This window comes from Lissotriton vulgaris, chromosome 2_1 (assembly GCF_964263255.1).
Source record: "Lissotriton vulgaris chromosome 2_1, aLisVul1.2, whole genome shotgun sequence".
NCBI lineage: Eukaryota > Metazoa > Chordata > Amphibia > Caudata > Salamandridae > Lissotriton > Lissotriton vulgaris.
The window spans coordinates 601,892,050-602,036,228 of NC_141687.1; positions in this window are offsets into that span (position 1 = coordinate 601,892,050).

Here is a 144,179-nt window from a genome sequence, read left to right on the forward strand (position 1 = left end):
GAGGCCAAGGTCAATGGTTTTAGAATTGCACGTGAGGTGACAAACACTGCATGAGCCACACTTAGTATGACCAGTTAGTCTTGGTAAACCAGGCAGTGTGTTGGTTTCCCTCACTCCTCCCAGATAACTGGTTCTAGTGTGTACGATGAGATCCTTCAAGTTTTGACTGCGCCTGAAGGAGAAGAGCGGTGTTTCAATGTTCATATCTCCTGTGTTGAGTATTTTCCAGTTCTGTAGGACCAGACGTTTTATTTGATGTGATGCCGTGTTGAAAGTTGACATGAACACTGGCTTTTTCATCTCAGGTCTAACAGTTTTAGTGAGTAGTGACTCCCGATTGGCATTTAAGGCCCTTTTCTTGGCCTTCTTGATCACTTTCTGCGGGTAACCCCGCTGTTGCAGTTTCAGTGTCAGAACCTCTGATTCGGCCACAAAATCCTCCCTATCTGAACAATTCCGGCGGATCCGGAAGAATTGCCCAACTGGTAAATTCTCCCATAGGGAGCGTGGGTGGAAGCTCCCAAATGCCAATAAGGCATTCTTGTCCGTTAGTTTATGGAAAACCTTGGTCTTCAGAGTGCCGTTGATGGATTCAATCACTAGGTCCAAGAATGGTAAATGGGTTTTGATGACAGTCGAAGTGAAGTGGAGGAACGGATTCTGGGCGTTAAGCCACTCCAGAAAGCGGTCTACAGATGTTCTCTCACCCCTCCAAATCACTAAGACGTCATTGATGTAGCGACGCCACAATCGCAGATTGTTCGCCTATGGACCGTTGGCATCAAGGATCGTCGCCTGCTCGAAAGCCCCCACGTATAGCCGTGCTAAACTGGGGGCGAATACACTCCCCATTGATGTCCCATGGGTTTGGAGATACAGTGACCCCTCAAATTCGAAGAAATTCCTGGTCAAGGATATCTCGGCCAGATGTAAGATGAATGCCTGTGGTGTTTCATAGGGCCACTCCCCCTCGAAGAGTAACGTTTCCAAGACCCTGAGGGTTTCCTGTTGCGGTATGTTGGTATATAGGGCTTCTATGTCAAGCCCTATCAAGAATTCCTCGTCAGGGTTGAATGGCATCTCTTTCAACAAGTTCAGGATGTCCAGTGTATCTCTCAGGTAGGTCGTTAATTTCGGGACCATTGGCTTTAAATAGAAGTCGCAGAACTCAGAGAGGGGTTCCAGCAGGGACCCCATCCCAGAGACAATTGGTTTCCCGGGAGGGGGTCACACTGCTTTGTGGATCTTAGCCAAGGCATAGAAATACGGAGTCCTCGGTTGTTTGTTCACAAGGAACTCCGCTTCTTGCTGTGTGATCCAATTGTTGGCTTTAGCCTCCTCAACCATGATCACAATTTCTGTGGTGATCTCCTCAGTGGGGTCTTGTCTCAATTTTTGATAAGTTCTCGGGTCGGCCAAAAGGCGGAGACATTCACATCGATAAGCCTCAACGTCCATGATTACGGTCGCCCCGCCCTTATCCGCAGGCTTCAAAATAATTTCTTTATTTGACTCCAGTTCCTTCAGTGCTTCTTTTTCCCGATTGGAGAGATTGGAGAAGTGTCCTGAGTCTGCCAGATTTGATGTCTCTAAATCGTGGATCACTGCTTCCTCAAATGCCGCAATCTGGGGTGGAAGGACTGCCAGTTGTGGTGTAAATGTCGACTTAGGGCGAAATGGTGTGTCGCCCCTATGTCTATCCAGGGACTCTTGGTTCTCGAAGAAGACTTTCAGTCTCACGTTGCGGAAAAAGACCGCTAGATCCTGTCGCAGTTTGAACAAATCTGGATAGTTCGTAGGGACAAATCCCAAGCCCTTATTTAGAACTTGCTCCTGAAGGTCATACAAGGGATAAGAAGACAAGTTTACTACTAGTTATTGTCTCGGCTCGTGCTCGGTGTAGTTCCTTGTGCCATGCTCCTGGTAATTCGTTGGGTGATCTCCTGGTCCTGATCGGACCAGTTGACCCTCGCTGGTGTCTTTGTATATTTTGTATGTGTAATCCACTCTATACACCCCCTATGTGTGTACAATGACAAAACTTCACCATCAGTCAGAACCCTACTTATCTTTCTAAACAACTATAAAAAAAAACACCCTTTAATCACGTCTTCTCATATCCTAGTTTAATTAGTCAAACTAACCATCTGACAAGCTACCAGAAAACTGATGCAGCGGAAAGCTGGGTAAAAGTTTATCTCACTACAATTTCCCCAATTCGATCATTTACACTCAATGGGCCCATAACATAACTTACTTCAATCACTGGCTCTCCAATTGATCTTTTATGTGAGCTAACAGAGACTTGGATAGTCAGAAAATGTGAGGCAATTCCTTATATGGACCTGGAATAAGAAATGCCAAAAAACATGCTTATTTCCATCATCAATTCACGATTATCACCAACATTTATAACTCATTAGACAACGAATTCACTTCAAGAATGTCTCAAATATGATAAGGTTTGCTCATGTAAATCATTTATCTAAAGCCTCAATTTGAAAGGTCAGGAAACATGAAATTGCATTTCGTAATCAGATTTAATAACAGTCAATTCGTTAAATTAGCCACAGAATGCCATAGAGATTCAAATGAAGAAGCCATTTGTTGGTTTCCTATGGAAGAAATGAGAGAGAGTTGTTGGAAAAATTGAGATTCAGCGTTTAAATCATACAAAACAAAAATGCAGAAAATGAAGCACAGCGTGCCTCAGAAAGGAGTTAGTCAACCCTTCACCAAAGGGTTTTCTCCTGCACACTTTAGCAGCTGGCAAAGTGCAAGTTCCAGTCAGTTCAGGAAAGTTCAGTTCAATGGTTTGGCATCAAGGAGAGATCAAAGGTCTGTCCGACAGCATGTCAGGCAGGGAAATAAAAAAAGACAGCCAGAAACCCTGACTCCTCCTCCAGGGGGCAATTATACTTCCAAAGGTTTTCAGTTTACGCACACAAAGTATCCTTTTAGTCATCTCATATGACTTCCATTGGTTGTCCACTGTGGGCTGCTCATGGTGTGATCAATACCTCACTAAGGGCCAGATGTAGGAGCCCTAATACCGGTCGGTAACGTCCGAATTCGGCCGTTACCGACCGGTATTAGGGTTTCCAGATGTAGGGGGGCCTATATTTTACCGATTCTGTAAAGTTACCGAATCGGTAAATTTACAGAATCGGTAAAATACCGAATCGGTATATTTACCGATTCGGAAAAACCACATGTAGGTGGCACTCCTAAGAGTGCCACAGGTCCTTAAAAATCGGTATTTTACCACCCAACCCTATTGGGTGGTAAAATACCGAATTCAGGTGTGCATGCACATCTGTGCTGCACACCTGTGCAATGTGACACACAGACATGCCCTTAGGGCATGTCTGTGTGCCACATGGCACACAAGTCTGGAATTGGGGTGCTAGAGGGTTTCAAAGTGACACCCCCTGCACCCTGGCAGAATTCAGTATTTACCGATTCTGTAAATACCGAATCTGTATTTCCCATTGATTCCTATGGGCTTCAAGGCCCGTAGGAATCAATGGGAAATACAGATTCGGTATTTACAGAATCGGTAAATACCGACTCTTACAGATTCGGTAATTTTTTACCTACATCTGCCTCCTTCCAATTTACTGACTCTTAAATACCGAATCGGTATGAGTCGGTATTTAAAAGTCGGTACATCGGATTTACCTACATCTGGCCCTAAAGTCCAGAAGCATTAAGTAATCCTTTTGCAGAATCATCAAATTTAATTATTTTATATTTCCATCCTTTCCTCGGAAGTAAGAAGATTCACTTTTTTCACTGTCTGTCCATTCCCAGGCACTCTCTCTTGGTTTGTAATTTTATCAATACATTTCTGTCAAAAGTGTTGCTGAATCAAAAGAGTTCTTTGTCTTAGAGCATAGGAAAGAAACTTCACGAAAAGTTCTCACAGAGTCTAAAGTGACTACTTCAGCTAGATTTTTTTCCTTTCGGACAAGGAAAAAAAAGCATCTGAGGCCTACATGAAAATGTGCTGGATCATTGCCACATTCTGATTGATCTAAAACACACATTAATATAGGTATTTCAATTTTCTTAATTAGTTCAATCATTATTCTTCTTCAGAAGTTTAATGTCATTACGCACTACTAAAAAAATGAATTGCATGTTTACCATTTTCATAACAAAATGATATACGTGTCACTCTGTAATACATGTTTTTATCACACAATACTAAAGGAAAACTGTGAATCTACATATTATCATTCATCTCTGAACTAAGCATGTTTACCATTTCGAGTGTTTCATTATGTAGACATTCATTTAATTTGACACATTTTAGAAGTTATTGTCAGCACATTTTCTATCTTTACTATTGTTTAGATTCTCAAACATGTGATTACATGCATAGGTAAATGATCATTGTTTTTTAGTTATTTACGTTTTTACATTTCCGTTTATGAAAACACTCCTGCATGCTTTTACGATGCAGTGGGAAACGTCATGTTTTTGTCTCAGCGATTTTACATGATTGCATAAAAAATGTATTATCGTAAATCTTTTTTAATGGGGAGAATTGATAGAGGCAACTGTTATTTAACTTTTACGCTCCATCATCTCTAATCTACAGAAAGCTCATGTTAAACTTGCCTGATGCCCTAGACGCCTTACTTACTTAGAACTGTGGGAACAAGATGAATTCTCCGATGACGAGTGAACTCGGGCACTCTTAGGGCCTTGAGAGGTAGCGATTAAAATGGGGTTCCGCCTCGTTCAAGAAAATATTCCACATAGAATCTATTACACAAGAATATTGCTGGCTAAATTTGGTAGGTTTGACAGTGACAGATGATTGCCTACGGGGCTGTGGGCACAAACAAACTTTTTTACACATATTGTGGGACTGTGCTGCCCAGCATCCCTATTTTGGTGAAAGGGGTGCCAATCCTAGCAATGGTCACAGGCCTGACACTGATCCCGGACGGGAAGTTTTACATGCTAAGCACATGGGGCACCAGGGAAAGGAATAGATAATCAATGGTGTAGATGGACCTTTTACCACCCATGGTGGGCCCTGCATTTGACACACCGCGACAGCATCAGGTAAGGGGGGTGCTGGTGATCCCTGATTTTGCAGCCCCGTGACAGCAGCGGGTAAGAGCGGGATCCAGCCTCCCATAAAACTTGTGCTGCCGCCCTCACCCCTTGAGTGATTTTGCACAATTGTGAGGCTCCACGACAGAGCAAAAGAGTGCAGACATGCACTGGTGCGGGGGAATGGCATGATTCATATACAAAGGGAGAGGGTGCCAGCATAAATTGTTAAACATTTGGGAGCCGGTGATAAACTTCAGTGGCCTCTCATGGTCCTAAATTTACAATGCAACTCCCATGGAATACATATGACCACGTTGAACCCTCGTGGAGATTATCGGACACATGCCAATGGACTGCTTGAATGATTGTTTTTTGATGTTTATGTATTGACATGCTTGATTGCCCATCTGTTCACTGTGCTCAGCTTCACATGCTACCACTTGTATTGTGGTTTGTATCTTATAACTTAATAAAAAGAACGTAAAAAATATATTATATAATTTATTAAAGGAAGTTATGCTTTCTTAGTTTGGAAACAAACTTTTACCTTTTTAAATGGAAGTAAAACATTTAGAGAATTATTATATAGCAGAAACTTCGACATATATAGGGCCATCACAAGTACATATTGTTTAAACTCTACCATTATATTTAATTTTTTACTTTTGAGTTTTGTCCATATTTTCTTTTACATTGTCTTCAGGATCGTTCTAATTCTACTGCAATTAGTGGTACAGTCCTAATGAAACAGGATCATGATGTGCCAATGCAAAGTAGACTGAAGGACAATATGTATTACTCTACTGCTTGACATGGATCTGAACTGTACTCCAACATCAACCAAATAAAAACATGTTTGCCTCAGAGGGCTGGGTCTAAACATTATCTATTTATCAATCAATCTATCTATCTATCTATCTATCTATCTATCTATCTATCTATCTATCTATCTATCTATCTATCTATCTATCTATATATATCTATCTTCTAGTAATCTACCTAACTTAAATTATATTCAGTTCCAGCCAATGTTTGCCCAGTTACTGCTCTGCCTACTGCAGTAAACATTCTTAGGAAAATTGTTGTATCTCCGCTTCAAGAGAACCTTAATGTCAGTTGTTGCCCCTCCCCTGTGCTCTCTGGTTTTACACCAAAGCTTGAAATGTAAAGGACACTGGATGGTTTCTAAGATGACATTCTACAGGGTGAATAATGAGACAGGGTTGCCAATGGTTATGTTGGAAGTCTCTGCGGTAGTAGAACCGTGCCCCCCATATCCTTTTTGATGGGCTGTCCATGGACGCACAGACCATCCTACTTCCAATAAATAGTTCTGCTATTATTTGGAAAATTGTTCCCAAATAATAACACTTGGGACTTTTCTGCCTGTGGAAGCTACTCCAATTTGTAAGAAACCTGAGAGCTCTCCTTAGTCACTAGGTCCTTAGAGTAATGTTGATGTTGTTTCACAATTCAAAATGTTCCTGGACCAACCAGTGTCATACATAGATACATATGCAGCTCTCACAGAACATCTTGAGTGCTCTAGCACCATGGTATGGTATTGCAGTGTCATTACAATATCTCATGACATTAATAAAATATCGCCCCACTGGAGTTAATAAGACAAAGTCTACACCCATTTGGAAAATACTTTTGTACACAATATTTAGGACATGGTAATTATGTCAGACGATATTTCTGTTTATACATACAGCCAGCACTGCAAAAAACCCTTCACAATATTTAGTCCTGGATAGGAGATAATTATCTTTAGCTCAAAATTACCAAGGAGAGCTCATGATTTTATTTTTGTATACAGGGAAGGTCTCTACTTCACTTCGCCTTCTAAGACTATTCAGACAACAGATTCCACAGCCAGCTTAAGTAAACATATAGGTAGGTTGTTTGACTCTGTTCTCTCCCATACAGATCAAATTAGCCCTGTGATTTGTAGCTGCTTTCACCAGTTAAATAAACATAGACACGACCTTCCAAAATTGTAAACTCTGCATAGAGTATTAGTGTTGGATGCAGAAGTAACCTCAAACCTTGGGTACAGTAATGTCTAGTATGATGGCTTACTAGCTTTCCAGACTGGATTGCTATGGGTGGAGAACATGGTTGTCCTCCTGCTCCTGGCACTTGGTATTGTTGTGTAAACTGAATCTCTGGCTCCACTCTACAAGATTTGTTTTCACACTCACAGGTGAAACAAGTGAACTTAGTCCAATGCGCCAGTGCTGAATGTGAAAGACAAGTTATTGTAGCCCCTCACAACCCCACCCGATAAATAAATGAGGTGGTGTCAATGCTTTTAGGTTACTAACAGGGAACACTGGTAATCCAAAAGATCATTTATTACTGATGTTCACAGGGGGATCACTAAAATTGGAATTTGTATTTCAACATATTTATTTGAAAATAGTTATAATATTGGTAACATCACAGAAGATTATAAAAACAGCCAAGCTTTTCAATAACAGTGAACCTGGGGAAAAATCATAACATCACAATTTATAACCCTCACTATGCTATCTCTAAGTGCTATGTTAGTTCTAGCAGATGAACAAATAGCAAGCCTGAGTTTTGGTGGTGGTGCGCATACCTGGACAACACGGTTTGTTGTTTCTTTCGAATAGCTTGTTAACTATTTCAAGCATAAAGCTAAGAACTTGGAGATTGCGTCGATGAGAGAACACAATCCTGGCACCGGTTTGTGAAGGTAGCCTCGGGGAGTCTTGCTGGAAGCGTCTTTGGTTGAGAAGGCATCTGGTGCAATGCTCATCTGGATCTGTGATCTACATCTGCGACTTGGGTCAAGTTTCTTCCCTACGTAGTCAAGTGGTAGTCCTTATATATTGTATGTTATCTAAGATGGAATGTACAATGTAACCGTAGCAATGTTTTAACATAAGCATATACATCAGTGGATGTCCTAATAAGGCACAAATACCTGAATACAGACTACATTATTTAGGTTATGGTTGTTATATGACCTTGAAAAAGGCATGTGGCCGATACTGATGCCTCACTGGGGGTTTGTTGATGTTTGATATCTGAAGGACTTAACACTTTCACAGTTATTGGAAAGATAGGCAAAGACGTGGAATGAAGACTATAGCTAAAATGGAACATATCCTCTATCTATTTAGAACCTAAAACTGAAAGAAAGAAGCCATAAAGCAAGTGATTAAAATAACACAATCATGAAGGGAAACAGTCATAAGATTTATGACATTGCTGGAATAATTTCCAAGCTAAATAGTCACAAAATTATCACTGAATGTGTTTTTGAATGATCTTGCTTCTCAGACATATTCATTGTACATTTACTGAATAAACTCACATGCCAAAAACGTACATGTGTCAAAAATGTGCATATCTTCAAACCGGAATGAAAAAGAGGTCTCTGTGCTGGAGAGTATGATCGTTACAACAGTATGTGAAAGCAAATTACAGTGGGCAGAAGACTCCTTCTCTGTAAGAGATAGAATCCACTATAGAAATAGGCGTTTCAAATTCAGTTGCCTTTAATTAAGTTTCTACTTCTTGACTCATCTGCAAGGGGTTTCCTCCTCTCCCAGCTTGGGACATAAGGAATAAAGATAAACATCTTTCGAATACTCCTGGTATTAGACTCAGTTTCGAAGCCAGTAGAGCATTTCCTTTCCAAGGCTCCTCTGCAGGAAATCTGTAGTGTTTAAAACTTAATCAGTTCTCCTCCTTGGATTTCTCCAAACAGGCTCAGTAGACTCACTTGTCTAATACCCAGGCCAAGAGCCTTGTTTAAAAAGAGGTGTGTGTGTTATAAGGGAAGCTTGTCAGACCCTTTGTGTGTCTGTCCGTATGTCTGTATGTTTATCTGCTTGTCTATTCATCTGTTCATTACACTGAATTAGGATGCAGTGGGATGACTGCTGTTGCCATTTTATCAACAACAAACTCCATGAAGGCTGAGAAACTATACCTAACGAGGAAGCAAACATAATATTGACTAGAAGTTCAAAATAAATATTTTTCCATTTCTAAGTCTACAATAGGTTTCTCTATTCCACATGATTCTCCTCCTTCAGAAGTGCCTCTGTTGTCCCGGCTTCTGCACAGCATGTTCCATGATGGCACAGATGCCCAGATAACGCGGAAACAATAGTTTTCTGCCCAGCGGGTACGCAAAGAAGATGGAGCCATACCCTGTAGAGGTCAATTCCTCAGAAATTCCAAAATTCAGAAAAATCACACAAATCGACCGTGGGGTCCATTCAGCTTACAGGATGACTATAAATTGGGATCACTGGTTGCTGCATCTGGAAACTGAAAAAGGACACCTGCACTCCTGAATAAGGAAGTCAACGTCTATATAAATGACCCTTCCCTTTAATCTCACACTTTCCACCTCCAAGTTGTTAGGTCAGGAATGGATTGAATAGGAAGGACTTCAGAACTAAGGAAGAAATGGAAATGCCAGAGTGGGATCCATGGCAAACTTAGGATGAGCTAGAAACCAGCGTTGTCAAAGCCAAAAGAGTTCAATCAGAGGCGCAGTCTTTGCCTCCCCTGAATCTTTTCTAGCACCCTTGGGAAGAGTGGAATGAGAGGGAAGGCACAGAAAAGCACATGAGACCAGGGTAAGAACAGGGTATACACTCACTATATCCCTGGGCACTCAACCTCCATGCAAGAAGGGTGCTGCTTCAAGATGCTAACAGATCCAACCAGGAGAACCCCTTCTTTTCTTACAAATGGCAAAATGCGCTCTTTAACAGGATTTATGTCAATGATGAAGTAAAGAACCTGCTGAGTTGGTCCCGCAAATGTCTTCTATGAGAGTAGAGATGGGCCTCTGCCCAGGATCAAACCTCCTTTGCCAGTAGACCACCTTGCGCCTCCTTGACTATTTTTTCCACCTGGTTATCTGTTCCAACAAGGACTGAAACAAAGCCCTGAAGACCATTGGAGAACTAGGACCAGAGAAGCGTGCAGCCGCCAGCAGACGTAGAGGGAACAAAGACTCACGCTACTGGGGCAAGACTTATGCGCCTCTGGTCTAACGCAGCGCATTTGAAAATTAAAACGCTGTGCAACAAAATTAATTTGACTCTACACTGCCATCCAACCTAACAGATCGCAGGTACAATGAACCACAAGGCCAGAATAAAAGCTATTATACAAGGAATCATTTTTGTGTCCAGACCTGAATCACCTTACCATAAACTTTCAACACGTTACGGATAAGGGATAATTATAAAGACAAAGCCCGAACGTTGCTCTAAGACACTCTCGGCCCAATCAACCACGCCACCACAGAGGAAGATCATTCTAACCATACAGATCGGTCTCTCATACCAAAGAGGACCATATGTACACCACGACAGAAATTGATTTTTTGTCTTGATAAAGGTGGATAGAATTCCAAAAGACCACCGAAACGCGTTGACGCCTTAATACAGTGTGATTCGTGGCTCAAACATCGTTGTTGATACAGTATTACCACATATGTACATTACGTTGTCCCAAAAGAGCATCAGAACACACGCCTTGTATTGGTCAAATCATATGTCTTACTGTTTTTCTGTCTGTTCCTAGCAATATTGCGGGTCAATATTGTTTGTGTACTGTTATTTTGTAATTACTATTTTAACCTGTGTTAAGCAGTTTATTGTATTTTCTGCTTTTTTAACTTTACTGTATACAATAATTTTTGCAAAATTGTTTACTCCAGATCTAATTGTCATAGTTCCTTAAAAATTTTTTTCTTATTTATAGTGTTTATGTATATGACTTTGTTCAAGGGAATTGCTTTTTTATACTGACCCTGGAAGATGACCAGAGGTTCCTGCCAGTTTGAGGAATGCAGAGACTCAATGATCGTCCAACAGCCCTACAATTGAAGTCATAAATGGAAGGCTTCCCACATCGAAAGGCTGGTATCAATTATGAGAATCAAAATAACCGGAGAAGTTAAAGACACTCCCTTTTGTAGATGTGCTGGAATCACTCACATGCGAGGGCTCTGTCAGTTCATGGGATTCTATGTTTTTGACCCTCATAATTGCTGCCGACTTCTGCTGGAGCAGGAATTTCCTTAAATATTGTGCTACTTAACAACTCAAAATGTCAGTCTCTCGTAATACCACCATGACAGAACAAGGCAGCAGGGGCCGAATCACTCCATAAAAGATGGATGAAATTGACAGTCTGTCACATAGAAGGAAGAGTTGTTCTAGTGAAGCCTTCAGAGGTTGTGAGGACCTCGCCCTGTCTCAGTTCAAGTACTTAAGTGGGACAGACCACAAGCAATCTCGTTAAATAATGAAAAAACATAAAATACAGCAAGGAACTTTTGCTACCCAGATCCTGCAGTGAGTGTCAAAATGAGAACAGGGGAAAGATGCCAAAAGGAGACAAGGACAAACAAAAAGTTCCTGAAGGGAGTTGGGAGCTTCAAAATAAAGAGGGAAAGAAGGAAGCAGGGCATCGGATCTGTTTTTATTTTGGATCAGCCTTCTTCCCAGCAACATGATATTTATTTATTTATTGCACTACATTTAAATAGCAAGAATAAGGCCCATGGGTATCAGAGTGCTCAAAGCAACCTACAAGTGTGAATGGTGTAATTAAACAAAATGAATGTCTCTGCAAAGTAGCGATGGCCGGCGCAGGTAATCGTGGTGAGGCGGGGTGGGAGAGGCAGAAGTTGACAGATGACAGAATAGGTAAAATTAAATAAATAAATAAATAAATAAAACCTATTTCATCGTCTGTCGACTCCCCCCAACCCACTGCGCTTACCTGCACCGGCCGCAACTGCTACAAACGCTTGAACACAAATCTGATTGGAAAAGATAACGTATTAGGTAGGTAATGTAATAAAATCATTATCACTACAATAAAGCAAATAGGTAATGTTACATGAGTAACAAAGGTACCTACAAGAGAGTTTGTGAAAACAGTTGTTCTCACTACAGTGACTCCTAAGATAGTGTACAGAGAACTTAGAAGGTGGATGGGGGAAAGTGCTACTGCAGAAGAACATATTTAAGTTATCTTATAAAAGAGAAACACAAGGAAATGGTGTGGATATCAGGTGGAAGAAAATTCCAAACCATAGGAGCACAACTTGAGAAAGATTGAATCAAGGTTTGTTTTTTTGATGAAGAAAGGACTTTCAAGGAGAAGGTTAGGCAAATTGAGAAGTATACATGAACCCCCTGAAATCTTCAACTTGCTACACAAGGACTGTTATTGGTGAGAATGTAGCAGTTTCTCCATAAGCTTCTAAGTGGCTCTGCCATTTAGATTGAGCCATGAAATGCAGTATTAGAGTAATATAGTCACCATCATATCAAGAAGGCGGCTACATGCAAAGAGCGTTTGAGGAAAGCCGGATAAACTTTAGGCATTCCAGTGATAGTAGCATTCTCATAGTCATGTCTGGAAACTACTGAGATTTGCATAACATCTTTAAAAACTTCTTGCAAAATAAAAGATGTAATCTCTTTAACCAGTGTAGGCTGATAGTTAGCTGTGTTTGTTAGAGTGTTTATAAGCTTGAGGATATTGAGCTGGGAGTCAAGACAAAAACCCTGTGTTAGCACTATAAATAATGGTTAGGGTGTAGTGAAAGACAGAAGAATTGAGACTTTTTGTGCATGAATGGAACTGGGTTGAGACGAGAGCAGTTAGTATTCAGTTTTAGAGGGATTAAATATCAGCTTGTGGGTGATTATCCATGATTTAATGTTGACGACAGTGAAAGCTGCTAAAGTGATAGCGGTGGAAAAGCTGAGGATCCTCAGCATATTGGTGGTATTATGTGCCAGAGGATCAAGGTACAGATTAAATAGTGCAAGAGCCAAGACAGAACCCGGAGGGACTCCATGCTGGAGTGGGAGTGCCTATTCTTGATAATATGCAAATTATTGGTTAGGAACAAAATGGACCATTGCATTATTATGCCTCTGATGCCCAAGTGTTGCTTGAATGTGCAAGTAAGGATATCATGGTTGACAGTTTCACAGCCTGCTGATAGATCAAGCAGTATTAGCAGACATGAGTCACTGTTGAACATAGTGCATCATGGATGACCTGCAGGATGCCCGTTTCAGTGTTGAAGCCTGACTGAAATTTATCAAGGAGATTGTTGTTCATTAACAATCTGATTCAATTGATTACTCACACAGATGTCCTATAATTTAGCAAGAAAGGGCATATCTGAGACTGGATAGAAGCTAGTAAATTGATTGGATATGGAGTAGGTTTTCCGAGTGGGGAGACACTTGGCCTATTTTCAGTCCGTAAGGAAAGACTCCTTACTTGCTAAAGAATTTGATAATGTTTGATCAGCTTATCTCAACCGTTTGGCTAAATTGGATGGTAAAACATCACTAGGCATTTATGTTTTCAGTTTCTACTTTTGAATACCTTAAAAAACAGTGGTTATCAGTGGTTACACATTTTGGTGCCATTAAAATGCCCACTTTGATGACCCCTTAGAGAGGGAGGCGAGCGACATTAGGTCCGCACTCCATTCTCTACAGCTTGATCTTATAAATCAGGACCCCACTCACAGACTAGGGCACCTCCTGGATCCCATCTTTGGTAACCTCTCTAAAGTACAATCCTCTACACCGATCCCGGTCCCTTGGTCCGATCATTTTGTCATTCCTTTTGCCATTCAGTCTTCCGAGGATGTCTCTATGAAAGACTCTGAGCAGCGTTACCCGCGGCGTAAATGGAAATCCTTCTCTCAGGCTACCTTCAATGAACATCTCACAATAGGTGGTCCGTTAGGAGGGACAGACTGTGAAACTGCATACAGTCACCTACAATCCCGCATTTTAGGCGCCCTTGATAAAACCGCCCCCATCCGTAATGGCAGTAATCCTAAAAATATGAGGAAAACCTCTTCGTGGTATACTCCTGAACTCCAAATGCTCAAATCTGCCTGTAAAAAGCTGGAGCGTGCATGGCGTGTTAACTTTTGCCCTATGATTAAAACAAAATATAAAAAAATGCAGAGGGAATACTATAGAGAAGTTCGCATCTCTAAAGCCGCCCACTATAAAAATCGGATTGATGCGGCAGAGAACTCCTCGAAGGAGCTCTTTAAAATCTTTAAGGAGATTTCTGTACTCTCGACTGATAATAGGTCCTCCAGTGACTCAGTAGACACCTGCAATCGGATTGCGAGATACTTCTCGGGAAGGATCTCGGATATCTATGCAAGCTTCTCTGGAAACCTAACCGACACCTATGATCTCTTGGAAAACAGTGAGGCTAGCCCCACGGAGTCATGTCTCCACAGCTTCCTGGTCCCTCCACCAGATATACTGGTAAATGTTTGCCAAAGTGTCAAATCGGGCTCTCCTCGAGATCCTGCCCCTCCTAAAGTTCTGACTGCAAGTTTGGAAGTACTCGAGCCCCATTTTAGGCACATCATTCAACTCTCGTTCTCTTCGGCCTCTCTCCCGAGAGACTGGAAGAAGGCTATAGTGCTGCCTATAAAAAAGAAACCGAATGTTAGTCAGGACACACTAGAGAACCTAAGACCTATTTCCCTCCTGCCCTTCCTTGCTAAAGTGACCGAAAAACTAGCTAATATACAGCTCATGAATCACCTAGAGGCTAAAAAGGCACTTCACAGCTCCCAATCGGGCTTTCGGAAGAACTATTCGACCGAGACGGCCCTCTTGCGAGCGACCGAAACACTGCGGATGGGTGCAGATGAAGGGCACACTATGGCTCTCATTATGCTGGACCTCAGCGCTGCGTTTGACACTGTGGCTCATCCCATCGTGCTACAGTGTCTGAGCAGTGCTGGGGTCACCAAGGCGGCATTGGGCTGGCTCAAGGCCTTCCTCTCTGACCGCAGTTTTCAGGTCCAGAGAGGCTTGTTTCTCTCTGACAGCATAGCCTTAGAACAGGGGGTGCCTCAGGGCTCTGCCCTGAGCCCCACCCTGTTCAACCATTACATGGCTCCATTAGCAGAGGTGGTCCAATCATACGGCATAGAATTAGTATCCTATGCCGATGATACTCAACTGCTCATTTCCCTGTCACAGGCACCCACTTTAGCAGCGGTCAACTTCAAAACCTGCATGCAGGCGCTTGCTGGCTGGATGGACCAACACTGCCTGAAGCTCAATGGCTCTAAAACTGAGGTCCTAGTGATCGGGGGAAAGGATGCCAGCTGGACTCAGGATTGGTGGCCTCCTTGCCTTGGCCCTACACCTATCCCTGGCAGGGAGGCAAAAAACCTGGGAGTCTGGGTGGATCCGAAACTGTCTTTTGAAAGCCATGTCAACAAAGTAGCAGGGAAGTGCTTTGGAATAATGAAGACCCTAAATCGTACCTTGGACCTTCTGCCCCTGGAAGCTAGAAAGACCATGACCCAAGCTTTAGTTACCTCCCGCATAGATTATGCGAATGTACTGCTACTGGGGACTACTGAGAAAAACATGAGGCGGCTCCAGGTGCTACAAAATACTGCAGCCCGGCTAGTTCTCAGACTCCCCAAAAGAACGGCATCAAAACCCACTCTGTCTGCCCTTCACTGGCTTCCTATAAAAAAAAGGATCATATTCAAGGCACTCTTAATCTGCTACAGGATTACCGCTTCAAAAGCCCCTGAATATTTGAAGGACTTAGCTATCCCCTACCAACCCAACAGAGCACTTCGCTCCATGGGCATGGGCCTTCTAAAAGTACCCCGCATTAAGAAGGCCAGAATGGGTGGTCGCTCCTTCCGAGTGTTGGCAGCCAACCAGTGGAACATCCTTCCCTATGAAATTAGGCAGGCCAAGACCGAAACAGTATTTAGGAAGTTACTAAAAACACACTTGTTCATCCAGTAGCCTCGGATACTGCCAGCTCCGTCACTCTCTCCACAGCGCGGGGACACGCCGGGATGGCGTCACCATTGCGCTTTATAAGCTCCTTTATTATTTATTATTCTTAAAACAACAGAAACAGGTTTTTTCCAGTGTTTATGGAATATTTAGCCTTTATTATTGCTTGCTTTCTGCACTGATAGTGCATGGTATCTTGACAGTGTGCGTCCAGTATATATGAGGTCCAAATACATTTTTACACATCAAACTTATTGTAGGTCATCATACAATACTTCTTCGGTGAGTCTTCAGTCATGCACGCTTGCTCTTTACTTCAAATGTAAACTTTTATCTGTGAAAAGGCCCTCTCAGTATTAGCACATGAGATGTGCAACACCAAAACTGTCAGTGCACAATTTGTTAACTCTGGCCACTGATAAAGCTTTACAAGTCAGTACTGTGGCACCTGAAGATTGAGATTCTCTGCAGCAGTTTCTGCAACATGTGCATTAAACTTGGTGCATATGCCCTCAGAGTTAGTGAAGCGGTCAAAAAATAAGCAGTACTTTTGAAAGTCTGGAGAAAATTCCCCGTCATGCAAGAGATCTAGAACTTGTGCAAAGTACCACAGTGAAGCTTCATTGACTTCAAATGCCATGGTTGGTGAACTGACATTCCTATGCATTAATGCAAGCCATTTCCCATTCATTGTAAAATAACATTTCCTAAATTGCTCCTCGACATTTATTTGCTTATCAAGTGGCAAGCATTCTAACACGGAACATTTTACAGGGCCAAAGTCACTAAAAGTGTCACCCAGCCTACTCTCAAGGAGATGTTTTACATTGACACCAATTACCCTGAACACTCGGTAAACAAGGGTGTTTTCAGACTCTAGTTTTTTTGGTCGAAGCCTAGCGTAAGACTGCGCACATGCCCAGTCACGCTGGCGAGATCTTATGATCTGAGGAGCTTTCACTAGCTGGCTTTAAGCCCCGCCCCTCTTTCCTATTGGCCGGCGTCACCGTTTATGCTAAACGGTGGCCGGCCATTGGGAAAAAGGTTAGTGTGATGTACAATTTTCTCTTTTTTGGCCGTCCCACTTGGACGGCCTCGTCTGCATTACGGCTGTCGTAAGCGATTTGTTATCTTTATGGGGCCATGTGTTTGAAACACATGGCCCCATAAAGATAAGCTCCGGCGCGATCCTCTGTCTTACAATCCTCTTTCATTTGTTTTGTTTTCTGAAGGGACGCAATTGTTTAGTCTCCCGGGCGGGCATTTGGCCACTAAGCTCCAGGTCGTTTTCTTTTGCCATGCTGAGCCAGTTCTTGGGGCACAGGGTCACCAGAGTAGGGTGACCTCTAGAAAAGAAAAAATGCTAACTTTGGCCCCCAGGCCCCACTCCCCCACCCATTACCTTTAGCGGGCTTTATTTGCAGCTGGGGAGAGTGAGCTACATGGGGCCAAATACATGGGGGCGGAGGGAGTGCCACTAGTATTCAGGTGTGTATTTCTTTTTGCAAATGATGTTCCACATATATTCAGATTTAGGCCACTGTCTCCCTGGACTTACTACTCTATTCAAAGGCTTCAAGAGCCCATCGTTGGCAGAAACCTATTTGCATCATCCACACCTTGCAGCCCACCCTGCCCCAACCCCCTCCCGGCCCCCTCACTCACCAGTGTCTAGCGTCGTGAAGTTCACAAAGTGATGAGGTGGAAGATTTGGGGGGACTCAGGAGGGGTATTGGCTGCACTATTGTAACACCTCACTAGTCGTTATTGGGAGTGGTAACCAGACAATAGAGTTCATTTCACTGGAACATTATGTCCTAGACCTGGAATTTTAAGTCCCCATCTGTTGGATTCTGGAAGCTGTAGTCTCATACAGGGGAGGTGGTGCAGGGGTGAGGGCAATGATTCCATCAGCTAAATCTGGCTATTTAATCAACAACTTTGCGTTTTGGGTTGTGTAGTTTGCATCCTAACATTGGACGTGTGAGGAAAATGTCAGCGCAGGCTGAAAGTGTCACACAAGATACAGGATTACTTAACAGCTGAAGAATTTTGTTTAATTTGAAGTGCAACCAGAAATGTACAACTTTGCAAAATATGCAAAATGCACGCCACCCAGGACTGAAACATAGTTGTGCCAGTGGCATAGAGACTTCTGCAGCCACGTGAATGGAGGAGGGTGGGGGGCGTACTCTCATTTGCTTTGCAGACTGGTTTTACACCAGGGGCAGGTAACACTCAGCAAAGCTCTTTATCCCCTCCTTCTTTAGTTTCTACTGTTACACACTGCAGGACTACAAGTACCACAATGCAAAGGGGAAAAATCAAATCTGGACAAAATGCCTGCATCTGAGAGGTACTGCTCTCAATCGAAGTCAAATGTAAACGTCACGTGTGAACTATGGGAGCCTTTCTGTGATTAACCATGAAAAGTGCCCAACCTCATCCTTCCCCCTGCAGAAAGGGTGCTGAGTGCACGAAGGTCAAGTTTTGATAAGCACAAGACGAATTTTAGAGGAAAATTTTACTCGCAGGTGAAACAGTGGGAAATTGACACAGTGCGATTTCGTGATTTTATAAAGTTTATCAACTTTATCGGTTCGCCCTGCCATAATTGTAGTTTCAGTCAGCCCTTACTTTGCACAACAATCAGAGTTTTCTTAAGCCGATTATGGTCAAATGTGGATTTTTTTTGCACCTCAGAAACAGCATTTGTATTATTCACGCTTTTATTTGGGATGTGTTAAATATAACACAGATTTATATAAAAATTGATACCAGGGTCATGTGGTTAAGTAATAGGTGGACACTGCCATGTAGCCAAGGTCCAGAGGGGCTTACCCAGCTCAGGAGTTTAATAGGTACTTCTCAAGGGACATAGCCAGTTCTTAGGGACAGCGCCAGCGCCGTGGATATGTATTCACTTTTTTTTAGGTCTCGCCTGTCTGTTGCCTACATGCCAACTTACAAATTAATGCCACAGTGTGAGGAGGGGCAGGACCTCATGCTGAGAGCTATCTAAGAGCTATCTAAGAGGCACTCTGCCCCTCACTAAGCCCCCCTCTGCTCTCAACCCCATGCATCTCCCAGAAAAACAAGCATTGAAAATGCAATAGGTCTCACCTTTGATTAAGTTAAAGCCATTTGCTTTGCTAATGGTATAATATTGTAGCTTTGCATTATTTAGTGTATATTTGTGAGATGTTGTAGTTGTATGTTGTATGTTGTAGTTGTTTGTAGTTAGAATTGTTTTGTTAGCTGTGTAGCAGTTTAAAAGGGGGGTTCAAGCAAGCCAGGCTGAAGGCGGCTGGAATGCCAGAAACCGGTCCTCAGAAGCTTGTTTACGGTCCAGGGAAGACATGGCTTGGCAGTTCGGGCTGGACTGTTCCCATGAGGCACAGGGTCAGACTGATTTGCATATAGCCATGTCTGAACTGGGGTGGCAGAGTGGGCTAAAGAACGGTGATGGATTATACCCAGATCTTTTGACTGGGTGTGAGTGTTTGATTGATTCAGATGCTCCGTCCATCACCACCCCCTTTTGTACCGCTTTTGGCCGCCATAAGTGTGGCAGGGTATGCTCAGACGTGAGTCCCTTGCTCACTTTGCCACTAGATTCAAGCAAGCCGGGTTGAAGACGGCTGGAATGCCAGAAACCGGTCCTCGGAAGCTTGTTTTCGGTCCAGGGAAGACATGGCTTGGCAGTTCGGGCTGGACTGTTCCCATGAGGCACAGGATCAGACTGATTTGCATATAGCCATGTCTGAACTGGGGTGGCATATTGGGCTAAAGAACGGTGAACGATTATACCCAGATCTTTTGACTGGGTGTGAGTGTTTGATTGATTCAGATGCTCTGTCCATCACCACCCCCTTTTGTACCGTGTAGTAGATTAAAGCATAGAGTTAGTAGGAAAAAAACAGTGTTTCAGTTTTGGGAGGTGAATGAATAGAAGAATAGTGTGTGTATTAATTTCGTATAGTGAGGATTATAATAGCATGAAGCAGGCGAAAGGGATGAGGGGAGAGCAAAAATATGCACATATCACAATATACAGTTCATAATGCAAAGCTAGAATACAATACCATTAGCAAAGCAAATGGCTTTAACGTAATAAAAGGCGAGACCTATTGCATTTTCAATGCTTGTTTTATTATGTCCCCTACAGCAGTCATGTTTTCCTGTAAAAATCTAAGAATACAGTAGAGTGTAATATTTTTACATCACTAGTAATATGCAAATGAAGATCCTCGCATTTCTTGCATTTGGCATCATCACTAAGCAAAAATTCTGCAAACAGTCACCACATGGATAATCAAGCATGACCGGCCTCTAGGAGTAAGAACCACCGACTAAATGACACCGCTGGGATGACTCTTTCTTTGATGCAACCCCCAGCACAAAATGAGAAATATGTGTTTTAGTTCCCGTTCATAATGAACCAGTGCACCAGAATGGACTACAAAGTCAATAACATTCTTCATTAACTCTGAAGATAGCAAAGATGCTTTTAGAATAACATCTAGCAAGTGGCAAGGATCTCTCACAGGAAAGCACTTCAGCTCAGGTATCAATTTTGACAGGTCATCACACAACGTTTTCATATGAGTAGCTGAATCACTGCAAATATAACCAATATCACTCCAATCTTTGTTGAACTTGGTAAGATCGTTTTGCAGCAGCATTTAAAGAGACACTGCGTTCCATGTTTTACAATAGTCTGATGTCATGTTTTCACCACTATCCCAGATGTTTGGTGACAGCACTCTTTTCACATATACCCTTCACTACACCTTGCAGAAAATGTTTAAACCCTGGGGTGTTTGGCAATTCACTTAATATCAATACTGACTCATTAGAACATGTACCTGATGTATCAAAGGGTTTCACCCATTCTCCGTCTCTGGGTAAATGTGATGGTACATATTGGGAAAGATCTTCTCAAACCAGCCATTTTACTTATCAGTGAAAGAATCAAACCTAGCCAAAGTATCAAATATGATTTTGATATTTCCTGCTTCACTACAGCTTATAAAATAATTAAATAAGATCTAAAATATGCTTCTAAGCCCTGCATCTTTATACAAAGTCAAGTAACGTTTAATGTATACAGTACTTAAAATCGTTACAATTTACACTTTAAAAAGTACTAAACGTAATCTTCCATATAATATCATTTATTGACAATGAGCTTGCCAGTACTAAAATCTTAATAACATTAATAAAGCTCATAAAATATTGGGTAACTGGTTAAACAATCTGCGAAATTCTATTCTTTACAACTTTCCCAGGCTCTCCAATGACCAAAATTACCCAGAAGATAAATTGTTTAAGGTAAAATAACCGTAAAAGGGGCCAAACTTTCCAGTAGACTTTGGTCTGCCACCGTTTTTTTTCTATATTGTTCCTGTTTTCGTGTTGAATAGGATCTCAGTCCTTGTTCTACTTGAGCTAGTAAAGAAGAGCCGTATTTGCAGTCCCTGCCGTCCTTGTTCATGCTTTATCAATCTCCTCCAAATCGACTTGCCTTAAAAGTTCTCCTATTTTTACCAGATAATTTACCTCCTGGCACGCCAACATTATAGAGGAGCCTTCCAACCAACGTATCACAGCATGCCTGCACGTGCAAATCTTTAATTCATTAAAAATTACTTTTAAAAGCCCCCTTTTTAGCTCCTTAACTGCGGGGCAAGCAGAAAAAGGTGTGTTCATTTTTCGTTACAAAAAGCTCATAATCGACAGTGAGCCGCTTGTTGGTTGCTTTTCCAGGTTGGTTATAAATCTTTTGAATCATGCAGGCCCAAACGGTAATTGGTGAAACTTTTTTTTAGTTCCACACTGAAGTGAGTCACTCAGTAGGCCTGCGGCTTTGTTGATATGTAGGAGTTAATCATGGTCCACCCATGTCTACGTTTCGAGGTTGCTATTTTATCTTCTAAGAAGGACTTCTTCTTCGCCGTCTTGTTTGTCAATTTGCCAAACGCTGCCCGGTCTATCTGGCTGTCCCATGTCTTTTGTATGTCAAGTTCCGCCAATGATTTTCTCAGATAGGCTCCCCACGAATGTGGAATGTCCAAATCCATCTAGATTTTGATTTCTTTCCAGCATAGATTGTTCAATGTCCCCAGTTCAGATTCACGGAATTTGTGGCATAATTTTAAGAAGCCGCTCATGCTCCGGAATTTCTGATTTTGAAGGCCAAATTCTTGCCGGATCTGTGCTGCGGCAGCGGACCATGGTAAATTAAAAATGGCCTTATAAACCTTCATCTGAAGCTCGTTTAGCAGTTCCACCTCCTTGCCACACCAGACTACAATGTCAGTACTATTTGTGCGTCCATCACTTTTAAAAGATGTGCGTAGTTCAGTAAACCCCGTTTTTTGCTCAATAATCTGTACACAAAAATTAACGATGGAGATTTTGCTTTTAGGTCCATTTTGTGTTCCTTGTGTGTGGTGCCTCACCCCATTTTTAAGCCGAGGTATTAATAGGCCGCTTGTTCTTCAATTGTAGTCCCTTTTACGAACCATTTGAACTTGTTTTTTGTAGGGTCCATAAGGCATACAACCTTGGTTTTGTCTTTATTTAATCCCAAGTTGTCTCCATCCAAATAGGTGACTAAGTGGTTTATTGCTCTTTGTAGCCTGATAGGGCTTTGGCTCAGCACCACTATATTGTCTGCGTACTATAAAAAGGGTATTGGTTCATTAGCTAAATTTAGCAAATGGCATTCTGCTGCTTGCATGTATTGACTAATATCTTCCATAAATAAATTGAATAAGCTCGGTGCTAAGATGCAGCCTTGTTTTAGGCCTTGCTTAGTATTTATACTGGTGGTGGTAATACGTCCATCGCCTAGTTTCACTCTTGCCCACGTGTCACTGTGCAGGGCTATTATTGCATCCAGTAGTTTGCTCGGTAGTCTCCATGCTTTTAATTTTTCCCATAGGCGATTTCTGCTTACTTTGTCGAATGCGACTTTCAAGTCCACAAAGCATGCAAACAACCGTGTTTTCCTTTTTCTTGCTTTTTCGATGAAAAGTGCCAACGTGGCCAGGTTTGTTAAAGTGCCCATGACTGGTCTGAAGCCGGTTTGGAATATGGGGATATGCTTGTCTCATCCATCCAATCTTGCAGGTGGCGAAGTAGGCATGATCCATATAGTTTAGCCTCAACATCCATTAATGATATCCATCTGTAGTTTTCTAGATTTTTGTGGCTTCCCTGCTTAAATACTGGCTGAATAATGTTCCCTTTCCAAGATTTGGGTACGATGTTCTGTCTGTAGATCTGATTAAACAAAGGTGTGAAGTAATCAGCCCAAATATCTGGCGCGTCTGTCCTGTCCTCTGTAATCCATTCGGGCCAGCCGCTCCCTCCGTTTTAATCTTTTTATTATCCCTTTCAATTGCTTTTTGTCAGACAGCTCCTTTAAATCACTGCAGCTCACTACTTGACCAGTATATTCTTCTCCATCAGGTATTAGATCTTTTGGGGTTTTTGAGTAGTCTGTTGCCATTACGCACTTATCATTCCCCGTATTGCTGAACCTATTGTGTACTTGCCGAATCCAGATGTTTTTGCCAATTCCCGCTTCTTGTAATTCTTTTCCCTTCGTCATGTTGTTAATGATGCCCCAGAATACCCTACTTTTTGGCAATGTACTTGTCCACAGTTGTTATGTCCATATATATATTCTGCCTTTGCTTCCCTCAGCATCTCTTTATCATTTGACTGTAGTTCCTTCACTTTATTCTTATTTGCACTCTTACCCAATTTGGCCGCTATAGTGTGAGATCGTACCTCTTTTGCCATCATTCTCTTTTCGTCTCGTAACGCAATGTAAATCCATGGATCCTTTCTGCAGTCTATCATTTTGCTGTTTCTATTAGTAGCGGGAAACTTCTGAATAAGGAAGAAGCACAGGTCTTCCCAGGTTTTTATTTGATTTTCTTCTGTGGGGGACCTGTTTGACTCATGTGTTTTTTAAGATAGTCCATTATGGTCGTCATATTTATTCCTCGCCATGTTAATTTCCTCAGGTTAAACTTTTCTGCATGTTGTCCCACCGTGTTTATTTTTTGTGCCCGGGTCAGGTTTATATTTAGGGTTGTGATGTGCGGGTGGTGGTCGCTTTCTATGTGTGGGCAAACTTGGAATGAGTCTATTCTTGGGACTAGATTGCTGCTAATGCTAGTAAAATCTATTGCAGATTGACTTTTTCCATTTGAATACGTTGTTGTGGCTCGTCTATCCCCTACAATGTTACCATTCAGGATTGTCAGGCCGTGCTTTTCTAAGTTTTGCATTATAATTTGCTATCCTCAGTCCTCATGCCTCTTTCTATTATTCTGTTTTATTAGGTTACTGTTGAAGTCTCCTGAAATGCTCACTGGGCAGAATTCGTGTGATTTTTGCAGTGCGTTGATCAGTTTCATTATTGTTGTAAATTTTTCCTTCTGATTTTTTTTTGCAGGGTCAGCATATATGTTGGCTAGTATTAATTGCCAGTCTAGTTCATTTGAATTTCGCTTTCCGGTAAGTTTTGTAACTTGCAGCCAGTTTACACCGGTTTCTAACTCTTGTGTTTGCCAACCACGACTTTGTAATATATATGTTGATAATAAGCCTCCCCTTGGGTGACCAAATCTTGCAAATTTCTCTGCTAAAATGTGATGTTCTATATAACGCGATATTGCTGTTGGGGTCATGTTCCAGGTTTCTTGAAATAATATTGTGTCTTGTTGTTCGAGGGAGGACAGGGTTTCGTGGTCTAGAAACATATTTTTAAAACCATGGACGTTCCATGAACAGATTTTTATCATGTTCTGCCTTATATCCATCAACTTGTGGGACTGCCTCGAGGATTTTATTGAGTCCAGTTTGTTTGCTTGAATTTTCTGCCTCCATCTTTTATCCATCCTAAGCGAGTTTGAATATTTCTTAGGTACGCATGCTACTAAGTACTTTTGGCACCCAGGACCAGTCTGTCATGTCCTCTGTAGGCTGTACAGGATTTGCTTGCCTTGCTATTTCCTTGCCCTCCTTTGGATGCATTGGCCCCAGTGGTGTAGTGGATCGGGCGCTGTGTAAGCATGGTATTTGCTTTTTTGCAGGTGTGTACTTCTGATTTGTTAAGAAGGGGCAAGCGAACCGTGGGCGTTTGTATGGCCTCAGCATGATTCACCAGAATTCAGTATTACTCTGGTAGCATATATCCTGTCCACTTGTTCCTTTGAGGTCCAGGTAGTTAAAGTCTCTTCTATGTCCGGATTTTCTAGGGAATACTTAAATTCCACGTCTAAGAGATCATGCAACAATATTTCTTTTAACTCTGGGATTTCTTCAAACAACCTTAAGAGGTTTCCTCTATTTAGCATATCTTGCCATACTTTTGCACAATATTCTCCCACAAGTTATTTGCACTTCCCACTCTTTCCTCTTTTTCTATCTGAGTATTTATGATGTTCGTGATTTCATTATGAATGTGTCTATCTTGACGTCTTTGTTCATTAATGATCTTTTCCTGTAGAATATCCATTTTTTTTGCTTTCTATGACTCTTGCTCCAGATTTCCTGCTTCTATATGAATTACTGGCCCTTTTGGCTCGCTTTGCTGGTCGATAGAGGGCATCCTACATACTCCGCCTTTTCTATTTATTGTAACTTTTATTGCATTTTGGCTACTATGTTCGTTACTGTCTGTTCACTTGTACACCTTATTACCTGATGGTCCTTCCCTTCTTTCTTGCTTTTCTCGTTTTATGTCACCCTTTCTCCACCTAACTGTTTGCCATCCTTTATCTGGAGTGGTACCTCTTTTGTCTTCAGCTGTGGTCCCTGTGGGAACCTGCAATGTTTTTTCGGCTTCTTCTCCCTTTTTACCATGTTGGATTTTTAATTGCCTTAATTTGCTCATCGATTACCCTGCTGGGTTCTTTAACTCCGTTTTCTGAGCTGGAACCTCTATAACTCTTGTTTGGACCTGCATTTTTTTCTGCCCTTTCTCCCTTGTTAATATGTTGGGTTCCTTCTAATTGGACCTGATAATTCTTGCCTCGGTGCCTATTTCAATCATGGAGTTCCACTCTGCAACTCTGGGCAATAGCTTGCTTAATCTCCACAATGGCCCCCACAATGCTAAGGATGCTTGGCCTACACCTTGGGGGTGCTCAGGAGTGGATGCCTCACAGGGAAAGCTGGGATGGGTTCCACAGCGCTATTTGTACAAGCGCCTTGAGACCCTTGCCGGTGAGTAGTGCGCTATACAAGTATCAATTTACATTGTTTTAGCACATGGAACCTCTATTTCCTCTGGTTCGGCTTCTCCCTTGTCAATTTCACACGTCCTTTCACATATATCTTTCAATGGCTCCTTTTCCTCCGTGATCTTTTGGCCTTCCCTTTTATGTTTTGATTTTGTTGTTAGTTGCACTGCCCCTGGTATATCATTTAATATTTCTGGCAAATTTGCCAGTTTATCTATTATTTTGTCACATCCACTGTTGGGCTGCAGGGGGTGTTTGTTTGTTTGTAATTCCGGGGCTCCCCTACGCGTTACAAAGGAAGTGATTGAGTCCAGCTTGGTATTTATACCTGCAATGTGACCAGCAATTAGATTTATTAGGTCAATCTGGACTTCCATTTTATCTGATTGAAAGTTCAGTACCATGATTGCTTGTTCCAATGTGCTTAATAGAGTATTACTCCATGGTGCCATGTGTAGTTCATCAAGGGAATTTCCAGTACCACTAGACTCGTGGTCAATCCTACTTACCGATGAAATTGTTATCGGAGGTGACAAATTGAATTGATTTATTTTCATCGAGAAACTCCCTTCCTTCTGTGCATTCACCTGTTTGTCAATCCTGCAGACCGATGAAATTATTATTGGAGATGACAAATTTAATTGCTCTTTTTCCGTTGGCAGTCTTCCCTCCTCTTGTGCGTTTGTCTGTTGGTCTGTTCTTTGACCATGATTTGAAGGAGTGGATACCATCATTCCAGCTCCTCCCGATGCTCCCTTTTCAGTAGGCTGTGTCATGATAGACAGTATAGCAATATTGCCTTTAATTACATTGTTCATTATTTCTTGTGTTTGGTTATTTTTATCTAATATTTGCAACATGTTGGCATCATTTGATAGTGAGAATGAGCTTGACAAGGTGTTATCTAGGCGCCTTCCTGGTCCTCCGGATCATCCGGTTTGTTTTATTTCCTCCAAGTGCTTTGTTTTTATTGTCTTCATTTGCACTTCTTCCCAATGGGTGGTTTGTTGGAGGGGTAATCTGGTGTATCTGAGCTATTGCTGTTACCAATCCACCTACTTGCGTGTCCACGATTGGTTTTTGTACGTTTTAATTTATTTTTTGAGTATTTGAGATGTTTGGAGGTTGTTGTGCGGAAGAGGGACTTGCTTTACTGAAGGTGAATGCATGCTTTTGCTGTTGCTCAATCGTTCCTGACTTATCATAACTTTTGTTTGCCCTTGTTACTGGTGCTACTGGGCTCGGCAACTGGGCTGTCTCAACCGTTGGTGCATAAATGGCAGCCATTGGATCTTTTAAAAAGAAAGATTTTTGGATCCCAATATTTTACCAGGGCTGAGAGATATTGTGACCGGTGTTGGGGCCGAGACTAACCTCTCTCTCTGTCTTGGGGCCCTTCTTTTTGGCTTTTTTGGCTTATGTCTAGCCCTTCCTCTGTGACGTTTTTATTGATTTTTTTAGTTTTTGCCTATATTCGCCTGCCGAACTTTCCCAGATCTCATATTTCTCTATTGTAGAATTTGGCTTGTATTCCCTTGAGCGCACTGCTGGTGTACTTATTCAATTGTAGTAGGAGTTGGTGTTGATGTTGATGTAACACTACGTTACTGGTGCTGCGACCCAAGCGGCCCAATGATCCCTAATTCAACCCTAAAAAGGTACCACTTTAAGAGGACTACCTAGAAGTCTACCTTGTTTTGAGTTAGCACACGACTCCTTCTCTGATAAACAGCCTTTCCAATGAGCTGTTCCTGTGTTTTTTTTATCCAACTTTCGCGTATTTTACCACACCAGATAAACCTACTTAGGCAAAGGCATAGGCAGCCCTCTAGTGTGTGGTTCCAACCACGTTATGCAAAACCTCCTGCTTTGTTTAACAAACTTTTGCTGCTCCTCCACCTGCTGACAGCCCTCATGCAAAACCTCATTCAAAACCAGGACCAGATCTTTGGAAGTCGAGCTGACTGTTTAGTCTGAAGGGAACACCAATGAAAGCACAAGCAGGTTTTCAGTCAGTCTAGCAGTCTTGCTGTTTAACAGCTGTTTTTAGCAAATCTGAAAATTGAACCAATGTGCTTGTCTCACTTGTGTCTCATTGCAGACGACAGCTATCAACCGCACTTACCACTGATACAGCGCGGATTTCCAGCTAGTTATCGGCTGATTCATAGCAGATTCATGTGGAGCAGACTGCTGCTGGAAAGCACGGCACTCACTGTCCACAGCTCCATGGGCCAAAGGAGCCGGTAATCCGTAGTCCGTCGAGGTCAGACTCAGGTCCATAAGGATCAAGCTCCGGTTCAGCTCCTCATATGTCCCCGTTGCCAATATCTTTATACGGGCTGAACGGCCGAGCGAATTAACGGCTTACTTCTGCACTGCTGCTAGTGGTTAGCACTGCTCCGCTCTCTCTGAATGTCCACAAGGTCCAAAAGCCAGCAGCCGCAATGGCCCACAAGCAGCAGCAGCAAGGACCGTGGATACCACGGGAGTCGCGGGAGCCGCAGGAGGCCTTAGTAGAATTCTAGTTGCGCTCAGCAGCTCCTTGATGGGTAAAGGTTGAGCGAGAAAAGCTGAGTGAAGCAGTGGGGAGAGGCATGACGTTAGGGGTGGGCGGAAAATCCGTTCCGCTCGCGGATTTTGCGGATTTTCGGGAAATCCGCAATCCGCGAGATTTGCGAATCTCCCGCAAAATCCGCAAATCCGCGAGCAGCGGATTTTGCTCGCACTGCTCGCACTGTTCGCGTGAGTTCGCGTGAGTTCGCGCCCCTCGAATAAGTGCAAAATTGCAGAAATACGATCTTAGCAAAACTGAAAGTATCTACTTACCAGGTTCAAAAGTTCAGGCTCATCATTAGTAGCCATTTCCTGTAGTGCTTCCTGAGGGGCCCCTCCAGAGTTCAGTTGCCAGTTGAAACTATTATGTGACCCTGCTCTGAACCTCAGAATAGTTACACATATGCCACAAAGGTCCTGAATTACAGCTAAGGGAGACAAGCAGGAGCCAGGCTGGAAGTTAAAATCCATTAATCAGCCCCTAATTCATTATTGTCAGTTGGGGCAGGGCAGGTGTTGTAACTAATTTTGCAACAATGAAAGCACTTAGCAAGTGCAAAAGATCACTAATCAGGGCGCACTAAGCAAGCAGGTGCCAGCTAAAAAAATATTCTGTGACACATTAATCAGCCCCAAATTAATTCAGGTCACTTGAGGCAGGGAAGGTGTGCTTTGCTTTGCCGAAAATAATGTACACTGGACAACCAGAGGGTGTGGTGATGAAACAGAGGGTGGCATGGGTGGGCCAGAGGGTGGCATGAGTAGTCAGAGAGTGGCAGTGGTGACAGAGAGTGGCAGTGATGAAGAAGAGTGTCCCAAACAGGCTGGACACGTAGAAACAACAAGTTCGCGAAACTTGCGACCCGACAGGTAAGTTCGCAATTTGCGAAAGTGTACAAAACCCTCGCGAACTGGCAGAAACACGGGCGAACACAAAAAAAAAATCCGCAAATTCGCGGGAATTCGCGGATTTTGCGGATTGCGAATCCGCAAATCCGCAAAATTCGCGAACGCGAGATCCGCAAAATTCGCTCATGCTTACATGACGTCCTCCACCTCCTTGTTCCTTGTTAACACTCACTCGCTCACACAGCGTCTGGCAAATCACTAAAACAAGTCCTATAGTCCAGTGGTACACAGAGGGCAGAGGGCATAGAATGGAGGAATAAAGGACTGCAGCACTTCCGCACTACTCCCTCCGCCGTCTGGAAAGCTGCAGGCTGGCGAGAACCATGAAGAGCCCTCCCAGCTCTGCCACTAGCAGATCACTCTCCACCCATGGCAAGGTCCAGCTTGAACCAATGCTCGCTGGGCCGGTAAGGGACCTCGGCTGAGGCCAAGTGTAGCTGGAAATCAAAAGTCAGCATCCGCAGCGTTCTCTGCGTTTCTCACCTCCTGCTCTTGCTCCTGCTCCCTCACTGCGCTCACTGCACTCGGTGAACGGTGAATCGGAAAACATGGAAAAAGCCCCTTTGAATTGCTTCAGCCAGTTCTTGAACTGAAGACCAAAGACCACAAAACTGAAAAAAGCAAAAGCAAAAAGAAAAAATATTTTAGTGACACCCCTAAACAACCAACTCAGCATGAATAATATTAGTCTAGCTTGTCTTGCTGCTACCTTGCATAACAAAGTTACATTGTATTGCCCACTTCAGGAAGGAATAAAAATTACTCTTTCACTCTCCTTTTCTTTTCTTTGAGTGGAATTTAGTTTGTGGTTGTGCAGGCATTTTTCAGTGTTTATATGAATACTGGTGAGAGTTATTTCCCTTTTGGTGAGGTATTATCGGTTATTATAGGTTTAAACATAAAACAAGATAGTCTGCATATCAACAATGGCTTTGGTGGGTTTCAAATTGGTTATTTGAGCTTGTGAAGTGTCTTAAAAACATGACTGTTTTAAAGGAAGATTTCCTGGCATTGAACGACAAGAAGAAATGGACACCTAGTAGAGTTGATTTTATTATATGCATTTTGGTGTTAAAAGTGGCTAAATTCTTCACATTTCTTGTCAGGTTCCAAAGTAATAGTAGAGGGAGTAGAGTTAGTGGCAGATTTGACAGTTGTGAATAATTTGTTTGGGTGATTGTTGCCCAAGTCAGTTTTTGCCCTCGCTGATAGAGATGCTTTTGTTTTTTCTTCTTCAAGAATGGAAATATTCAAGATTAGTCTTGGAAGGGTTTTTCCTCCATATGCTTTCTAACATTCTATGAATCTGTTTTTAATTGTACAGTTCCTGGGTGCACCAACAGGCAGATTTTTTATATTTGATACTTTCAATTTGATTGAGAAAACATTAACACTATCTCCAGAGCCACGTTATTGCTATAAGAGGCATCATTCACATCATGATTGTTTTGAAAGTAATGGGGTTTGAAATAAAGGCATGCAGAAAGGTCATCTTGGTGTTCATAAATTCCTGCATCCAAGTTTCCTACCTCTTTGAGTGACAGTGAGTAACAGTTATGACAGAGAGATTAGAAAAGATAATTTGATAGTGGCCTGACTACTCAACTAAAATAGGTTCATCCACTTGCACGCTGTACTTTGTGGTAAAAGTGACATCTAGAGTGGAACCTTTTACATGAGTGGGTTTGTGGTAGTGTTGCTTATGAATATTATCAAGCAAGAAGGATGGTGTGCCTCTTGAATATGGAAACAACAATATTGATCGGGCAGGCTATTGAAAATAAAATATCGACAGGTAAGTAAGTCTAGACATTCTATACCTAACTCAACATGTATTTACCTAAGGATGAGTACAGGGTGGAAGGGCTATCTGTATGTTTCCATTAGTAAATGTTGACATCACCAATGAAAATGTGATTGTTCATTGGGTTGAGAAATAATAATTTTCATGTAGCATTACACAGAAGTGTTGTCCTCACCTAGAGGCTAATAATGGTTTGAATAGCAGTGCTTTTAGAAGTGATAGACTTTAAATTCACCATGAAAATGTCGAAGATAGAGAAAAATTAGAGGAGACAGTTGGTAGGGAATGCAGCTTCTGTAAATCATAGCAACTACAAACCCAACTTTGTCTTCCTTATCAAAGTGTAGAATAGAGTAGTCTAGTGGGATAAGGAAATCCATCATGGGTTGGGATGCTTCATGAAGCCATGTTTCCATCAGAATCATGATGTCAAGAACTACATAAACAATTGTGACAGCAATTTCAATACACTGCTTGGCTATCAATCTGCAGCTGTGTATGACACATCTTAGCATGGAGGATGTGGTGGTTCAATAAGGGAAGAGTGATGTGGGATTGTTTTGAGATTTGTGGAGTTCAGTTAATGCAGGAGAAGGTGATTACGAGGACATCCAAACAAAACTGGGATATTTTCTGATACATGAATAAGCTGTGAGCCATTAGATGAAGCAGTTAGGGTATCAGGATCAATAGTATTTTGAGACTGTTGTAGCACCCAAAGCAGGGCAGTCCACAATATTGTGCATCAAGGAGATCAGATGCCACTTATGTGAAAATTTGGTGTTATCATCCAGTAGTGCATAAATCTCCTCAAGGAGAAGAGAAGAAGCTGTTCGATGAGGTAGTGGCGGTTGGTTAGATCTGGTTATGAGATGCATATTTTCCAAAGGGAATGCCACAGCTTTAAAGTTTACATTGGGGGTCTCAGCTGTAGGCCGGGTAGACAGTGAAGTGTTAGAAATGCTAGAGAGTTCAAAATCCCTGGACAAGGAATCACTTTTAATAGACCAGGAGTTAAGAGTCTATGAAAGTTGGAAAAGAAAAGGAGGATTGGCTAAAACGATAAGGGTGAATTAGAGTGAGGGTGGTCACAATCATAAACTTTTTGGGGAATGTCAGCATTAATAATGCCTCGCAATCAACGTCGAGGATATGTGAATGATTGTGAGTTGGGGGCAGAGAAATTCGTGCAAGGATGGTGAGAAGAAGGAAAGAAAATGTTTGAGGCGTTCGGGAGAGGGGTCGGAGAGGGGCCTGAGACAACAGCACTTGTATGGTGAAGAGACATTAGTACGATTGGAGATTGGGTAAAGAGAAAATGGGAGTGTGAAAGCCGGTCGGAGCAAACTGGGAAAAAGAGGGGGGGCCAGATTGAGTTGAACCCCTATTGCTTCATCCGTATTATAAGACAGAGACTGTGTGAGAGGGGATACGGTATATGAAGACATAGCATTGGATTAACTGTCTCAGAGGCTCGACTCTCCTAAGTTATGTATAGACTGGGATGAATAATATTATGGAGGGAAAGCAGCTATTTACTGAGGTTGCACTCATTTCACTGGGAGGCTTTGCCCTTTTGCTTTGTCCTTGATTTTCTTTTATGAACTTGTATTGCTTTGATGTGTAGTGCCTCAAATTCTGGTACGTGGAACGTAGAACACACTTAGAAAATATAATATCACGCCCAGTTACTTCACTGTCACTCTGATATGTTCCCTTTTGTAGGATGGAGCTTGTCGATGGTGTTTGTCGTGTATCTTGATTGAGTTGTATTCTTCTAGTCGAAGTCTATTATTATTTTACTTCCTTCTGGAACATTTCTCTGCAGCCGTCATCTAATGGGTTTCTAATACTTTTCAAACACATTTAAAGTCAACCCTTTAACCGGTCTCCTCCACTGGTCTTTCTATCCTCTCCACCCTAATGCACTATTGACCAGTAACAAAGTGGGCGACTCTTTCCTGAAATACAAGATGTGCTCTTAACGCACGGTAATGACCGGATACGACATACTGGAGGCTAGTGTTTCACCGTAAATATAGTTGATATATTATCTGTCTCTATATTAAATAAATCTGGGTGTTTGAGTGCTTTCCCGTCTGAAAGTGTGTGCGTGCCGTTTGAGTGACCTTGAAGTGTACGTGTTTCAACAGGTGTATGTGTGTTTCACTAGGTGTGTGTGTCAGAGATATGTTTGTGTTTAACTGTGTTTCCCTGTTTGAGTCTGTGTGAATGTGTGTGTTCTGGTCCTTGCCTGAGTCACTGTATCTATGTCGGTGTGTCCTTTCTTTTAGTGAATTCAAAAATGGAGAATAGGTGGTGCACTGCGTGAGTTCAATGTAAATTTTTGTCGTTTCAACAATAAAGTTCTGGGTGCTCTGTCAAGGTGTGTTATCCGTCCAAACACCGTTAGATCATCAAGTAGGTAGTGTATGCAGAAATCTGCCAATACATCCCCTGATTAGGCACTCCAAGGGCGATCAATGAATTGATTCATAAACTTATTAAACTTTCAATGCTTTTATTCAGCAAAAAAGTGTTCAGTTTGATATTGATTGCATATCAATTGGCGACATGTACTCCATACAGGTAATTCTATGAACAATCATCTCCAATGCATTTCGGGCGGGGGAGCCCTTGATCACGGAGCGCTGTGGAGGAAGGCAAAATGGACTAGGTAAGTGAGGGTGCTATGGGTCAGAATACCGGTCTTTTTAGTGCTCTAGGGGTGGTAGTGCTGCAACAGAGACTGCGGATAAGTACACTGGTGCTCGTTGTGCTACGTGAGGGTAAGGGTTGTGAGAGGGAAGTTAACGCGTGTGGTTCATAGAAGCGCATTTAACAATCGGCGTGCTAGTTGGCGTGCAGCAATGGGAGCGGAGACTTACTTCATAGTGTCGGGTGGCAAGGCGTACCGTCCATACGCTTGTGAGCAATGTTGCGCGGGGTGCCGGCGAGTATACGCTGGTAAATATCGCTAAGGGTTGTGACGTGGGGTAGAGGAGTAAAATAAACGAAGGACTAATGCTGAAGAGGTACGGTGGCGGCCATCTTGGAGTGTAGTGAGAATAACGTGTGGGATACACTAAAGGTTAGAGGGAAGGGAGCCTATGTAAATAAACAGTTACTATGTTACATAAACATGATCATAAACAATGAGTAATATGTAGGTATTACAGATAACAACTGTATTCGATGCGGTCATTAAGACCGTGTAGCTTCAGGGTCTGTAGTCGATAGATCCATTCAAGTTCACGTTTTAGCAAAAGTTTGTTATTGTCAATGCCTTCACGTTTGGTGAGAATTTCAAGTACAATGTATTTGAGTTGTGCGATGGTGTGGCGAGCCTCAGTGAAGTGCATCGCAACAGTGGATTTTTCAGCTTTCAACCTGATGTTCGATTTATGCTCGTTAAGACGAGTTTTAATTTTGCGTTCAGTTTTACCAATGTACAACTTCCCACAGGGGCATTTCAATGCATAAATTAGGTTCATGGAATCGCAGGTGGCGTCAACTTGAAGCTTAATGTTATGCCCTTTCATCGGATGCTGGATGTGGTTGCCTTTAATGACACTATTGCAATGGTTGCAATTGAGACAAGGTTTGGTTTCACGGTGTTGTATGGTAGTTTCTGTAGGTTTAGAGAGGATCTCTTTGATGTTCCTGCTTCTAGTATGAGCAAAAATTGGAGGTTTTGTAAAGATGCCCTGAAAGTCAGGTTCAATTTGTAAGATGGGCCAATGTCTCCATATGATCATTTTGTATGCAGGGCTGGCGGTGGAGAATTTAGAAACTAATACCATACGTTGATCTTTCTCCTTTTCGGATTTAAAAAGACTGTCTTTTCTAGTGATTTGATCAACTCGAGTTTGGGCTTCGCTTAAAGTGTACTCGGGGTATCCTCTGTTACGGAACCGTTCACGCATTTCATTAATGCATAAAGTGTATGTGTGTTCATCAGAGACAATGCGCTTCACGCGCAGCATTTGTGAAAATGGCAGGTGTTGCTTCAAGGACCCTTGGTGGAAGCTAGAAAAATGCAAAGTGTTATTGCGATCTGTGTTCTTCCTGTGTAAATCAGTAATTAATCCCTCTGGTGTGATCTTAATGTGAACGTCAAGGAAAGAGATTTCAATGTCACTGATGTGCCATGTAAGCTTTATTCTGGGATCCTTCGAATTAACTTCTGTTAGTAACTGATTCAATGAATCTTTGGTGTCAGACCACATAAAAACAGATCATCTATGTACCTGACGTACATTTTTGCGTGATTTTTGAACTTGTCATGGGTGTATATGTATTGTTTTTCAAAGTTCTCCATGTATACATTCGCATACGTTGGGGCAGCGCAGTTTCCCATCGCCATTCCGGATAGCTGTAGGAACCATTGGTCGTCTAGCTTGAAGTAACTGTGATAAAGAATGAAAATCATCAGTTCCATAAGGAAGGCCTGCATGGGTGTATTGATCTCGCTGTTGAGCAAAATCTGTTCAATAGCTTCGATGCCCCCAAGGTGTGGTGTCGATGTGTAGAGCGAGCTAACATCTGCGGTGCAGAGGATCAGTGGTTGTGTGTTTTAGACTTCGATGGTTGATAGTTTCACTAGGAAGTCGGTGGTATCTTTGATGTAGCTGGTAGTTTTGACAATGAGAGGTTGTAGGTACTTATCAAGCAGTTTACCTGTTGTCTCGTGTATGGATCCCTTTGTGGACACGATCGGTCTAAACGGTGGGTCCGTTAGGTTCTTGTGTATTTTAGGACACATGTGAATGGTGGGACTTCGTGGATGTTCGAGTAACAGATAGTTTTTAGTCCGTTCTTCAATTGTGCCTGCCTGATGGGCTCGGTTAACGATCTCTCTGAGGAGATTCTGAAACTCCAGTGTAGGATTTTTGTCGAGTGCCATATAGGTCATGGTATCTTGTATGTGTTCCAATAATTTTTGTGTGTACATACTGGAGTTCAAAATCACTAACGCGCCTCCCTTGTCAGCCTTGGTGCACTTGATCTTAGGATTATTGGCCAGAGATTTAAGTGTGTCCCGGTCTTTATTGGTGAGGTTGTAGGCTCTCCTTGGAGATTTAAAGTTGATCTTCTGTAGGTCATTACGCACTAATGTTTCGAATAAATCAATGCATTTGTGACTGCACAGAGCTTGATAAGTACTAGGGGGTCGTAGGCCTTTGAGTTCATCCTCTCTTGTATTGGTTGTATTGGTTGTAACTGGTAATACATTATCAAAGAAGTGCCTTAATCTGAGCTTTCTAGTGAACTTGAAGGTGCTGACCTCCAGTTCCAGCAAGTTAGTGGTGGTAGTTGGAATGAACGATGTGCCACGTTCGAGTAAGTTCATTTCATACTTGGAGACATGAGTGTCTGAGATATTAATCACTAGACTGTCTTTTTTGGTTTCAGGTCCTTTTTGGCTACCGTGCTCCGGGTATTCGGAGGGCTCTTTTCTTTTTCTTTTGGCCTGGCTCCGCCTGAGTCTTCGAGTTCGCTGGTGTCCACCTCTAAAAAATGACCCGTTGGTGTTTGTTCTTGACTGGTGGTTGATGTGCTTGCTCTTTCAGTGGTAAGAGTAGGTCTGGTGCCGGTGGTAGGTTTTCTGGATGTGCGGCTAGTGGAGTCGGAGTCAGAAGACGATGTATCCGTTTGGGTATTGAATGGTTTGTTACGTCGCCTTTGGGCGTAGACGTCGGCCCAGGAGTAGACTTCATCGAGCTTGTAATCAAGCGTGTCCCGGCGGAACTTTCTGATTTTACGCTCATTTATTTCTTTTTGGTGTCTGTCAAGTGTGGTTTTGATGTCTTCTAGGGTTGACGTTAATTCTTCAGGTGTGAGCAATTTCTTCATTTCATTGTCAATTTCTTTCATCTCTATTTCCAACTCTTTAAGTATTCCAGCCAGCTCTTCAACAATTAATAGTATCAGGTCAAGACTACATTTATTCAAAATACCATTCAATTTTTCTAGAAACGGTTTCGAATTTTTGCATAGAGACGGCTTCAAAGCTATGCGTAAACCACGTGGGATCCTGAGTGCCCGGTGGTATCGAAGTAATGTGCTCGCATGGAGCTTTTGGTTAATGTGGCGTTTAGATAAGTACAGTAACTGTTTAATGCATTGCTCCTTGTTGCGACTGGTGGAGGTGGGGGTAATGTCTTCCTCGATCAGCGAGTAGATGCGTTGTTTTTCCGATTCATCATAGGCCAATGTGTGGGCTCTTGCTTCCGTGCTCTTACTTATTTCCTCAAATTGCATGTTTAGGGGCGTGCAATCCACCTGTGGGCGGAAAGTAGTGAATTCAAAAATGGAGAATAGGTGGTGCACTGTGTGAGTTCAATGTAAATTTTTGTCGTTTCAACAACAAAGTTCTGGGTGCTCTGTCAAGGTGGTGTTATCCGTCCAAACACCGTTAGATCATCAAGTAGGTAGTGTATGCAGAAATATGCCAATACATCCCCTGATTAGGCACTCCAAGGGCGATCAATGAATTGATTCATAAACTTATTAAACTTTCAATGCTTTTATTCAGCAAAAAAGTGTTCAGTTTGATATTGATTGCATATCAATTGGCGACATGTACTCCATACAGGTAATTCTATGAACAATCATCTCCAATGCATTTCGGGCGGGGGGGCCCTTGATCACGGAGCGCTGTGGAGGAAGGCAAAATGGACTAGGTAAGTGAGGGTGCTATGGGTCAGAATACCGGTCTTATTAGTGCTCTAGGGGTGGTAGTGCTGCAACAGAGACTGCGGATAAGTACACTGGTGCTCGTTGTGCTACGTGAGGGTAAGGGTTGTGAGAGGGAAGGTAACACGTGTGGTTCATAGAAGCGCGTTTAACAATCGGCGTGCTAGTTGGCGTGCAGCATTGGGAGCGGAGACTTACTTCATAGTGTCGGGTGGCAAGGCGTACCGGCATTGACAATAACAAACTTTTGCTAAAACGTGAACTTGAATGGATCTATCGACTACAGACCCTGAAGCCACACGGTCTTAATGACCGCATCGAATACAGTTGTTATCTGTAATACCTACATATTACTCATTGTTTATGATCATGTTTATGTAACATAGTAACTGTTTATTTACATAGGCTCCCTTCCCTCTAACCTTTAGTGTATCCCACACGTTATTCTCACTACACTCCAAGATGGCCGCCACCGTACCTCTTCAGCATTAGTCCTTCGTTTATTTTACTCCTCTACCCCACGTCACAACCCTTAGCGATATTTACCAGCGTATACTCGCCGGCACCCCGCGCAACATTGCTCACAAGCGTATGGACGGTACGCCTTGCCACCCGACACTATGAAGTAAGTCTCCGCTCCCATTGCTGCACGCCAACTAGCACGCCGATTGTTAAACGCGCTTCTATGAACCACACGCGTTAACTTCCCTCTCACAACCCTTACCCTCACGTAGCACAACGAGCACCAGTGTACTTATCCGCAGTCTCTGTTGCAGCACTACCACCCCTAGAGCACTAATAAGACCGGTATTCTGACCCATAGCACCCTCACTTACCTAGTCCATTTTGTCTTCCTCCACAGCGCTCCGTGATCAAGGGCCCCCCGCTCGAAATGCATTGGAGATGATTGTTCATAGAATTACCTGTATGGAGTACATGTCGCCAATTGATATGCATTCAATATCAAACTGAACACTTTTTTGCTGAATAAAAGCATTGAAAGTTTAATAAGTTTATGAATCAATTCATTGATCGCCCTTGGAGTGCCTAATCAGGGGATGTATTGGCAGATTTCTGCATACACTACCTACTTGTTGTCCTTTCTTTTAGTGACCATGTGTATTTGTATCTTTGAGACTGTTGCTTTGTTTGTGCCCTTGAGTCTGAGAAAGAGAGACAGAGTGTATGTGTGTGTGTGTTCCAACTCGAATGGCTACAAATGTATTGAGTCAGGTACATAACTCCCATTTAGTAATTTGTCCCTCAAAAGAGCACTGAAATACACAAAATCTGCATGTCCCAAAAATGACCTGCCATTTTTCACATAATACATTTTGACAGGTTTCACTTACCAAAAATGTATCAGTGGAAAACTGTGGGAGTGAGGTTTTAGCACATATAGCAATTAACCAGACCACTCATAAAGAGGGCTTATGTGTTCTAATAACATCCACAACAGGACCAGGTAACTCTGATCCACTAGCAGCAGTAGCATATTTTTACTGATAAGTGCTATCACCACCAGGTTTGACTACCAGTAATGCCAGCCTCTCTTCTCCTTTGTATTAAATCTTCATGAGGGACAGCTATTCTGAAGAGGCTGCGATGGCTGCCTCTTTTTTCAAATCATTGGGCCACTGCTATTTTATTCTCTCATTGAGGTTTGACAGCACGACAGAACATGACCTTTAGTCTAAAAACGTCTTGCTTCCAAGAAATTCAAAGCCTAGTCAGAGCAGCTAAAAAGGAAACTATGAAATTAAGTTCCAACCAATGTATAAAACAGGCAAGGTAGCGCATTATCTCGTCCATCTACCGTGTCACAGTCCATACGAATTGCACCTTGTGCAGTAAACAGGGGAAATAAATATTGAGGGGCAGATTTATGTTGGGAATGCGCCACGTTTGCGTCACGCAACTGCGGCGTAAACGTGGCGCATCCCTATGACCCATTTACAACGTGACGCATCTAGGCAGATGCGTTACGTTGTAAAGCCCTGCGCCACTTGTGGGCGTTCAGGCGCAGGGTGGGCGTTCCGGGGCAGGTGCGCCTCGCAAAAGTGGCTGAGTGAAATCTATAACATTTCACTCAGTCACTTTCAGGCCAATGCTGCGTCAAAACCCTGCGCCTGCTTGAAGCAGGCGTAGGTCTTGACGCACATTGTAAAGATGGGGCACCCCCGAGCCTTGCTGGAGCTGCGTCGCGCTTGTGACGCAACTCCAGCAATGCGCCACCTTTACGGCACAGATGCGTCCCGCATCTGTGCCGTTTTTGCCCCATGGTGCGCCGCATTGTAAATGCGGCGCACCATGGGTGGCGGAGCAGCGGCGCAAAATAACTGGCGCAACCCTGGGGATGCGCCAGTTATCATAAATCTGCCCCTGAATCTATACAAGTCATTTTTAAGAAAATAACTCCTACTAATATGGCCGTCCACACTTCCTATACCATGTTTCATTAAGGAGGGCAAACCCTTACTTCGCGTTTTCTGTAAAAATTGACATGACCTATTTCAGATAATGCTTTTGTTTTCCTTTTCTTGTTTGTTTGTTATATTCTGTAGTGGCGCCTGTCCAAATATGGCGGCGGTCCAGTTTGCCTCCATGCGAGACAGGTTGCCTTAAAAGCAAGGAAGCGCTCCCTCTTCATTGTGCAACTATCATCAGCGTGATAGGAGTTGCTTTGTTTCCCACGAGCGGGCACATCTCTGCTTCTTGCTGCCTGGATGTGACAATGGAGCCTATGTAGCAGTTCAACGAGAGAAGGCATGTGGAAATTAACTCCTCTGGGGTAGAAGCTTCCCTTGCCTCGAGAGACTGATCAGCAGCCTGTTTAGCCCCCATGGATTACGATTAATAAAGCACTGGAGGCTTCCTTTTTGGCAAGCCCTGTAAAAAACAAGCATTTGCAATGCAATAGGTCTCTCATTTATGCAAATTTGAGCTATTGACATTCCAAATAATGCCTTTTATTTTAAAAACATAAATGAAAGGCACTGTTATTTACAATGCCAATGGCTGAAAGTCGCGTAACTTTGAGACCTATTGCATTGTAAATGCTTGTTATCACTGTATCTAATCGGTCCTTGGATTGGATATACGGGGAAAAAAAAGATTCTGGGGTGAGATGGAAATAAATGTGTGGAGGGCATTGACTCAACCTTGGCCACATTCCTTTAGTTATTTATTTTTATTTATTTTTCATGCCAGATTACCATCTTGGGAAGCCACGTGAAGCACAGAAGGAGAATGCGAAGGGAAGGCAAGGTGCTGAGATGCTAGGCCATAAACCTTTTTCCGTGGGTGTGTTAAAGGCACCGTGTGGCAAGGATTTTCTCCTCCGTTGGTGTCTGCCCTCTGTATCTTGGTGCCCTTCCGGTGTGGGCTTACTACCCAAGATTTGCCTAAATTGGTCCCCACGTTGACACGTCTGGACATGCTTTTAGAAAGCATTCCTGGGCTTCCAGCTGGGAGGGATCCCTCCTCGGAACAGCCAGACGACAGACCCCACCTTGAGCCTCTCTGCCGGACTTATCGACCCAGGGAAGCCTGTGCAGCCCGCCCCAGCCCCCCCCCCCTAGTGTTATCATCTTCTTTGTGCTCGTTAAAAAGTGGGTTTTCAACACTCTCCTTGAATGTTTGTCCACCGACACTCCCCAACACCAATGTTTCTCGGAGGTATGCAGATGCTGTTTGTGAAGCCGGCACCCCTGGCTGACCAAGTATGGGGAGATTTGAGGGCGCGGGGGTGGGGGGGGGTTTTCAGCATTGTGGTAGGACGGGCAGACTTTACAATTATTTATGGTTCATATAACTGTTTTTTCCACCTGATGCGTGGAACAATGTGCACTCCTTAACCCTCCCCACACTTACAACCACCCTGCCCCCACCACACACAAAAGAAAATAAGAGGTGGGGGCACCTTTATTTGGCTGAGGAATTGAGGTAGGGATGCCCAGCTCCAAAGCAAGGAAAGACATGTTGTTTTTGCCCGCACTGGAGGCATTTCCACTGCCTCACCTCCCTGGCCCTGCTCTGAAATGGTTCTGCCTGGTGGCAGTTGTTTATGGAACGGAGCCTGGGGTCGACGGGTGATGCGCGCGCCCACGCAGTAAAATCACAAGCGTGGATACAATTGGGCAGCAGTGTAGCTGTGAATAGTGCAGCAGTACCAGGCCCAAGCGGCAGAACGCACCCGAATTATTGCAGCCATGAATCCACGAACTGTATCTAGTTCGGTTACCACACAGACATACCATGCATAAAATATCCAGTATCATGACTATGTACCGTGCTCAAAACATGCATCATCCATGCATTTAGTATACCTGTACGAATGGTGCCAAAGCATTCAATGGAGCGGTTTAGCATTGCTAAAGAACAGCACAAGCCCTGATTAGCTTGGAGTACGTCTACGCCCACTGGTTACGAGTGAAATGAGGGCCTGTCTGAACCTAGGGGAAGTGGTAGGAAGAGTCTTTGCAACGGAGTACGGACATGGAGGAATTTCCCTGTTACAGGGAGAACTTTCCGTTTCACTTTTTTGCCCCGTAAGAATAGCAAGCCCCAAGGTTTACCGACAAATGATAGTAAATAAAATGAGAAAGGCAAGCCTGTTCCTGTGCTGTAGTTTGCAATGGTGCGGAAAGATAAAGAAAAAGACCATGAAACCGGGCATCGTGCAAGGCAGCGCTGCACCAAGCTTACCCATTAAAAACATGACACCGGGTGCCGTGAGAGGCAGTGCTGAACATACCCATTAAAAAAATGAATCCTGCCACCGTGCGAGGCAGCGTGGTGCCTGAATATACCCATTAAAAAAACTAGCCGCTCTGGCAGCAGGACGGACATCGTGAAAATATGAATAAATAAAGTGAGCGAGAAGTTCCTAGCAGGCGACACGCTCAATCTTAAAGTTAAAAAAAAAATAAAAATAAACCTAGCATGGTGTCCCTGAAGCAGGAGCCACGCTCAGCATGAACATATAACTAATAACAAGCTGTTGCCATTGCCCGCATGAGAAAAAAGTGCCAATCGACTAATTCAAGGAGACCGTGTAACGCGGCAAGGAAACGATCTAGTCCGGATGGGCGGAGCCGAAAGGAGACAGGGTGTTAACCAAGAAGGCTCAATTTCAATCGGAGGCCAGCGTTTAGCGTAAATGATGATGCCAGCCAATCAAAATGATGGGCGGCGCTTCAAGTCCCCTTCTTAAATCTTATAGATTACAAGACGCCTTGCAGAGCGAGGAGCGCATGTGCGCTCCAACTCTAGGCGAGACCTAACAAAGCAAGAGCAGATCCTCAGGGCCTGGACCAGAACACTAATCCATCCCTCCGAGGAAGAGGTAGATCACAAGGAGAAGATATGTGCAATGAGCTGAACAGAAACAGGTACTTCAGTATTTATCAAAAACCTGTCTTTTCCTGCGGCATCTATACAAGAGGTACAGACACAAGGAACCATATTTTCAGCCGTCCATAAAGCCATAAGTGGGGTCTTGCCCAAAGAATGGGCTGACATGGAAAAAGACAGTTTTCTTTCCAGGGGATACCCTTTTAGAAAACTTTGTGTGACTGCAGCAGAGTTAGCAATGGGCAGACAGCAGACATACACTATGCCTGGATAAGGTCTTGGAAGACTGACAACTCTAACAGGCCTTGTTGAGTCATCTATCATTCAATAGGATGAAGTTATTCAGTACTCTACTCGAAGGTCTTGTTCAAAAGTCAGCAGAAGACCCCCTATTGCTGACTTTATTGCACCCACTTTCAAGGCGTAGAGGATTTGTATTTTGCCAGGCCTTAGGACCTGCAGCTTCATCCTCAAAGGTTGGATGCAGAGTTTCCCTTTGCCCAGGGACCTTCTCTGTTCATTCCCTTCATTTGTCATGCTGATCAAGATTGCTTGAAATGTCAGGGATGAGAGAGGGGAGGTTCTTTTTTTTGCCCCTGCCTGGTCTTGCAGTCATTGGTTACCTAAAATAACAGTCTATCCAGCCTTCTGGATTTTTCCAGTCTTTTCATCCTCTACGGCTCCTTATTTGTTGCAATGTCTCTTTGGTCCTTATGCTTGGGTGATCTGTAAATTGAAAGATAGAGACTGTGATCCTTAGAGCGTTCTGGTGTGGTAGCTTAGTTTATCCAAAACTTTAGGAGGCAAAGTACACTATACCTGTATTCAAGGCATTGAATCATTTTAATTCCTCATGTACGATCAAAGGGGTTTAGACTCTACCTTGTGAGCATGGTATGGTTCTTGATTTTCTCAGGGATAGTGTTCTCTTGTGACTCTTTATATCTACCTTGCATAGTCAGTGGGAATCTTGCAGAGCACTTAGAAGGATAGTATTGCTGACTTTGACACACTAGAGACTCATCTCCTTAAGAGCTTTTGTTACACTAGGGGCTCCTGTACCTTTTGGAACTCACCATTAGTGCTTCTTATTCTTCAGGACAATCTGTTTAAATCCCTTCAGTCAGTCCCATTGAAATTCCTTTCTGTGAAGTTTTTTTTTTACTTGCCATCTCATGAGGGTGTAGAGTAGGGGGAATGTGGGCTCATTTCCCACGATCCTTTTATTAAGTTTTTTTAGGACAAAGTAGTCTCAAGACTGGACTGCTTTTTGTGCCCAGAGTTGCCTCATCTTTACATCTCTTAAAGAATTTGGTCCTTCCAGTTTTTTTCTTCACCTTTGACAGAGCACGAGGTCCTGTCTCATACTTTAGACTACACTTAAAAGAATTTTCCAAAGCACACCCTCAGTATCCTTTAATTTCTAGTCTTTTTGTAGTCCTTTTGCTCAGTTTGGCGTGCATGCACCCGTTTGAAGCGCGCCGTTCCTTTTCGCACCTGGGTATAATACGATCAGAAGAGAGGCCTGCTGGATCCGCAGGCCAGCGGGTTTACACAGCCATATGCACCTATTGTATTCTCAAAATGATACAATTTAGTCCAATGTAATCCATTTTAATCCGTATTTATTTTTGTTCTTTCCTTTTCATTTATTCTATTCTTTATGGTCATGTCAAAAGCAGTACAATTCGTTCCAATTTTTTTGTTGTAAATCGTTCAAAGTATTGCCCATCCAGGCCTATGCTTGAACATTTTTTCGAATTCTCTTCCACTTTATAACAAGCTCATCAAACTCAATGCATTTCGTTTCTTTGAAAACCTTCTTCAGGAATATCTGCAAGTTATAGAAATATACAAATTACGTTTCATTTTCATCCCACTTGTGTCAACTCATAATCCCCCTGATTTATTATTTACATTGTGCTAGACAATATCTACCTCTTTTATCGTGTTAAACCCATGTATAAAGCTCCATCTATCCCTGATTTAAACACTTTTCCTAATCGCTTCGAAACCCTGCAATGCTAACATCAGGTATGCATTATTATTATTATTATTTCTGAATTTGTATAGCGCCTGGTTACACTGTCAGTGTGTCCCCGCGCTGTCAGAAGAGTCAGTTGCTCCGTCAGTCAGAACAAGACGGGCTAATCTTTAGGAAAGAGGAATGTTTTAAGTTTCCTGCGGAAGATGAGCTCCGATGTTTCCACTCTTAAGCTCAGGGGGAGAGAGTTCCATTTGTGTGCCGCCAAAGTACGAAAGGATCTACCTCCCATTCTGGCTTTCTTGTGTCTGGGGACAGCGAGAAGGCCTGCTCCTAATGAGCGGAGTTGACGGGTGGGCGTATAGGGGCAGAGCAGGTTCCGAAGGAAGGCCGGGCCCTTGCCATGTACGATCCTGTGACCAATACATAGGACCTTGAAGTCGATCCTTTCATTGATCGGAAGCCAATGTAATGTTTGTAGGGATTTTTTTGAGGCGGCTCTTCTGGGCAGCCGGAGGACCAGGCGAGCGGCAGCATTCTGGATTGTCTGCAGTTGCCGCCGACTAGTGGCGTTGGCGCCTAGATACAGGGCATTGCCGTAGTCCAATCTTGACGTGACAAGAGCGTGGACCAGGGTCTTCCTTGAGGATTCTGGGAGCAGGTCGATGGTTTTGCGGAGTTTCCGTAGAATCGAAAAGCACGTACCAGCTACCCGTCTGGTGTGGTAGTCGTAGTCAAGCTTTGAGTCCACCCATACTCCAAGATTCTTGACCTGATCACTGGGGGTAGGGAGGGGCCCCAAGGTCTGCGGCCACCAGGCAGATGACCAGACTGAGGGGGGTTTTCCTACAATCAGCACCTCAGTCTTGTCACCGTTAAGACGGAGGCAGTTCTTCGCCATCCATCCAGCCATCTCCTGGAGGCATGCTGAGAAGTTCGCGGCGGCTTGTTCAGCAGGTTGGGTCAGAGCGACCACCAGCTGGGTGTCGTCTGCGTATGTCACTACTTCCACCCCATAGCGTTCCGCAGTAGTGGCCACGGGGGTGACATATAAATTGAAAAGTGTTGGACTGAGGCTTGATCCCTGTGGCACTCCTTGACCGAGGTCAAAGGTGTCGGATCGAGCTCCTCCTTGCTGCACCGAGAAGCTACGGTTGGTAAGAAAAGATTCCAGCCATAACCAGGCCATGCCTGTCACTCCTCCTTTCTTCAGACACTGTAGCAACGTATGATGTGCCACAGTGTCGAAGGCTGCGCTGAGGTCCAGGAGCACTAGTGCCGCCACATGCCCGGTGTCCACGTGCTTCCTCAGTGCCTCAGTCGAAAAAAGGAGGGCTGATTCTGTGGAATGGCGGGCCCGGAAGCCCGATTGGTTAGTATGCAGGAGGCCTCTGGACTCTATGTGTGCTGAGAGTTGTTGGTTGACCAGCTTTTCCGCCAGTTTAGAGAAGAAGGGTAAAAGTGAAATGGGGCGCAGGTTGCTAAGCTGGGACGCACTGATGTGGGGTTTTTTCTTAAGAGGTAGTACGACTGCCTGTTTCCACCCGTGAGGGACCTTGCCAGTGTTAAAAGAGGTAGACAATATATGGCCAACATAAGGTGCCAGAAGACTCATGGCACTGGCCAGGAATTTGGCAGGGGCAGGATCGTGAGGGGAGCCTGATTTGATTCCTTTAGCCGTGGCTATCAGGAGGTCCTGGGGCATGGGGTTGGACAAGGTGAAAAACTGATGAAAGGGTAGAGAAGAAGCACGTTTGTTAAGGGGACCGGTTTAATTTAATTTAATTCACTTTAAAGGGTTTCTGAAGCTTGAGCACGAAGAGGTTGGGATTTTGTTCTGATTAGGAAAAGTGTTTAAATCAGGGATAGATGGAGGTTTATACATGGGTTTAACACAATAAAAGAGCTAGATACTGTCTAGCACAATGGAAATAATAAATCAGGGGGATTATGAGTTGACGCAAGTGGGATGAAAATGAAATGTAATGTGTATATTTCTATAACTTGCAGATACTCCTGAAGAAGGTTTTCAAAAAACCGAAATGCATTGAGTTTGATGAGCTTGTTATAAAGTGGAAGAGAATTCGAAAAAATGTTCAAGCATAGGCCTGGATAGGCAATACTTTGAACGATTTACAACAAAAAAATTGGAACGAATTGTACTGCTTTTGACGTGACCATAAAAAATAGAATAAATGAAAAGAGAAAGAACAAAAATAAATACGGATTAAAATGGATTACATTGGACTAAATCATACTTTAGACTTACATAGGGCTCATTCCATCAGCCTTCTTCATTTTGTAAGATGGTTTCTTTATTTGTGACTCAGTTTGACCACCATTGTGGGAAGCATCCTTTACGACGCAACTTTACAACGCAGTACCTTTACAACGCAGGTTTTTCAATGCAAGTCATTACAAGTCATTACAACGACTTGCGCTGGGGGGGCGCTCTAGGATAGGTAATAGTTTAATTCACTATCCAACACCTTCCCTACTATCCACGGGGACTGGAGTTGGAATAGTAAATTAAACTATTCACTATCCAGCACCCCTCAACGCAAGTCGTTGTAATGACTTGCGTTGAAAAACCAGCATTGTAAAGGCATGCTTGGTAAAAAAGCATGCGTTATAACAACGTACATCCAACATTGTCCTTGTTATGTTATGTGTATTTGTGAAGCGCACTATCAGCTACAAGGGCATCCTAGCGCTGAACTGGTGTATGTGGCTAGACCTGCCATGGTTGGTTGTTTTCATTGAAAATCCAACTGTTCAGCTTCTTGCGGAATTCAAGAAGAGAGGAGGCCGAGGCACTGATGAGAAGTGGGAGGTCGTTCCATGCTTGAGGAGTGATGTAAGAGAACGCCTGACCTCCTGCTCTCGTTCTGTTTATGCGTTTGATGTGTGTGAAAAGGAGTCCTGCAGAGTGGAGGTGTCTTGGTGGTCAGTGGAAGTCGGTGCGACTGTTCAGGAAAGCTGGACTTAAGTTGTGTAATGTCGTGAATGAGTGTGTGAGAAGTTTGTAATGGTTGTGTTTGTGTATCAGGAGCCAGTTGAGCTACCTGAGGTTCAGTGTGTTTTGAATTCGGTGTGTGAGATCAAGAATGAGTAAAGTTGCTGAGTTCTGGATGGTCTACTACAGTATTCAGGTGAGTTGCATATAGTCCCCTCGTAGAGGGTGTTCCTGTAATCCCAGTTGCTGGTGACTCTAGCATAAGTGGGAGTTTTTTTAATGTTGCTTGGGAGCCATTTGAAGATCTTCCTCTGGATTCTGTGATGGAGTTGACTTGTACTGTCATGTCCAATTTGCTGCCAATGATGATTCAGAGGTTCCTATTGTGGGTGTAATTCCGATTTCGGTCAGCCACCAGTTAGAGTCCCATGGTGAGGTGTTCTTGCTGAAGATCACGACTTCTGACAGTACTTCCACCTTACACATATGGGTTACAGTTTCCTTGGATTATTAAAAGACAGCGCTACCTCCTCATTCTATGCTCCAAGGGTGATGTACCACAAGCATTTTGTCACAGGCATCTTTTCAGGGAGTTCCCCTTAAGGACGTATGTGCTGCAGCAGCTTGAGACTCACCCAATCTCACTACAAATTGCTTATCAGTCGATATCATGTCATTTGCTTTTGTGCAATAATAAACATTTTTGCAAACATAAATGCAAAATTAAGCAAAATGCAAAACTAGCTAAAGGTAGCACAAAGAACACAAGTGCCATGGACAACAGCTGTTCACATTGTGGTAGTTTGCGTTGTTCCTGTTCTCCTGCACAAACGTTTTGCCACAAATGCATAATGCTATAATTTCAGGAATTGTGTGTAACATGTATAATGTGAAATTTCTAAAATTACACAGGCTTACGCCATTGTAACGGAAACTTCCCCCAAGCCTAGTAATGTCATCTCCCTTTGAGACAGCTCTTTTGCACGTTCTGCAGGCACTATGCAGTAGTTACCTTTTTGTGTTTCAATTGAATAAATATTCACTGGGTAGCAATTTTTGTTGTATATGATTATTGTAATGACAATTTAATTTTTTGGGGGGTATATACACTTAATTAATACGTACTGGAATGAGAAAGACATCAAAGGAAGGAAATTCCCAAATTATTTTCTGGTAAACTTCAATTTCTTCTGGCGGTGTAATTTGTACCATGTTTGAACAAGGCTCAATTCGTATGGGCTGTGATTAAAAAGACTGTGATCAGGAGTAATGAAGATTAACGGTAAGTAATCCGAGCAGTTGTCTTCACACGTAGCACTTACAAATGAAACCTGGCATTATGGCCATACATAAGGACAAGACGGCGAGTCAGCCTTCCATTTTCATTGGCTGCTCCTGACACTACATACTCTGGGGCAGATTTACGTTTCCTGGCGCATCCTTGCAAATCAGTAGGGATGGGTCAGTCTTGTAGATTTCCCTGCGTCATTTTTACGTGGCATTCCGGCGATGGAACGCCCACCCTGCGCCGGAACACCCACATGAAACCTGACGGAGGGTTCTTGTGGCACAGGGCTTTACAACGTGACGCATTGTAAATAAGGCGCAATGTGGTGCATAGTTTACGCCACAGCAACGGCGGCGTAAAAGTGTTGCAAGGGGCTTGTAAATCTGCCCCTCAGTCTCCATTAATTCTTTCATGTTAATTTTGTCGTAGTGTCTGTACTGTTTTTTTTTAATTTAATTTGTTTATACCCGGCACTTTTGATATGAATTTGCACTAGATACTTAATACTGTTTCAATAAAACGTTACTTTTCATTTCTAATCTTTAACCTTTGCTTCTAACTTGTAGTATTAACATATGAGTACTCTTAGATGTGTCCTGAGGTTCTCATCTATTGCAAATAGAGCCCCATAGATATGGCTAATGGTACTCATCTGTTGCAAATACAGCCCTCTGTACTGGGTATTAAGAATTGTGATTATCGAGCTATAATACCCTTGGCATCTTCGGCGACTGTCTTTTGGCTGCTACAAAAATGAGCTTATGGGCACCTTTATTTCTTCGCATGTAGCGATTACTATATTTTATGGCTTAATTGATGTCCAGAATAAAAAGACTACTTGTAAATACCGTCTACCTTTTATTATTTTTTAGATCTAGCTTACCAGACAGACAATCTGACCTGAGAAAGAGCTTCAAGAAGCACTACAGGGAGGGACTTTGTTCCGCCTAAATCTTCATTACCTTGAGTACAGACATTTGATTTGACAGACTTTGTGTGCTTTCACTGAAAAAGAGAGACTAGAGCCCTGATCTGTTTATTGTGAACATTTACGACAAAGGCAGGGCACTGAGGGGAGGGAAGTTGGGGATGGTAAGTTTTAATCAGCTGATATCAGAGGCAGAGGGGGAAAAAGTCAACCTAGAGATGGCCCCTTCACTTATTAGGATGCATGGTTGCTGACTGTTCACCTGGAATGTCTAGGGCCTCTTGGGATATGTAAGCCGATATAGAGTGTTATCCTTCCTTAGAAGGCAACGGAATGAGCATAGCCTGCCTACAAGAGACCCACCAAAAGGACGAGGAAGAGCCCAATTTAAAAAAAGAGTGGAAAGGGCAACTGTATTCATCTACATACTCCCCTATGCCAGGTGAGTGTCCATTTGGATGGCTGTGGGTGTCCCTTTTAGACTATCCTACTCTGAGGCTGATCCGGAGATCTGCCACATACTCATCCAGGGAAGACTGGGCAATAGAGACCTCTGCATCCTCAACATCTATGCTCCCGGTACAGACAACAGAGTTTTATGAGAATACACAGGGGGCATATTAACAAGGAACAGGAAAAATTAAGTAAGTGCGCTTAGCGTTAATTTTTTTAATGCCTGCTATCGCTGAATAATATCACCGGTTAACACGTTATTAACAACGCTAACCGCCTAGGTGATAAAAAATCCAGCGATAGCGGCATTTTGGGAGGTTATCGCTGGTAATGTAGCGATAAAAGTACATGGATAGGGATATCCTTGTCGATAGCCCATGGTGGATTTAGCCATGTAATCCACATCCCATTGGATTACATGGCTAAGTCTGAAAATTAGCAGACGTAAAAAAAAAGCGTTATCCGTGGTTAGCGCTGCTTTTTTTTGTCTCTAACAAGGTTAGCGGGAGGCTTGATTATAGGAGAAATGTCGAAGATATGAGAGGACATTGTGGTGGAAATTATGCTGGATAAATTATGGAAGGCACTCAGAATGATGGTCTTGGGTAAAACACCAGGAAGTGGTGCCTTCCCGATGGAATTTTACTATACCTTCATGGCTCAACTGACCAAAAAGTTATTGAAAGTCTTCAGCTGGGTAGGCAACCAGGCAGATTGTCCCCACATTGTGGGAGAGGATGGTCTGCATGGTGCAGAAAATGTGAGGAAACCTAGTGGACCCCTCCTCTTATAAGGCCCTGACCATGATTAACACTGACATCAAGGTGTTCTGTAAACACCTAGCTGAAAGATTGTGCATGGTACTCGGGACAATGGTCCACCACGACTAGTGCAGCATCATTCTGGGCCAAAATACAGCTATGAATCTGCAAAGGCTGGCCCATGTGTTGCACACGGCAGTGAATAGACAAAAAGATCTAACTCTGTAGTCATTGGACATCGCAAAAGCGTTTGATACACTAGAATGGACCTACATGGTAGAAGTCCTGCAACACATAGGCTTCAGACTCACATTCTGTAGCTGGATTCGGCACCTATACAGTGACATCAGGGCACACGTTAGGAGCGGGAAAGTGATGTTGATGGACTGGGCAGTTGAATGCGGCACCCATCAGGGATGCCATCTCTTGTTGTTCCTATTTGCATTGTCAATGGAACTCCTGGCCATCAAGCTTTGGGCGTAGCTTGAGGACCTTGGCATTGAGACTGGCGACTCTGTTCACTTGCTCTCTCTGTATGCAGACAATGCACTTATATATCACAGGAGGCCGGAGGAGGCAAATAGACTTGATGAGTTTGGAGACATTTCTGGACTCAAAATCAATAGAGATAAAATGTTGCTTTTCTCGCTTATTGCTCTGAGTGGTAGGCTGCTGCCCATATTCCCGAATCTGGGCCTTAGATGGTAAGGGGTCAAGTGTTCTCTACAGTGAAAGACCTCCACTGCCATAAACAAATATAGGTTGCTGGATGGTCTCACCTTCTAGACCAGATTCTGGAATACCCTGTGTAAGAATAAACCTCTGCGCAGATAGGAGTTTCCAAATTTGGGTTTATTCTCATGAAGAAAAAAATCCCATCCACAGGAACATACAGACACGAAGGATACTCAGCTTCAAGTGACAGACTCTTAAATATATACATTCCAAAGCTCCTGGCAACAGGAGCGGAGACCTAGAATGCCACACATCTCCCTCCTTTACAAAACAGAGTAAAGCAATAAACAAAAGATTAAGGATTCTTAATTAGAACCTAATCTCCCACTTCCCCACTCTTTCTCTAGTCATAACGCTCCTTGCGAGCACCAATTGTTTTTGATTCAGTAAGTTTTCAATCATGCTCATCTCAGCTCCCACCCAGAGTGTTTTGTAAGTCATTTACGCATGTAGGTGCCACCAACGTGTTGGGACTTCTTCCCCTGAAAAGTGTAAAAGGGGTTTTCTTAGTTGTGGCATGAGGGGACAACCAATAAATTTCAACCTTCTTAAAAATGTCATTACGCCAGTCTGACCCAGAAGATTTAGCCATCTCAATCATTTCTTTAAGGACACGATTAAAGAGTTCCACCATTCTGTTGGTTTCAGGATGGTATAAGGCACACTTCTTGTGCTTAATGCCATATTGAACTAGGAACTGCTGCATTTCTCTGTAGACAAACTGAATGCCATTGTCAGTTAGTATAGCATCAGGGATTCCTTCCCTGGCTATGAGTTTTTGTAAAAATCTTTTGACATGCTTAGTCTCTAGGCCACGTGTAACAGCTATTTCAGGCCACCTGGAGAGTAGGTCAACCAGAATAAGAACATACCACTCAGAGCCATTGGATCGAACAGGGCAAACAAAATTCATTCCGACTTCCTTCCAAGGACCATTAGGGCGATCTCGTATAACCATCAGTTGGACCTTCGGCTTGGCTACCCTCTCACTCAAAGCATACTGCACGCAGTCCCTGATAGAGCTCTCTACCTGCAAATCCATCCGGGCCACCAATGTGACAACCTCTGTCTCTCTTTGGTCTTCGACATCCCCTGATGTCCAGCATGGGCCAAATCAAGAAGATCGTGCCTTAGGACAGACGGAGGAATTAATCTCAAATCCTCACAAGTACACCACTGTGATCTTAGAGTTCATCCTTGACATGCCAAAATTTCTCTTACTCATCTCCACCGTTGGGTTTGGTTTTCCAACCAGTCTTAATATGTTCCAAAACCCTCAAATCACACACATTCAGAATATAAAGCTTCAACACACCTTTGTCAAGTAATACTGTCACACTCTATGCCACACACCATGTTTTCATCATCTTGTAGGCAATCATCAGATGAAATTTGTTTACCAGAAACAACCAAAGGTGACAAAGCATCCGCAACCTTGTTGTCTACTCTAGGCAGGTACTTAATTTCAAAATCATATACTTGCAGACCCACTACCCACTTGGTGATCCTACTAGACACGGTATCAATGCCTGTTTTCTTGAAGATTTCACACTGGGGCTTGTGATCAGACCTAACTTCAAACACATTGCCCCATAACAGGTTTTTGAGTTTCTTAATGGACCAAAATACAGCAACAGCTTCTCTTTCTATAACAGAATATATCAATTCAGGTCCCAGCAGACTCCGTGACAAAAATAAAATGATGTCTACTGACCTTGATTCTTTTGAATAGAACGGCACCAAGACCCTTCATACTGACATCAGTTATCACATAGGAATTTGTTTTGGGATCAAAGCAACTCAATTTGGGTGCAATGTTCAATTTCTCCTTTAGATTACAAAACTCATCTTCAAACACCAGGTCCCACACAAATTCAGACCCCCTGTGTAATACTGATCTCATCTTGACACAGAGAGAGGCGAAGCCCTGCACAAACTTGGTAGAATACATTCCTAAGAAACTCATCAATTCCTCCTTGCTAGCGGGTGAATGTAGTTTGCGAATGGTATAAACAAGATCAGCCTTGGGTATAACACCCCCCACAGAAATAGTGTGACCTAAATAATCAATAAATTCTTTCCTGAATTTACACTTCTCAATTTTGACAGTGAAATTATTGTCATTAAGTCTACATAAAACTTCCAGAACTCGTTAATCTTGCTCTCTATTGTCTGTCCCATAGATCAGTATCTCATCTTGATATACCCTTACTCCGGTTAGATTTTTTAAGACATTTTCCAAGGCTCTCTGAAAACCCAAACCTGCACAAGACTGAAAAGGAGCCTGGCAAAGGGAAAGGTGCCATATGGAGTCACAAAAGCCAGAAGATCTTTGGAATCTTCACTTAATTTAATCTGATGATGAACAGATTTAAGATCTATGGTACTAAAGACTTTTGCACCTTTAAGTAGTATAAACAAATCTGCGATCTTCGGCAAAGGGTAGCGATCCACTACAACATGTTTGTTTAGTTCTCTTAAGTCCACACAGAGACGTAAAGACCCATCAGCTTTCTTAGCAGCAACCACTGGAGCAAACCAAGGAGTACCTTCAACCTCCTTAATTATGTCTTCTGTTTTCAAACGTTCTAACTCACTTAACACTTGCTCACGTACAGCAACATGAATATTGCCCACATTGCTGCACACAAGTTTAGCACCATCAACCAACCGAATGTGGTGCACATAATATCTCAAACAAAATTCAGCAAAAAACTTGAGGAACCTTTGATCTCACCATTTGCATGAAGTCTTCAGAGGAGTTGCTTCCTACAGAAGAGATTAAGTGTGTGTTGAAGTTTTCTCTTAATCTAATAGAGTATGGGGCATTGGGATCTAAAATTATGCCAAGATCTCTCTGGTGGAACCAGCTTTATATGCTGTCCCCTTTTTGAGAAATAAAAATCTTAGTGTTGATCATTCTGTCTTAGTATTCAACAGAACCACAAAAATAGCCTAAAAGCTTAATTGGTTCACAGCCATAAGCACGTGGTGTAATGTCAGGAGGACATATTTTTATTTTGTGCTTGATTTTCATACGATAGAACTCTTTTGAAACTATGGGGATTTTAGCACCAGAGTCAAACAAAAGAGAGGTACTTTCACCTTGCACCAAAATGTCATCAATGGGACTATTCTTACCCTCACTATCACCAGTGACTTGTATAAGAATTTGACCACAATCAAGCTCAGGATCAGAATGATTGACATATTCATCTTCATAAATGTAATTTACTTTTCCCTTGTAGAATTTGCCTTTACACACTGCAGCAAAATGACCCTTCCTTTACAATTAGTGCATGTAACTTTCCAGCCCGGACATAGCCTGTCATTGGCCAAGTGACCTTACTTGCCACAGCGAAAACATTTGGGTTAAAAAGGATTACAATTCCTATTTTATCCTGAATCAGGTTTCTTTTGATCAAGGTGTGTAGTTACTTTTTGCGTTTGTTTGACCAATTGAAGTGAATCTTTTTCTTTCTTATCACCATTCTTTTAATGACCTCTACACATTTAAGAGAATGTTCGATCCTTTTAGCAATGACCAAAACACCCTCAAGTGAGGGCTTGTCTCTAACACGTTCAATATTACAACCCAACATAAATTGGTCTCTAATTCTTTCGTACACAGTGGAACCGAACTTACAATAAGATTGCAGTTTTCTCAAAGCGGTTATATAATTTTCTATGGATTCATCTTCAAGCTGACTCCTGCGACCAAATTGATACCTTTCAAGAATGGTACTACTAATTTTAGGCAGATAATGTTTGTCCAGTTTAGCAATAGTAATTTAAAATTCATTAAGATCAGGTTCATGTATTTCAGGAAGATGATCAAATACTTCTTGTCCCTCTGATCCTAGACAATGCAGTCATAAAGCTGTTTTTCTTTCTGCGCTCAAAGAGAATCCATAAACTCTGGCATGTCTTTCAAAGACTTTGCACTACTTTTGACACCTTATGGGTGGATCACCAGGGCTAGGGAGGAAGAAAGATGGAGCAGGCATATTTTGCATATAGAAAATAGTAAGTTATAAGTTTTTTAAATATGAACAAGATTTAACCAAAATTTCAAAGGCAATAGAGGAAAAAAAGAAAAGTGTGTGTATCACTAGGATAACACACAATTTGCAAGCATACAATTGAGTCTTCTTGAGAATATGTGCAAAAAACAGAGACTCAACCTTTACAAAAGAAGTACAATTTTAAATGCATGTGTGTAAACGTTTGAGCTGTTATTATAAATGTCAACAGGATGTTAGACTGTATAATGAAGTAAAAATGACAGGCAATATAATCAAAAGTGGTTTCACAGAAAAATAAACAACAAATGCACCCAGCAATGAAAATTGTTAAATAATTGTGAACATCACTGTAAAGATGTGCAAAATCAACAACAGTTGACACACAAGTTAATTAAACTATCACATGTGAGCACATCACTGTAAAGATGTGCAAAATGAACAACAGATGACACACAAGTTAATTCAACTGTCACGTGAGTGAGTCATAAAAATAAAAATAAAAGCTCTCTTACAACAAACACTGCACATGAAGTTGTGACAAACATGTCTGCATCACAGAGTGAAGAAACATAAAATGACATGCATTTTGAGTAAATATGAGCGTGTTACAGGAATAAATGTGCGCTGTAAATGAGTTGACAAAGAAGTGTGTGCATCACTGTAAAAAATATGCACACAATGGTGAAATTACCGTAAGGAAGTGTTCGCATCACTGAGATTAAGCAGGGTGTGTCAGAAAGTCTCCGCATGCAGAACAAAGTAGCCGGTGATGTCTCCACAAAACACAATGCCGATAAAGTAATGCTGTAAAAGTAGCCAGCGATACCTTGACTAAGAGATTGAAGGACTGGAACGCCAAAAGTAATTGTGTGCGTATCACAGAAGTGAGACGCCAGTGACTTTAAAGCAGCTGCAGTGGACACCTAAGATGGCCACCACGCAACGTAGGGAGAAGCATGGGAATATCGAAAGGCAGGTGTCGTCAGTAGAGGGTCAGAGACGGAGAGAAGAAGGAGAAGCTTTGTCACACCTTTCTCACTGCTCCATCAGGATTCAAGCAAGCCGGGCCGAAGACGGCTGAAATGCCAGAAACCGGTCCCCGGTAGCTTGTCTCCTTTCTAGTAAAGAATTGGCTTGGTAGTTTAGTCTACCCTGTTCCCATGATGCACTGGGCCAGGGACAGGCTGATTTGCATATAGCCAGGTTCTGAGCTGGGATGGGGCAGTGAGATAAATAACGGTGATGGATCAAGCCCTGATCTTTGGACTGGGTAAGAGTGGTCTGCTCAATTCAGACACTCTGTTCATCACCACCCCCTTTTGTAAATCGTTGTCACAGAGAAAGCAGGTTCCACTGCATGAGGGTGGAGAGGAGCCTAGAGCATGAGGCAACTTCAAACAACAAGCATTTGCAATGCAATAGGTCTCGCATTAGGAAAGTTTGAGCTATTGGTATTGTAAATGACACATTTTTTATTTATGTGTTGGTTTTGAAAATAGCAAAATTAATAGCTTTGTCATTTACAATGCCAATAGTTATATCTTTTGCAAATGTGACACCTATAGCATTTGTAATGCAACATGTTTTGTATTTACGTGACTTAGATGTATTGATATTACAAATAACAATGGCTTTTATTTATTTTTTATAATCAATACTTAAATAAAAGTTATTGTAATTTTTAATGGCAATACCTTAAACTTTTGTAAATAACTTTTGTGAAGATTATGTTCAGTGTATGGGTTTGCGGTTGTTGATCTCTGTAGCTGGACTGAGACAGGAACACCCACAAACCCTCTCCTAGTTCTGAATGCATCATTACAGAGAGTCCTCCACACTGGCAGAATGTCCACACGTGCACTTTGAGTGTAAGGATGTCCGTCAAGCCTGATGCAGGTCAGGGTTGGGATTTTCATGCACAAAGTTCTTATTTAGCTGCACCCAAACTGTGCTTCTCTGCATAATCTGCCCCTGACCCTCTACCTTCCCTTCAGGTCCCAATCTGCTCCTGGCTGCCTCACATCCTCCAACACCCCAGAATACAAGCTACGGACCAGTCTCATGTTCTCCAACATGTACCAGCCCTTCTTGCGACCATACACGTGTAATTCAGACATAGATGTGGTCTTGCAAGGACATGGAGTGGTTGGTTGTGGGACCAAAAGACCTGTGAACTCATCTGTGCTTTGATGCTTTGACACTTTTGCCATGTGTGTGTTTCCATGCAAACGTGTGTTATCTTTCGTCCGAACTTTCTATATTTACCACAATTTGTAGTGCTTAGAACCAGATTAAATGTGGGGTGTAAATGCTATGTGTGCTGTTATTTTATAATCATTTGTATAGTTAATGGCTGAGGTATGCATGACTTCACTGCAGACGTCCGCACGCGTCTGGGATTTCTCTGCGGCTGGAGTCGTGGGGGGCAGGTGGCATTGTGTCGGGTCAGTGTAAGGAGGGGCCTGGGGCATGTAGTGCTTAGCGTCAATCCCTGTTGCTTCAATGAGACCACCCTGCCCCCCACTGAGGTAGCTCACACTGTGCTCGCGTGTGCAGGTCTTTGTGTCTGGGTGAGCCAGACGTAAGGCTTAGCAGATGACCGCGTCAGAGAGGGATTGCTAAACTGTGTGCAGGCTCTTTGTGGCTACTTTTCTGCATCAAAAAAAATGTGATGTGTTGTTGATCTTAGGAAATCGTCATCGGTTGGGTGGAGAGCAGAGATCAGTGCAAACATGGTTACTGTACTTTTGAGCTCAGCTGAACTCGCTTGGGAGCACACCTGAGGCCTGACGTGGGGGCTAAGCTGAGGACTGACGTGGGGCTGGGCTGGTCCTTACCCTGCAGCGGGGAGGTCAAACACAGGAGCAGGCTCGTCTTTCGATAACTCCGAGCACCTTTGTGGAGCCGGGTTATAAAGTCAGGAGGAGATGAGAGCCAGTGGCAAAATTCGGGTCCCGGCTTCCGAGCTCGACTAAACATTGTGATCCTGCACAGTTCATTTCGGCTCCTTGTGACCCGAGGTGCCTCATCCAACAAATATTCGAGTGCCAAGAGGTTACGGGGTTCAGAGCATGCGCTATAAGAGCAGATGCGTTCAATCAGACGTGTTGTAAAATCTCGGCTATTGCCAAATGAACAGTGTGCTCCTGGCAACTCTAGAGCAAGTCCCGCTGCGACCCGGAAGCTGTTGGCCGGCCGGCCAATCCGGTCGCGGCCGACCGGAAGTCCCGCCTCCCGAGCTGCCGGCGCATGGAGCGCCCTGCCTGTCCGAATCAGCCCGGGTCCCCAAGAGGGGGCCGGGGAGAAGGAGGAGTGTGGCGCCTGTTGCGGGGCTCCTCGGACCTGAGGGAGCCCCGATTGTGAAGAGGAGACGAGACGCGCCGTGAGGCAGGCCGGCGCGACAACAGGAAACAGGAAGTAGGAGGGCGGGAGCCTACCCCGCCTCCCACGGAAGAGCCGTGTTTGGAGCACCGGAGCAGGCAGGATCCTACCCTGCGCCCCGGTGCAGAAGGAGGGAAGAAGAGTCCTGCTGCCGGGCCCTGCAGCTGAGGAGAGCCGCCGCACGAAGGAAGCCGGTGAGTGGGTTGCTGAGCGGGGGGAAGCATGTGCGCGCGCGAGTGCGGGGGGGGGGAAGCATGTGCGCGAGTGCGGGGGGGGCAGGCTTTGTATGTTTGTGTGCGTGCGTGTGTGTGACTGTGGGGGAGGGGGGGGGGTGTGTGTGAGCGAGTGTCTGTGTGCCTGTATGTGTGTGCCTGCGCTCGCCTGTGTGTGCGTGCGTGCATGCAGAGGGGTGGGGGCTGCCTGCCTGCGTCTGTGTGAGCAAGGGCTGAGTTACTCTGCGCATGCGCGGGTACTCTGCGCATGCGCGGGTCAGACGCGCGCTCCCGCGGTGAAAACTGCGAAGGAATTACGCTCGTGTCAGATTGGTGTCCACATTCCCAATAAGCCACAATAGGTCTGAAGCAGACACCCTCAATGCTCGCGCATTGAGCGTAGGTCTGCTCGACCTAAAAACAAAGCTTGCTACAGCACCAGTAAGCCAACGTAAATAATATTTCTTAAAACGTTGCACATGAGCACACAAGCATTGAGGGTGAAGACAGCTGAAATTGCCAAAGCTTGAAAATGACTAAGTTGGTATTCAAAAGTCAAGTTTAACAAGTTGGTAACCTTCACTCTAGGGAAACGATAAAGATTCCCTTGAAAGTCACATAAGAAAAGCAAATGTGCAGAGTCTTTGGACATAAAAGTGAAGAAAATAAAAATGTAGAACAGTACCTCGAGGCAGCTTGGTCGTCCAAAAAGTTATCAAAAGTGGTGGGTGAGCTCAGTAAAGAAAGCTCAATGTAGAAGGTGTTGAGAACCTTTTCCAGTGTATCCCATCATCCTCTGTCGCCAAATGTAAGAATCAAGCTAGGAATTTCTAAATTTGGGTTTATTCTCATGAAGAAAAGGATTCCATCCACAGGAACACGAAGGAGGTTCAGCTTCAACTGACAGCCTCTTACATATACATCCCAAAGCTCCTGGCAACACCCTGCCTCTCTATGTGGCAGTGTGAGTGGCTATTGCCAACATGGTCTTCCTGCTCCGGTTGCCGTAATGTCGTGCATAACTTGCTGTGCCCTGTTGCTCAAGATCATTACAGTGCACTGGATAATTTATTAATATCTTTGGTGTGGGTGGTAAAGCGCAGCAGAGTAGCACTCAACACGCTGGAATTGGACTAGGAAGCGAGAGGGATGGTACTTCCTGACATACAGCTATATTAGTGTGCAGCAAAACTTCAGCATGCGGCTCAATGGGTGACGGAGGAAAATACCTAGGAGAAACGATTTCTCGCTGCTACCTTTAGGAACACCCCTTGGTGGAGTTATTTATGAAGGGCTCTACAGTCAATGGGGATTGCCCATACTTGGTGCGCTTGATAGCAGATGTATGGGAGTAGGTGACCATTAGAATCTTTACATGACAAGCCTTTGCAAGAGACTTTGACCTCTGGATGCTACTACTATTTAAACAAATTAGAGAAGACATGTTGGTGATTCAATGGCAGGAGGGAGGTTGCAGCACTCTGAGGGACCTATACCCTGGGGAGGGGTTCATAAGGTTTCAAAATGTAATGTATGTGAGGTGTTTGCAGTGCCAGTTGGTCAGTTTCTGCAATATGCCAAGCTGGCGACGACCACTAGAGAAATATGGACGCCATCCCAGAAGCCCCCTACAGATAGAGACCTTACAGACTGTACAGACAGCGATCTGTACCCGACACCTTGTGTGACTCATCTGTAAGGTACTGAAAGGGTGTCCCGGACCCCTAGGGTTAGGTAAGCATGGAACAAGGTACTGGGGATGCAGCACATGGGCAGGGAGTGGAGGGAAACATGCAAGCTAGTCAAGGGAGTGTCATGCAATTCTAGCTTTAAACTAATACATTTAAACTATCTTCAACGCACATACCTAACCCTGATTAAGTTAAGCAGAATGCAAATGGGTAGAATGGCAGAGTGCCTGCGCAACACAACAGGTGCTTTCTTCCTGCACCTGGCATGGTCGTGCCGTAGGGCACACATGTACTGCTCAATAGTGGCGACGCAACTGAGAGAGGCAACAAGGATTGACCTTGAGTGCACCCATCAACATTGTACTTTCGGCAGAATAAAGAGGCCCCCGGGGTACAAAATGCAGTGGAAATTTACACACCTTGCACTGGTGCAAGCGAATAGGTGAGTGGCCATATGGTGCTTGGGGAGCAGGTGCCCCTTGCTCCATCACTGGCACAGGGATGTAAAAGAGTGGGTGCTGGCAGAGGAGATGCAAAGGTGGCAAAGTGATAGAAGACCTGGACATCTGGGCTGACACCCTGAGGATGTTCCATGGGGGAGAAGAGGTTTAGGACCAGGAAAGGGCCTGATGTCAGAGTGAGATGGATAGTCCTGTCTGCGAGGGTCAGAGAAGAAGCAAGAAAGGGGGAAGGTTAAACTACCAGGAGGGGGATGTTGGAGGTGGCTGCTCAAGAAGGGGTCTAAAGGCCCTCGGATGGGTCCCGCGCTGTGAACAGGGAAACCATGACTGACGGCAATTATGTGAAATGTCAACTTCGGAATTGAACAATGCCAGGGAACAGATGAACGCACCATGCTATACAGCAGTTATTGTATGATACACAATGCAAATGCTGTTGAAAAATAATAAGAGTTTTAAAAAAACTTGTAAAAAAACGTTTGGTGTTGGTTACCCTGTCAGATAAACCCTCGGCAGTAGAAAATTTGCAATGTGATCAGTCATGTTAGACCTTAGTAGGAGGGGTTACATATTGCTTTGGCAACTGTGATTGTATACAGATTTGTAAATGTGTTAATTGATTGCCTGATGGCTGACTTATGAGAAATCTTATCTCAAAACATCAGATTGCATTGTGATGTCCCTCCCCACCCAATATTATGAACATTTATGACAAAAACAAGTAAGGCTGACTTACTTATTATGAAAAAGAATTGTTAATGCCAATAGACTTTTATAGGTGGATTAATATAACACTGTGTTAAAGCCTGTCAGGAGATATTGTGTTCCATGAAGCTCATAATTTATGATAGTAGACAATGGGTCTGGTGTTGATACTTCCCGGACAAAACCCTGGAGATCGAAGATGTGAGAGACTTGTTAGGCCCTGTTGAGATGGGCTGTTTATTGGTTTACCAATGCAATTTTTTAAAACTATTTCGAATTTTATGATTGTAAACTTGATGGTAATCTTATGAGAGGCTTATACTCAATATAGTAGGCGTGATGGTTCATTAGGAAACGTTATGTCAGATGCCATTAGTCCAATCTGTTTATTATGAAACCATACAACAAAGACATTAAGGTTGAATTGATATTATACATTGTTTACTCCTGTAGACAAGCATTTTGCTATATGAATTTTCACCTATTACTGTAGTAAAGTAAGGATTTTAGTTTTGGCTACTTTGCTTGACAAACCCTTGGAGTAGAAGATTTGCACTGTGATAATCCTTTCTTGACCAGGCTGCTCGCCTGCTCCTAATTTTTTATGCAGTGTGCCGATCCTACACAGCTACTACTTCTAAACTGGAACACCATTTTGGAATCCTATTGTTCATAGTGTATCATTGTTTTATTGTTCCAAGATGGCCACCATGTTCATAAGCATTATATCTGCGACCTAAGCTCAGTACCACAGTAATGCACTATAGTCTTCAGCAAATGAAAAAGGCCAGCCAGTGCAGTATATACTGAGAGATGATCTTGGAATGGTATTTCGCATAGTTTGCCATTGTTTTTACATCTCCAAGATGGCAAACGTGTTGCTTTAAAATGTGGCAGCTGTGATGAAAATTTAAACAGCAATACATTATAAACAATGCCATTGCAAGACAGCTAGTGTCTGCTATGCCTATTTTTTTGCATTGAAAGTAGATGCCCACTAACATGTTATATTATGTTGTTATGTAGATTTGTAGAGTGCACTATCACCCAGGAGTGTAACCTGGCGCTGAGCAGGTGTGAGTCTAGGCACACCTATGGGCCTAGTGGAACTACTCAAAAAGGCAGGCCTTCAGTTTCTTGAGAAATTAAAGAAGTGAGGAGGAGAATCATGTTTAGAGGCATGTTGTTCCATGTACAAGAAGAGATTTAGGAGAAGACTCGGCCGCCAGATCTGTTTTTCCGTATGCCTTGGATTTGTTTCCAGATGAGCGGTGGTGTCTGGAAGGTCTGTGAAAGCAGATGCGATTGCTGAGGTATGCTGGGCCAGTGTTATGTAGTGCCATAAAAGTGTGGGTGAGGAGTTTGAATTGTGAATGGGGAGCCAGTGTGGTGTGGTGTGAAGTGAGTGAGGCATGGCAGGATGAAAGTGATTCTGGACACTGAGTTCTGAATGTTCTGCAGCCTTCTGGCGAGTTTTTTGTTGATCCGAGCATAGAGGGTGTTCCCATAATTTAGCTTGCTTGTGCAAATTTGACGGTTTTCCACCTTCTAATTTGGAGCCATTTGAAAATTTTCCTCAGCATCTTTAGGGTATGGAAGCATGTGGCGGTGACGATATTGACTTGGGCTGTCATGTCATGTTTGCTGTCGATGATGATTCTAAGGTTCTTGGCGTGGCTGGTAGTAGGGGAAAGTGTCTTTCTATGCTCTGTTCGCATACTGGTGGAGTCTCAATGTGATGTGCTTTTCCAGAAGATCATTATTTCGGTCCTGGGAGGTGGTGTGTTGTTTTTTTTTCAACTTTTATTGTGAATCGGTAAATTGGTGAATGCAAAAATTAGTTAGTAGACTGATGAATGGCTGTATGAGTGCAAGGATGAGCGAAAGTGTGCATGTATGTAGCCTTATCGAGTGCCAAAACTTATCAGTGACTGAAGAAGCACTTTCAGTTATGAACTAGACCTATTGGCATATCCAATGCTTGTTTTATTTTTGGTCAATTTTCTGCTCCAACATCAATCATTAAATAATTATTGCATTCACTTCCAATTGTTTGACAACATTTGTATGATCAAATGTTAATATGTGATATTACATTAAAATCATTATATCTGAATGCATCTAATTAGGCTTTTCAGGGCTAACAACAAATATCTCAAGACGTGGCTATGTGACCTTCAGAACTGGACTCAGTATTTCAGTGGAGGCCTTGTTAGCAATGTGCTAATTATTGTATACTAGTAGCGCTGTGTAAAATAGGCACACACGTTCATCTGTGCATTTAGGGCCTGATTACAAGGTTGGCGGATGGGATACTCTATCACAAAGACAGATATCCCATCTGCCATATTACAAGTTCCATAGGATATAATGGAATAGTAATTTAGCGGACGGTATATCCGTCAAGTTTGTGACGCAGTAACCCTGTCCACCAAGATCGTAATCAGTCCCTTAGTCCCAAAGTCAGACCCTTATTAAACACTCTTCGCCTATCTTGTCCACAGCAGTTCCATTGTCAGTGAATCTACACAAACGCCACCAGTTCTACAACAACGCCACGAGAATACCAACTAGAGTCTATCCTGTCTACCACTGCTGTTTTATCACAAGAAAAGAAACATGAACATGCTAAGCTGAAGTCACGTGGTAAACTGGGTGTGTAATGGAGGCGTCCTGCAGGCGTCCCTCTCGAGTCAGGGAGGAGGGGGGATGAGGTAGATGTGGGATGCCTGTGAAAAGCCAACACAGACTCAGGGCCAAAGCAGAGAAAATCAAAGCTGTAGATATGCTAATTTCACTACAACTCAGTCAGTGTTATTTTGCCCACAGGCGACACATAAAAATACGCTACAAAACCCACAGGAAGTATGAGAAAATAACAAAATCTATCACTGGATCCCGATGAGTTATTCACCTCCTTGGCAGCACAGGAGTATTGCACTTGGCAGTTGTAAACTGCCCATTTGCAACGGCAGCCTGTCTTTGAAGATATATGGGGTGCTCTGCCCTACACCTAGCTTTGGAGGGTTGCTTTTGCCTCATCAAAACCTGTCCCTGACCTGCTGGAAATAGCGACGCGGAACGTAAGAACTGCAGAATTGACAGGCACTTGTATCAGGCGCATTTTCTTGCTGTTTTGCACTGCTTTCTCTGGCTGGCTCCCCGTTGCACTCCCGGTAATGCACAATGCTAGACTAATCGAGTAGGGAATTTAAGGACGTGTGATGAAATATGTATGGTCTTTTCTTAATGTTCATTTTGTTTTATATTATGTTGCTGAAACTACCATAATAATTCTCATTCTGATACACAAGATTCATTCTATATTAAATGCCTATTTGTTGTAAAATACCAACTACTGTCTGTCTGCTGTTTTTAGGAGCCAGTGTAGGGAAATACAATACTCTCTCCCTGCAGATGAGAGTTACTCTGATAGGGTTGTCTGACTCTTACCACAAATTCTTTGAACAAGCACAACTCATTGTAGCAAGTTGTGAAAGACACTTGTCAGTTCTCCTTTTTCTCAAGAGGGTATCTTATGTCTTATTCCTCTCCAGGCTTAGGAGAACTACCTGCCCGGGTTCACAAAATGGAGACCAATTTTGGAGCCGGCCCCTGAAAGGCCCTTGAAGGTTCGAGGCCCTAGAGATATGCTGAACACAGGGGCAGATTTAAAAGGAAACCATTGCAGCGAAGTGCCGCAAGTCATTTTACCGTGCCTCACTGTGTTAGATTCGAAGCACAGGGATGTAACATATTTACAACAATAAGTTGCAGCTCTGTGCTTCCCCCTGCACTGTTGCACAAACTGCTGCAATGCACTGGCGCAGGCACCCTTGCACCATAGTGCAAGGATGCCTGCGTTCTGGAGAGATTGTTTTTATGCAGGTAGGGACACATTCCTGCACAAAAACAATCAATGGAGGTGATTTTCTCTTCCAATGCGTGCTGTAGAATGCAGCACGCATTGAAAGAGGAAACAAACAAGGAGAAAAGAAAACATTTCTCCTCGTTGTGGCGTAGTATTCTGATGCATTTCCAGATTTACGATTGCTCGTAAATCTTGAAAAGCATCAGTAGACATGAGTATTGCATGGGAACACCCACAGCAACACCCATGTCATACCCTCACACCCAAAGTCCTGTGTGAAAAGGGGCAATATTTACAAGCACAGGTAAAGTCACACATGGTGGCTTTACGTGTGCTTGTAAAGATCACTCAGCAGGTTACGCCACTGATGCAACGTAACATACCGGCAGTGCAAGGGGCTTGTAAATCTGCCCCTCACAGTTTTAACCAGAGATATCTGGAGGTATTTTGTGATTCTCCTCAGAAGATAGTAGAGGCATCCGCATCGTCTGCTTTTAAGCACCTAACACATACAAAGGATCAGTCCATGTCATCTGTGCCTTTAGTAGGTCTTTGTGAGCAATGTCTGGAGAATCAGAGGAGATTGAATTGGATGTGGTTGAGATGCCAGCAAACATGCACCAACCCCTTGCACCCATAAATCAACAAGGGAATTCCTATTAAATGGGAACGGAATAGTACTTGTGTTCGGAGCAGAACTGGTATATCCCACAGTGGTGTTTTACTCCTGAATCGAACTAGAAACTGCAAATGTAGCATAGCAGTTCACAAAGTACGCAAAGATCGATCATCCATCTCAATATGATTCTTTTTTTATGTTTGAAAAGCTTTATTGAGTAATAATGACAACAAATGACATCAGGAAGAAAAATACAAAGAATACAGTCCAAAAGAGGCGTCTTTACCATCCTAATGACAAGCTAGAGAACTAAAAGCATTTTATAATAATTTAAAGGGGGAAAAAGCAAGGGGAGGAAGAGGGAGGGAGAAAGAAGAATTAAAGTAAATTAAAACAAGAAGGAATATTGTAAAGAAAATAACGGTACAGGGAGGAACAATAGAAGCAATCCTCAAAGAATATTCAAGCTATATAAAACATTGCAATGGATAAAGACAATAAAATAGAATCGAGGTATACATAAGGGAGAGAGTTAAATCATTCAAGGAGGTTTAACATTTTCAGAACAGACAGGAAGAGGTTTCTTTTGAGCTAAATGATCTAGGTATGTAGTAAGGGGTAACCAATAAAGGTCAACATGATGAGGTGGTTTACAAAAAGAGGCAAAGGAGACATCCAGTCTGTGAAAATGACATAGCGAATTCCACCAATGTTGCATGGAGACATTTGTAAGGGATTTCCAGTTAGAAGCTATATGTTGGAAAACAAGTGCAGGCATAAGATCGAAGAGACCCTGAGAGTGAGGGGGTAAAGTGAGTGTATCTGAGAGGCTACCAAGAAAAAGAAGAGGAAGTGAATATGGGATAGAAAGAGAAAACACATGGGAAATACAGGACCAAACCTGTCTCCAAAGAATGGAAACCGAAGGACAGTGAAAGAACATGTGTAACAGGTCAGCGTTAGGTGATTTGCAAGTCCAACAGGCAGAGTCAGAGGAAGATGAAAAGCGAGAGAGGGAGAGAGGAGAAAGATAAAGTCTATGATATAGAAAAAATAGAGATTGAGTGAGAGATGCAGAACGAGAGACTTTCAAGGATTTGGACCAGAGTTTATCCCAAAGGGAAATGGACCAAGTACACCCTAGATCAGTTTCCCAGGAAAGTTCCACTTTGGATTTGAGACGATCTGGATTGGGAGAGAGGAAGAATTTATAAATAAGAGATGCTTTAGAGATTGTGGAGAGCAATACTAAAAGAGGAGATGGGGTAGCAATGGGAGTTGAAGAAGGAAGAGTATAATAAGGACTTATCATAATTTCCATAAGAAGAGTGTATTTATGTAAAAAAAGAACGAGGACAGCGAAATTTAAGTTGAAAATGTGGGAAACACCCTTTACGCCGGAACCACAGCCAAACTACAGAAAAAACTCCAACGCATCCAAAACGCCTCAGCAAGACTCATCCTAGACATCCCCGCCAAGCTCACATTTCCTGTCACCTGAAAGACCTCCACTGGCTCCCCGTCAATAAGAGAATAACGTTCCGTCTCCTCACCCACGCACACAAAGCCCTCTACGAACTAGGACCCGAATACCTCAACACACGCCTGTCCTTTTACACCCCCACCCGCCAACTTCGATCTTCCAATCAAGCCCTCGCCGCAATTCCACGCATCCAAAGATCCACCATGGGGGGAAGATCCTTCTCCTACTTAGCGGCCAAGACCTGGAATTCCCTCCCCCCCACCTCCGCCTTACACAGAACCACCTCTCCTTCAGAAAACAACTAAAAACTTGGATATTCGATAAGTAAAGTACCCCCCTCCCTCAAGCGCCTTGTAGTGCGCTATACAAATTTTAAACTTGACTTAACTTGACTTGTCAAAAAGCTGATGGATTCATATGATACCGTTGATCCACCAAGAGGTCCAACAAATAGGTCTATTATTTACCAGAATAAGAGAGTTATACCAAATGGGTAGTTGCAGAAAGATTTCACGCGTCACTATTGAAGGGGAGAATAAAGGCTTAAGAAGAGAGAAAGTGTATTTAAACAAGGAAAGGGAATCAAAGGGGGACTTAGAGGAAAAACGTACTGACTCCTCAAAAGAAAATGGGAATAAAGAAGAATGCTCAATAGAGAGACGGAGAGGGGAGAGGGGAGAAGATTCCAACGAGAGCCAACGCGAAGCTTGACGGAAAGAAAAGGATTTATGGTATAGACGAAAGTCTGGGAAATTAACACCACCATTCGACTTGGATCTACGAAGAGTAAGAAGAGAGATTCTAGCTTTTTTATTTTTCCTGAGAAATTTTGAGAGAGAGGAATCAAGACGTTTAAAGTATAGAGCAGGGATATGTACAGGCAACATAGAAAGCATGTAAATGAGAATAGGAGCAATCATCATTTTGATGGAATCTAATCGACCCCATCATGAAAGAAAAAGAGGATTCCAAGAGGAAAATAATCAATCAATTCGTGAGAGGACAGCAGACATATTTAGTTTAACAGAGGAAGAAATAGAGTTAGCGAACCAATCCCAAGATATTTAATCTTAGTACTATTCCAGACAAAACCAGTGGAGGAAAAGAAGTGAGGAAGACAGAACTTAGTCAAAGAAGAATTTCTGTTTTGAATCTTTGAATTGATCTTATAACCAGATACAAGAGAGAACACTTCGAATTCTGACAATAAAGGGGAGATAGAGGATTCCGGATTTTAAATAAACAGAAGAATGTCATCTGCATACGCAGAAAGTTTTAGTTGATGTTTACCATAGGGAAAACCAGAAATGGAAGAATTCTGACAAATGGAGGACAAAAAGGGTTCAAGGGCCAAGACAAAAAGAAGCGGAGAGAGAGGGCAACCTTGCCAGACACCTCTTTGAAGAGTGAAAGAAGAAGAGAGTTGGCCATTCACAAGAACAGAAGCTTTGGGAGAGGAGTATAGTAAAGAGATGAGGGAGATAAATTTGGAGCCAAAGCCATGCCATTTAAGTGAAGCAAATAAAAAGGACCAGTCTACTCTGTCAAAAGCTTTTTCAGCGTCGACAGAAATATCAGCCAAAGGGATTGATAAAGAGGGGGCTTTATTTAAAACATTCAGAAAGAGACGAGAATTATCAGAATTGAGCCTCCCTTTGATAAAACCACATTGTTCCTTTCCAATAAGATGCGGCATGAAGGAGTGGAGACGCAAAGCAAGTACTTTGGCGAAAAGCTTATAATCAACTTTGACTAATGAAATGGGACGGTAATTTTTACAAAGTTGAGGGTCACGACCATCCTTTGGAATGAGACAGATGGTAGCGTCTTGAAAGGTAACCGCAGCTGTGCCAGAGGAAGAAAATGCCTGAAAGAGTATTAAAAGTCTAGGTAATAAATGGTCAGAAAAATGTAAATAAAACTCCACCGGCAGGCCATCTGGACCAGGAGTTTTTCCTTTAGTAAGAGAAGAGAGAGCTAGAGAAAGTTCATGATGGGAAAGACCAAGATCAAGGGAGGAGAAATTGAGGTGAGATGTAGATGGTGTAAATAAGTTTTCAAAGTAAGAATGGAGCATCGAGGAAGTCGGAGGGGATTCTGGAGTATAAAGCTGTTGATAGAAATGTTGGAATTGGTCAAGAATCTGTTCAGTCGTATGGAGAAGAATATTGTCAGAGGAAAAAATTGATTCAATGGAAGTGCGTTCCTTGCGAGATTTGAGATAATTCGCTAAAAGTTTACCAGATTTGTTACGACCTCCATAATAACACGCACTACTGCAAAGAAGAATTGAGGAGGCATTATCTGTAGTAAGTTTGATAAAGGGGATCTTCGCACGCAGAAGCTCTGGGGACATACACTTATCAGAAGAGGTATAAAATTGATGTTCTAATTTTTTAATATAATCGAGAAAGGATCTCTGTTTCTGGAGAAATTGTTTCTTTTTCTTAGAAACAAAATCAATAATAAAGCCTCTTGCGGTAGGTTTAAAAGAGTCCCAAAGAGTATGAGGAGGGATGTCAGGAGTAGAGTTAGTCAAAAAGAAATCATTAGTAAAAGTTCGAATTGAAGAGGAAATATTAGGGTCAGTGAGTAGATCAATATCCGTTATAACGGGAGCATGATCTGAAAAAACAATAGGTTCAAAAGAGGAAGACAAAAGATTCTGAGTGAGAGACAGACAGAGAAAAATATAATCCAACCTAGAAGAAGAAGCATGTGGGTGTGAGAAAAAGGAATATTCTAGAGTGTCTGGATGCATGAGTCTCCAAGAGTCTGAAAGGTTTGTTTGAGATTTATCTAAAAATTGCTTATGAGGTTTATGAGGAACAAAGCGAACAGTAGATTTGCGATCGAGAAACGGATCAATAACTTTATTGCAATCACCACCAAAAAGAAAAAAGTCATCTTTGTGTTGTATACATTTGCTAGTAATTAAAGGCCAGAACAAACAATCAGGTTGAGTAGGACCATAGATATTAAAAATAGTGAGAGAAATAGAGTTAATCAACAACTTAACCAAAACCCATCTTCCTTCCGAATCTTTTTCCTCCAGTAACACTTTACATTTTAACTTTTCATGAATTAAAATAGCCACCCCATTCTTTTTATTTGGAGAGGGAGAAAATAAAACAGTACCCACCCAATTCTTTTTTAACTTAGGGGATTCAAGCTCATCAAGGTTAGTCTCCTGCAAAAGAACAATATCAGGAGTAAAGGAGGATAAGTGTGAAAGAACTCTCTGCCACTTAATAGGGCTAACAAAAGCTTTTATATTCCATGAAATAACTCTAAATTTGTAAACAGAATAAATATGATAGCATTCAAATTTGCAAAAAGTCATGTGAACAACATGAAACCAAATGAAAAAATATAAACAAAATCAGAAAAAGAGCAATGTTAAAAGATAGTAGGGAAAAAGGATAGAGAGAAGAAGAAAAGGAAAATGAGTAGACAGACAAAGAAAAGACAGCACACATCCAAAGGATGACAGAAGTAGGTCGGTCTGAAGGAGAAGTACAAAGGAGAAAAGGGAAAATGGTTATACTGAAAGAAGGAGGAATGCCAGTGACATCAAAAGACAGGTAAGACAAGGGAAGGACGTAGGAAGGGGAGAGGAGAAGGGAGAGAAAAATATAAGAAAGAGGAGACAGTACATATCCAGATGGACAACTGAAGTGAACATACCTGAAAGGGGAACAAAGAGAGAGATTGGGGTAATGGTGACACTCAACAAGATGGCCATCCGAAGAACAGGAATCCAACTGCACCAGGACACAAATAGGAAGCCAATGGGTAGGGATCCCACACAATGAGGGATCAAGGAGTACGAACCTGCGTCAATAAATCTAAAGACAAATGAGAAGAAAACAGCATAAAATTAGGGCAAAACAGTGGAAACAACAAATAATAAACAGTAACAGAGAAATATGCAATATCTCATAATGAATATGAAGAGAAACAGTAAACAGAAACTCTAATATAAAACAAGAAAATAGATTGACTGAGAAGAACACATAAGGCTGCCGAGTCAATTAGCCAGTGGGAGGAGTAGAGGTATCCATGCCACTGCTAGACTGAATGTTAATGAAGTTCCTAAGTTCGCCAGGATCCAGAAAAGTCCAAGTGCGATTCTGGTGAGTAACTTTAAATGTACAAGGGTAAAACAAACCATATCTGGCACCCATAGATCTCAAAGAGGGGCGAAGACTCAGGAATTCCTTCCTTCTAGCTGCGGTAGCATTAGAGACATCTTGTGATATGAAGACCCTCTGACCAAGCCAAGAAAGTTGATGTTTGGCTCTTGCTGCAGATAGGACAGAGAGTAGATCAGTAAATCTCAAGAAGAGAAGGATGACTCCAGGGGGTTTCGATGAAGTAGTGGAATGAGGACCAAGTCTGTGAGCTCTCTGGATACTTAGAGAAGTGGTGCAAGGCATATTCAATAATTTCAGAAGAAAGGAAGTAAAGAAAGCCACAGGATCATCACTCTCCAAGGATTCCAGCAGACCATAGATACGAAGGTTATTCCTCCTGTTTCTATTTTCCAAGTCCTTCGTGTGTTGCTGGAGGGACAAGACAGACTTTTCCAAAGCAGAGATACGCTGAGAGTTAGTCTGAATTTCCCCAACTTGTTGTTCCACTACGGTAATTCTGGTGTCCATAGATGACCATTTCTCCTTCAGAACCTGCATATCACTACGTGTATCCTCTACAAATGGATGTAGCGCATGGATTTCATCCAAGATTAACTCCATAGAGACAGTAGAGGCTGACTTATCAGGAGAGGGAGGATCTTGTTTCAAGCGTTTAGTCTTGGTAGCAGGAGGAGAGTACTTTGCAGTCGTAGATGATGTTGAGGGGGGCGATGAGACATCGCACCTGCCAATAAAATTCCTGTGGAAGGAGGATCTGAGCTTGTGGAAGATGATACTGATACACAGGATGAAGGCGTAAAAACAAACTTTGGTTTCCGCAATTTACCCATAAACATGCAGTAAACAAAGGCGGCAAGAACAATCTCCAAACTGGATAGCAATGTCAAATGGACTAATGCAGCACAGGAAGAAAATTGTGGAAAAAGAAGTCACTGTAAAATCTGGTACACAGCACTAAAAGGTGATGTAGATAACTGAGGAGTTTCTATTTGACTAGGATCTCTTGGAAAAGACAACTCAATATTCTAGTGCGTAGCTCGAGGAAGGAGAAATTCCGTTGAAAAAGCGAAAAACAGCTGCTAAATGAGGCTCAAAATGCAGTGAGTGGTAAAGAAAAAGGCCACAAAATTCACAACAAAGTCATGAGCATACGCGATGGTTAGTATCCACTGGAAATGCACTGAGTAGGCAGACACTTAAAATGGTGATATATCTGAGGAAATGTGAAAGATGCATTGAAAATGTAGGCAGAACATCGTAAGAAGCGGTAAAAATCAACAATGAAGAAGAGGGTGCAGAACCATAGGAGCAGAAGGATCCTCGAAGAGAAGTACATCCTGAAGCACGTAGATAGCATCATGTATATGCGCGCTGTAGTAGTTGTGACAGAGGAAAAGCGCTGAGGGAAATGCTGAAGAAAGAGATAAGGATAAAATAAGGAGCACTGTGAATTAAGATCTCCAAAGCAGACTCACCCCGTGTAAACAGATTAGCTGTTGCATGCTGCTATCCACCAGAGCGCACAGCATCGATGAAAGGCGGTGAAGGTCGACGGGGGAAATCGCGCTGGGGAGAATCCCAAAATGGCGACAATGCGCGCTGGAGGGAGCGCTCGAGATTTGTCAGTGAGCGTAACGCTCAAAGAGCACCAAAGCAGTCCCAATATGTGCAGCAGGCATTCCGATGCATGACGCTGTGCAGAAGGTCCCAAAGCGACGGGAAATAATGGCGAAAATATAGGGGAAAGAAGAAGGTGCAGCGGAGCTATTCCGCTAGGCGGCCATCCTGTATGGCACCAAAACCATGCCCCCCTCAATATGATTCTTTTATATATATTGAATTGCCATTGATTTACAATCAACACTTAACGTTGTTTCGGACTTGGCCTGCATTATCTATGTACCCACCACATCCAGAACGAGAACACTTTCTCACAGCAGAGTCCAGCAATATTCTTACAGCTACTGTAAAACTATTCAGACAACTGCGGTAGTGCATATTGCAGCACTGAGGTATCAAAGTAGTAAGGACTCTATATAAAAACTGCCTACAGCCATTAAGCCACAGAAATTAAATGCTGGGCATTGCCCATCTAAATGAAATAACCATTTTGGTTACCAAGAAAAACCCCTCAATTAGAAGTTATGTTTCCCCATTCTCCTCTGCGGTCTATTCACTTGATTCTGCCTACGGATGGAGATGGTACCAAATGTGCAACCGTGTCAATGATGGGGAAGTGTGTTTGCTAGACTGCATATGATTAAACATGGCATTCCTTCAATTGTGGTATTGCCAGAAGTATTGAAACAAATATAGGGAGAAGATGGAGCTTCACCTGCAGTGGTCTTATGAATGAAGATTATAGGTAATATAGATTCAGTATCTAATATTCGGCCTGATTTAGAGTTTCGTAGAGGACATTCTCTACCAAACTGAAGGGCGCCCACCTCAATCAGAGATGGCCTACCTTCTGTGTGTCATTGATGACTGAAATACACCTCGGACGGCCCAACAGAGTCATGGCTATCAGTCAAGCTTAAAACTGTTTATTTTATTTTCAAAAACAAAATCCAAAAGCAATGACCCCCCTCACCATGGGAAATACCTTACATGGCTTGAGGGTCATTTTGCAGCTCACTGCCCCTTACCGCCTAGTTTTACCTGGCGATACCACACTATGAAAATGTGCCATTTGTCCGAACATTCTAAATAGGACTGGCAGACAATTGGCAGAACCCACTATGTTCATTACACTTTTGGCCCATCCTTGGGACTACGTAGGTGTTTGTGGACTGTGGAGACTGATTAGTTTCCGGTGCCGAGATACTGAAGGTGGTCTGTCTCTAAATTAGAAGGTAAGGGACAGTGGAAAATCTAATGGTGAGGGGTCAATGCGTTTTTATTTTCAAAAAGAAAATATCGCTTTGGGATTTTGTTTTTGGCAATAATAAAAAATGTTAAAACTTTGATAGACAGCTCCATACATCAAACTTTCAAAATATTTACAGGAACCACCATGACAGTGGTTCCTTTAATTGCAAGAGATGTTCATTGCACACAAAATAAGGCCCGTAGGGGGCTTATAATCAAGGACCGGTGTTCAAATTATTGAAATTTTATCGGCAGGAAACTGCCGATAAAACGGCGATAATGGGCTTGATTATACGCCCTTGTAAATTCCCATAGAAGCCCATGTTAACATAAGAACATTGGCTTCCATGGGAATTTACAAGGGCGTAATATCAAGCCCATTATTGCCGTTTTATCAGCACTTTCCTGCCGATAAAACAGCGATAATTTTAACACCGGTCCTTGATAATATGCCCCATAGTTCTTAATAATATTGAAAGGGATGCAGCCGGACATGAGCTGGAACTTCTCGCAATCAGAAAGAAGTGGAGTTGCCAAAAATGTAATCAAGGTTTATGTCTCAGTGGAGAGAGATAACCTGTGGTAAAACCCAAAAAATCCCAGTTAAAAACCGGGATAGAAAATAAAAATCTTCCTCAGGAAAGGAAGCCGGAACCACAACAATCCTCTGTGGAGAGTTCAAAAGTATTGAGTGTATTTAAAAAGAATGCATACTTTGTTACAAGGATGAAGGTGCATAGAAGATACAACCTAAGAGATAGGAGGGAAATACAAGTTTTACAGACTTATCTGTCTACTAATGAGCGTTCTTCTCACTCTTCACTGAATCATGAAGATCAGCAAGAAAGAGGGGATAGTCGGGGATTAGAACCATCAATGCAGCCACTTCAGATGAATAGAATATCTCCAGCATGAAAGCAGGATGCTACACATAAAAAGAGTTCTCTTGAGGAATGGGGTGGTGGTCATTCTCGTTATTAGGCAAGAAATATTAATATCCCGCCAGAGACCTAAGCCCAACCTGATCATGAAGAAGAATGACTGAATACAAACAAAAACACCTAATGTGAGTCTGAATCAACAAGATTCTGTTTGTAAACATGGATTCACACTCAAAAGGATAGTGAGCAAGTGTTCTAAATGATTTTCGGGCTCAATTGACGCTGCATTTAGTGAAGAAATTATTAAAGGGGGTATTTTCTCCATTAGTGCGCCAGCTACTAATGAGCGGGATGCCATAAAATGGCAATACAGTTGCCTTCAGCAATATTCAAAATTCAGGCAGTCTGGGCTAAAGAAACAACATCACATGTGCTTCCTTTAATGATGAAACAGAGGGTCAAAAGCAATATCCAATAAACTCAGTGGATGAAACCATTTGTGAATGTAATATAATAACAAAGAATCCTCAAACCCCGCCATCAATAATGAACATCTCTGATTAGCCTATTTTGAAACCTAATAATTCTTAACAATTGTTTTGAACATTGAATTTGCATTGTAAAACTCATGCACTACAAAATGCCCACAGAGCTAAATTAATGATGCAAAAAGCAAAAAATACACAACTCCATTAGATGAAGCAAATGGGTTTTTACACAAAGACTACTGCCAGAATCATAATCTTTGACATTCTTCTCGTTAGGAGAAATACAATTTTCATTTACATAAATACCTCAGAGTGTAGAAATAGCCTGGCAGTATTCCTAGTATAAATAACGGAATTGTTACAGTGTGATTTGAGTGTAGCCTCATATTTCGATGATATATTCATAACATATGATAACTTATATTAGCATTGACAACATATAGATAGATTAGTCACATTTCTTGGTGAGGCGGGTTATAAACTGCATTTCAGGAAATCAAAATTTGCTTTTGAGTCTAATATTTTTAGGATATGAATCATCCAATGAAGGAAAAGGATTTTCACCTGGGTTGTCTAAAAAATGAGAGACGCGTTAGCATCTTGGTTCTCTAAGGGAACAACTGCCATTAATGGGACTTCTGAATTATATGACATTATATTTAGACCACTATGCAGATAGGGTGAAACCCTTATGTCAATTGAACACTCCTACATATAGCAGAAAGGACTGGAAACATTAACATATACAAATCCTTAAAGAATTACAAAGAGACAGGTTCACATCACATTTTGGTTAATAATACACAATACACTTGATTTGATGATCAGGCTACGACTCATGATACCCTTGTATCCTATAAAATGAGGGACAACCTTACCTATAAGTGACACTTGTACACAGCCGATGAGAAACAATTTGCTAAAATGTAGAAAATTCTCATTGCTATGGAAAATGCAATCAGTTTAGAACAATCCACAGTGTAGGAACAAAATAGGTCTACTGTTACCCATTGATTCTTTAGAAGCTGCAACAAAATCAAGTATGGCAAATTCAAGAGCACTACATATGCACTGGGTGCAAGGGGCCACAAGTCAGACCAGTAACGATGTATAATTTGAATATGGCCCTACATTAAGATCACGATGATTCTTACACTGTCAACAGGTGATATCTGAGAAAATTGCATTAATATCATGATTTATTTTATAGTAATGGACCAGCTCATCTGACGGCAGTCATGAAACAACAATATTTTGCAGCTTGTTTAGCTGTACATTGGAGATTTGAGAGATTGAATTCTAAATCACAAACCTACATGGAGTGGTGGCTGCTGTGAAACAAAAGTGGTGGGGCAGAAAAGTAGAAAAAAATAGTACTTACCTGCCGGCCGCTAATGAGTGCTCTTCTGCACCTCTCCTCTCGACTCCCGGCAGTCCATGCACAGGCTCCAAGTCCCCTATGCCAATTGGGGCTCTGATCTCATGCAGGTAATACTATTACCCAGGATAAGAGAACCTCCAGGATTGGTGTGAGTGGGCTGGCTTGCTCCTCAGTTAGGGCCTAGGAGCATGTACCTGTTCTCCACTCGGCTGTACAGCACAGCTCATTCTAAGCCAACTGGCCAAACCAACATGTGCACTTGCAGTAGTGCCCACCACACCCCCTTCCTGCAGCTGCTGTCCTCAGGATGGTCCCTCTCGGTCCCACGCTAGACTCTGCTCAGTGAGGCAAAATAAAATGATAATAACCTTTTTTATCATAATTGTATTTTTCATTAGAGCAGTGGGGCAACGCTTCTCCACTGCAAACATTAGGTGAGCAAATCACGCAAAAAATAGAATTGAATTCAGACCTCTTATATTTGCAGAAAACTGATAAATCAGTTCCAGCTGTAAAATTTGCCATGAAGGTATGCAATTAAGCTTCAATGGGGTAACCCTGATATCCACAAAAAGACAAACGGTCCTGTCAGATCAGAACGGCTGTTTCATATTCAATTGTTTAGTAACTCTATATATGGGGTATGAATCCCCTCACAAACTAATGCATATGAGAAAAACATTTGTAAAAGCCATGTGAAAAAACATACAAGGAACTGTTTAAATTACAGTTTTTGCAAATATTCAGACAACTATAAATGAAGATATTCACTAAGAAATTGATGGAAGCTACTCCATAGGTGCAAAGTGAAGGTGCTAGTGCCGTGCAACAAGTGAAAAATTTGACTGATAACTAAATGCAGATTGACATTCAAACCAGCAATCTTCTACAAACAGCCTGTCTTAGTGCTATGATTTTTGTGTCTCAGGTGTCCAGGACGAGAGGTAACTTTTCTTGGCTGCCCTTCAGGATTATGGATTCAGTACAGACAATGTTTAAGCAAATTGTCGATGTTTTGACCCAAAATACATGGTTACGTAGAACTCCCGGAAGCGCCACAGATTTAAGCTAGCGTTGAAGACTTGTGGTGCCCGCAGAAACACACTCCTTGTACCAGCGCAGATAAGCTAAATATAATGACACTCAGATATGAGGTAAGCAGTTTAGCCAGGAGCCTATTTCCATGTTAGTCCGTAGAGGCTTTAGCCTGGTCACCCTGACCAATAGCAAATTGTTTTGCTTATTGTTATTTTATTGAATATGACACTTATCGGTTAGTTCATGTTTGATGACTTGTAACAGGATTTGGAAACCTGTTATCAGGTTTCATCCCGTTTGGTAAATCTTTAGCATCGATGGCATGTTTCATGTGTGTTGGGGACTGCTCACTAGCAGTACTATTATATATGCATGTGCTTATTATTTTTGTAAGATTTATTCCATGATTATTTCCTGGATCACTTGCATAATAATCGGTGATATCATCTACAGGTATTCATACCTGGTTAGTGCCTCAAGCATTTGTGCACAGATTCACATGCATGGAACAATCTTCTTGACGATTTTCCCTTAGATAACATAGCAATGTGTTGGTGTTTTACTGGTTCTGCACCCCTTCCAAATTAACACTATATTGGCATGTTTGACATGAAATTTATATTAGGTCTATGGGTTTCTGGTACAATGCGCAAAGTTTAACATAGTATGGCTAAGCTTTAGCTTCTAGTTCCGGTTTGCATCCTCTTTGGCAATTTGTATAATCCAAAATAGCATGATTAACCAGCATGTTGACATGAAATGGCTCATGACCCTCTCACTTTTTCCAGGACATCAGACTCAACCACAGTGGTTTTTAATTTCCTATGGCATTTGGTGCTAGTTCTGTCAGATGCACCAGGTGTTTGTTATGTACATTTATATACTAGGTGACAAGTCTTTGAGTATGTTGATTGTTTTATTTCTAGGCTTTTGGGGGCATATTATCAAGGGGGTTTATCTCCGCTTTTTTGGCTTTAAAAGCCAAGAAAGCGGAGATAAAATTATCTCCCTATTACCTAGCTGTCGCTAACACCAGTTAGCGACAGCTAGTAGGAGATAGCGACCATCTTGGGCCCCACTTTGCATGTCAGTGATATTTATCACTAATGACATGCAAAGTGGGCGTTTCAAGATGTTAGCGACTGGAAACAGTCGCTAACATCGCTATCTCCTATTACCAACTTTTGGAGATATTCGCGCTAAGCGTGAATATCTCCAAAAGCTAACACCTGCCCTGAGCAGTTCTTAGCCATGTTATCCAATGGGAGGTGGATAACAATGGGAGGTAGATAACATGGCTAAGAGCATTAGCTCGGTAATGCATGAATATCGCTGACTTTTCAGCGATATTCATGCATTTCGGCCAATTTTTATCGTATTTGCGAGAAACCTTGGTAATACCAAGGTTTATTTGCGATATAAATCGCCGCAGCTTAGCGGTAAATTTTTGTCTCTAACCAAGCAATAGCGATAATTTGTGGAGAAGTGTGGCTCACTGGTTAGAGCAGGCAGACCCTGAAGCAGAGGTCAGACCCGGGACCAGGGTTCGATTCCCGACGCGGCAGGGTGTTGAGCTCAAATGTCCACGGACTCGATAATTCTCGCTTCGGTGCCTGACCTAATCATGGGTTCACACTCTGCAACTGTGGGCATTAAGCTTGCTTAATCTCCACAATGGCCCCCCGCGGCGGGATGCCTGGCTTTCACCTTGGGGATGCCCTGTAGGGGCTATCTCACAGGGAAAAACCAGGACGGATTCCCAAGGCAAGCACGGAGATACCCCTTCGGGGGTCGATTCTGGCGCTATATAAGAAATATAATAATAATAATAATTATCGCTATTGCTTGGTAATATGCCCCAAAGTTCCTTTGTCTTCGTAGTCCTGAGGAGACCTTCAATGGATATAGGCCAAAACGTGCTGACTTTTGATTAGGAGGAGTCTTACACAATACATTGATTGATAGCTAGTACAGTCAAAAGGATCTAAGTAAAGGAGCAAGAGCAAGTGCCCCAGGAATCCTCTGACTTGTATGCTACCTCTTGGTGAATTATAAGCTGGACTGATCATGTAAAGTAACATGGGTGGGTGCCAGGGAGGGGAAGGGTGAGTGGAAGGGGTGAAGGGTAGCTGCCAGGACAGGGGGATGAAGGGCTAGTGCCATGGAGGCAAAGGGTGAGTGCCAAGGGGGAGAGGCGTGAATGCCAGGAAGGACAAGGGTAAGTGTCAAGGAGGTGAAGGATATGTGCCAGAAAGGGGAAGTATGAGTACCAGGAGGGTCGAGGGTGAGTATCACAGAGGTGGCAGTTGAGTGTCACGGAGAGTCAATGCTTAGTGCCATAGAGGGAGAAAGGTGAGTGCCATGTGCGAGGAGTGACTGCCAGGCCTGAGGGGTGAACGGTAAGTGCCAGGGAGGTGAGGGGTGAGTGACAGACTGCAAACAGTAGTGAGCTGGGGTCTAGAAGGAGGAGCAGAGATCATTACCCGGTGTGTGAAAGGCTGGGATGCACCAGTGCCAGGTCAGACTTGAATGGATGGAATAACCTCTGAAAGGCGGGTGCCAGGTCACACGTAACCTTAGTACAGGAGTGGGGTGCGCAGGAGAGAGTAACACCTTCAAACAAGAAACTAATTAAAATCCTGAAAAATCCACTTTATGGTCAGGCAACCTTATGTGGAAAATAATTAGCAAATTAATGGGCTTCCATAGCGGACTTGCAGCTTGTTACAGCAACTTATTGAGATAAAGTTTGGATTGCAAATAAGCCAAAGCTAACACAGTTTGATCTAGTATCTGTAAGATTCACAATGAACTAGAGACAAGTTAAAAAAGCACCCCAGAATTGAACCGAGGATACAGAATAATACAAATGGGGGCAATATTGGTCTCCATTTCACAACTGACAGCCCAAAAAACAGGGTGTTGTGGAGGACTCGGATTCTGGTGGAATCAAGATTTTTAAAAGAGTAAATTTTTCATAAACCTTTTTTTTAAACAACTCTTTTGGACACACTAGCATAGAGTGCCATGCAAGTGCCACTGTCCTTCTCCTAAGACACAACCTCTGTGAAACAAACCAATTAGAATTACTGTTTTCTGTTTAAAACTAAGTGGGGCACAAATGCAGTTTAGTATTCTGGTTATTGCTTGAAGGAAGGATAAGAAACCTGGTTACCTTTGTCTGTACCACTGATATCTATGTGGATCGGAGAAAATGCATGGAGTGGTATGGTTGACAGGAGACATGCAGGCTGCTTAAATATTGTAGAGATTGGATTAACAAGTATTAGGAAACAAGAGTTAAAACTGAATAAAACTAGAAACGTGAACACTTTCACGGCAAATGCGGCCATTAAAGTGAAACTGATCGCGATCGCGTGAAAGTGAAACTGATCACGATTGCGCTACCTGGCTGAGAGGAGGGTGATAGGCAGTGAGTAGCTGGGGGCGGGGTGTGTGTGGTTGTGTGTGTGGGGTTAGGTGTGGTTGTGTGGTTGGCTGTGGTTGGCTGTGGTTGTGGTTGTGTTTGCGGTTGTGGTTGTGTGCGTGGTTGTGTGTGTGGTTATAGTTGGGTGTGTGTGGTGTGTGTGAGTGTGGTTGTGTGTGTGTGGTTGTATGTGGTTGTGGGTGTGGTTGTGTGTGTGGTTGTGTATGTGGTTGGGGTTGTGTGTGTGGTTGCGTGTGGTTGTGGTTGTGTGTGTGGTTGGTTGTGGTTGTGTGTGTGTGTGGGTGGTTGTGCGTGTGGTTGTGTGTGTGTTGTGTGTGTGGTAATGTGTGAGGGTGTGGTTGTGTGTGTGGCTGTGTGTGAGGGTGTGTGCATGGGGTTGTGGTTCTGTGTGTGGTTGTGTGTGTGTGGTTGTGTGTGTGGTTGTGTGTTGTTGTGGTTGTGTGTGGTTGTAGTTGTGTGTGGTTGTGGTTGTGTGTGTGCGGGTGGTTGTGTGTGTGGTGTTGGTTGTGTGTGTATGTGTGGTTGTGGGTGTGGGTGTGGTTGTGGGTGCGTGGTTGTGGGTGTTGGTGTGGTTGTGTGTGTGGTTGTGTGTGATTGTGTGTGTGGTTGTGTGTGTGGATGGTTGTGGTTGTGTGTGTGGTAGTGTGGTTGTGTGGTGTGTGGTTGTGTGTGTGTGTGTGTGTGTGTGTGGTTGTGTGTGTGTGTGGTTGTGTGGGTTTGTGTGCGTGGTTGTGTGTGTGCGTGGTTGTGTCCTTGGTTGTGGTTGTGTGTGTGTGGTTGTGTGTGTGGTTGTGTGTGAATGTGTTGGTTAAGCCGACTGTAAGAGCTCACCAATTGGTAAAACATCTTGTGTAATTGAACAGTACTTGAATATTGTCACACACCCCAATCACCGTTATTTACTAGTCAGATTCAGGCTGAGTCAACTTCATTTCCTCCTCGCTGAATTACCAGGCTGGAAAAGGGTGGAAGATTTGGGGGTATGTTCTTGTGATGATTCTTCTGCCCAGGATACAATGCACTTTATATTTTTTTGTGAGCACTTTCTTCAAATCCGGAAGCGTTTTATTCTCCCAATTTTAAAAATCGAAGGCTTCTTGCAAATCAAGCCAGCCCTCCTTTATTTGCAGCTACTATCGAATGTTTGGGAGACCTTCAGTATAGCTAGCTTTCTTACTGAAGCGGTCAGATTAAAGAGGAAAAATAAGATAAGTATATCTCATTTTCATGCAGTAGTTTGAATTAACTAAATTTAATGATGTTCCAACTCGGAAATGTGGTTTTTAAAAAATAATTACTCAAAATAAATTGATTATTTGTATTAAATGCACCTAATGTTTGTACATTTTTAATGTAATTTATGGCTTTTATAACTCAATTGTATGTAATGTTTAGTACGCTTGTATGGTTTTAATATTAACTGACTAAAGTACTTTTTACTGACTGTGTGGTTGTGTGTGTGTGTGGTTGTGTGTGTGGTTGTGTGTGTGTGTGGTTGTGTGTGTGGTTGTGTGGTTGGGTGTAGTTGTGTGTGTGGTTGGTTGGGATTGTGTATGTGGTTGTGTGTGGTTGTGTGGTGTGTGGTTGTGTGTGTGTGTGGTTGTGTGTGTGTGTGTGGTTGTGTGTGTGGTTGTGTGGTTGGGTGTAGTTGTGTGTGTGGTTGGTTGGGATTGTGTATGTGGTTGTGTGTGGTTGTGTGGTGTGTGGTTGCGTGTGTGTGGTTGTGTGTGTGTGGTTGTGCATGTGTGGTGTGTGGTTGTGTGTGTGTTTGTGTGTGTGTGGTTGTTAGAAGGGGCTATCCCAAGAGGGGACAGAATATCCTCCTGACCACCCCGAGACCCACCTCTCCCAGGAACACTGCCGAGCACTGGCAGGAGACCCTTCAGGGGAAGAGTCTTGTCTCTACGATCGCACGTGCTGAGCTCGCACCACTCGACAAAGGGACACCACACAGTAGGTTCTGAGGAACGGTTCTTTTATCGATCAGAATATCTGGATCTTTATGATCCTCTGGTCACGTAGGTACAAGCAGAACAAGGGTTCGTAGAGTCTCAGTAAGGATGGGGGTAGCGGGACAGTCTCAATTGTTCAGGGTCAAAGGCAACAGCGTATCCGGCGCACAGCTCTCAATCCTCGAGCCGGGGGATATGGTAAGATCTTGGGTCCAGCTGGACCAGAATAGTCTCTAAGCCGCGACCAAGTCAGCAGGGCTTGAGCGGGAATGAACAGGAGGTCTTACGATCTTCGGGCGCCGCGATCCGATCAGTAGGGCTCGGGAGTTCTCAGAGTTCAAGGGAGCCGCGACCATGTCAGCAGGGCTCAGATGGTTCAGGCAAAAGTCAGTCTCTGCCAAGTTTGAGCCGCGACAATGTCAGCAGGGCTCGCCAAGATTCAAGAGTTTCAGGTAGCGTTTCTTCTTCGATGTTCCGTAGAGCCGCGACCACGTAAGCAGGGCTCTCTTCTTCCAAGATTCAACTGCTTGATCGTTTCAGAGCACCCCTTGTTATAGGTCTGTTCTCCTTTGAAGTCCGGAGTCCTCGCAGGGAGGGGTCTTTGCTCCTGGGGGCCGTTTGCCGGGGTTTCCTGCCACCCGGCCCTTTGATCCTTTGAAGTTTGGTCTGGAGGGATCCCAGACACCCAGCATGCGTGGAGCCAGCCCCCAGGGAGGCCGGAGGGGCGATCGAAACCCATCTCCCGAGAGGAGTTCAGAGGTGTGAGCAAAACTGCTCCTCCCTATCTTGCTCAAGGAAACTCTCTACCCCCAGCCGGGCATGGCGCGTCTAGGGCCTAGGTCTTGCTGGGGCTGAGATCGGCCATCTTAGGTACAGGGGCATGGTTACCGGAGGCCTACGGGTGTGATGGTGGTGTGGGTGGGGTTAGGTGTGGTTGTGTGGTTGGCTGTGGTTGGCTGTGGTTGTGGTTGTGTTTGCGGTTGTGGTTGTGTGCGTGGTTGTGTGTGTGGTTATAGTTGGGTGTGTGTGGTGTGTGTGAGTGTGGTTGTGTGTGTGTGGTTGTATGTGGTTGTGGGTGTGGTTGTGTGTGTGGTTGTGTATGTGGTTGGGGTTGTGTGTGTGGTTGCGTGTGGTTGTGGTTGTGTGTGTGGTTGGTTGTGGTTGTGTGTGTGTGTGGGTGGTTGTGCGTGTGGTTGTGTGTGTGTTGTTGTGTGTGTGGTAATGTGTGAGGGTGTGGTTGTGTGTGTGGCTGTGTGTGAGGGTGTGTGCATGGGGTTGTGGTTCTGTGTGTGGTTGTGTGTGTGTGGTTGTGTGTGTGGTTGTGTGTTGTTGTGGTTGTGTGTGGTTGTAGTTGTGTGTGGTTGTGGTTGTGTGTGTGCGGGTGGTTGTGTGTGTGGTGTTGGTTGTGTGTGTATGTGTGGTTGTGGGTGTGGGTGTGGTTGTGGGTGCGTGGTTGTGGGTGTTGGTGTGGTTGTGTGTGTGGTTGTGTGTGATTGTGTGTGTGGTTGTGTGTGTGGATGGTTGTGGTTGTGTGTGTGGTAGTGTGGTTGTGTGGTGTGTGGTTGTGTGTGTGTGTGTGTGTGTGTGGTTGTGTGTGTGTGTGGTTGTGTGGGTTTGTGTGCGTGGTTGTGTGTGTGCGTGGTTGTGTCCTTGGTTGTGGTTGTGTGTGTGTGGTTGTGTGTGTGGTTGTGTGTGGATGTGTTGGTTAAGCCGACTGTAAGAGCTCACCAATTGGTAAAACATCTTGTGTAATTGAACAGTACTTGAATATTGTCACACACCCCAATCACCGTTATTTACTAGTCAGATTCAGGCTGAGTCAACTTCATTTCCTCCTCGCTGAATTACCAGGCTGGAAAAGGGTGGAAGATTTGGGGGTATGTTCTTGTGATGATTCTTCTGCCCAGGATACAATGCACTTTATATTTTTTTGTGAGCACTTTCTTCAAATCCGGAAGCGTTTTATTCTCCCAATTTTAAAAATCGAAGGCTTCTTGCAAATCAAGCCAGCCCTCCTTTATTTGCAGCTACTATCGAATGTTTGGGAGACCTTCAGTATAGCTAGCTTTCTTACTGAAGCGGTCAGATTAAAGAGGAAAAATAAGATAAGTATATCTCATTTTCATGCAGTAGTTTGAATTAACTAAATTTAATGATGTTCCAACTCGGAAATGTGGTTTTTAAAAAATAATTACTCAAAATAAATTGATTATTTGTATTAAATGCACCTAATGTTTGTACATTTTTAATGTAATTTATGGCTTTTATAACTCAATTGTATGTAATGTTTAGTACGCTTGTATGGTTTTAATATTAACTGACTAAAGTACTTTTTACTGACTGTGTGGTTGTGTGTGTGTGTGGTTGTGTGTGTGTGTGGTTGTGTGTGTGGTTGTGTGGTTGGGTGTAGTTGTGTGTGTGGTTGGTTGGGATTGTGTATGTGGTTGTGTGTGGTTGTGTGGTGTGTGGTTGTGTGTGTGTGTGGTTGTGTGTGTGTGTGTGGTTGTGTGTGTGGTTGTGTGGTTGGGTGTAGTTGTGTGTGTGGTTGGTTGGGATTGTGTATGTGGTTGTGTGTGGTTGTGTGGTGTGTGGTTGCGTGTGTGTGGTTGTGTGTGTGTGGTTGTGCATGTGTGGTGTGTGGTTGTGTGTGTGTTTGTGTGTGTGTGGTTGTTAGAAGGGGCTATCCCAAGAGGGGACAGAATATCCTCCTGACCACCCCGAGACCCACCTCTCCCAGGAACACTGCCGAGCACTGGCAGGAGACCCTTCAGGGGAAGAGTCTTGTCTCTAGGATCGCACGTGCTGAGCTCGCACCACTCGACAAAGGGACACCACACAGTAGGTTCTGAGGAACGGTTCTTTTATCGATCAGAATATCTGGATCTTTATGATCCTCTGGTCACGTAGGTACAAGCAGAACAAGGGTTCGTAGAGTCTCAGTAAGGATGGGGGTAGCGGGACAGTCTCAATTGTTCAGGGTCAAAGGCAACAGCGTATCCGGCGCACAGCTCTCAATCCTCGAGCCGGGGGATATGGTAAGATCTTGGGTCCAGCTGGACCAGAATAGTCTCTAAGCCGCGACCAAGTCAGCAGGGCTTGAGCGGGAATGAACAGGAGGTCTTACGATCTTCGGGCACCGCGATCCGATCAGTAGGGCTCGGGAGTTCTCAGAGTTCAAGGGAGCCGCGACCATGTCAGCAGGGCTCAGATGGTTCAGGCAAAAGTCAGTCTCTGCCAAGTTTGAGCCGCGACAATGTCAGCAGGGCTCGCCAAGATTCAAGAGTTTCAGGTAGCGTTTCTTCTTCGATGTTCCGTAGAGCCGCGACCACGTAAGCAGGGCTCTCTTCTTCCAAGATTCAACTGCTTGATCGTTTCAGAGCACCCCTTGTTATAGGTCTGTTCTCCTTTGAAGTCCGGAGTCCTCGCAGGGAGGGGTCTTTGCTCCTGGGGGCCGTTTGCCGGGGTTTCCTGCCACCCGGCCCTTTGATCCTTTGAAGTTTGGTCTGGAGGGATCCCAGACACCCAGCATGCGTGGAGCCAGCCCCCAGGGAGGCCGGAGGGGCGATCGAAACCCATCTCCCGAGAGGAGTTCAGAGGTGTGAGCAAAACTGCTCCTCCCTATCTTGCTCAAGGAAACTCTCTACCCCCAGCCGGGCATGGCGCGTCTAGGGCCTAGGTCTTGCTGGGGCTGAGATCGGCCATCTTAGGTACAGGGGCATGGTTACCGGAGGCCTACGGGTGTGATGGTGGTGTGGGGGCACCCGGTACTGGGAGGACAGAGTGTGGTGACGGGGAAGTCTTGTCCTATCTGTGGGGTCATGGAAGGAGTGGGTCGGGTAGGCCATGATAACCAGGGATCTGGTGGGGTGCACGGGTCAGGATTGGGACGCTACGGGTCAGGGAGGCCCACGCCACAAGGCCAGGTCTAACAGTGGTTGTGTGTGTGGTCGTGTGTGGTTGTGCATGTGTGGTGTGTGGTTGTATGTGTGTGTGTGGTTGTGTCTGTGTGGTTGTGTCTGTGTGGTTGTTTGTGTGGTTGTGTGTGGTTGTGTCTTTGTGTGTTTTTTGTGTGTGTGGTTGTGTGTGTGTGGTTATGTGTGTGTGGTTATGTGTGTGTGGTTATGTGTGTGTGGTTGTGTGCGGTTGTGTGTGTGTGGTTGTATGTGTGTGTGGTTGTGTGTGTGTGTGGTTGTGTGTCAGGTTGTGTGGTTGGGTGTGTGGTTGAGTGTGGTTGTGTGTGGTTGTGGTTATGGGTGTGGTTGGGTGTGGTTGTGTGTGGTTGGGTGGTTGTGTGTGTGGGTGTGGTTCTGTGTGTGGTTGTGGTTATGTGTAGTTGTGTGTGTGTGTGGTTGTGTGTGTGTGCTTTTGGTTGTGTGTGTGGTTGGGTGAGGTTATATGTGTGGTTCTGTGTGTGGTTGGTTGTGATTCTGTGTGTGGTTGTGTGGTATGTGGTTGTGTGTGAGTGGTTGTGTGCGTGTATGTGTGTGGTTGTGTGTGTGTGTGTGTGGTTGTGTGTGTGTGATTGTGTGTGTGGTCGTGGTTGTGTGTGGTTGTGTCTTTGTGTGGTTGTTTGTGTGTGTGGTTGTGTGTGTGTGGTTATGTGTGTGTGGTTATGTGTGTGTGGTTATGTGTGTGTGGTTCTGTGTGGTTGTGTGTGTGGTTGTGTGTGGTTGTGTGTGTGTGTGGTTGTGTGTCAGGTTGTGTAGTTGGGTGTGTGATTGAGTGTGGTTGGGTGTGGTTGTGGTTATGGGTGTGGTTGTGGGTGTGTTTGTGACTGTGGTTGTGTGGTTGTGTGTGTGGGTGTGGTTCTGTGTGTGGTTGTGGTTATGTGTAGTTGTGTGTGTGGTTGTGTGTGTGGTTGTGTGTGTGTGTGGTTGTGTTTGTGGTTGTGTGTGTGTGTTTTTGATTGTGTGTGTGTGGTTGTGTGTGTGTGGTTGGGTGAGGTTGTATGTGTGGTTCTGTGTGTGGTTGGTTGTGATTGTTTGTGTGGTTGTGTGGTATGTGGTTGAGTGTTTGTGGTTGTGTGTGTGGTTGTGTGTGTGTGGTGTGGTTGTGTGTGTGTGGTTGTGTGTGTGGGTGTGTGTGGTTGTGTGTGTTTGAGGTTGTGTGTGTGTGTGGTTGTGTGTCTGGTTGTGTGTGTGGATGTGGGTGGGGGTGAGTGTGGTTGTGTGTGGGTGGTGTATGGTTGTGGTTGTGTGTGGTTGTGGTTCTCTGTGAGTGGTTGTGTGTATGTGTAGTTGTGTGTGGTTGTGTGTGTGGTTGAGTGTGTGGTTGCATGTGTGGTTGTGTGTGTGTGTTTGTGTGCGTGGTTGTGTGTGTGTGGTTGTGTGTGTATGTGTGGTTGTGTGTGTGTGTGTGTGTTTGTGTGTGTGGTTGTGTGTGTTGTGTGTGTGATTTTGTGTGGTTGTGTGGTTGGTTGTAAGTGTGTGTGTGGTTGTGTGTGGTTATGTGTGGTTGTGTGTGATTGTGGGTGCGGTTGTGTGTGTGACTGTGGGTGTGGTTGTGGGCATGGTTGCGGGTGTGGTTGTTGGTGGGTGTGGTGATGTGTGTGGTCATGGGTGTGGTTGTGGGTGTGGTTGTGTGTGTATGTGGTTGTGTGTTTAGGATTGTGTGTGTGTGTGTGTGTGTGTGTGTGTGGCTGTGTGTGTGTGGGTGTGGTTGTGTGTGGTTATGTGTAAATTTGTGTGGTTGTGGGTGTGGCTGTGGGGGTCATTGTGTATGTGGTTGTCGGTGTGGTTGTGAGTGTGTGTGGTTGTGTGTGTGTGTGCTTGTGTGTGTGTGGTTGTGTGTGTGTGTGTGTGTGTGGCTTGTGTGTGTGTGGTTTGTGTGTATGTGGTTGTGTGGGTGTGCGTGGTTGTGTATGTGGTTGTGTGTGGTTGCGTATGTGTGTTGTTGTGTGTCTGTGTGTGTGGTTTTGTGTGTGTGTGTGGTTGGGTGTGGTTGTGGTTATGGGTGTGGTTGGGTGTGGTTGTGTGTGGTTGGGTGTGGGCTTGGTTGTGGGTGTAGTTGTAGTTGTGGGTGTGTTTGTGTCTGTGGTTGTGTGGTTCTGTGTGTGGATGTGATTCTGTGTGTGGTTGTGTGTAGTTGTATGTGTGGGGTTGTGTGTGTGGTTGTGTGCATGTGTTTTGGTTGTGTGTGTGTATGGTTGTGTGGTTGTGTGAGGTTATATGTGTAGTTGGTTGTGATTGTGTGTGGTTGTTTGTGGTTGTGTGGTTGTGTGTGTGTGGTTGTGTGGTTGTGTGTATGTGGTTGTGCGTGTTTGGTGTGGTTGTGTGTGTGTGTGTGGTTGTGTGTGGGTGGTTGTGTGTATGGTTGTAGTTGTGTGTGTTTCTGGTTGTGTGTGGTTGTGTGTGTGGTCATGTGTGTGGTTGTGTGTGTGGTTGTGTGTGATTGTGTGTGTGGTTGTGTGTGTGTTGTGTATGTGTTTGTGTGTGTGGTTGTATGTGCGGTTATGTGTGTGTGGTTTTGTGGTTGGGTGTGTGGTTATGTGTGTGGTTGAGGTTTGTATGTGGTTGTGTGGTTGGGTGTGGTTGAGTGTGGTTGGGTGTGGGTGTGGTTGGGGTTATGAGTGTGGGTGTGGTTGTGGGTGTGGTTTTGTGTGTGGTTGTGTGTGGTTTTGTGGTTGTGTGTGGCTGTGTGGTTATGTGTGTTTGGTTGTGTGTGTGGTTGTGTGTGTGTGTGGTTGTGTGTGTGCAGTTTTGTGTGTGGTTGTGAGTGGTTGTGTGGGTTTGGATGTGGGTGTGGTCGTGTGTGGTTGTGGTTGTTTGTGTGGTTGTGTGTGTGTGGCTGTGTATAAAGTTGTGTGTGTGTAGTTGTGTGTGATTTTGTTTGGTTGTGTGTTGTTGTGAGTGTGGTTGTGGGTGTGTGGTTGTGGATGTGGGTTTGGTTGTGGGTGTGGTTGTGGGTGCGTGGTTGTGGGTGGTTGTGTGTGTTTGTGGTGGTGGTGTGGGTATGTGTATGTCTGTGGTTGTGTGTGTGGTTGTGTGTTTGTGTGGTTGTGTGTGTGTGGTTGCATGTGTGTGTGGTTGTGTGTGTGGATGTGGTTGTATGTGTGTGGTTGTGTGTGTGTGAGGTTGTGTGTGTGTTGTTTGTGTGTGTGGTAGTGTGTGTGTGGTTGTGTGTTTTTCTGTGGTTATGGTTTGTGTGTGGTTGTATGTGGGTGTGGTTATGTGTGTGGATGTGGGTGTGTGTTGTTGTGTGTGTGGGTGTTGTGTGGTTGTGGTTGTGGTTGTGTGTGTGTGTGTGTGTGTGTGTGTGGTTGTGTTGGTATGTAGTTGTGTGTATGGTTGTGTGTGTGGTTGCATGTGTGGTTGTGTGTGTGGTTGTGTGTGTGGTTGTGTGTGTGGTTGTGTGTGTTTGTGTGTGTGGTTGTGTGTGGTTCTGTGTGTGGTTTTGTGTGGTTGTGCTGTTATTTGGGTGTGGATGTGGGTCTGTTTGTGTGCATGGTTGTGTGTGTGCATGGTTGTGTGTGTGTGTGGTTGTGTGTGTGTGGTTGTGTGTGTGGTTGTAAGTGTGTATGTGTGGTTGTGTGTGATTGTGGGTGTGGTTGTGGGTGTGGTTTTGTGTGTGGCTGTGGGTGTGGACATGGGTGTGATTGTGGGTGTGGTTGTGGGTGGGTGTGGTGATGTGTGTGGTCATGGGTGTGGTTGTGGGTGTGGGTGTGTGTGGTTGTGTGTGGTTGTGTGTGTGCTTTTGTATGGTTGTGGTTGTGTGCACGTGTAGTTGTGGGTGTGGTTGTGTGTGTATGTGGTTGTGTGTGTAGGATTGTGTGTGTGCGTGTGTGTGTGTGGCGTGTGTGTGTGTGTGTGTGTGTGTGTGTGGTTCCGTGTGTGGTTATGTCAGAAAGTGTTTCAATTTGCTTACCTGGAGCCTGAGCCGGTACTGAAGCAGGAGCTGAGAAAATGTGTGCGGGCTCCACTTGCTGTCGTTTGCCCCCGCCATTACCTCTTCCAAACGGTGCTGACACAGCTGGCGGTGTACTAACCAACTCCCTGGCGTCTCCCCCGGCTGCCGTGTCCACGCTGAGGGATTCACCCACGCCGATCACATCAGCTCCGGCCCATTTGAATTAACCACATTAGTGGTTCCGCGAGTTTTGGCTCCTCTGCCCTTCGGAGCCATGACTCAATCAATTCAATCTCTGCTACTGCTACAGCTGTGGGACCTACGTGGCGGTTAGTCAAACCGCACTCACTCCACCTCCAAACACACACAGGAACAAGCCGCACCCAAAGCCGCGGAAAATCTAGGCTCAAAACGCGAATCCGACCTCCATGCTGACCGCACTGAAGACCACTGAGCCAACACTGGGCTATCCTTGCCACCGGCTAAGAGTTACAGCATCCCGCTACCACTCCGAAGAAACAGCACAATCTTCATGCATCACACGGGTGAGTAGCTACTGGCATGGACCGCTGAGGAAAAGGCAGTGCGCTGGTCACTCACACGGCCACTGCTGCGGCCACCATCTTGCCCCATGTGTGTGGTTGTGTGTGTGTGTGGTTGTGTGTATGTTTGTGTGTGTGTGTGTGGTTTTTTGTGTGTGTGGTTGTGTGTGTGTTGTTGTGTGTGTGGTTGTGTTTGTGTGGTTGTGTGTATGTGGCTGCGTGTGTGGTTGGGTGTGTGGTTATGTGTGTGGTTGTGATTTGTTTGTGGTTGGGTGTGGTTGGGTGTGGTTGTGGGTGTGTTTGTGTGTGTGGTTTTGTGATTGTGTGTTGTTATGTGTGTGTGGTTGTGTGTGTGGTTGTATGTGTGTGGTTGTGTGTGGTTCTGTGTGTGGTTTTGTGTGGTTGTGTGGGTGTGGATGTAGGTGTGGTTGTTTGTGTGGTTGTTTGTGTGATTATGTATGTGTGTGGCTGTGTGTGTGGTTGTGTGAGTATTGTGTGTGATTTTGTGTGGTTGTGTGTGGTTGTGAGTGTGGGTGTGGGTGTGGTTTTGGTTGTGGGTGTGGTTGTGGATGTGGTTGTGTGGGTGTGGTTGTGGGTGTGTGGCTGTGGGTGTGTGGATGTGGGTGTGTTTGTGTGTGTGGTTGTGTGTATGTTTGTGTGTGTGGTTGTGTGTGGTTGAGTGTGTGTGTGGTTGCATGTGTTTGTGGTTGTGTGTGTGTGGTTGTGTGTGTGGTTGTGTGTGTGTGTGTGTGTGTGGTTGTGTGTGTGGTTCAGTGTGTGGTTGTGTGTGCGGTTGTGGTTAATGTTTGGTTGTGGTTTGTGTGTGGTTGTATGTGGGTGTTGTTGTGGGCGTGGTTGTGAGTGTGTATGTGGGTGTGGTTGTGTGTGTGGGTGTTGTGGTGTTGTTGTGTGGTTGTGGTTGTGTGTGGTTGTGTGTGTTTGTGGATGTGGTTGTGTGTGAGTGGTTGCGTGTGTGGTTGTGTGTGTGTGTGTGATTGTGTGCATGTGTGGTTGTGTGTTTGTGTGGTTGTTTGTGGTTGTGTGTGTGTGTGGTTGTGTTTAGTTGTGTGTGTGGTTATGTGTGTGTGGTTGTGTGTCTGTGGTTGTGTGTGTGTGTGTGTTTGGGGTTCTGTTTGGTTGTGTGTTTGTGTGTCGGTGTGGTTTTGTGCGGTTGTGTGTGGTTGTGTGGGTGTGGGTGTAGTTGTGCGTGTAGGTGTGTGGTTGTGGTTGTGTGTAGTTGTGTGTGTGTGGTTGTGTGTGTGTGTGTGTGTGGTTATGTGTTTGTGTTTGGTTGTGTGTGTGTGTGTGGTTGTGTGTGTGTGGTTGTGTGTGTGGTTGTGGGTGTGTGGTTGTGGGTGTAGTTGTGGATGTGTGTGGTAGAGTGTATGTGGTTGTAAGTGTGTGTGTGGTTGTGTGGTTGTGTGTATGTGTGGTTGTATGTGGTTGTATGTATGGGGTTGTGTGTTTGGTTGTTGTGTGTGGTTTTGTGTGGTTATGTGTGGTTTTGGGTTTTGTTGTGTGTGTGGTTGTGTGTGTGGTTGTGGCTGTGGTTGTGGCTTTGGTTGTGAGTGTGTGTGGTGGTGTGTGTGGTTGTGTGTGTGGTTGTGGGTATGGCAGTAGGTGTGTGTGGTTGTGTGTTTGCTTTTGTGTGGTTGTGTGTGGTTGTGGTTGTAGTTGTGTGTCGTTGTGGGGGTGTGTGTGGCTGTGGTTGTGTGTGTGTGTGGTTTTGTGTGGTTGGGTGTTGTTGTGTATGGTTGTGGGTGTGGTTGTGTGTGGTTGTAGGTGTGGTTGTGTGTATGGTTGTGGGTGTGGTTGTGTGTGTGGTTGTGTGTGTTGTTGTGGTTGTGTGTGTGTCATTTGTGTGTGGGTGTGGTTTGTGTGTGGTTGTGTATGTGAGTGGTTGTGTATCTATGTGTGTGGTTGTGTGTGTGGTTTTCTGTGTGTGTGTGGTTGTGTGTGTGTGGGGTTGTGTGTGTGGTTGTGGTGTGCGTTGTTGTGGTTGTGTGTGGTGTTTGGGTGTGGTTGTGTGTGTGGTTTTGTGGTTTTGTGTGGTTGTGGTCGTGTGTGGTTGTGGTTGTGGGTGTGGTTGTTTGTGGGTGTGGTTGTGTGTGTGGTTTGTGGTTGAGTGTGGTTGTGGTTTTGGTTGTGTGTGGATGTGTTTGTGGTTGTGGGTGTGACTGTGTATGTGTGTGTGGTTGTGTGTGGGTGTGCTTGTGGGTGTGGGTGTGGTTGTTTGTGGGTGTGGTTGTGTATCTGTGTGTGTGGTTATGTGTGTGGTTTTCTGTGTGTGTGTGGTTGTGTGTGGGGGGGTTGTGTGTGTGGTTGTGGTGTGTGTTGTTGTGGTTGTGTGTGGTGTTTGGGTGTGGTTGTCTGTGTGGTTTTGTATGGTTGTGGTCGTGTGTGGTTGAGGGTGTGATTGTGTGTGTGGTTTTGTGGTTGAATGTGGTTGTGGTTTTGGTTGTGTGTGGATGTGTTTGTGGGTGTGGCTGTGTGTGTGGGTGTGGTTGTAGGTGTGGGTGTGTGTGGGTGTGGTTATGTGTGTGTGTGGTTGTGGGTGTGGGTGTGATTGTGGTTTTGGGTGTGTATGGTTGTGTGTATGTGTGGTGTGTGTTTGGTTGTGTGGTTGTAGTTGTGGTTGTGTGTGGTTGTGGGTGTGTGTTGTTGTTGTTGTGTTTGTGTGTGTGGTTTTGTGTGTATGAGTGGTTGTGGTTGTGTGTGTGGTTGTGTTGGCGTGTGTGTGTGGTAGTGTGTGTGGTTGTGTGTGTGTGGTTGTATGTGTGTGTGGTTGTGTGTCTTTGTTTGTGTGTGAGGTTGTGTGTGTGTGGTTGTGTATGTGTGCGGCTGTGTGTGTGACTGTGTGTGTGGGTGTGGTTGTGTGTGTGGTGTTGTGTGATTTTGTGTGGTTGTTTGTGATTGTGGGTGTGGTTGTGTGTGTAGTACTGGGTGTGGTTGTCGGTGTGGGTGTCTGTGGGCTTGTGTGTGTGGTTTTGTGGGGTTGTGGGTGTGGGTATGGTTGTTGGTGTGGTTGTGTGTGTGGTTGTGTGTAGTTTTGTGTGTGTGTGGTTGTGTGGGTGTGGTTGTTTGTGGTTGTGTGTGGTTGTCTTTGTGGTTGTGTAAGGGTGTGGTTGTGGTTGTGTGTTTGGATGTGGGTGTGGTTGTGTGTTTGTGGTTTGTGTATGGTTGTGTGTGTGATTTTGTGTATGGTTGTGGGTGGTTGTGTGTGGTTGTGTGTGGTTGCGTGTGGTTGTGGTTGTGGTTTTGTGTGATTGTGGGTGTGGTTGTGGTTTTGTGTGTGTGTGGTTGTGTGTGTGTGTGTGGTTATGTGTGGTTTTGTTTGGTTGTGTGTGTTTGTGGTTGTGTGTGTGGTTGTGGGTGTGGTTGTGTGTGTGGTTTGAGTTGGTTGTGGTTGTGTGTGTGGTTGTGTGTGTGCGTGTGGCTGTGTGTGATTGTAGTTGTGTGTGCGGTTGTGTGTGTGTGTGGTTGTGTGCTTGTGTGTGTGTGTGTGGTTATGTGTGGTTTTGTGTGTGGTTGTGTGGTTGTGTGCATGGTTGTGTGTGTTTTGTTTGGTTGTGGTTGTGTGTGGTTTTGTGTGTTTGTGGCTGTGATTGTGGCTGTATTAGTGGGAGCGGTTGTGTGTGTGGTTGTGGTTGTAAGTGGGGTTGCGTGTGTGTGGTTGTGGTTGTGTGTAGTTCTGTGTGTGTGTGGTTATGTGTGTGGTTGTGTGTGTGGTTGTGTGTGGTTGTGGGTGTGGTTGTGTGTGTGGTTTGAGTTGGTTGTGGTTGTATGTGTGGTTGTGTGTGTGCATGTGGCTGTGTGTGATTGCAGTTGTGTGTGTGGTTGTGTGTGTGTGTGGTTGTGTGCTTGTGTGTGTGTGTGTGTGGTTATGTGTGGTTTTGTGTGTGTGTGTGGTTGTGTGGTTGTGTGCATGGTTGTGTGTGTTTTGTTTGGTTGTGGTTGTGTGTGGTTTTGTGTGTTTGTGGCTGTGATTGTGGCTGTAGTAGTGGGAGCGGTTGTGTGTGTGGTTGTGGTTGTGTGTGGGGTTGCGTGTGTGTGGTTGTGGTTGTGTGTAGTTCTGTGTGTGTGTGGTTGTGGTTATGTGTGTGGTTGTGTGTGTGGTTGTGGGTGTGGTTGTGGGTGTGGTTGTGTGTGTGGTTTGAGTTGGTTGTGGTTGTGTGTGTGCGTGTGGTTGTGTGTGGATGTAGTTGTGTGTGGTTGTGTATGTGTGTGTGGTTGTGTATGTGTGTGGTTGTGTGCTTGTGTGTGTGTGTGTGTGGTTATGTGTGGTTGTGTTTGTGTGTGTGGTTGTGTGGTTGTGTGCATGGTTGTGTGTGGTTTTGTTTGGTTGTGGTTGTGTGTGGTTTTGTGTGGTTGTGACTGTGATTGTGGCTGTAGTTGTGGGAGCGGTTATGTGTGTGGTTGTGGTTGTGTGTGGGGTTGTGTGTGTGTGGTTGTGTGTAGTTCTGTGTGTGTGTGGTTATGGTTATGTGTGTGGTTGTGTGTGTGGTTGTGTGTGTGGTTGTGGTTGCGTGTTTGGATGTGGGTGTTTTTGTGTGTGTGTGTGGTTGAGTGCATGGTTGTGTGTATGGTTGTGGATGTGGTTGTGGGTGTGGTTGTGGGTGTGTGTGTGGTTGTGTGGGTGGGGTTGTAGGTGTGGTTGTGGTTGTGTGTGGTTGTGGTTGTGAGTGGTTGTGGTTGTGTGTGTGGTTGTGTGTCTGGTTGTGTGTGTGGTTGTAGTTGGTTGTGGTTGAGTGTGTGTGGTTGTGTGTGTGGTTGGGTGTGTGCATGTGGTTGTAGTTGTGTGTGTGGTTGTGTGTGTGGCAGTGTGTGTTGTGTGTGTGTGTGTGTGGTTGTGTGCTTTTGTGTGTGTGTGGTTATGTGTGATTGTGGGTATGTGCTTGTGTTGTTGTGTGCATGGTTGTGTGTGTGGTGGTGGTTGGGTGTGTGGTTGTGTGTTTGTGGTTATGTGTATGTGTGTGTGGTTGTGTGTGTGTGTGTGTGGTTGTGTCGCTTTACATTGGCAATCATCGAAAGTATTAGCGAGGTTGCTGTTGCGATCTCCGCGCAGCTAGTGTGGATCGTTGGAGGAAGCAAGGAAGCGAGAGAAAAGTGAGCGAGGAGGTGGGGTGGTGTCCTATCGTCATTGTGCTTGGCAACTGAGACTGCAGGAGAGCAGCAGATTCTATCTAGTGTACGGACAAATTGTTCTCAGGACCAAGTAGTGGCTGATGGACTACTGATGAAGATCAATAGTTGGAACATAGCAGGTATTACTAGAAAGTTAGCTCTCCCAGATTGGAATACCTTGGTGGAGTCTCATATGATTTGTATTTTCCAGGAGACCTGGAGCCTGGAACCCAATCATAGAGTTGGCTACACCACGTACTTCTTACCTGCAGTTGTGCCGGCGTCTGGGAGGGGCCGACCGTCAGGCGGGCTCCTTATTTGGGTGAGCATTTCTTTGGGCTGCAGCATTACGCAAAAGCAGTGCAATTCGTTAGACATCCTAGGGATCTCATTAAGAGGACCAGGCATGGGAGAACCCTTGACATATTTAATATATATGCTAGAGGCACTAAAGGTGGTTCCCTATCCCCCACAATTGCATTACTTGAAGGGGCACTTAGAGATTGAAGTGATGGCATGCAGGTATTGGTCGCGGGGGACTTTAATTGCACATTCAAGCCCCTTGCGACAGAGGACATCCTGGACCTCACTGAGGACGATGCAAGGAGGAGTATACCAACGTTAGCAATCCAACCAATAAAAAGATGGTCACAAAGGGCAATTCAAATGAATGCTCTGACCATGGAGTTTGGCCTAAGAGCAACAAATGGAAGAACAGCCTCAGATCCCTTAGGCGCTCACACATATAATAGGGCTAACCATACGTCAAGGATTGATTATATCCTCCTTGATATAACGCTTTGGCAAAGTGTCCAGGATATGGTAATATTACCTACTGTTGATAGCGACCACAATTTACTTTCATTGGGCCTAAAATATTCGTGGCCAAGCAAAAATGGCCCAGCTGTCCCAAGAGAGGTTAAGTCCACTTCAAAAGTTTTTTCCTTCTAACTGTGGTAGGCACCTTAAGTGGAGCAAAGTAGCTCTGGATGAAAATAAATTTCTGACCACAGGAACACTGTTGGTAGCCTCACAAAGTGAGCTAGACAAGATCCTTCTGGAACACTTTGACCCTTCTAGAGCAAATGCAGTGTTCCAGGATACCACCTAGTCAATAGGAAATCTATTCCTGCTACAGACGCGAGGGGGCGGGGAAGAAGGGTATCAGAGGCCCAAGGCCAAGCAGGGGTGGTATACACCCAAATGCAGAAAAAGAAGTCTGCTTTAATTAAGGCAGTCAAGGCAAAGTCTCAATTCTTGATTCAGCACATTAGGAAAGAGTATAACCAGGTGATAGCAAATGCTAAAAAGGAGTGGGAGGACCTGTACTGGAAACACTAAAAGAGGCCAGTGCTAGGAGGGAATCGGGTCGCTTCTGGAACACTATAAGAGCTAGGAACAGGCCTGATAGCGATCTCATTACATGCAACATTACCGGTGAGGTATGGTTCGACCACTTTTCCGAATTGTATACCTGCCAGTCAGGAGCCACTAGTGGCCCTGCTCATTGTAGTCCCCTTATACTTCCAGGAGAAAACACCTTGTTCCCGTTTGCAATAAAGGAAGTTGAGTATGCGATTAGTTGTATTGTGCCCCAAAAGGCAGCTGGCCCGGATGGGATTCCTGGGGATCTGCTTTGCTCCAATCTGTTGAAATGGGGAAAGCTTATCCATACTATGCTTATCGCTATCGATAAAGGTGCCGCTATCCCTGAATCGTGGAAGGGGCTGAGGTCGTCCCCATTTTTAAAAAGGGGCATAGGGACGACCCTTCCAACTATCGCCCAATAAGCTTAATAGATTCCACTCAAAAGGTTGTTGGAAAGGTGGTACTCGAGAGAATCTTGCAATGGGCTAAAGAAAACGAGATTCTCTCTGATTACCAAGCGGGTTTCAGGGCGGGCACCGGGATAATAGAGCAGGCGTTTAGATTATTGCTAATTTACTGGAAAGTGGTTGTTGTAGGCAAAGGCAGTCTCTATTTCGCATTCATAGATCTAAAGACTGCCTTTGACCTTGTGCCTAGAGAACGCCTTTAGGGAGTGTTGGCTGATATGGGGACCCCTCCCAATATTCTGTCCTTCCTAGTGAGGCTTCATGAAGGAAACTTTGCGCAAGTGAGGTGGGGCACTGAGGGACAGAAAACCAACGGAATTCCGGTGGAGAGAGGGGTCCGCCAGGGATGTGTTCTTGCTCCCACTCTCTTCTCACTCTATGTGAATGGTGTGGTCTAGCACCTGCTAAAAAAACATCAGATGCCCCATCCCTGGCGGGGGAGCGGATTCCTACCCTCTTATTCGCCGACGACACGTTTTTAATATCTAAGACCCCAGTGGGCCTCCAAAGTCTTTTAGACAACTTCCAGGTTTTCTGTATCCAACGAGGCTTAGTAATAAACACAGACAAAACCAACTACTTGGTTCTGAACCCCCCGAATAAACCCGGCCGGCCTCCGGTACTAAATCATGTATCCCTGGAAAGAGCCACTGTATTCGACTACTTAGGCATTCGAATTTCAGATACCATGCAGTGGACCCCACATCTTTGTAAAATGTTGTTAAGCCACAAGACGGTTACGGGGGCACTACTTAAGGAACAGCGCTCCTCTTCGGTTAGACCGATTGCCCCTGTCATCGACATTTATAAAGCGAAGGGTGCTAGTTCAGCCCTCTACGGGGCAGAGTTGTGGGGTACTTCTAATGTAGATCATTTGACAAGTTCCGAAAATAAGTTTTTAAGGGACCTAATGTCACTCCCACAGAGCACCCCAATGTTACCCTTGCTGCTTGACTTAGGTTGTCATCCTATTAAAGATCTGGCAAAACTCTGGCCGCTGCTCTTATGGGCCCGGCTGTGGCGAGTACCAGAGCTTGCTAAGTGTGCAAAGGAGTTAGCAGAAGTCATGGCGATGACGGGATGGCATAAAATAAAGTGGTTGAAAGATGTGAGATCCCCGCTTGGTAAACTAGGCCTTAATGAAGCCCAGGATAGCCGGTCTTCCCCTCCGAAGGCAACCCTAAAGATTCTCTACTGGAAATGGGCTGCTTCTAGAATTAGTACTGATTCAACTCTTGGTAGGTTAACGGAAGAGTTCCTGAGGTTTAAAGATGTTCCACTTCGGGAACCCTACCTAGATATTGTTTGCAAATCAGCAGATAGGGCTCTGTACTTCAGGTTTAGGGTGGTTGTTTTTCCATTGCGCGCCTTAACTGCTCGTTGGAAACCCCCGTTCCAAACAATACCCTTTTGCCCTATCTGTCCAACCAAAATTGAATCTGTAGCCCATATCCTGTTTGCCTGCCCGGCATACTTGAACGAGAGGAAAAGGTGGCTTAAACCTATATGTCGGTTGTTGGGCACAAGGCACTTTAACGAGGCACTTCGTATTTAATGTCAGGCCCACTCTCATTGTTCGTCTGTGGTCTTTCAAAGTTTTTATCATGGTCATGGTCCATTAGAGCAAAAAGGCTTCGTCAATGTGTTTAATTTGTATTTAAAAAATTCTTATTTATTGCCCTACTTTCTTTGTTCTTAAATTTTAAATTTGATGTAAATGTTTTATTGAAAATCTCCTTTTATGTATAAGTGTGTTTTATAAATATGTGATGCTTTTATGAGATGTTTTATATCAAAATAAAGCCTTATGATGATGATGTAATTGAATGCAAAATGATCAAGGTGTGATTGAATTCATAACCCAGTAAAATGTTATCATTTTCCTTTTTCTCAAATGTATTGACATTGAATTTGTCCCCACTGTATACCATTCTCTCATGCTTGACTTTCATTCCTTTCATTGCCTAAGTTGCGTGGGAGGAGATGGGCAAACACTTTTTGTTTCTTTTTTGTGGATATCTAAAAGTGGCATTTTCAAAACTGTAATCTAAACGCTGACTTTACCATTAAAGAGGATTTTAAAGTACAAATCATTTGAGTCCAAACATGATATTTCTACCTGCTCTCAATCAACATTTATCACTTATTAAATACAATGAAGTACCCAATGTTATCCTATAGGAGAGGTTGGCCTCACCGTAGTGAAAAACAAATTTAGGTGTTTTTCATTACCAGAACATGTACAGCCTAGAGGTTCATCCTTTTAAATACAATGCGCCCTCTCCTATTGGCTATGTAGGGCCTACCTTAGGGGTGGCAGATGTATTTAATGGGATTTGTAGGGCCAGAAAAAGGTGTATTTTGCCAGGTCGAATTGGTAGTTTAAGACTACACTGCAGGCTCCTCTTGCAGGCTTAAAACATGTTTTAAATGGCTACTTAAGTGGGTGGCACAATAAGTGCTGTATGCCTGTTATAGCATTTAATGTACAGGTCTTGGGTACATGTAGTACCACTGTACTAGGTAATTATAAGTAAATTAAATGTTCTAACTGGGTCTTATCCAATCTTACCATGTTTTGAGGCATACGCACAAGCACTTTAGAATTGGTTAGAAAGTGTACAGTACAATCCTAAAAGCCAACAAAAATGGGCTCAGACAACAGGAAGACTGAAAGTAAAAGGTTTGGGGGTGACCCTGCAGATAGTGCCAAGTTTAACTATGGAACATGTTAAAGAGGAATTTCGGCACTCTGTTATTACACTGAAGAATAACTCCATATAGTAATACAGTCTGAAGCATGGAGTAACATTTAAAACCGCTGAGCTTTTCTTTTTGCTCTTGAAGCCCATTAAATTCTTTATATCATACTACGTAACATACATATAAAAATCAATGTAATAAATTGTTAGAGATGCAGATATTGTTTACAAATGATAAAGAAATGCAATATATACAAGATGGCATAAAGGACTGTGAGGCAGATTTATGAAGGGCTTGCGCCACGTTTACGCCGCCGTTGCGTGACGCAACGGCGCGGAAACGTGGCGCATCCCTGCGCCCTATTTACAACGTGACGCATCTAGGAGATGCGTCACGTTGTACAGAACAGCGCCATGTGGAGGCGTTCCTGTGCAGGGGGGGGCGTTCCTGCGCAGGAACGCCTCCTGAAAGTGGCTGAGTGAAATCTATGAGATTTCACTTAGTCACTTTCAGGGCAATGCTGCGTCAAAACCCTGCGCCTGCTTGAAGCAGGCGTAAGGCTTGAGGCAGCATTGAAAGAATAGGCCCCCCAGAGCATTGCTGGAGCTGCGTCGCGCTTGCGACACAACTCCAGCAATGCGTCACTTTTACGGCACAGATGCGTGACGCATCTGTGCCGTTTTTGCCCCATGGTGCGCCGCATCATAAATGCGGCGCACCATGGGTGGCGTAGCTGTGGCGCACTGTGGCGCATGTAACTGGCGCATCCCTCGGGATGCGCCAGTTAACATAAATCTGCCCCTGAATATCTTACAATCGTAACACAAGACAGGGGGTCATGTGTGGCAGGGTATTTCCATAAAACAAACAGACCCAAGACAGGCCTGATTGTATATCAACATAAAGGCACCAACTCCTTGGACAGTATGTGGGAAACAGGCTTAGGCCTTAGGAAAGTAATATTCTGAAGGGTATGCTATTGCTAACACTAATTTTAACTGCGTTTGCAAGCACCCCATATTACATTCAGACATTATTTTCAGAGCTGTGAGTTGACATTAGTCACACTAAGAAAACAGAGAACTGAAAACTATCCACTCTCTAACAGCTGCAGAGCTCAGTGTACTGGTTAGAGCCTCAAGGCCATCCTTCCATGTTCAAAATACACTTGAAATGAAATAGAAATGACTATATTTGAATGCCTTTTGTGTACTTCTTCAAAAGAGGCATTGTTCATGTTTTGAAACAATGATAGGAGAAACTGTGCAGAAGGTCCACCTCCTGTCGTTGTAGGGAATACTTGGTTGGAGAAAGTATAAAGGGATGTGGGGAGTTGGGAGGGGACTGATTGCTAAAGAGACATGCTGAAATACAGATATCAGACTGCTGACCCGATAGTTTTATACAATATACATATGCATGGATACTTATACGGCTTGGCATAGAAATAATTAGGGAGTTCTAATGACCAATCAGCCAATATATTAATTGTGAGGCTGAGAACACATATGTTGGTATTAGGGAGATACTAGACAAATCAATTAGGGCATGTAGGGACATACAGTGAAATGTGCTTGGTGTATTTTTAATGTTAAGAATCTTGAGGCTAAGAACAAATATGGAGACACATATGTAGATATTGGGTGGGGGCTAGATGAATCTATTAGGGACTTGTAGGCAATATGCTTGGTGTTTTGCTATGTTAATTTTGTTACATATTATGACGGCTGGGACTATCGTAATATTAACTATCCTTCCGATTCTGATTTCTGGTATAATAAATTACTTGTGGGCCTGATTTAACACTTGTCAAATGGAGGAGTATTGTCAGGTTGGTGGTGGACATCACTTCTGCCATTTTGACAGTACTCCGCCCACCAACTTTTGATACGACCCCTTGTCCAGCTGTCTTTTCTGTATATTCTGTACATTGAACCCCCAACACAAATATCGATGGCAAAAATATAGTGGAAAAGATATCTAAACTACAACAATATTTTAAACAAAATGTAAGAAATTTCAATATCACTTATACATTAAATCTAAGAAAACATAACAAAAATCGTGAAAAACAAAATATTGTGCTGGAAAATTGACACCATTCTAAATAAAGCAAAGAACGTTACATTAAATATATAAAAATATGCAAACATAAGTCAAAATAAAATATATAAACATTAAATTTATAACAAAAACAATAATTAGCTAATGCCACAAATCATGCACAAACAAAATCCAAACTAGTATCTATTAAATTAAATGTATCAACAATCAACAAAAATATTTTTTTTCCAATTAAACCGGTATGAAAAGGCCACAGAGACTCAGGGGAAGCTGTTCTTAAATGGTAAAGGATATTCTTAAAGCAAAAAGACCACTATCATTGAGCAAACACCTTGGAAATTATGCTAACACAAGCTATGACACGCCTACCACTAAAAATGAATTAGTTGAAAGCAATAGGAAACATATCCATTCCCTTGGTATCACTAAGATAGAAGTCATAAATATTTTACAGGAAGAGAAAGATGTGTGTATGAGCTAACTGGACCTAAAAGTAATAATACTTAAAAATGCTAACAAATGTTCCTGAACAAGCAACAGGCCAACTGCCAGGCATACCAATGCACAAAATATTAATTACTAGAACATGTAGAACAGAGAGGGAAATACCCGCAGCGCCTTCAAAATGAAGAATGACACATTCCTCAACACTTACTAACCATACCTTCTTTTTCTATGACAACCTCATTATTGTTAAAAGAATTATCACTTATAACAATGTTCTAACTGTAATGCAAAGAAACACATTAATGATGGATTGCACTTTTAAGTCATGCCCCCCATCATTTAATCAAATATAAACAATACATGGACAATACCAAAATACTCAGGGGCCGATTATGATGGCGGGCGGACAAAGTCTGCCTGCCATCGCAGCTGCAAAAGGGACCGCCCACCATCCCGCTATACGAATTAGGATGCGCCCGCCACACTGGCGGCGCATCCTGTATTTTTACATTGCAGTGGGTGTCAGCACCCGCCACAATATAAAAATACATGTTGTGCATTTGAATGTAGAATGTGACAGGCACCGTACGGGGCCTGCCACCTTGTACATACAAATGCCAAGTGCAGCACCCCAGCCCCCCACCCCCCATGGGACCGCAACGGGCCCCCTAAGGCATTCTCCGCTTGTCTTTTTGCAGCAGGATCTCCGCCGAAAAAGGCAGTCATCGTAATGCCCACAGCTGCCATTGCCCCATTGTACCATGGCGGGTGGATAAGGACCGCCTTGCGGGACCACGGTGGATGGTCTTTCCGTCTGCCACAGTACTATTCTCATTCCCACTGCCATCCTGATGTGGCGGTGGGAATATTCAGGTTGATGGCGGACCGCCCGCCATCGTAATCGGACCCTCACATATTCACTAGAGCATGCACTGTCACCTGACAAAATGTAACTTACAGTGAATTGATAACATATATAAAACAGCATACTAACAGCGATAACTAAAAAATCATTATAGGTTTTGAACAGACAATGACTTCAACCATACTTAAAACCTACCCACACATTATTCAGAGGGACTACTATCGCATGAATCACATCATATGCAGGCACGTACAAAATCAACCGTGAGTATACACAACTAACCTAGAATTTCTGCACAAAATATAAAAAGCTAATAACTTTAACATATTTCCTTGTAACAGAAGTCACTAAATATCATATGCTAATTGATTACCAACAAAATGAAAAAAAACTAGCTCGGCTGCTGGATTCATATTACGAGTATACATTGGTTAATCGTGTACACAGATAAGGCCACAGACGTCAACCCAAGTATCACATACCATGGTGGAACATCTATGACAGGTCAATGTCCCAAGATGCAAAGACAACTAACACAGTGAATTATGTTCTAAGGAACACTTTGAAGATGCAATCCCACACTCTACCGATTCTTTGAAATACTTAAAAAAGAACAAAACTTCCAGCAGCTAATAGAACAATCCGTAACCCAACTCAAATCAAAATTCTGCAAAACTAACCAAATGACTGAAACACTCGGATGCAAATACTCTTGCCTAATAAACTAGGCCTCCCATAACTAGCCTTACACTTATATTTTCTTATTATTTTTTTCAAAATATTATTCAAGAACATTTATACCAATCTGAACAAAAATCAATTTGAAAGACAAAAACTCAAGTTAATAATTCAATTTTACTATGATGAATATTCGAAAACAAATAAATACACAATGCTAAAAAAGCAACATTATATTAAATGAACAAACGCTTTTCTACCACCTATTAAAAAGTATGCTAAAACGATTAATTATTATACATATAGACAATAAATAATTGTCTATTATAACATCCAAACAACAGTAAAAAAATCCCAAAAAATAACATTACTCACCCATTGACATAAATCAATAGGATAAGTTAACACATATGATTTTGAAGCTGAAGTCCTGGTAAGTGAATGAAAAATAAAAATGGGCTTGGGGTTGCAAGTTTTTTTACAGGGGTCCTACGACTCAGGCAGAGGATGTTTATGCTGTAGCTAGGCTGTACTCGTCTAATGCTTTTCGGGAAATAAATGTGCCCACATTTGTGCTTGATATGGAGTAATTAGGAAGCTCATTTACCAAGCTAATGCCTTATTACTTTTGCAATTTATCTGTTTTATTTTATTTTTAGAGGGGCCCTCAGTATCTGTTTTTAATGACGAGTTGTATCTTTATCTGTTTGTATATATAGCCCTAGTCAATCTCATTATTAAATGTTTATATATGTAATATTATTGCTTTTATTGGCCAAATAAACTAGAGAAAAATAGAACATTCAGAATGACTCCAATAATTCATCCAAAATATGAACAAAATTGAAAAAAAACAAATACCTCCCAAAAAACAAAAAGTCATGGAAAAGGTAAAAAAATGTTTTGGTTGAAAAAATTACCAACTGCTTTTATGACACAAAAATGCATCTAGGTTACAAATAAATTCCAACGTCTAAAATAAAAACATGTAAAGGAAAATTATGTAAACCCACCCAAAAACCCTTACAAACCTAGTATTAAACAAAGCGTATGACAAAAGCCTTAAAATCACTGGTAAATAAATACAACACACATATAACAAACAAATAAACATCATGCTTCACAATAAGGCCTACCGTAATATCATAAACTAACAAACACACTAAAAAAACTTTAAAACAATATTCAAATACAAAGGCCAGCCTACTTAAGTTCACAGGCCTCCCCATACCATTAGAACCTTAAAAATATGTTTTAAATAGTCTTGCCTGACACGGAGACCAGCAATAGAAAATCACAAACATAAACTCTACCAACAGCTCAAAAATGACAAAATGTCTTCAAAATCAAAGAGACTGGACACAAATTATGGAAAATAAGGAAAGAAGCCAGTCCCATAAAAATCAGAATATGAAAGAATTTTATTTATTAGCGTTTAAAAAATAATAAACTACATGTTAAAAATATTTTAAAATGTTCTGTGTTTAAAGAAAGTATGCCCATGTTGAATGTATCAATATATATTAAAAAATACAAATGAGAATATAAAACCATTTTTTCAATATTTTTTAATATATGTTTAAGAAAATGTATGTAATGTAAAAAAATTGCATATTTGTTAAAAACTGCTACAAATCACAGTTAAAAAATGTATAACTACAACAAAACAAGGATGTACACTATGACTGTTTCATATGTGTCATTATTATGGAGTAAAAACATATTTCTTTTCCTGGCAGTAAAAAGCTTTCAAAAAACTACCAATGAAAAAAAATTTCACTTATACTTTACGAAAACTATTTTAATAAACGAATAAGCTATTTATACTACAAATTACTATTTCTTTTAAATGTATACAATAATAAATACATATAAATGCTAAAAGATTATGACATTGTGAAATTGAATGTGGGGGCTTGGGAGGAAAGGGGCAGTTCCTAAATTCACACTCCTAACCACATTGGGAAAAGGGTTGGCCATTGATTGGGTCCAAATGTTCTGTTTTCTATTCCCATGCCAAACTTAACCACATTGCAGAAAGTTTTCACCTTTGAGAGGGTCATTTTACCATTCCCTCTCCAAACCCCAAACACACTGGGGGGAGGGGGAAATGCTAGACTTAGGAAATTTCATATTTACTATTCCTCCTCTGAACTTAACCACATTGGGGAAATTGTTTAACTTGCTGGTGTTTCACTTTTACTATTCACTCTGGAACCTTGACCACATTGGCGAAATAAACACACTTAAGTTAAATGTTGACTTTGGCATTTTCATATTTACTATTCCTTCCCTGAACTCTTCAAACGTATCGACATTGGAGAAAGTTTTGGACTTTGAGAGGATCAAATTTACTATTCCCACTCCAAACTTAAATGCAATGGGGTTAAATGTTGGTTTTAGGAGATTTCATATTTACTATTCCTACTCAGAACTTCACCACATCAGGGGAAGTGTTGAACTTGTGGCGGTGATGTGGGGTTGGGATTTACAATTCCCACTCCATACTTAGAGCCTGATTCTGATGCAGGTTGGAAAGCTTCCAGACCGAATTGGTGTGGAAATAGTTTCCAACCCTCTCGGATCGGGAGAGTCCAACCGATGAAGTACGATGCATCTGGATGCTTCCAGATACGATTTGTTTGGACTCCCCTTGACTTCAATGAGACCATATGTTCTTAACCGTATCATACTTGGGCCCTGGGTTGGGAAGGCACGTTCCCGATCGGATTTGGAAGGAGCAAATGCCATTAGGAGGCCTTCCTAACCGCATCAGAACCAGGCCCTAGGTGGGAATGCTTTCCTAACTGCATCAGATTTGGGCCCTAAATCACATTGAGTAAAGTACCGGCTTTTAGTGGGGGAGGGCCTATATACTATTCCATTTCCAAACTTAACCACATTGGGCAAAGTGTTGGATATTGGGGCTGGTGGGGTTAAATATACTATTCCCTCTCCAAATTTAACCACATTGGGGGAAATGTTGGACTTTGGGGGAAGGAGGTTCGGATTAACTATTCCCACTACAAATGTAACCACACTGGGGAAAGTGTTGGGAATTGAGGGGTAATAAACTACTATTCCCACTCCAAACGTAAGCACATTGGGGGGAATGTTGGGATTTGGGGATTTCATGTTTACTATTCCGTCTACAGATTTAACCAAAGTGGGGAACATATTAAACTTTTGGGGGTTCAGGTTTGCTACTCCCTATTCAAACTTGATCACATAGTGGAAAGTATTGGACTTCGGGGGAGTTCGGATATACCATCCAAACGCCAAACATAAACATGTTGGGGAAAGTGCTTGCCTTTTAGATATCAAAATTAATTACTCCGAGAAAATTATAATAAACATCACACTAAATGATTACATTACAGAAGGCCATTTTAGTTTAAAAGCATATTTAAACATTAAAAAATATTCTACATTTAAAATTAAATTACATAAAGTTTTAACTCCCAATGGGAAAAAATACAAACTACTAAAGCACATTCATTTAAAACCAAAATGTATACTAAAATTAATGCAATCCATTCATTTTTATTTTTTACAAATTAACAAAAATTAATTATAAATAACAAGGAGCAAAACATTTTTATAGAATGATGTGCATTATTACAAACAAATGTAAAACTATTGAAACTATGGGGATTATTATTAAGTCAGGCGGACCTTCGTGGATACAGATCCGACCAAACCCCGGTCAGCGGGCCCAACCTCCTGCTCACATTTCCTCATGGGAGCATGTACTACAGCCGTCCACTGAGATTACAGGCCGGTCTCCGACAGTCGGAAGCCACCTGAAATGACCGACCGGTTTCAATTCCGACCTCCTACATTGTAATTAGGCCGTCGGAATTGAAACCGACGATCTTGTTCTGAGGCTTTCCGACCTAGATCACAATCAATCCCCAAGTTTTTAAAAAGCTTTTAAAAATCAAGAAATTACCTAATTTAAAAATATGAGTTTATGTCATCAAAATAAAAAATAAAAATGCAAACTTATCACTTCACAAAGAATTTATTATGAACATTTTTATATTAGATACCACTATTTTAAACATAACACACATATAACATTAAAACTTTCATATACTACCAACCCTAATTCCCTGCAAACCCAACAAACCAATACTAATATATTTGTACAAAAAAATAAACATTTTGAAAACAAACACAATATATTAATGCAAAGAAATCCATAACATAGATTTGAAAAACATAATAAATTACAATGATATGGCACACACAATATTTTTAACAATATTAAAAAAAAAAATTAAAAATTGATAATCTTGTGATATTCTGACTCACTCAATTTTTGACATTGCAATATTTAGGACACCATTATTCTGTCTCATTAAATTGTTTCCACAATATTTTGTCAGACCACCATTTTAAAGAGTAAGGAAAAATTACATTAACTAAGGCACTGTTTCCCTCTAAATCAGACGTCTTCAAACTGTGGGGCGCGACGCCCAGGGGGGTCGTGGAGTTCTAGGAAGAGGGTCGCAGATTCCCCAGCTTCACTTGTCCCTGCAAAAAGTCAGCTGGGATCACTAATTGACATTGTTATCAGCTGCTTGGCTGAATGAAAGGCAAATTTGCCTTATCAGTTAATCTGTAAGTGTGATGCTTGGGAGCAGTTCTGGCTCTTTGTCAAGACAAAGATGTGTTTTTTTGAGTGGAAGTGCAAAGAGTTAAAAACTGGGCTGGGAAGTTCTTACTTTTAATTTTAACTGAATTTACACAGCCCTTAGTGCCCCTAAAGAGGTGTTGAAGGGACAGTTATGCAAAAAAAGAAAACTGCATTACATACACTCTGGTATTAACAAAACTACATTTTGAAAGTACCATTTTATTGTAAAACTATTCACATGTTTTGCAGCATTCTATCTTACCCTGTGTGTAATGCAAGTATTACAAATTGACTTACATTTTCACAGGGCTTTCCGTCACAGGCTGTGACTTCGTAGAACTAAAACTACACATCAGTATTCTCCACTGCACCAATCAAGATTTCATTCTGTGGTTCTCTGGTTGCACACAGACCTCTGCAGTGCATTTACTATTAGAAATTTTATAAGTTACTACAGTGCATTCCCCACTGAGCAATAACTTTTTTAAATGTATTTTTCATTTACACTGCCCATTATTTTATATGTAGATACCCGAAGGTGAAAGATCTAAAAAAAGTAAAGAATATTGTGGGTTTATGTATGAGAGGCTTGCATCGCCAGATAATCACTTTTTTTGATGATCCGGTGGGGCAAGTGTTTCAACCTTACCTATGAGGCGGTGCAAAGTCACCCTGCATGGTTCTGCATTGCCTCATAGATATGGAGTAAGACATAGCAGCGCAAGTCACTGCGTTGCCTTACTCTGCGTCAAGGAGGTGTTCCATGGGCTTTGTGTGGGGTTCCGACGCAAAGCTTTTGGATTTTGATGCCGCCCCCTATTTACAAAATCACGTAAACCTAGGGCAGCTCCAAAACAGACACCTCTTCAGTGGAAGTGTAACGAGGAGAAATTAAAACAATTCTCCTTGTTTTTTCATTTTTCCATGTGTGCTGTATTCTGCAGCTCACATAGAAATAGGAAAACACCCCATAGGATTGTTTTGGTGAAGGTAGGTGCCTCTTCCCATACAAAAACAATCCTGCCTACGTTGGTGCTATGTAGCAATTTGTGAAGGGAAAAGGACTGGAATGCACAGTATTTCATAAGAAAGTCAGAATGGAACAAAACAGGGGAAATATGCCAAAAGATGCCATGTCTAATAGGGGCATTTATGTTTGTCGATAGATGTTGATGATGAGGAGAACCAGTTTCTAGAAAATTTTGTCAGAAGGGGTCATTACGCCTAAAAAGGTTGGACAAGGGGGTCTCGACATCAAATAGTTTGAAGACCACTGCTCTAAATGCAGCCACATTCAGCTTATAGTACAACATCTTTGCCTCTGCAGGTCAACACCACTGACTTATGAGATCGTGTTGCTGACCAGTCTCAAGATCTGCCGATCCACAAGGTGGTGCCTTATTCTGACAAATCTGGACACAACTTACATTTTACAATCATAACAGACACCAGTCTCCAGGTTTGTAGTGCGATTGTAGGGGTTTATTTAGTCCACACTTTGGTGTCTCCATAAGAGAACTAAACGTCATCCGATTGGAGAGAATTGGAGGCCATTTTTTTGTCCTCATTCCTTTCCAGGGACATCTTCAGGGAAAGGTAGTATTTATTTGTTAGACCTGGCATCCTTGGCGTGGTTTCCTCCTATTTTTTGCCTCTACCTCCTGTATTTTTGGTGCTGTGCTGGATTTCGTTTTTGCTGGTTTAGATGCTTTGGGCACTTTGCCACTGCTGTTCAGTGTCAAGGTGCAAATGCTCCCTGTGTAAATTGTTATTGTGATTGGTTATCCATGATTGGCATATTTGTGTCAGCAAGAAATCCCTAGCAAAGTGCACTGAGTGTCCAGGGCTGGTGATAAAAAATGCTACTAGTGGGCCTGCAGCACTGTTTGTGCCACCCACATGAGTAGCCCTAAAATGGTCTCTCAGTGCCACAAACCGCAGTGCCTGTGTGTAGTCTGTGAGCTGCCATGTCCTCCTGGTCCGTGTCCCCACTGGCCAGGCCTAACCCTTCCCTTTCTGTACACATTGGTCACTCCTATGGAAGGCCCAAGGTACCACCCTTGGGCAGGGTGCAATGTAGGTGAAAGGTAGAGCATGTACTAGTGCAGGTGACATGCTCTGTTAGTGAATTACAGCAATTTTCGTTTTCACTATTGTAAGGCTATCTTGCAACATAGGCTATCATGGGGAATGCTGGCTACAGTGGCTATCAGCATATCTTCCCATAGAAGCAAGATAGGACATAAAAGTCTGGTATTCCTGAACTCAGAATTTAATAACACATCTTTTAGGAAAGGTTGTTTTTTAAATCCTGTGTTTGAGAAAAGCACTTTTAGAAAGTTGCTGTTCTCTTGTCTGACCTTTCTGTGTGCCTTGGCCTGTTTGTGAATTGACTGTCTGGTTTGAGAGTGACAGAGGCTGGGAGCCCCCAGGAGGCTGGCTGAGTCAGCCCTAGGCTGAATGACTGCATCTGCATCTTGAGTGATGGGAGGGGATAGCACCTGGGTCTGAATAAGACTGTGCCTGCCTCTCACAATGCTGGCTGCACCTCCTGCTGGGCGGCTGATGACCCTGCCTTTCTCCCTGAAAGGAAAGGAGAGGCTAGGAAAACAAAGTGCTCAAGGAACACCCAGAACTGGTTCAGACCGGGCTCAAATCCCTCCTGCACAAAGGGATCATAGACTTTTAGGGGTATAAGTACAGGACCCCTGACTACAGAAAATTAGATCAGCCTGAAATCAAGAAGGAACCTCTGCCAAGGAGAAAGCTGAAACTGAAGAAGGAAGACTGTCCTGCTGTTGCTCTGCTGGACTGACCTGTTGTTGCTTTGCTGCCAAGGAGAGCGGAAGGACTTTGCTTTGTGCTGTGTCCCCTTGCTTGAAGAAATCTCCAAGGGCCTGAGAAGAGCTGTCTCCCTTTTAAGAAGTCCCAGGAACAAAAGGACTCCCCTCAGCTTCCCTGAACTCCGCTGAGAGAGTTCTGTCCTTCCTAGAGTGCTTGGGCCAGTTGTGGTGCCTCTGGAAGTTGTACCTGTGTTGGGAAGCAGGAAACCAAACTTTAAAGGAACTTTTCTGCAAGTTTTATTGGATCCCCGGCATAGCGAGAAATTTCCCGCCGCTACGAAGACCGAGATCGCCGCCTGAAGACGCCCCATCCTTCATTTGCGGGAAGATTTCCGTTGCTGCGAACATCGTCGCAGAGCCTGTTGCCGCTGGATGAGATCACCGCATCACGTCACTGTGAGAATCGTCGCAGAGCCATCGCATCCAGGAACTGCGAGTGAAAGATCGCCGCTGAGTCGCGAATCGTTGCCCCGGAGATCGTCGCAGTCCTTCAAGATCGTTGCATCATGCCTTTGCGAGCATTTTCCTACGGAACCTCCACACCGGAATCCATACAAAGTATCGCCTCCCTCCCAGTACAGACCGTGTTCGTCGCAACACGCCCGCTAAGTCCAGCAGGGTTGTCGCATCGCCTCCCCAAGGTCTCAGGAGTGATGCATCCCTTGTTTTCCACCACATCAGCTTCTGTTTTGGAACTTTGTTGCATTTAAAGGTACTGTTGGCTAAACGTGACGCAACTGTGAACTTTTCATGCAACTGTGGATTATTTAATTTCAACCTTGAGAACTCTTTTGCAACCATAATCTTGAACTGTGTATGTTGGATTTTTGTTGTTGTTTTGGTCTTATGTAGTTTAGATTAAATACCTTTATTTTTCTAAACTGTTGTGGAGTCAGTTTGTGGTGTTTTCACTGTGTTACTGTGAGTGTTGGTATAAATACTTTACACATTACAAATTTATAAGCCTTGACTGCTCGTGCCAAGCTACCAAGGGGGTGAGCAGGGGTTATCTAAGAGTGTTTCCTCGGACCGTGACTAGAAGCAAAGGTCCCTATTTGGACAGTGGTACCTAACTCTGCCAACTAGAGACCCCCAGTTCTAACAGTATTCAGAGAGACAACTACGTAGTCTTCTCCTATCAGAGCTGTCGGATGCATCGTGTTAGCTTGTATTGCAGGTACATGTTTTAGTAGATAGAGACGATTCTCCTTCACCTCTGTGCAGTGTATCTTGGTGGAAGGCGAATGAGCCTGCCGACCATTTGGACTGGAGGATCCTAAATTCATTTAAGCCTGCTTCTGTTAAAAAGATTGTGCATCAGTTTGGTTGCCATGGCAATTCTCTTCCCCACAGAAACTAGTTCTCTCCTTCAAGATTTCTGCTCCCGAGTTCCATCTCACCTGGTGGATAGATACTCCTTCTCTTTCACTTCCCTGTCCTCATGGTCTACTACACACATTACAACCTTTCCTTTTAATATTCAAAATGTTGAAGAAGATGTAGCAAGAAAGGGGTCTGACCCTCCTAATAGTTCCTTATTGGTCCATAGCAGTGGCAACTGGTGAACTTTTAAAGTGGTGGAGCATAAAGTCATATGGGAAATAGTGTGAAATGCATCTAAGAAGGCCCAATTAATGTATTTCACAGAGTAATTTTCATATCCACTGCAAGTGGTGGCTGGTGAACTTTGAAAATGGTGAGGCATAAATGCCTGTCGAAAATAGCATCAAGCGAGCTTAGTGAGAGTATCATTCACTCTAAGCATGGACAACTTATGTATTTCACAGCACAATTTTTACTTATACTGTCTAAAAACCCAGTTGTATGAATACATTTTTGGTGTGCCTTAGCATCCACTGGAGTGTTGGGTTTACCCGCCATAAGACAATTGTGCCTAAAGAGCTATATGTATAATGGAGTTAAATATCATATGACATATCATTTTTCAAAATGTATGCAGCATCATTTTTAGTTTCATTTTTCCAACTTGTGTCCTTAATGTAGATTTCTATTCATACATGATTACTTGGAAGTGGCGGGGGATCTATCAAAAGCTATCAACAGCCTGAGATAGAAGAGCTAGGCAGACCATGCAGTCTCACATTATAATACTTAAAGGTCGTGAGAGGGTATGTCAGTTGTGCATGCTTGGACCTCAGACAACAGTAGTGATAATAATACCAAACAATTATTTTGCACTTTCTTGTCAAATGTGTAAGATATTGTATTCTATGACAGTTGTTCAAATATGGGCCCTCAAGCTGACCCCTTACCTACAGTTTCAAGTCGGGGCTTTAAGGGAGGTAGCCTTCTGACAGTGAAAATCCAGACAGAACACACTGCTTTGGCCGGAAAGGAATGCAATCATGATGAGGAGGCAGCTTGAAATCTTCTAATGGGAGCCCTAGTCTTCACTAGTCAGTGGTCTTCATACCTCCCCAGGACATACCAACACACTCCCCTAATTCTTTTGGCAATGTCGTCCACTGCCACTCAAAACCCCATTCAGATATCATGCCTGTGTTCTGCTGACTTTCAGTCTCTTCAACCCATGTGTGCTTTACAGATCCTGATATCTTTCAGACCAAGGGAGTAGCCACAAAATAAAAATACCCCCACTGGAAACATGCCACTTATCGCACAGAGCGCGCCAACTGAGAAAATACGACCATCCTTATGAGAATTCATTTTATCCTTTAAATCTTCCTTCCATGATCCATCTATCCACGCATCCATCCCTCTCATTCATTCACCTGATCACATCTTCACCTTTCCATCCATCCGTCCTCAACATCTATCCATCAATCCATCTACACGTCCATACTTTTACCCATCCATCTATTAATATTAATCAATGCATCCATCCATCCATCCTTTAACCCAACCATCTGTTCACCTTTCTCCAACTGTCCATTCACCCTTTCCTCTGTCAAACATTTCACTTGTTTATCCAACCTTTATCCCATCAGCCTATGCCATCCTTTTACACTTCTGTTCATTCATTCTTCCACTCCAACCTGTTTCACCCTTTCTTCTTCTTTCCTTTCATGTATCCACTTTTTAACTTATTTTTATTTCGGTTTCCTTCTTTTTGCATGCCATTCCACGGCTAAAATCCAATTTGATGTATTCCCTAACAGTGATCTTTGTAAGCATTCTGTCTGCAGATACCTGCAGACAGAAGCGGCCTAAACACCGTATTCACCAACCCATGTGGCCTAGTGTATGCCCCGCCCCCCCGCTTAAGCTGCCAAAGTGGAGTCCTTCCTACGCCCACTGTTTCAGACACTGGCACCCGTTGAGTAATATATGTAATACTGTACATAGGCCACTCTGTCTCTACTATAAAGTAACATTATTTGTTAGGATGACCCTTTAAACAAACTTTATTAGAATAATGTGCCAATGCGAAGTATTAAAAATATTACAGTTTCTTATGCTTCATATAATTCAAAGCACTCTGGGGCAGATTTACAAGCCCCTTGAACTTCTTTTACGCCGCAGTTGCGTCACTTTTGTGATGCAGCGGCAGCGCAAAAGATGCGCCATGCTGTGGGGTATTTAGAACATGAAGCATCTGGGAGATGCGTCACATTGTAAAGCCCTGCGCCAGAAGTAGGCGTTCCTGCGCAGGGGGGGTGAGGGGGGGGGGCGCCCTACAAAATTGGCTGAGTGAAATCTACAGGATTTCACTCAGTCACTTTTGAGCCCATGCTGCGTCAAAACCCTGCACCTGCTTGAAGCAGGAGTAAGGATTGACGCAGCATTGTAAAGATAGGGCCCCCCAGAGCATCGCTGGTGCTCCGTCGTGCTTGCAATGCCACTCAAGCAAAACTTTGCCTTTACGGCACAGATGCTTCACGCATCTGTGCCGTTTTTGCCCCATGGTGCGCCGCATTGTAAATGCGGAGCATCCATGGTGGCAGAGTTGTGGCGCACAATAACTGGTGCATCCCTGCTGATATGCACGGATGCACCAGTAATTGTAAATCTGTCCCTATCAACTTAAGTTTTACATAACTCTCGTACAGGTGGTCACACTGCCCCCACAGGTTTCGCTCATGCTTTCCCTACCAGTGCCAGCTACTTCTGGACAAGTTCCATAAAATGGACAATGCGCACATTAACACATTCATACAGACATACACACCTGTGTGTTAGCAAATGAGGCATCGTGTAGCATGTTTTAAATGACTACACAAGCCAGCGAGCCTCACGCATCTTGTGAGATTTTTCCTCAATAAATAGATTCAAAAGCTTCAGTGGTGCATTCTATCTCTGTGAAGCTGGCTAATGGAGGAATTGACTAGGCATCAGTGTGTAGATTCAGCACAAAAACACAAATGAGCTGCAGTTTTGTTTATTGAGAGTGCAACAGAGGCCCAACAATTTATATCCTGAATAAAAGAAATGAAAGTTTGCAACAAGTATTCCTCTGATTACAGAGAGTGGGGCAGAACCAATCATTGTGTGTATTGCAGGTCTTCGTATGCTGTGCAGTGCTGTAGACTGAGATACAGTGGTGATGTCAGTATGTTTACTACATCTCTTCGTGAACAACAAGTTGTCGGCCTTCCATCCTGGGATTATAGAACATATTCAACAGAAATGTTGAATTTATATCTGCCTGGACTTCAGTTGTGTCGGGAACTGAGCTTACATGTGTATGGGCCTCGGTCTCTGTTGTGAAGGATATCATACACACTTTGCTCCTAACTGTGGCCTGAGTCCATCCTCTCTATCACACATATCATCACATATCATCTTCTAAACACTAATACTGTCTGTGCTTCGTTCTCACTCCATCACACAGGAGAGTCTGCACAAACAGCCCCGAGCTCTGCCGGGGTCTCCAGCTGCCTATAAATACAACCCTGACCTCTGCATCGGTCTCTCTAGCTTCCAGGATACTCTGGGGACACACATGCGGACACATACGCTGCAGCCATCTCTGCCAGGCGCTGCCATCTCTATTGTAAAGAATCCTCTACACATCGGGCCTATCTCTGCCTGAGCCTCAGTGCAAACTGTCAGTACTTAAAGGAATGACTGGCATTTGATTTCCCCCCATTTGTTCCACATTCAAATATGTAGCTTTGACTGCATGCATACATTTACATAGTATATGTCTCCCTAGGAAGGGGGTTTAGGTGCTGCAAACCTTAAACCTATAGCTATACCAGGTAAGCGTTGCCAGGCTCTGGGAGTTCATGCCCGAAAATGCACAGATTTCGGGAGGGAGCTCAATTCAGACCATTGCAGCTAGAAAAAAAACTATTACCATTGAAAGCGGGTGCAAAAGCTCGAGTTAAAAGAAGGTGTTTGTCACTTGCGATGGCACAAACAGAGAAACAGGAAATGTATTTTCGAAACGGATGCGAGATAGTCAAGGCTATATCCGCTAGAAGTTAGAATTAAAATATCAAGAAGGTAATTGATAACACAGAGATTTCACTCGACTGACCTTAGTAGAGCAGGCGGCAAAAACTGGAGATATTTATGATCGTAAACGCTTCAGGATTGAGGAAGCGCTAAATAAAGTGAGTTAATGCAATTTTACCTAGAGTTAACTGCTGCCTCGCTAGATCAAGCAATCAATCAATCAATCTATCTATCAGGATTTGTAGAGCGCGGCTGCTTCACCCGAGAGGGCCTCGAGGCTGGAGCGAAAAGGCATCATTTTTTCGCATATGTTAAAAAACGTATACAAAGCAGCCACTAATGCTGAATCTGGACACAGAGTCCAGAACGACATTCAGGCATCAAAAATAGAGCTAAGGCTTATTTTTTAACCTTATATCCAAAGGGAAATTCTAAATAAATGCTGCCAATTTTCGTTACTAACAATGACCTCAAAACATAAATTACCCGCCGGTAAAACAGCCATCAGGTTGAAATCAATGTAGGCTTCAGGCAAATAAACATGTCCCTGGGCATTGCATGCACTCGAAAAAGCATGCTTAAATCCTGTGGATGGGGTGGGAAATCTCAGCATATCCAGTGGTCGAAGTGGGAAAAAAAGAATAGAGGAACAGTGAATGGAGAATCAGGGGGCGGGTATAACCGAAGATTGGATCAGTGGGCGGAGTCAGGGGTGTGGCTAGAAATAGCAAAACATACCAATTTTTTAGTACGTTAAGCATTTCACTGACCAGTTACAGCTTATAACGTTATTTAATTCAAACAATGGATAAACATGTTTATTTGAGGTTTTATTCAGGAAAATGCAAACACTCATAGGGAATACAGGTTTATGTAAAGCGTGCGAAATATAAGCATGAACAACATGTTACCTTAATTGTTTTACTCTCATAGTTCAGATATCCATGAATATTTTTTTCCTAAAACATTGAGGACATGAATACAGGGCTCCTCCTGTACATGTGTTAAGCAGGGCTCAGAAGAGAAAGGGACTCTTCAGGAGAATCTAGACTCACAGAAACAAAGGCTCCTTCATATTCATGTCAACCAGCTAGATGCTCAAACATAATATAGCAAAAAGAACAACTGGTGGACAGAATGTGGAGAAGTGTGGCTCAATGATTAGAGCAGCAGACCCTGATGCAGAGGTCTAGCCCGGGACCAGGGTTCAATTCCCCGCCGAGGCGGGTCTTGTGCTCAAAATTCCACGGACCTGATCATTCTCGCCTCGGTACCTATTCCAATCATGGAGTCCCACTCTGCAACTCTGTGCAATAGCTTGCTTAATCTCCAAAACGGCCCCCACAATGCTAAGGATGTCTGGTCTCCACCTTGGGGGTGCCCGGGAGTGGACGCCTCACAGGGAAAGCCAGGATGGGTTCCACAGCAGTATTCGTACAAGTCCCTTGAGACCCTTGCGGGTGAGTAGTGCGCTATACAAGTATCAATTTAATGCAGAACAATGTCATAAATTCTACCCAGTACAGAGATCTGGGCCTAAATCCATAGTTTTTTTTGCTCACCATGTAATTTCAGTTTGGACCCAGCCATATGCAAATCAGTCTTTATCCTGCGCCCAATGGGAACAGTCCAGCCCAAATTGCTAGGCCGGGTCCTCCCTGGACTGGAAACAAGCATCCTAGGACCGGTTTCGGGCTTTCAGCCCTCACCAGCCAGGATAACTTGATTCCAGTGGCATGGAGAGCACGGTATGCCCCATTCACTGCTCCTGCCCCGTAATTTCTGACCCGTTCACTGCTTCTGCCCCGTTCACTACTCCTACCCTCAGGGCCGGACTGGGAAACAAAACCAGCCCTGGCAAGGGGCTCGGCTGCCCCCCCCCCACCTAGCCTCCCCGGGGGGTTGTGGGTGCAGCCGAGCTCTTTGCCGGGCTGGTTTTCAAGCGGTTTCTTTACAGGGCCGATTATGCAGCTGCAAAAACGGCCCTGTGACAAAAACGGCTCCAGGGGCCTCAAACCGGCCCCCCACCCATGCGGCGCACAGGGGGATAGCCCGGTGCCCGCTACCGCCAGTTTGGCCCTGCCTACCCTGTTCACTGCTTGTGCCCCGTTCACTGCTCCTGCCCCGTTCTCTGCTCCTGTCCATTCACCGCTCCTGCCCTGTCACCTCTCCTGACACGTCACTTCTTCTGTCCCGAAACCTCTCCTTTCCTGTCGCATCTCCTGTCCCTTCACTGCTACTGACCCGTCACCTCTCCTGACCCGATGTCTCTCCTGTACCATCACTGCTCCTGACCTGTCACCTCTTTGGACCCATCACTTCTCCTGTCCTGTCACCTCTCCTGACCCGTCACCTCTCCTGACCCATAACCTCTCCTGACCCGTCACTTCTCCTGCCCCATCACTTTTCCTGCCCTGTCACTTCTCCTGCCCAGTACTTCTTCTGCCTGGTCACCTCTCCTGCCCCAATACCACCCCTTTCCTATTGCCTCTTCTGTCCCATCACCTCTCCTGACACGTCACCTCTCCTGCCCTGTCACTGCTCCTGACCTGTCACCTCTCCTCACGTGTCACCTTTTCCTGCCCTGTCACTTCTCCTGCCCCGTCACTTCTCCTGCCCCGTCACTTCTCCTGCCCAGTCACCTCTCCTGCCACATAGTGGTAGAAGTGGGCGGGATCGGAATGGCACGGCGTGCCCCTATTAAAAAAAATAATTTCCGTCCGTTCCCCTACTTCTTTCTTTAAAAAAGGCATCCCAGGAGGGCAGGAATAGTCCTACTTAAAAACAATAACTTTTTCATTCAGCTTGTGTGGTTAAGGTACGGCTCACACTTCTCTGTTGAATTCCAGAGGCTGCAGCAGCCCCTCCCTGACCTCACACAGACTGCAGGCAGACCAATTGTCATTCTGATTGAGGCCAATTATCCCCTTTCGAATGACAATGCGCACACCGCCTCACCCCCGCAGTCTGCCTTTAGCATATCATATGCCAGTGAGATCAGAGTTAGTGATTACAGAGGAGCTTTCCCCAAACAGAGTACTCTGGGGAACTTGCCCCTTGTGTAATTTGTCATGTTGTACACAGAGTGAACTGGTCAGGAGCAGTGACCGGACAGAAGAGGCGACAGGAAAGGAGAGGTGATGGGGCAGGAGTGGTGATGGGGCAGGGGAAGTAATGGGCAAGAGAAGTGACAGAGCAGGAGAAGTGACGGGGTCAGGGAGGGGCTGCCGCAGCCTCTGGAGTTCAACAAAGAAGTGCGAGCCGCCCCTCAACCACACAAGCTGAATGAAAAAGTTATCGTTTTTAAGTACGACTATTCTTGCCGTCCCGGGATGCCTTTTTGAAAGAAAGAAGTAGGGGAACGGACTGTAATAATTTTTTTAAGTAGGGGCACAACGTGCCCTTCCGATCCTGCCCACTTCTACCACTGAGCCTATCAGACTTTCAGACCCTCCTTCCCTTATCCTCCCTCTCCTTAACTTACTGACCAGGAAAAGTGGGCTCTAGATTTCTCCACAGCTCTTATCTGCATTTCACGGGCATGGAGCATGAGCCGAATCTGTACATTACTGCACGTGGAACCTCTATGAGAATATTTTAGAATATGGTAGGCCTGGGGAAGTGGCCTATCTTTTCTTCACTCTTACTCTGTCCTGCATTCCTATAGGTTTAAGGAAACATTACAGACAAGCATTTACAATGCAATGGTCTTGTCTTTGTCAAAGTTAGAGAACATTTGATACTGCTATCAGTGCCATTTCAGGCAGTAAGTGCTGTTGGCACTATTGTGACTCTCATGTAATGTACATGTGTTTTATGTACTGAGATGGCCAGCTGGCAGGTGATCATTTACCCATTTGGGTAGGTGCTTGTCTCTGGTTTCATCCTCTCCTACTCGATGGGGGTTTCTGTCATGTCTAGGGAGTTAATGCAGCCTTGTTTCATATGATGTTTGTCTGCTTTTTCATTTTTGGGTTGTCTAGGCACTGTAGCTCACCGTGCAGACTCCCTCTCTGGGTGTCAGCAGCATCCATTGCATTAATAATTCTTTGTACTTGTGGTATATTATGGCTATGATTTCCAATGCAAACTGGATCCTTGTCTGCTTGCAGACTTACCTGAGTCATGCCTATGGTTCTTGGCCAGTTGTCATCTTTGTCCATAATAGCTGTGTTCATGAATTCATAGGGGCCTGGTGGAACGGTATTGTGGTTTTGATCTGTGGATTTAGTTGCTCTGCTTTGGTCTGGCTGAAGTTCTTTGGTGCCTTCCTCTAGCCAGGTGGGCATGTCTGTGTTACCGGGGTGGCAAATTCTCCCCGGTATGTGGTTGTTCGGCCTGTGGGGCTCTTTGTGTTGTGAAAAGTGGGTTATCTGATTACAGCAGCTTGTCAATAGTTTTGCCCCTGTTTCACTTGCGCATTGGAAGGAGAGGTGCCTTTGTATCTTGTGGTTCTCAGGGGAGATGGTGGCCTGACGGAGTCTTTCTTTGCCTCTGGGTTGGTACCCAGTGCAGTTTCATGTGGGGCATTGCTGGCTCAGGTGGATTTGGTGGCTCTGACAGATGCTATGAAGGAGGGTCTGTGTGTATCGGTTATCTGGGTCAAGCTGGTTTGGAGAGGTTGATTTCGAGACTGTTGTGTCAGCAGTTATGTTTTGGGGACTCTGTAACATCGTCCTTCTGCTATCATGGTCTGCCGATTTGATTTGGCTGGTAGACAGATCGGGCTGTAGCATCTTTGTTTCTTAGGTTGACATTGGAGGTGCTAAGCTGTTTGGTGAATGGTTGGCTAGTTTGTCCGGCTGTCCTTCATGGTTGGGTTGCACACCTGGCCCTGCATTTCCTCTCATCCTTGGATTCACTCAGTAGCCCGGGGGCCCAGGAGTTTCCTCGTGCGGCTGCCCGTTCATTACCTTCTTTAGGGAGCTGTCTTGGACCAGGTGGGTGATGTCTCCCCCGTTGAGGGTCCCTTGGGCGGCTCTCCTGGCTTGGAAGGGCCAGTAGGCTTCCTCCTGTTAAGGGGTTCCTCCCTGCACCCATCCCAGGATGGGCCATCTTGGTCCCACTGGTCCTGGTTGGTCGAGGAGTGTATTCTGTCCATTTCCTTGCACTGAAGGTTTTAGGGTATTTTGGCCAGCGTGGGTTCTATAGTGCCTCCTCTAATGGGTGGTGTCTGTTCCATTTGGTTGCTGTCCTTACCACAGCTGCTTCCTCTGCTGTTCTCGGACTGCATTCATTCTGTGGGTTCTGTTCCTACATGTTCCTGTGTTTCCATGTCCTCCGCGATTCTGAAGGCCACTGTGGGGTTCAGGTATTCTGGCGCCAGGTCCTGCCATTAGCGCTTTGTACCGATCCTTGGTTTTGTCATTGTGTTTGCTCCCCCTGATGGTGGTTCTTCCTCTGCTGGGGTTTCCTTGTTCCTGTTTCTGGATGGCTGTAAATCAAGGGGCTTTTCTTCCTCTTTCTTTCTACATGCGCTGGCATCACTGGTCTCTGTCATCAATGAGCTTAATGTTTGCTTCCGTCTGCTTTCTTGCTCCAATGTTCTTATTCAGGTTCTGTAGGCGATGGCTATACTTATTCAGGGCTCCATCTCCCCTGGGGAATCGAGTCTTCAGGTGCCTTCTTGGGCAATTTCTTGGTTGCCATCTTGGCGATTCAGCCGGGTGGCTGCCTGTTGCCAGGTCTCTCGGCTTCTGACTCCTCTTCAGTGCGGGCGTCCGGCAGGTTTCTGCTGGATCTGCTTCTGGTGGGCTTTGGCCGTCATTTCTGGCTTGATGTGATTGAGTGCTTAGTCCCACTTTTTGTGTTTCTGCCTCCGGTGCTGATATTCCTGCTTGCTGGGCTTTTATGGCTTTCCGCTCCCCTTGGGGTTTCTGGTAGACATTCATGGTCTGGTCTCCAGGATCTTTGTGGATGGTTTTTCCTTTTCTATCCTTTCCTCAGCGGTTTTGTCAGTGTTGGCAGGTGCTGCTAGTTTTGCCCGCTCTCCCGTGTTCCCTATTTGCATAGTTGGCAGATGTGGGGCTATGTACTCTGCCCTTGCTTGTGTTCTTTTTGATGGCTGTACCGTCTGCTTGTCGGCTGGGTGAGCTGCGATCGTTGTCTTGTCTGTCTCCTTTCTTCAGGAGTTGTGGTCAGGATTGTTTTTTGGTTGGGCTCTGGCTTTGTGCCAAGGGTACCTTCTTTGTTTCCTTATCTCCAGGAAGTGTTCTTCTGGTGTTTTTTTTCGTGATCCTCATCTCCTACAGTGTTGGTCCTTCAATTGCTTGCTGTGCGGCAGGCGGTTCTGTTGTGCCTAGTCCATGTGTTGGTGTTTCGGGTCTTCTCTGTGTTGTTTGTGTGCTTTGGTTCCGCCCGCGCAGGGACTCAGCCTTTGCCTCAGGCCTTGAGCCGGTGGATCTGGTCATGTTCCTGCTTGCATTGGGACAGTTTTGTCTGTTTTTTCCTCTGGGGATCCAGGGGGTGGTTCTCCTTGGGACATTTCTGCTTCCAAGGCGGTGGTGCAATGTGCTTCTTGTTGGTGTTCTGTTGCGTTGCCTCTTGGGCAGTTCCTTCGGTTTTTGGGTTTTATTATCGGATGGACTAGGGTCCAGCGCTTCCTGATTTGTTGGATTCCAAAGTGCTGGTTTCCATGTTGTGCATGGCTTTTTGTCTATGGCTTGAACTTGTGGTTGCATTGTCTGTGCAGATGTCCTGGCCTGCTTCTTGGCTTAGGTATATCTCACTGAGTGAGCCATCATGGCGAGAGGGATGAAGGGGTAATGCTGTGATTACTTATCAATAATAGCATTAGTCCTTCTCTTGCTGTGATGACTCAGGCCCTCCCTCCTGCCCTTTTCAGCCAGTCCAACTGTGTGGTATTTGGGCTTGGTACGGAACAGGAAGTAAGGAGGGTGGGGGAAGGATTTTTATCTGTGGGAAGGAGTTAGTGATTGGAGGTACAGGAGCATCTCTCAGTGAATCATCACAGTGAGAGAAGGACTCAGAATAATGCTATTACCGGAAAGTGATCACAGCATTCCATGGGCGAGGCCTCCTCATCCAAATGCAAAATGATTTTGTGTATGTTTCGCGCCTGATATATTGGGATAGGATAGGAAAACAATACCCCATCTGTTTGAAGTGGTCACCCCCCTGGATATCACACCAGTCATCATGTTACTTTGTGAAAAAACGTGTTTTGACTAGAATTAAGAAATATGTGTTGAAATGTTCATGTCAGCCTGTTCACAAGAGTAGCAAAACATTTATCTGTAACAACAGAAGAGGTAGTTTAAAAGTCACGCACTTCACCTAGAAAACATGTGTGTCGATCTCTGAAGGCATCATGCAGGTAACGTGAAGTGTGCTGCACCAACATCCATCTGACAAGAACAACCACGCACAAAGTCACAGTTGACAAGGGGCATACTCGTCTGCAGGAGATAAAAAATGAAAAATATATATGACGCTCCGTACAAATGAGAAAAAAATCTCCTTTTACAACTTATCAAATAGAGAATATACAAAATGTATATGTTGTGCCCTCGCTCCATTGCTACGGGCAAAGCATTCTCCTAGGGCCTTATTTATGAAGGCCTTGCGTCAGTTTTGCGCCGCCGGTGCGTCACTTTTTGTGACGCACCAGCGGTGTAAAAAATGCGCCTCGTTGCGCCATATTAAAAAAGTGACGCATCTAAGTAGATGCGTCCCTTTTTAAACCCCTGCGCCACATTATACCTGCGTCAGGTATAATGTATGGAGAGGGGGCGTTCCCCCGCAAAAAGCCTCGTAATAGTGACGCAGTGAAATCCATGAGATTTCACTGCGTCACTTTTAGGACGCTGCTGCGTCAAAATCTTGCGCCTGCCTCACAGCAGGCATAAGACTGACGCAAGCCCTTTCTCATGGGGCTTTCCCCATGTGAAAGGACGCATTGCTGGAGTTGCGTCACTTTTGTGACGCACTCCAGCAATGCGTCACTTTTGCGCTTACAGATACGTCAGAAATACTGACGTATCTGTAACTCCTTGCGACATGATGCGTCATTCATTAAATATGACGCATCAAGAATGTCGTAAGGAGTGCGCAGTGAAAAGTGACGCATCGCTGTTTTCACGCAGTGATGCGTCACTTTTCATAAATGAGGCCCCTAGTGTCTAGCAGCAACACAGCCCACTGTGTGTTTTAAACGCTAATACAATACCAAGGCAGACTGCAAGAGCCTTCTCTGGTAAAAACGCCTTCCTTCCTGGACCAGTTCTCTCTCCTGAGAGTGCTCATCTGGGGGGAAAGAGAGATCATCTTTGTGCATTGTTCACAGTTTTGCTAGTTTCAGTATCCGCTTCCTGACAGCTCGATGTGCTCCATTCGGGGAACATTTGGTCGCTTTGCTACCCATTTGTGTTCTAATCTCTGGTCCAGTTTGGGAACATTTAGTGCTGACATTTCTTTTTAATACCTCCGTTTCTGTGAAGGCTCTGGGTAGGTAGGTAATGGGTATTCCCCAGGCTTTGGATGAGAGATTCCATCAACAGGGCCGGTGTTTTTTGTCAATTCTCCTGCAGGTAGTCAACACCTTCCTCATGATGGTCTCGTCTTCTGGTTATCGCAGAGGGACAGCCTGGGGCTAGTGTCGGTGGGGTGTTGCAGTAACCCCAGAACCACTTCTCACTACTGCATTTGTGACTGCACTTGGGGTCTGGGGCATATTACCAACAACTAGCGATAATTATCGCTATGTTGGTTTAGCGGCGATATTTTTATCGCTGAGCTGCGGTGATTTTTATCACTTAGGAGCCTTGCTATTATCAAGGTTTATCTCCTAAGCGATAAAAATCGGCCGAAATGCATGAATATTGCTGTAAAGTCAGCGATATTCATGCATTACCGAGCTAATGCTCTTAGCCATGTTATCCACCTACCATTGAATGACATGGCTAAGAACTGCTCAGGGCAGGGTGTTAGCTTTTGGAGATATTCGGGCTTAGCTCGAATATCTCCAAAAGTTGGTAATAGGAGATAGCGATGTTAGCGACTGTTTATTTATTTATTTATTTATTTTAAGAACTTGTAAAGCGCGACTGTCACCATTACAGGCATCCTGGCGCTAGTAGAATCCAAACCCAGATAGAGACAGAAGCAGTAGAGCAAACCAGTGAAGAGAGGTTAGCCAGGGAAAAGCCAGGTTTTTACCTTTTTCCTAAACTGCAAAAGTTCATTAGTTGCCCTAATCTCGAGGGGGAGAGTGTTCCAGAGTCTGGCGGCAGTCACCTGAAAGGATCTACCACCAGCTCTGACCTTCCTAAATCTAGGAACGACTACCAGTTTAGCATCCGATGAACGAAGGTGTCTGGAGGGAGTGTACCAGACAAACTTGGACCTTAAAGGGGCTGGACCGCATCCGTGGAGAGCCCTGAACACTATACAGAGGGCTTTAAATTGAATCCTCTGTCTAAGAGGAAGCCAATGTAATATTGCCAGGGCGAAAGGTCCATGAGATCTCCTAGGCAGTCCCAACGCCAATTTCGCCGCCGCAGATTGGACCCTTTGGAGTCTGTCCAGTAGATACTCAGGGGACCCGAGCAGGAGGGCGTTACAGTAGTCCAACCTGCTCAGGATGGTACATCTAACCACTTGTGCACGGGCCTGGGGGGGTAAGAGGGGCAGAACCTTCCTGAGTGAGCGAAGGATGGCAAAACAGCCGGCCGATGTTTTCTGTACGTGAGTGTCCATACTGAGCCAGTGGTTCAGCATGACTCCTAGGTTGCGGACAGAGTCCGCAGGCCGAACGATGGAGCCGGATTCCGGGGGCCAGAAATTGTTGGGAAACGGTCGTGGGATCCTTGTTCCAGCACTGAAGAGCACTTCAGTTTTCCCGGCATTTAACTGAAGCGAGTTTGCCTTTAACCAGCTTGCCATGGTCCTTAAGCAGTTATGAAGGACCTCCACAGAGATGGACTCCTCTCCTTCCAAGGAGAGGATCATCTGCGTGTCATCGGCATAATTAACAATTCGAATGCCGAATCCTTTAATAAGCGAGACTAGTGGCCTAAGGTAAACATTAAAAAGAATAGGGCTGATGGCAGAGCCCTGAGGCACACCATGCTGGACCGGGGAGAAAGGAGATTGAAAAGGAGGCATTGAAACCGCCTGCTGCCTGTCCTGCAGAAAAGAATGGAACCAGTTCAGAGCCGAGTCTCTCACCCCTGCCTCAAACAGCCGCCTCAGCAAGATCTTATGATTAACTGTGTCAAAGGCGGCAGACATATCGAGCAGGATCAAAAAAGAAGCCTGATTTCTGTCTGCACGCCTTTGAAGTTCATCCATGACGGTGATGAGAGCAGTCTCGGTCCCATGGGCCGGCCGAAAGCCGAATTGATCCTCGTCAAGAAGGAGAAATTGTTCCAGGTGGGTGGAAAGAGTATTGCTAACCACCCGCTCAACAATCTTGGCGGGAAACGGCAGCAGTGAGATGGGCCGGTAGTTTTTTGAACACTCAGGATCCAACGAAGGTTTTTTTAGCAGGGGGGAGACTAACGCCCGTTTCCAGTGAGCAGGGACGGTGCCAGTCACCAGGGATTGATTGCAGACGAGATGGAGTGAAGGAAAAAGCTCGTCTGCAAATTCCTTCCAGATTTTTGGGGGGACTGGGTCCAAAGGCGAGCCGGAAACAATTCCACTCGCTATATTAGAGAATTTTTCAAAAGTGAGCGGCAAGAACTTGGGCAAAGATCTATCCAGAGCCAAAGCCGAATTGGGTGCCAGGTTAACCGATGGGACAGGACCAGGTTCCTGGGGGGCGTCACTGTCAAGGGGAATGTCCAAATCTTTAAGAATCAAATCGATTTTTTCTTTAAAAAATATGGCAAGATTGTCACACAGGTCTTGGGAAGGGACAATCACATTCTTGCAGGCATCCGGATTGGTAACGCTGTTTAAGATGTTAAAGATACTCCTGGCATTCTTGGTGGTATTACATATCAAAGAGGAGTAGTAGTCCGCTTTAGATTTTTTAATAAGATTTTTATAGACAAGGATCTTAGTTTTCCATATTTCTTTTGAGGATTCATTATAATCACGTCTCCATTTCCTCTCTGTTTGTTTACAATCCAGTTTAGCTGTTTTGAGATCGTCGTTGAACCAAGGAGCAGAACCTCTACCTCTAAAGATGTGATTTTTTAGAGGAGCACTTGAGTCAACGACCGATGAAATACTGGTGTAAAAGGAATTATAGTTTTCATCCGCACCCTTGTTTACATCAAAAAGCGAATCGAGATGGAACAGTTCGCCAGAAGAGTGTAGTCGTGAAAGCGCTTTCCAATCTCTACATTTGATTTCTCTAGTTGGGGCCGGTACCTTATGTGAATCCAGTTTCTTATATAGGAAGAATTTAACTAAGGAGTGGTCTGTCCAATCCGTTGGCAGGGTGTCTCCCATAACCACCAAATCTGGTCCCGCAAAGACCATATCCAAAAGGTGGCCAGCTTTGTGGGTGGCTGTAAACACCAGTTGTGAGAGACCACAGCTGACACAGGTTTGAAAAAGGTTTTCAAGAGCAGAGTCAAGTGTACCATTACGCCAAAGATTAAAGTCCCCAATAATAAGTAACTTTTGATGGGATATGGCGATATTGTTTCCAGTCGCTAACATCTTGGCACGCCCACTTTGCATGTCATTAGTGATAAATATCACTGACATGCAAAGCGGGGCCCAAGATGGTCGCTATCTCCTACTAGCTGTCACTAACTGGTGTTAGCGACAGCTTGGTAATAGGGAGATAATTTTATCTCCGCTTTCTTGGCTTTTAAAGCCAAAAAAGCAGAGATAAACCCCCTTGATAATATGCCCCCATTCTTTACTGTTGCTCCCCTCTTCTGCTTCTTTTTCTACTTGAGTCACTGGTTTCTAATGGCAGCTAGCCCTGGTGGTTGCTTCTCAGGGCCGGACTGGCTACCAGGCCTTTTGGTATGCTGCCGAGCTGGGGGCTGATGCACTGCGGTGGGGGCTAATTTCGTTGATGGAGACCTGCGTGTGCTTCGAAATTAACAAAGCAAAACGAATTTCGTTCAGCACAGGCAGGTCCCCATCAACAAAATCAGCCCCAAACTCGGCAGCATTTCAAAATGCCCGGTAGCCAGTCCGGCCCTGTTGCTTCTGGACTCTGCCTGTTCGTATGCACCCTTCCTGTTTCTTCTTATCATGACGGCATTGGCCTTGTTGCATGTGGAGTGAGTGTGCTTATTTAGATGGTTTCCATAATCTCCCGTGGGACTTGGTTCTTTTAACTCTGCCTCTGAATGCTGCCATCTCCTCAGGCTCTGCCTTATAGGCTTCTACAATCGCCCCAGTTTGGGATAGGGTCCCATTGGTTATTCAGTATTCATTTATTCTCACAGATGGATGCTACATGTCAGGAGCTGAACCTTTTTGTGCCTTATCACGTGTGGATATTTGACTAATGGTGGTTTTGCCGCGTTCTTGGTCCTCTCTGTCTTTTACAGTTTTTACTGTACTTCACTAAGCTCTTTTTCTGGGTGGAGTCTCGAGGATATTTCTTGGTATTGGATTTCAGCTAATGTGTAAGTGCTGGTTGTTGGACCCATGAGCCTTCCTGCTCCTGGGGTTCTTGATCTTTGTATGACCCTTTAGGGTTCCTTCGTTGCGTCATTCTTTCATCATGGACCTCCCCTGCCTGCTCTTGCTCAGGTTTTTGAGGTGGTCAGTGAGGGATCTGTGCTTGGGCCTGTCTGTTCACCTTCCAAATCCACATGTTTTTTTCTCCTGTTGCATTTCTGAGGTTTCCCAGGGCATGGTTCAGCATCTTGCCACTGTGACTCCCTGCCTGTCCCTATGATTGCACTACGCATCCAAGACCTTGATCATTCTTCAGTGAGGGGCTCTATCTTTATTTTGGATCCTTGGGCATATTTGTAAAATGCCATGTTTTTCCTTTTTTACATGTCTTAGTCTCCAGTCTCATGATGTCCTGACTGTGAGACTACCAAGGACCAACAGAGATGATGTTTGTCTGAAAAATAAGCATGGAAGGTTATCTTGGTAGCTGTTCAAATGATGTAGCTTGTTTTCAAGATAATGCAGGATGGCAAGGGGATCCAGTCTATCCATATTTCTTCAGGCCCAGGAACAGATGTGCTTCTGCTGTGTACAGAAAGCCTAAGTGGCTGCCATTGTGGAGTGTGGGAGGCAAAGGAGCAGGGCGTTACCACAAACCATATGTAAGAGTACAAGGACTTGAACAGCAGTTCTGAAATCACTTTCTGGAAGAGACTATTTCACTTTCTTTTTAGAAGATAGAGCTGATGCCAAGTAGGCTTTGTTTTTTAGGCAATGTGTTCCTTTAGAGGGCGATTGATGTCAAGGGTGAATCTAAGTGACCTGACATTTCGTGAAAGTACAATTTCTACCTTAGTGAGGCTAAGCTTCAGGTGGGTGCTGGACATTCGGGTCTATAGGAGAGAGAGAGGCAGGTATTGAATGTCCGGAGCAGAGGAGAATTGCAAGTAGAACTGTGCATCATCTGCATATTGGTTAATTTTGAAGTTGTCGGACTCTACAAAGAGCCCCCTGGACTCCATGTCTGGAGTCCAGGGTGCTCCTTGCTGAGGTTAAAGAAGACAAGCTAATATGGACCAATAATAGACTCTGGAGGTGATAGGGATCTTTTGGGACTTGGGGGTGCCCATGTTAACAAGCTGGTGTTCGTTGCCCTCCCTGAACACTTGTAGTTGTTAATGAGTCAAGGGCTGTTCCTCAGATACTTTCTTCTTTTTTCACAGGAATGTATTATGCCTGTCCTTCATGCTTCCTCAGTTGGAAGCCTGACATTTTCCTTCCTGGAAAGGCACAGGGATCATGTCCATTCATGGCTTGCCATTCCATATTGCATCTTTCCTAAAATCGCTTGTTTGTTGGCCCATTTTTTTCTAATGAACAACAAAAACATTCTTTTCAACGATTAATGTCATGGCCACCTTTTCCATAAAAATCTTTAGCTGTGCTGTACCCACTGTGTAGCAGAGGAGTTGTGATAATGGCAAAACATTAAGGGCTCCATTATGATGTCGGGCGGATCCCCCCCGCCACATTACAATGGCGGGGAGGACCGCAGCGGAGCCAAACACCGCCCGCCACTTTTCCGCCCCTGTCGCCTTGCGGCCGGGGCGGAAAACGAGTAACATGCAGGCGGTGTCTATCAGACACCGCCCGCAATATTACAATGGGCATTTTTCTATGCCTTTCCGTGGCGGCCGCCACGGAAAGGCATGCGGTGTTCACTCTGTGGGCCCCCAGAGTGAATGCCAAAGGGGGGTGGCACACGGGGGTGTACCTGTGGTACCCCCCTGCATTTACATAATCAAAGCGGTAGGCACCGCGCGGTGCCTGCCGCTTTGATTATGTAAATGCTGCAAAGCATTTTTAGTATTGTGGCGGGCGGAGCACAGAGCTCCGCCCGCCACAGTACTAAAAATACAGGATGTGCCCGCCACAGTGGTGGGCACATCCTAATGGTGCGTGCGGGACCCCCGCCCTTAGGGCGGGCGGTCCCGATTTCCGATAGGGCCCGCCCGCCATCCTAATGGGGCCCTATGTGTTTGGACTGAAGAACTATGCCTTCAACTACCCGACAATGCTGAATTGAGAGAAACCAGGTATGCCTGGCATGCTCCTGTGATGTACAGGTAATAAACCACGCCCAGGACAACCCATAACTTGTGTTTGCTTAAAAGCTGCAGATATCATTAGCAATGGACGGCATATAATACTTGCCATCATAGGATTCCTGCCTTCAAGAGTTATTCACAACTCTTTCTTTCCACATATGTTTTATTGCCATTTCAGAAAAATACAGTTCCACATTTATAGAAAATTTTGCAATTAAAGTGAGCATAATCCTCAACATAGACTATGATATCAATAAACTAAACAATACCAAAACCCCACTTCTGTCTGTGCTGAGCTCCTTCCATAGGGCAGTGTCTAAAGAGCTCCAGCATTTCAGAGGAGCTGCTACAGGCCTGTCACCTAGATAATAACCGGCTGAGGTGTCAGTGTGTGTCCGATCACGGCCCATAAAGGGCGTGCCAGCGGGCGGTGACGTGGGGCGGGGGCAGGGTGGGGTGTTGTAAAAAGCAGTAAACGGAAGATTTCAGGTCAGTAACAAAAAAAATATGTAATAATAATTTTGTTGCGCATGCTGCTTCGCATTTGGCAATGCAGCGCGTGCAATGACATTCATTTTATTATTATTTTTTTGTTACTTAACTGAAATTGTCTGTTTGCTGCTTTTTACAACCCCCCCCCACCATGCACTTCCCCCGCCCCACGTCACCGCCCGGTGGCATACCCTATACGGGCCGAGGCTGTGTGTGTCCATCCAATGAGGTCACCACTCCCCAAACCGCCCCCCGCTCCCCCATGTTCCAGAGACGGGGAACGTGCACTGATATAGCTCTTCCTCCATGTTAGGAGAGCTATATCAGTGCAGGTTCCTCATCTCTGCCACTCACCCATGTCGTGGGGGTTGCTTGACTGTCTCGATTGAGGTCATGGACCATAGCTCCCCATGCCAGCAGATCATCTGTCAGTTTGTTATTGCACCTTACCAATTTTATGTGGGCCTGTTCTGTGCCAGCCCCCTCAGTCAGATCCCGTAACCAGTCGGTCGTCCGGGGGGTGTCAGGCTAAGCCATCAAATGGCTATACGCCGTTAGGCCAAGGTCAGTCCAAGAATTTTACATTTTCTGCTCAGTTTCCTATTGTTTTCTGCAGCGACTAGCCCCAATAGGCTTTGTTTCAGCTCTCTAGAAAGCTGCCATCCTGTGGAGCTATACACGTGACTCAAAACCTTGTCCAAATAGCATACTATCCAAGAAAATGTCCGCACAATATGAAGAAAGTTTGCCTGTGAATGCCCACACAGTTGGAATCCCACGTTTCCTGTGGTGTATATTGAGTGTAGGTGTTTGGGAGAAAGGTGTGTAATATGTACTATGTTGTATTGAGCAAGTTTAAATTGCACATTGGCAGAGACCTTACTGACCCCTAGATTTATCCTACGCCATTCTTCAGCTGATAATGAGAAACTCACTCATCCGTTGTCATTTGTCCTCCACCTTGAGGGGGACCCTGATCGGCCGTATTAAATATAATTAATACTTCTCCGCCCACCAGTGTCAGTAGGGGCACCATAGTCTAAGTGGAGTCAAGGGCATCTGGAAATCTAGGCCATATCCCCACAGCTGTGGCTGCAATTTTGGCGTTTTGGAAAAAGTGACCCCTTCCCAGCCCAAACGTTTCTATTGCCACCTGAAGAGTAATAAACCGACCTAAAAGATACAGGTCATTCAAGGTGATTTAGTTCCCCTCTGGTCAGCTAGCTATAGACATGCTTCAAACTATTTTTGTAAAGGTCTGGATCTGCCACAACTCCAGTTCCAGTCAGTGGCGTAGGAAGGGGGGTGCTGGCTGCCCCAGGTGCCATCACTGAGGGGGGTGACAAAATGGCAGAAAATATGTGTTTTAAACACATATTTATGCTATTTTGTCAAGCCGGGGGTGACAAGACATTTTCCGCACCGGGTCCCACCTGACCTTGCTACACCACAGGTTCCGGTGCACAGAGTGCCTAACGAAGCACCACATGCACCGCTTGTTCCCGAAGTCTTTATACTAGATTCAACACGTGGAAAGGTCTTAGGTATTCTATTATGACATAGTAGAAGAGTTCCCAGGTCCACACCTACAGTGGTACCAGCCAACAAGGATTTTTTCAAGTTAAGTTCAGTATTGAACCAATACGCTGCATGCTGTAGGTGAGATGCAAAATAGTATTGTTCGAGATAGGACACCTCCATTCCACCTTTATCCCACTCTAATCTCAGCCTGGCTAGTCCCATCCTGCACCTTTTCCCAGCCCACAGCAGTTCCACAAGAAGCTTGTCCAGTTCCCGAAATACACCCTGGGATCTCATACATGGTACCCTGCAAAACACAGAAGCTCAGGGTAGCACAATCCTTTTAATCAAGGCAATCTTCCACATCAGGGAGAACATGAGGGTATTCTAGAATTTAATGAACTGTTTGAGATAATTGAGCACATTCCCCATTTTCAGAGTGTTGCAAAACTGTGCCTCATGAGCTATGTGTATTGAGGTTCTGTAAATTACGAATTTGTTCGTGCTCAGCCTCCATTTTGTGATCGCCGCCATTTTATGTTGCCCTCACTCAGGCAGCTCGGCGAACGCGATATTTTTGTCATTTTTGCCTTTGCGTGTCAGGTGGCTTCTTTGCTTATGTTTACTAACGAGTGTCCGGGTCTGGCCGAGTACACTAATTCCTGTCTGAGCTGATTAATACCCGTCCGGACTACATGTTTGTTCACACCATTGTTTCCTTTTAGTTATCTTATCTGCTGTCCTTCGCTACACGTCTCATGCATTCTCCTGTTTCACGACTGTTCTTCTACAACACGCAGCTGTGTTTTCTCTACTTGTAAATCAAATTGTGTGGATTAATTTGTGATTTACTTAAGGGGTCGAGTGATAAACAGAACCGGGAACTTGAGTTGCTTTGGTCTTAAAACATTGTCTATAACGTTTGCCTATAGCTCATGCTCTTGTGTGATTGCATTTTGTATTGTATTGTATCATATATAAACCTCAGCCCCACGGAGTTAAGTGGCAGTCTCTTTTGAACCTCGTTGTACTGACGACTTCTAAGACCACTGTACTAGCTGCAGCTAATAAATACCATCTTCTACGCCAGACGAAGAGTCCATGTCTCTGTATTGACAAGGCAGGTGAATCCCGGGGATTTCAGGCATACCCTGCGCCGCCGAGCCTTAAGGCTGTGGTTCTCCAACTGGCGCCCAACGTGGGGCAACTTCGGCGGTAGCGGTTGAGCCCAAGGGTCGTGAGGAGCCCCGCAAGAAACTTACGGAGGAAGCGCACCACGTGATCGACCCCTGTATGTCGAAAGTGGACCGAAGGTCTTTGACAGCGCGGCTACTCCTCTCGGATGGCTGCTGACGACTGCTGCCCTGACTGTCGCCCCGCCTTGGACCCTTCTGATGATGTTTGGTAAAGCGAGACGATAGACGGACCTTCGCTGGTGTAGAGGATGATCCTTAGTTAAGTATTTGGTGGGTCGCTCCCACAGACCTTTGTTTTTTTTTTTATTTTTTTTTTTTTATTCAGGTATTGCAATAGCTGAAGCCAAGGGGTAAGCACGATTGTACTGTTTTACTGATCTATACCCCTTGTTGTTTGTGATCAGTCTAGAGAAGTGACGATGCCTGGGCTGAGTAAGTTTAAAAAATGTTGTTGTTTAGGTTGTACGAGGGATTCCCAGTTGGAGGAATCATGCCCGATCCCTCCAGTTGGAACTCCCACTTATGAGCTCTATTCGAAACACGGTATTGGTCCCATTACCTTTAACGAGACATGGGTCCGATGTACGAAAAATAGTGGAGTTTTGAGATGGCCCCAGAATGGTAGCTTTGACCCCGCTATACTGGATAATTTGAAATCAATTCTGTTTAGAAGAAAAGCCCGGCCGGCTATGTTTGACTCCTTTCGCCTTTGGCATAAAGAAGCCAAACAGAAAGAAATCAAACAAGCAAAAAAGGATGAGAAAGCACAAGACATGTCGATTTTACAGGCTGCCCAACAGTTTAAAGACAACAAAGTAAATGGTGCGAAGGAGGTATTAGAGAGACAACATCGTATGGCGATAGATAGATGCAATCCAATGTTCCCTACTTCCTCTTCAGATAAAAATAAGGAATTAGAAGAAGACTCCCTAATGTCTTGTTTATTGAATTCACCTCCACCCTATGTCCCGAATGCTAATGCACTTCCGTTACCCCCTCCCGTTGCCCAACGGATCACTGAAATATTATTGACGGTCACATTATCGACTTGCTAAAATATCGTTGAAAAATTATCGACGACAAAAATATCGACTTTCTATACTTATTACACCAACTACAAAAATATCGAGTCAAAAATATCGACTCTTTAGAATATCGAGTACATAAGTATCGCCTTAATAAATATCAACTACAAATATATCGTTTTTCATGAAATTACCCTTAACACTACAAAAATATCGACTACTAAAATATAGAGTACTAAAATATCGTTTCCAAAAAAATATCGAGTTCATTTTTGTACCCTTTCATGTCTAAAATACCATATTAATCGTCAATAAAAGTCATTGCTCTATACAAAATACATTTTACATATAATACCTGTTACTTTTATAACATTCCTATTTATCTACATTTGCTATACATTCTATTAAATGCGTTCTATCATTTTAAAAATATTCTTTACATTTAACTAACATTTTCATTATTTTCTTTCACTTACACATCTATTTTATTTAACAACTAACCTGCTTTAATGCGGAAATCACCACATACCACCATTCTCACATCAACAAACACACCAATTAACAAAAAAATATTCAAACTAGCCTATACAATGCTTCATTTCATCCTACAACCAATCAAATCAAAGCACACAAAATACACATACTATAAAAGAGATACATGCATTCTACCATTTGTTGCTGCTAACTCTATAGAAAGAAGATGCCAACACTCTGAAGATTTTGTTCCTGAACAAACATCTTTAAAGATCCAGCTCACTAGCTAATTATTCAAGTAAGTTACAGTGCATTATTTAGAAATCTAAATTAGTATTGTACTATTTTACTTATATCTCCTAACTCTTGCACTTATTTAATTTTTATCTCCTCCTACATTTCTGAGAGAAACTACTCCAAATAAATTCCTAATACATGCTCCTATTTCTTCACCTGGAAAATCAGATAGTAAGTATATATTAATGCTCTGTTATACACCAACTGCTGTTTTTAAACACTATTTCACAAGATTCATTCTTTATTTTAAACATTTTATTCACAGATATTCTGAGATTTTCCTATTTCAACACTACAAATGTATAAAACTACACTAATTAAACATGTAAGTATATATGTTTTTGTTATTAAACACCCAATATTAAAAATGCTATTGTCTAAACAACATATCTTGCATATTACATCTTCCCTACAGATCCAATAAAAACATCCAACATCAACTATACCAAAAGACAAGACTACCCTTGTAAAAAATGTAAGTATACTTGTAATTTGTCTAAAACTTCAGAAAAAAACGAAAACTATGTTCTTAACACCATGTTATATATTTTATATTTCCTCTACAGATATTCTGAATACATCATACATCTATTCTACCTACAGCAAACAAAACTACTTATTTAGAAGTTAGTATACTTTTAAATATTTCCCATTTCCCAACGGTTCCAAATATTATTTATAATAATTTACATTTATTTATTCTATCTTCTCTACAGATCTGAACTTTACTACCTTGATGTACTCCACCAAATACTACAACTCAACTATTTAAACAAGTAAGTATATGTAATGTTTACATCAAATGTACTACTAAGCAAAATAGAAAACTGCTTTTTCCTAGGAAAAACGTTTGTTATGTGTAAACATTAACTTAGCATTTCTATATTTTCATACCAACAGTAAATAAAGAAATACATACAAGAAAATCCTTCAAAATACAGTTCTGCATTTGTGATTACTACTTTTAGTAACTGTAAGTATAAATACATCATTAATTATGTTTGCACCACAAAGTGAAATATATGTTTTTTGATTTTGTTTCTTTCTACTCTTTCCTAGAACAAGTAAAACAAAATGACAGAAGGTGCAGAATTTGTTATGTCACAGAAAAAAAAATTACTGTTATGTTATATGGGTTATGTTTATAATCAGGAAAGACAAAGTGGTAGAAACGTTTTCTGGAAATGTACCAAATATTACTCAAACAAATGTTATGGGAGGGCTACTACTGAGGAAACTAATGTGTTATTTACCAGGTAACACAATCATCCCCCCAATGTCACAGAAATTGAAATAAGAGATGCTTTAGAAAGTATAAAAACTGCTAGCACACAAGGTGATAAACCAACAACACAAATCCTTAAAGAAGAACTGTTAAAAGTCCCAGCCCATGCTTCAGGTCAACTACCCTCTATTGACTCCCTTAAACGCACAATTGCAAGCACTAAAAGACTCACTACCACAACCCAACCCAACCCTACTACTTTTGAGGAAATTATTATTTCACCAGAAATGTGCATCACACACAATAAAGACAAATTTATCCTTTTTGACAATGAAAGCAGTACAAACAGAATCATAATGTTTGCAACTGCAAGTAATTTAAGAAAAATCCAACAGTGTCCCCAATGGATGATGGATGGAACATTTAAACCATGCCCAAAACCTTTTTATCAACTATATTCCATCCACGGTTTATACCATAACTATAACATCCCTTTCATTTACTGTTTGCTACCTAACAAACAGCAAAACACTTATTCAATAATTATTTTCCACAAAAAATAATTATTGATTTCGAATTAGCTATGATTAATAGCATTTTGAAAACATTTCCCCACACAGCAATCCAGGGTTGCTACTATCATTTCAATCAGAGCATATGGATACATCTCCAGAAATCAACTTTATGTATTCTATACTCAACAGATAGCACTTTTGCCTTTCAAATAAAAAATTGATAGCACTGGCCTACGTTCCTGTTACCGATGTAGCGGAACACTATAATTTATTAATTGACAGCACATATTACAAGAGGAATGAAGATAAACTAACCCCATTACTGGACTATTTCGAAGATACTTGGGTGGGAAGGTTGCACAGATCTGGACATCGACGCCAACCCAAATTCCAAATCCCTTGGTGGAATGTCTATCTTAGTACTTTAAACCAAGAGGCTAAAACAAACAACAGTGTAGAAGGGTGGCATAATGCTTTCCAAGCTACTACAAGCAGAGCCAAACCCACATTCCATAACCTACTAGAAGCTTTGAAAAAAGAACAAAGCTATCAAGAACTAAGGATGGAACAATCTGTGACCCAAATTGGTCCAAAACTAACTAAACAAACTAAACAAATGTTCCGACTACTGCAAAGTCAAGTTACACTATATCCTACAACTAGAGGATTAGAATACCTGTCAATAATAGCTAAAAGCCTACTATAAAAATGTCTACAAAATATACTAATGTCTTCTTACAATAATAGTAAATATAAAAATCATAAACATTTCTAAACAATTATAAATAATACATATTTGTTTAACAAACTTATCAAAATTTGGGACATTATTTCTGAACAAATATGCAATATTTATAATTACATCACACATACACATTACATAAAGATCGACATTTCCCACCCAATAAAAAAAGTACTTTAAATACTTACAATTTTTGTAGATGAAAAAGACGTAATCAAGCAAAATACAATCCATACAATCCATTCCAATGTAGGACAATTCCAATATGGGAAACCCTCAAAAACCCGAAAATTAAGTAAAAATGAAATAAACGCTCCAGGAAATCCCGAAAACAGTAGAGTGGACACTTTAGTATTTAAAGTGATATACACACAACTTTTAAAAAACGGTCACGCATATCAATGTATCAATCCAATACGAAACCCTCCAAAAACCCAAAAAATGGTTAAAAAATTTAAAATCCGCTCCTGGCAAACACGACAAATAGGAGATACATGTCAAAATATAACCATAATAAGTCATACATTAGTTTCTCCGGAAAAAAACACGCTTCCTTCCATGTAGTTTTCATGCGAGGAACCGGAACCTGTAAAAAAACATACATAACGAAACCCACCCACAAATAGCCCATAACATTTGTAAATACACTCACAATTAACATTAACCATGTAAGAAGACATTTCCTAACACTTAAAATAACACTAGAACTAAAACATACACAACGCATCTATAACGACGACATTTCACCTAAACGCTACATAAACAATTCATACATACACACAAAAACACTACACAGTTCGAATATACCCTCAAACATTACCACTCAGTTATAAATTGTATGTAAAATTAACCTTACCTCTCTCCAGGCGAAGCAACTCCCAACCGCGAGCTTCTCCAGTCCTGAATGAAGCGCAATAACCTTACGCGGTAAAAAAGTAGTCCCCTTAAACCATTTTTGAAAAGGTATCATAGAAAATACAATGTTATAGTAAAAAAATTATAATACATACACATTGTTATTGTAACAAATTAATACACTAGACTCATTATAATTTAAACTGTTTAAAAAATATAAATATATTTAATATTAATTAATATATAGTAATTATTATATATTAATAATATTAAAAAATTATGTAACACTTGAAATAATATATGTAAATAATTTCTTATTGTGTACATTTATAGGAATAACTTTTTGTTTGTTTTTAACTAAACATTATAATTGTTTATGGTAATAATTAATAATAATAAATAATATAACTTATTTATTGTTATTAATATAAAAATTATAACAATTTATTATATAAACAATGCCCTGAAATAATGTATTTTTATTTCTCTGAATGTATGTTTTTCTGAAAAGAAGAGATAAATGATAATGTTTAGCAATTAATAATAATAATAATACATATATTTGTTATAATTTTTATTAATTATTACAAAATGTTTTATAATAATTTCTAAGTATTATAAAAGTATATAATTGCATTAATAATCTTTTGCCAGTACCAGATATTATTATTAAACATATTCTTCCCCTATACTGTTATAAAGTTTACAACATAATATATTTATATGTTTCATTTAAAAACAACATTGTCTAAAATATGTACCAAAAAATGTCTTAATTTGTATTTCCATATCTTGAGCAAATATAATAATTGTCATGTTACTTTATAAAAATGTAAATTTAAAAAATATATATTTAATAATATTAATATATAATATTAACATTATTAAATATAAATGGAAGAAGCTGAAAAAAAACTG